The sequence below is a fragment of the Malaclemys terrapin genome, chromosome 8 (assembly GCF_027887155.1).
Source record: "Malaclemys terrapin pileata isolate rMalTer1 chromosome 8, rMalTer1.hap1, whole genome shotgun sequence".
Taxonomy (NCBI): Eukaryota; Metazoa; Chordata; order Testudines; family Emydidae; genus Malaclemys; species Malaclemys terrapin.
The window spans coordinates 80,456,137-80,574,240 of record NC_071512.1 but is presented as its reverse complement, the minus strand read 5'-3'; the positions used below and the strand labels follow the sequence as shown (position 1 = coordinate 80,574,240).

General features: G+C 42.4%; 2 protein-coding genes and 1 long non-coding RNA gene across 3 annotated transcripts; 2 read left to right on the top strand and 1 right to left on the bottom strand.

Annotated features, from left to right (window-relative positions):
* Positions 1–17,660: 17,660 nt before the first annotated feature.
* Positions 17,661–44,404, top strand: LOC128842501 (calcium-activated chloride channel regulator 1-like). The gene is made up of 15 exons (XM_054038549.1): positions 17,661–17,810; positions 19,061–19,201; positions 19,646–19,796; positions 21,445–21,562; positions 24,599–24,776; positions 27,627–27,854; positions 30,607–30,831; positions 31,745–31,922; positions 33,405–33,511; positions 36,033–36,263; positions 36,702–36,972; positions 38,076–38,240; positions 41,390–41,626; positions 43,594–43,902; positions 44,007–44,404. Exons 1-15 carry the CDS (start codon positions 17,661–17,663, stop codon positions 44,084–44,086), a joined length of 2,769 nt encoding a protein of 922 aa, XP_053894524.1. The 3' UTR covers positions 44,087–44,404.
* A 1,384-nt stretch (positions 44,405–45,788) lies between these two features.
* On the bottom strand, positions 45,789–56,598 carry LOC128842502 (uncharacterized). Its single transcript, XR_008446013.1, has 3 exons — positions 56,386–56,598; positions 53,227–53,361; positions 45,789–45,941 (listed from the first exon to the last, which is right to left on the bottom strand). It is a non-coding gene; the product is annotated as an uncharacterized LOC128842502 (long non-coding RNA).
* Positions 56,599–81,390: 24,792 nt separating this feature from the next.
* On the top strand, positions 81,391–115,322 carry LOC128842500 (calcium-activated chloride channel regulator 1-like). The gene is made up of 14 exons (XM_054038548.1): positions 81,391–81,540; positions 82,827–82,967; positions 83,400–83,550; positions 85,176–85,293; positions 87,989–88,166; positions 98,003–98,230; positions 100,623–100,847; positions 101,766–101,943; positions 103,703–103,809; positions 107,657–107,887; positions 108,452–108,722; positions 109,792–109,956; positions 111,933–112,169; positions 114,632–115,322. The coding sequence occupies exons 1-14, from the start codon at positions 81,391–81,393 to the stop codon at positions 115,111–115,113; spliced, it is 2,862 nt and encodes a 953-aa protein (XP_053894523.1). The 3' UTR covers positions 115,114–115,322.
* Positions 115,323–118,104: the final 2,782 nt, after the last annotated feature.

Here is a 118,104-nt window from a genome sequence, read left to right as displayed (position 1 = left end):
TTAATTAACTGACAGTTCAAGGTAGTTACCAAGTTTGGACTATGCCTGGAACAAACATTTGGGGAATGTCCAGGTTAACTTTTACAACCATATTAACTGCAAATCACTTGTGAAAACAAGCCCTGTCTGAGAGAGTCATCTGAGTGTTTGTTTGGTTATTGCAATTTCTATATTTCCCAGATGTTTTTTTTTTATGCCATGAAATGAAATTCAGAAATTGAATTTCTCTTAGTTGCTCTTCTACATGTAAAGGCAATATGACTCCCCAGTTTTGTTTTTCTGGTGCATGTTGGTGGTTTTCTTCATGTCTTTTGGGTATAGGTGAATGGGACACAAGAGGGTAATTAGTAGAGTGTAATAAACAGAAGGCTTGGAGGTGCAATGTATTATGCATAAAGAACAGTAAAACAGAACAAATCATGGGAATTGTGGATTGTGTTTTATTTTTTATTTGTCAATTAATATCTACCCTAATGAGAAATGTTCCATGAACATGGGATTTCTCATCTGATGACCTGCCCAATCATATATATCTGAGCTGTTTCCTGATAGAAAAATTGGCCTGAGAGCCTAGGAGTGTTTGACTTGGTGATTAAACTGTCATCACTATCTGGAGATCTGTGTTTGGGGCTGGTCCTTCATTCCTGACAATGCAAAAGCTAGGAGCGCTATAAAGAGAAAATGCCCTCAACCTAGGGAGGGAGCACCTCGTAGCACTCTGCAACAATCTCTCTGGTGGATTTGAGAGCAGCCCTGATGGTCTCTGGAGAGAGCCTGAACCACTCCTCTATGTCTGAAAGAATAGTCATCACATTCTGGAGAAAAGCGAGGAAGGTCTCTTGTGGGGAGTTATAAAGAGAAAAATTACAGTCACAAAGCAGAATTCACAGGCATTAAACTCCTCAAGTGGCTAGGGTTGACAACCCTCCAGGAGAGTCCTGGAGTCTCCAGAAATTAAAGATTATGTAATGAGAGGAAACCTCCAGGAATGCATCCAACCAAAATTAGCAACCCTACAAGTGGCCCTAGTTTTACCTGCTTTCCACCCAGGGCCGGCTCCAGGCACCAGCTCAGCAAGCAGGTGCTTGGGGTGGCCAAGGGGAAGGGACAGCACATCGGGCTCTTCGGCAATTCGGCGGCAGGTCCCTCGGTCCCTCTCAGAGGGATGAACCTGGCGCCAAATTGCCGCCGAAGAAGAAAGTGGCACGGTGGAGCTGCCGCCGATCGCGATTGTGGCTTTTTTTTTTTTCCCGACACTTGGAGCGGCAAAAACCCTGGAGCTGGCCCTGTTTCCACCTATTCAGTAGCGCTTCATTTTGCCTGCTCATCCTACCTCTAAACTGGAGGGTACTACCAGCTCATCATTCTCACAAGTGTTTATATTTCTACTCCTCAGAAGTTATATATTGGTAGGAACTACATCACAGAGTCAGAGTAATCAGTGGTGAAATTGTTCCTGTTAATATTTCCTAGAGTAACAATAAAACATAGCAGTCCTCAGATGTACTGTGTCCATGGAGTAAGTGGGTCTATAAATATTGTTCCACGGACATCCCTGTTCTCCAGTTAACTAACATCCAGTTAAGAGCTGTCTAGCAGTTTGATGCTTTGGTTACACTGACATCTAGTGGATTTTCAAAATACACACACAAAAATTCTTCCAGTTATGTTTCCAAAATCACATTATATTTACCCAATAGACCAAAACAGCTCCTTCAGGGATACTCTGATCTCTCATATAAATACTTATTTAGTGGGACAGTCAAAAATGATAGATCCAAGTTTTCATTCACCAATTATGATTGGCTCTTATTTTTCTTCTCATTTATATTGCACAAGTGCCTTGAGGACCCAACTGCAATTGGGACTTCATTGCTGTGGCTGCTGTTCACACACATTGTAATTGACAATCTTGGCTCAAAGAGCTTGGCTGATGTACTCCTGGAGGTTTCATCAGATGACATAATCTTTAATTAAAGCTTAATTAATCTTCAATTCCTGGAAACTCCAGGACAACCCTGGAAGGTTGGCAATCCCAACTTCACCTCCAACACATCTCTAGGGGAGGCATCAATAATTTGGCTGCTTATGTTTCCTGAGTACAATAGGAGAGGTTAACAGTGGACCTGATCCATTGATCCACTGACTTCAATGAGCTTTGGTTCAGGCTCAGTGTTGGCAGTACTGTCCATTCCAAAGGACATGTGGGCTGGGACCATGACTACCCACCAGGACTGACACCCCCCTGTTAGCAGTGGTTAGCTAGAAGGGCAGCCTATGGTGGAGTGAAAGATACACATTTTGTATAGAAGTAGAAAGTGCTCCTAAGCCTGCTCGTGCACACTCTTGTAATAATATTAATTAATTAATATTTAGCTCTTGTATAATGCATTTCATCAGTAGATCTCAAAGCACTTTACAAAGGAGGTGTGATGGGGTGTAGCAGGAACTTGGAGGACCCCTGCTGGAGGCCTCACAGTCCTACCACACCCTGCCACAGGAAAGGGAACAGTAGAGCTGTGTCCTCCAAGCTGTCTAGAGAGGCTGTAGGGAGCAGCCAATCATACTCCATCAGGCTCATATAAAAATGAGCTGCTGGACAGAGCAGATCAGTTGCTGGCTAGAGCCAGAGGAGCAAGGATGGTGCTCCTGACTGGCTGCAGGGCTGGACAGCTCAATGCTGGCTACAGACAGAAAAGCAAGGAAGATACTGGGGCTGAGAAGGATACGGTCCAGGGAAACATAGTCTGTAGGTAAAGGGAAGCAGCAGGCTGATGCTAGATATAGGGTTCCCCTCCCCCCCAGCCACTATGGAAGTAGCTTAAGCTCTGAGCAAGGGAGAGCAACCCCAGAGAAGGAGCTAAAGTCCTGGAAGAGGTTCAGTAATTGTTGAACTTTGTTACCCCTGAAAGGGGTGGAATAGAACAGTAAAGAGGGACTGAGCTGGGGCAACCAGTGGAGAATCTCCAGAGAAGAAGCCCTGGGGGCACTGCTCCATATCAGAGCAAGGACAATATTTGAGCAAGCCCAGAAGTGGCTGAAAGAGTTTGAAAGCTAGCCCAGGAGGGGCTATAACTGGGATACTGTGACAGGATCTGTTGGACAGACTGAGAACTGAACCCAGGGACAGGACTGCAGGCCAACACCAAAAAGGTACTGTGATAGGTCCTATGAGACTAGAATTGAGCCCAGGGACTACTCTTGCTGTTTGTTCAGTTTTTGTATTTTTCTCAGTGGAGACAATGAAAACAGAGTAGTCAGTTTTTAATTAAATTTACTTTCAGATTTTCATGCACAGCAATTCTCAAACTCTGGTTCCTGGACCACTGCTATTCTGCAGAGTGCTGGCTGGCAGTCTGTGAATCGGCAGCTGGTCACATGGGGCTGGCACTTCTCTCATCTCTATCTGCTAAACTACATTGAAAGAAAATACAAATACATAAATACTTTCTCAGTGTGACTCTTTCATGTAAGCAATTGCTGAAGTTGCCACAGGGATGTTATGTGATGGGGAGGGGAGGCAGAAATGACAGGAGCTGTGGTCCACATTATAAAGAATGTGAGAACCCCTGCGCTAGTACAGTGCTGGGGTTACAAACACTGCAGAACATTTTGTTTTTTAAATCGTCTTTCCATTGAAATTAAACTGAATCTAATGGTCTTAGCTTTTGTAAAAGCCTTGAGTCTCATGGCCTCCTGCTCTTCAGCTCATGCCCCTACTTCTCACACAGTCAGGGGCTGGAGTCGGAAGAAGGGCTGCTTATATTTATAAACATTTAAGTTATTTAAAAAATCCTTATACTATAAATATAGATAACTGTTATTCAATGAATGTTGCTTTTTATGTGCCAGATGCAACAGGTATTAAAGTTAATGGAAGGATTCTGGAAGCACGCCCGTTGACTTTAATGGGTATTGGATGGTGACCTGTATACCTAAAACCAACTCTTTATATATCTTTACATCTATCATGCTCCCCTCAAAACTAAAAGGCATCTCTCCTCAGCAAAATCCATAAAACAAATTGCGTTTATCAGCCAAGCAATTCTGGATGTCGAAAAGAAGTGAATGTTGGGGAAGTTTTCAAAATACCATAGCTTTAAAATGCTTTAACTAATTTATCTTTTTTATCAAACTTCCCAGAAAAACTCTGTCCTGGAATGAGAGAAGGAACACAAAATTTCAGGAAGATCAATTACTTCTCAGAGAAGTTAGGTATTGGGGCAGGATGAGATAACTTGAATACTGAACTGATTACGAGGGGCTAGCTTCAATCTGTAGCGATTTTTATCCAGATATCTCAGTTGCTTTCAGCCCCCATTTTAACTACGTGCTTAAAGCTCAGTCTTTCAAACACTGGCACACAAAATTAACTATTAAATCCATAGGTAGAGATATAAGTGGTCTGGTCTCTGGATGGAATGAGCAACCACAACTCCCATTTAATCAATGGCAGCTATGGCGTCTCAACCCCTGAAAGAAGGTCCACTTTTATCTAGGTGCTCAACTTTGAGAACTTGGCCTAACTGACTTTTAGAAAGTCTCAGGGTGACAGCACAAGGAATAGAAACCTGCTCCTCTCACTCTCCGTACACTGTAGTCTCTACAGGAGCATGTGCCTCCTCTGAGGTTTGAAAGACAATCATGAACCAATGACACATTACGTTACTAAACATACTTTCAGCAAACTGGAGCTAAATGAACAGTAGAAAAAGGGTTTGAAAGCAGCATTCAATCAGCAAAGATATATAAACTTGCTAAAATAAAAGGTAAAGAATGGTAAATTGCATTCAAGCAGAGCAAGTACTTACATACACAGTAGCTTTCAAGTCTTGTCTTGATCAATAACTGTTTTGCACAATGGCAACTTTGTAAAGGTTTTTTTTAGGTGTGTGTGGTTGTTTTCCCCTCCCCTTCCTAGAATCCCACTATTGAAAGGACATCATAAGACTGAGTTGATTGTTTTGGTTACTTCCTCTTCCAGGAATTTGCTTCCTGTCCTAATGCACTAGATTGACTATAGGCAAAGGGAAGGCAAAAACAGTTTTACCAAGCATAGCCAGTAATTACTGCTGCTGTGGGTGGGTAAGCACCTTAAGTGCAATATGTTTACAAAGTTATGTTTCAACTAAAAAAATTAATTTCTTGTTAATGCAACATCACATCCTATAAAGACCAACACCAAACTAATCTGTATGAACAAGTTGGCTGCCGACACGGCCACCTTCCTGAGCCTAGGTTGACCAGATAGCAAGTATGAAAAATTGGGATGGGGGAGAATAGTTGCCTATATAAGACAAAGCCCCAAATAACAGGACTATCCCTATAAAATTGTGACATCTGGTCACTTTACCGGAATCATGCAGTGCAGGTGACAGTCGTGGGAACAAGCTGAGACCAGCCATCACTGCACAGGCTGTGGGTCAGGCTGGGCAGTGCCTGTGGTGGTGGCGCTGGAGGCCGCTGTTGGGCCTGGTGGTTGGGCATCGGTTCATGCTCAGCGGCCATTCACAGCCCAGTTCCTGCTCCTGAACTGGGCCCTAAACTGGGCCCCGCATCCCAAGGCTGCCGTTGGCAGAGGCGGGGGTGGCTGGGAGAGTGGTGGCAGTGGGGTGATTTTTTTTGCTTATATTGTGCATTTTACTTCAATTGTTAAACATGTAGGACAAAATGGCTGAATGTTACACATCACCAAGAGCAAAAATTTACCAGGCCTCATATAGTCTTGTTGAAGTAGAAGTAAATTTACACCTGTAAAACATGGCCCTGTTTTATACAGGGCATACCAGATCTACTATGAAACTTCCCTGTCATGTACTTAAAATATGATTTTACAGCTGCTTTGATAGCTGTGATGTTATGATCCTGTGGCCCAGCCTCATCAACTGTGGCCCAGGCAGATTGGTAACGAAAATCTGTCACACATTCTCTTGGTCATTTTATAAATAGCCCGGGCAAAATTATTCTCTGATTTTTATACAGCACCAAACTCAATGGAGTTGCATGAGATATAAGTCAGAGCAGAATTTGCCCTTGTCGTTGACTTTGAGTTTCCTTCTAACAATGAAGAACTAACTAATGCAGTAATTTCTTTCTGCTAATTCTGTTGTTTTTTATGTCTAGGGTTAGACATTATCAAGCATGACGGTGCCTATTCCAGGTACATCTATTCTGGCTCTGAAAATGGCAGATTCAACTTGAAAGTACGTGTTCAACAAGCTAACAAGACTGTCAGATCACACCCCACAGTGCCATGGAGTCATTCTATGTATATACTCGGTTACATAGAAAATGGTAAGATGGAGTAATGTGGGCTGAGGCATGTAAAACAAACTCCATTGTGGATACACTGGAATAAATAACTGCATCACATTCTCTCAAACACTATTAAAGGACATTAGAGCATTGACATCCTTGCTAAGAGATCTTCATAAGTATAAGGATCTGCCCAGCAGGATGATATTAGTTTTGGATGCTTTTCAGAAATTGTTTTAACTAAATTCTGCCCTTTCTACACAGGAGCAAAAATGGGGTAGTTAAATTATTGTTTAATTTAGGTTTTATACCATTATTTCCTAGAACACTGCTTTTGTGATGTGGCTGGGACCTTAGAAGGAATAAATCCACATGGATTTATATTTTGCCTGTGAAAAAAGCAGATGTTGGAAGTTCTCCTGTCTCTACATGTGTAATGTGCCAATGACACTGCAGAATCATAATCAATCCTCTTACATTCAGAATTGTTACAAAGGTTTAGCAAATGTCAAACACTTATCATTTTATACTAAGTCCCAAGTACTTCATATGGGAAGCAAGTCTAAGCGGAAAAATAATAGAAGACAGTTGGCAGTTTTTCATAGAGACATTATTAAGGGCACAAGAGTAAACTATCCCACTGCATAGTAAAGATGGGAAGTATGTCAAGAGATCACTTTGGCTTAACCAGGAGATCTTCAGTGATCTAAAAATCAAAAAAAGAGTTGTACAAAAAGAGGAAACTAGGTCAATTTACAAAGGATGAATATAAACAAATAACACTGGTATGTAGGGACAAAATTAGAAATGTCAAGGCACAAAATGAGATCAGACTATCTAGAGACATAAAGGGCAACAAGAAAACATTCTACAAATACATTAGAAGCAAGAAGATGACCAAGGACAGGGTAAGCCTGTTACTCAATGCAGGGGGGGAAATAATAACAGAAGATGTGGAAATGGCAGAGGTGCTTAATGATTTCTTTGTTTTGGTTTTCAACAAGAAGATTGGTGGTGATTGGACGTCTAACGTAGTGAATGCCAGTGAAAATGAGGTAGGATCAGAAGAGGCTAAAATAGGGAAAGAACAAGTTAAAAATTACTTGGACAAATTAGATGTCTTCAAGTCACCAGGGCCTGATGAAATGCATCTTAGAATACTCAAGAAGCTGACTGAGGAGATATCTGAGCCATTAGCGATTATCTTTGAGAAGTCATGGAAGATGGGAGAGATTCCAGAAGACTAGAAAAGGGCAAATATAGTGCCCATCTATAAAAAGGGAAATAAAGATAACCCGGGGAATTACAGGCCAGTCAGCTTAACTTCTATAGTTAACTTCTGTACTTCAAGAGCAAATAATTAAGCAATCAATTTGCAAACATCTAGAAAATAATAAGGTGATAAGTAACAGTCAGCATGGATTTGTCAAAAACAAATCGTATCAAACCAACCTGATAGCTTTCTTTGACAGGGTAACCAACCTTATGGATGGGGGAAAGCAGTAGACATGGTATATCTTGACTTTAGTAAAGCTTTTGATATGGTCTTGCATGATCTTCTCATAAAGAAACTAGGAAAATGGAACGTAGATGGAGCTACTATAAGGTGGGTGCAAAACTGGTTGGAAAACCATTCCCAGAGAATAGTTGTTAGTGGTTCACAGTCATGCTGGCAGGACATAATGAGTGGGGTCCTGCAGGGATCAGTTCTGGGTCTGATGAAGATATTGAACAGAACCAATGATTTAGATCAGTGGTTCCCAAACTTGTTCCACCACTTCTGCAGGGAAAGCCCCTGGCGGGCCAGGCTGGTTTGTGTACCTGCCGCGTCTGCAGGTTCGGCCGATCACGGCTCCCACTGGCCACGGTTCACTGCTCCAGGCCAATGGCAGGTGCAGAAGCGGCGGAACAAGTTTGGGAACCACTGATTTAGATAATGGCATACAGAGTAAACTTATAAAGTTTGTGGACGATACCAAGCTGGGAGGGGTTACAAGTGCTTTGGAGGATAGGATTAAAATTCAAAATGATCTGGACAAAGTGGAGAAATGGTCTGAAGTAAATAGGATGAAATTCAATAAGGACAAATACAAAGTACTCCACTTCGGAAGGAACAATCAGTTGCACACATACAAAATGGGAAATGACTGCCTAGGAAGGAGTACTGCTGAAAGGGATCTGGGGGTAGTAATGGACCACAAGCTAAATATGAGGCAACAATATAATACTGTTGCAAAAAAAGCAAACATTATTCTGAGATGTATTAGCAGAAGTGTTGTAAGCAAGACATGAGAAGTAATTCTTCTGCTGTACTCTGCGCTGAATAGGCCTCAACTGGAGTATTGTGTCCAGTTCTAGGTGCCACATTTCAGGAAAGATATGGACAAATTGGGGAAAGTCCAGAGAAGAGCGACAAAAATGATTAAAGGTCTAGAAAACATGACCTATGAGGGAAGACTAAAAAAATTGGGTTTGGTTAGTCTGGAAAAGAGAAGACAGGGGACATGATCAGTTTTCAAGTATGTAAAAGGTTGTTACAAGGAGAATTAAGAAAAATCGTTTTTCTTAAACTCTGAGGATAGGACAAGAAGCAATGGGCTTAAATTGCAGCAAGGAAGGTTTAGGTTTGACATTAGGAAAAACTTCCTAACTCTCAGGGTGGTTAAGCACTGGAATAAATTGTCCAGGGAGGTGGTGGAATCTCCATCATTGGAGATTTTTAAGAGCAGGTTAGACAAACAACTGTCAGGGATGGTCTAAATAATGCTTAGTCCTGCCATGAGGGCAGGGGACTGGACTAGATGACCTCTCGGGGTCCCTTCCAGTTCTATGATTAACTTCAATGGGGCCAGGATTTAACTTCTGGTTTTGGGGTGATTTTAGACTGATTAGGCCAATGGATTTTAAAGAATTGCAAAAGTGGTGCTTGCAACTGTAATCGGAGGCCTTACAGTCATAATATTGTCATATTGCTTTCTGAGCAGCCACAGAAGGGAGCCAGGTGGTCTCCAAATGTGAAGTGGAGTGAAGAGTGAAAGCCTTTGACTCAACAATTTTACTTACATTTTTACTTCTTAATTCTAGGCTGAATTGAGTGAAGTTGGTAGGGCTGCAAGGCTTTCGATGAGGACAGAATTAGCCTATTCTGGCCATTAAATTCAATATCATGAATCTTTGTCCTCAATGAGATTTCAAGTTCACAAGTGCTTCCTCAAGTCTCCCTCAAGTTACCAGGGCAAGTGTTCTGTTATGGGATCTGTCCAGCATGAAACCTTCACTGTTCAGATGGTTGAATTGAGTAACTGGAATAGGCGCTCACTTGTGCTGCTAACAATTTGACTGCTTCTAAAGGAACAGATCAACAGTTTTAATTACAGGGTTAAATACATGTTGTATAATCTAACATATTTCCATTTTCAGCTGTAAGTTTCTAAATAAGAACAAGTGAAAGTCCTCTGGACAACTTTGATAATGCTATACCAGTGCTATACCTGCACTCTGACACCTCAGCATGCTGGGAACAAGGAAATATTTGTATTTAGAGAAGAAGCTTTGCAACAGAAAATATAACTATAAACTATATGGCTGTATGGGCCATTGTTAAAGCCTCCCTGCACTCTGAAATATCTAATATAGCCCAAGCTGTGAAGTTTGTTCTCCCAGTGGATTATCTCACTGCTAATATTGAGTACGGTGTTTCAATAATAGTGTTGATAGGATTTGGGCTGTTAACAGCTGATTGCCTTATTACAAGTGCAAACATATGTGCTTTAAATAAAAAGAAGAAAGTGATTATCACAGAAACTGCAACGAAAGCTACTATGACTTAAGATGAAACTTTGGATGATGTGTACTTATTTTTCTAGTATTTGTTTAGATACTTTCAAGAAATATGCAAAAATTTCATTAGCACAGAAAATGAGTATATAAAAAATTATTGGAAAGCCAAAATGCAGATCTGTAGAAACCATGGTGATTTAGTAGCAGTATCATACTGCATGCACACTGCATGCTTGAATGGCCAGGTCAAATTAAAACTACATTGTATGTACTGCATATATGCACCCTAACTCATGCCACCTAAAGCTTTATGCCATTTGATTACATATTCCATATATATTATGATGAAAAAGCTGTAATTAAATTGAATGAGATAAGGTCTTAAATCTGTATGCAAAAGAAGATGTACAGTGAGGTTTCCTGGAGCTGCCTATATGGTGAATGTCTTTATAATTCAGCTCTTATGGATGTCATGGCATCCGGAGGGAACAGCAAGTTAACAGTTGGTTTAGAAGTGCACCCATTTGAAGGATGTGCTGAGGCACGAATGAACTTCATGCTGGTCCTTACTTCATTGCTGATTCACAGATAGCCAAGCACTGTGTTTAGTTGAGACTAAAGTGCATGAGTGAAGGATATTTTCCAGGAATGTTACGACCTAAGGAGCTTGTTCCCTCAGAACATGCAGCTGCAAATCTGTTTTCAGCCTTTTGGAGTCAAACTCTCAAAAATACTTGCAAGAGTTGGAACCATCTAACCTCAAAGTTAGACATGAGTCAGTCTCAACTCAAATGATAACTGAAACCTAGTCCACACACCACTTCTTTTGCCCATTTTTACTAGAAATCAAGGTTTATAATGCAAACAATGAGCTGTTAACTGCAAGGCTGGCGCAACCCATAAGGAGACCTAGGCGGTCGCCTAGGGTGCTACAATTTGGGGGGCGGCGAGCGCAGCGGTATTTCAGCGGCGGGACCTTCCGCTGCCTCTGTGGGGGGGCAGCATTTCGGGGTGGGACATTCTGTCGCCGCCTAAGGCGGCGGAAAAGCTGGCAGCACTCCTGGTTAACTGTATCACTGCATGTACATTACCATAATACCTCTGCCAAAATGTCAAAGGGAGCGGAAGGCAGCCTCTACATTTGTGCCTATTATTTTGCATAAAAAATTGTATGTACAAAAAGTGAAGTTTCACACACAAGCATCATTTGGGCTTGTAAATCTGTTTTTTACCCACTGTTCATAAAGAAACTTGTGCTTTGTGCATTGTAACAGGGTTCACAACCTGCCCCTCTTCCTGGGGATGCTTGCTCTCCCCAATAAGGCTCAGAGAGGCTTCAGGGTTGTGCAACACCCGTGTCTTTATTTACTTAAGGTTGTCCCACCACCAGTGTCCATCTATATACAAGCTTTACAGGTTTAGTCTCCTCATTTACAGGCAGAGTCAGCCTTCAGCTAGAGGGCCTCCAGTTCCCTCCCTGACTAACTTCTCCCTGGCTGCCCCCTGCCTTCTGGCTCCCCCCAGCATTTATAGCCCTTGGCTTGTCAGGTCAGCAGGTGTTACCAATCCTCAGGACAGCATCAGGCCTTTTCCATCAGCCCCAATCTGCTTCCCTTGATTGGAGCTGACCGGGCAGAGGCTAATTAGGTGGTTTTGCACCAGCACCCTGCCACAGCATGCATAAAATTTGAGGGTGTTAATTTAAAGAAGATTTGAAAATGTTTCAAAAAAAGTTAAATGTTACAGAGTATTGGTCTGCTTGTTGTTGGCATCCTCAAACATCAAACAAATGTAAAGAATGTAGCCTTTCACATACTAAGCCAAATCCACCTCTAATGTTACCACCACTGAAAACAATTGGCCAAATTCAAATCTAATAAAACACTGGTTTTGTTAGCCATTTGATTAGTCAATGACTCCGAAGCATGGTGTATGTTGCTATGTCACTAATGTGGTTTTGTTTTCTGTCTGCTGCACCTTTAAATTTTTGTTTTTTATGAGGAGATAACAAATGCAGGAGAGTTTTCTCTTGGTCATAACCTATAGTATTTACCAGAAGGTAAGCACTTTGCCCCACCTGTGGGTAGAGTAACTCACCTAGTTTACCCCACAGTAAAACTAAAGAACTTTGCCTCCACTATGTTTTTACAGCCAGATAGTTATCACACATAAGTTATCCTGTTTTAATCTATACCCTTTTTTTTTGTCAGTGAAGACACACCCTCGGAGTCAGGTGTTTGCAGAGGCAGAACTGATTCAGCATGTAAATCAGAGGTGGCAGATACAGTAACTCCTCACTTAAAGTTGTAGTTATGTTCCAGAAAAATGCAACATTAAGCGAAATGATGTTAAGCAAATCCAATTTCCCCATAAGAATTAATGTAAATGGGATGCGAGGGTGGGAGGATTAGGTTCCAGGGTAATTTTTTTCACCAGACAAAAAAACTATATATACACACACACACACACACACACAGTATACGTTTTAAACAAACAATTTAATACTGTCCACAGCTATGATGATTATGAAGCTTGGTTGAGGTGGTGAAGTTAGAGGGTGGAAGAGGGAGGAAGGGAGACACCCTGACATTAGCTCCACCCTGCCCCCCCCCCCCCCACACAGCAAGCAGGAGTCTCTGGGAGCAGCTCCAAGGCAGAGGGCAGGAGCAGCACATGGCAGTGGGGGGAGGGACAGCTGAACTGCCCAACAATTGCTAGCCTGATGGGCGGCTGCAGCACAGGGAACTTAGGGGAGTGGGGAGCTGATGGGGGGCTGCCGGTCCACCCTGGTTACAAGCCCCCACCAGTTAGCTGCAATGGGCTGCTCTTCCTGGACAAAGCAGGTGGCTGCCAAACGACGTTAGAAGGGAGCATTGCACAACTTTAAACGAGCATGTTCCCTAATTGATCAGCAACGTAATAACGTTAACTGGGATGACTTTAAGTGAGGAGTTACTGTACTGTTCTCCCACAGAATTTTTACTTTTGTTCCTTGTTTTGTTGAAGTGGGAGTAGACTGGCTCTTCGCTGACAAGCCCGGTCTGAACTGCATATAAAAGTATGAAAAGTGCTTATCTTGTTTAGCCTAACCAAAAGAAGGCTGAGGGGAGATATGATTGCTCTCTATAAATGCATTAGAGGGATAAATACCAGTTAGTGAGAGCAGTTATTTAAGTTAAGCACTAATGTGGATACAGGAACAAGTGGATGTAATCTGTCCATCAACAAGTTTAGGCTAGAAATTAGGTAAAGGTTTCTGACCATCAGAGGAGTGAAATTCTGCAACAGCCTTCCAAGGGGAGCAGAGGAGGCAAAAACCTAATTGGCTTCAAAACTGAACTTGATAAGTTTATGGAGGGGATGGTATGATGGCACTGCCTACAATGGCATAGAGCCATGCTGTGACTCCTAGCAGCAAGTATCTCCAATGGCCGATGATGGGACACTAGATAGGGAGGGCTTTAAGTAACAACGGAGAATTCTTTTCCAGGTGTCTAGTTGGTAGGTCTTGTCCACATGCTCAGGGTCCAATCGATCATCATATTTGGGCTGGGAAGGAATTTCTCCTCAGGTCAGATTGGCAGAGACCCTGAGGGTTTTTTGCCCTCCTCTGCAGCATGGAGCATGGATCACTTGCTCTTTAGACTAGTGTAAATTGTGGATTCTGTGTAACTTTAAATATTTAAAGCATGATTGGAGAACTTCCATAACTTAGCCAGAGGTTACGGATCTATTACAGGAGTGGATAGGTGACCTTCTGTGGGATGCAATGTACCGGAGGTCAGACTAGATCATCATGATGGTCCCTTTTGACCTTACAGTCTGAGTCTAAAAAAGAGAGGTTCATTTGGTTTGGTGCTTTGAACACTTTTGGGCTAGTGCAGGAGGGGAGAGGGGCAGAGGAGCAGCAGGGGTGGAAAAGGGACCTGAAAAGAGGTGATGGGAAGGAAAGGAAACAAGTGGAGAAATGAGGGGGAAAAGCTGAAATGGACCAAAGCAGAGGAGTCTGGAATAAAAGAGCTCGGCTGGGACCGGGAGAAAGAAACTCAGGAGCATGCAGGGCATGGGGCAGCCAGAGGAGGGACTGGTGACCCTGAAGAGCTGTTCTCCATGGAGTTGTAGGTCAAGAGAAGGCTGATGGACATTTGAACAACTGGGAATCCAAGCCTAGGTCAGGATGGCTTGAAGAATTCCCCAACTTTTACTGCACCTGCAGGTAGGATGAGTGGGGAAGAAGAGAAAAAATGGGATTCTGGGTAACTCTGAGGCTAGGGAAATAGGTAAGAGGGAAAAGAGAAAGCAGTTAAGAGAAGAAATGGGGAGAGGGTAAAATGAGGGGAGACTCAGAAGGGAGAGAAATGCAAAGGCCGAGGGAGCTGTTTTCATCCTTGCTCCCACCCTGCTGTCGGGGGACTTCTGGGCATTCCCCTTACAACACATACCAAGCCACAGAGACTGAGTATTTTCCCCCAGTCATCATGCTCCCTAGCATTGGGGTGGGGCACCCAGGAAAACTTCCCTTTCTCTCCAAGGCTTGGTTAAGCAGAGCTTCCACACAGCTTTCCCTTCCTGCTCCTAACTCAACCTGCCTCCACCACATTGGGGTGGGGCTAGCTGTGCAAAGCTTCCTTCTTTTCTTGGTGCAAACACCATCATGGAGACAGTAGCTGCTGGTTTCCAGACAGAGAGGCAGCCCCAGTGAACACCTGTGAGGGCTGTGAACACCTATGTGCATAATTTAAAGACACAAGCCCCATTTAAAAACAATGAGAATTATTTTAATAGCTTTGCCAGGCTGGGGTCAAGAGCTTCCCATATGATTTCATATTATCGCTGTGAGCCAGTCTGATTGTGTTGGGTAGGGAAGAGATGGGGGAAATACTAAAGACACCGGAAGATGGGATCCAGAGAAAGATACAAGGTCACAGAACTGATATAAGGGAGGAGGTCAAAACAGTTAAGGGTGAGGTGGGGTGAAAGAATGGAAGATGGAAAGTGGGGAATGGAAAGGAAAGTTTTAAGCTTAGAAATCTTTTATTTTTTACTATATTTGCTAAAGTCACATGCATGCTTATGGTTGGCCCTGTTTATTTGAGTTTACTTTTTGTCTAAAATGGCTTTGTAAAAGTATTTTCATTCTTTCTAAAGTGCAGTTACATTACTGATAAGATATAGCTAAATCTGTTTTTATAAGAGCAATATAAGCCATGTTGCGTGCAGGCATTCACAACTGAAATCTGTGCAGAGCCATATTTCCTTCTTCCACTGTAATGGAAAATAGAATTGTACAGTTGGCTTTATGTGCTATGCTGCAATAAAATTACCTTCTACCTAGTACTGAATGATGTTCTTAAGTTTAGGGTGGTGCTTTAATCTTTTTTTGGGGGGGTGTCAAGGCTCCTTCCCCACTCTGAACTTTAGCGTACAGATGTGGGGGCCTGCATGAAAGCTTCTAAACTTAACTACCAGCTTAGATCTGGTCCACTGCCACTACTCCCAATGGGCTAACTCCCTTCCCTGGGTAGCCTGGAGAGACTCTTTCACCAACTCCCTGGTGAACACAGATCCAACCCCTTGGATCTTAAAACAAAGGAGAAATCAACCATCCCCCCCTCCTTTCTCCCACCAACTCCTGGTGGATCCAGATCCAACCCCCTTGGATCTAAAAACAAGGAAAAAATCAATCAGGTTTTTAAAAAGAAGGCTTTTAGTTAAAGAAAAAGGTAAAAATCATCTCTGTAAAATCAGAATGGAAAATAACTTTACAGGGTAATCAAACTTAAAGAGCCCACAGGAACCCCCTCTAGCCTTAGGTTCAAAGTTACAGCAAACAGAGGTAAACACCCTAGCAAAAGGTACATTTACAAGTTGAGAAAACAAAGATAAAACTAACACGCCTTGCCTGGCTGTACTTACAAGTTTGAAATATGAGAGACTTGTTCAGAAAGATTTGGAGAGCATGGATTGATGTCTGGTCCCTCTTAGTCCCAAGAGCGAACTCCCCCCAAAACAAAGAGCACAAACAAAAGCCTTCCCTCCACCAAGATTTGAAAGTATCTTGTCCCCTTATTGGTCCTTTGGGTCAGGTGTCAGCCAGGTTACCTGAGCTTCTTAACCTTTTACAGGTAAAAGGATTTTGAAGTCTCTGGCCAGGAGGGATTTTATAATATTGTACACAGGAGGGCTGTTACCCTTCCCTTTATAGTTATGACAGGGGGGTGGCATGACCATGGCTGGAATGCTACTTGGTGAACTGTATAAAGGGCCAGTGGAGAGGGAAGTAAAACTGTGGAAAGTAAGTGTAGGCTGTGCGTGGATTCTACTTGGGGAATCAATGGAATCAATCAGAAGGCATGCAAACCTCCGCTCAGAAGGAAATCCAGGAGGGCTAGAAGTGAACTAGTATGAGTAAATTATAAAGTTCAAAAGGTCATTTGAGCCAAACAGAGTGGAGCTCACCTTGGAGCTGCAGCAACCAACCAAGAGTTCCCCTCAGCCTGCAGAAACATATGTATAATATATGGAGATATACCTATCTCATGGAACTGGAAGGGACCCTGAAAGGTCATCGAGTCCAGTCCCCTGCCTTCACTAGCAGGACCAAGTACTGATTTTGCCCCAGATCCCCTAAGTGGCCCCCTCAAGGATTGAACTCACAATCTTGGGTTTAGCAGGCCAATGCTCAAACACTGCCCCCCGTACATCGTTATCTGACAGCTCACCACCCCGGATTGCTATCTGTCACTAGATAACCAGTTTGATGTTTTTAGGTCAACTGTCAGGGCTGTTGTCATGGAAGTGTGAGCAGGTATTAACAGGATGCTGCTGCCACAGGTCATAAAGGCTAGGGCACTGCACAGAAGATTATCAATGGCTTTGCATGGCTGGGGTTCCCAAACCGTATTTGGGGCCATTGATGGGACCAGTGTATGCTTTGCCCACCATACCAGGCCTCAGAGTTCATCATCAGAAGTCCTTCAAAGATTTGTTGATTACTGCAGCAGAAGCATCAATATTGATGTAGGGTGGTCTGGAAAGGTCCATGATGCCAGACGCTTTGGAAAGTCAGGCCTCTTTGCTACAATGAATAGGGGATATTTTGCTCCCTGGACCACTATAGATATCAATGGTGTTCTGATTCCCCCTGTCATTCTGGGAGACCCAGCTTCCCCTCTGCTTCCCTGGCATAGGAAGCCTTTTACTGGACACTCGGATGGGAGAAAGGAGCTGGTTACCTGTACCCTGAGTAGCTACAGAACTCCAGTGGGGTATGTATGTGAAGGCTGAAAGGGAAATGGTGATGGCCCGATGATGAAGTTGGAGGCTGCTGAGCAATATCTGCCTCATGTGATAACTGCTCACTGTATTTTGCACCACATCTGTGCATGGATAAGGAAATACAGCTCAGATTTAGCTTCTTTCAGTCTTTAGGAATTTCCCCAGTATATTAATATGTAACCTACACCACCATATTGAGCACAGTTATGCAAACTTAATTTACACAGCAGTCCATATATACTTGCCATAAAATATACAAAATGTACAAACAAAATGCCCATAAACAACTGTATAAATAGTGCTGCTGTACCACCACTTTTATAACAAAAATTGTGGAGAAAGGGACAATGAGGGTGTTCAAGAGCTTGGTTCTTTTATTTCTAGTACCTGTAGTGAGAGGTTCTATGGTTCAGCTGAAAAATGGTGGCTATGAAGATATTGTTATTGCAATTAACCCTGAGTTACCAGAAGATCACAATATCATTAGAAACATAAAGGTAAGAACTTTGGTATATGTATTGTCCTTCTGTGACATTCAGACTTCTTGGTTAGTTCTACCTCTAGATTAGCTGTAATCTTAAAAGACCAGTTCCAGCCCCCATTAATGACAATGTGAGGTTTTCTCTTGATTTTCATAGGAGCTAGATCAATTCTATTATTACTAAATTTGTTCTTAACTTGAATTTTTATTCAAATGCTTTTGTTAATGAAATGAGTGTACTAATCTCTTGAAGTTTAACAGGAATATTATGGCTCAGGGTCAGGCTGATTCTATGTATCACCTCCTTCTTAATTACTTATTTCCAAAACATGAGTACCTTCGACTAGAGAATCTCCAGAACATGGATATTTAATTGCCAATTGCTGCACCTCCATTACAATGTTTGCCATTTGCTTTTATCCCTCCTTTCCCCCATCTTTGCAGGCATTCACTGTGTTCTTAAAAACCCTTGGTGTGTGTGTGTGTATATGTATATGTGTGTGTGTGTGTGTGTATGTATATAGTGATATTTCTGTTTTTAGTTATTCTTTAAGTTCTTAGTGTAGATCTTTGCTCCATGATCACGATTTGGTCATTGAGCATTCACTTGCTGTAAAGAGAACAATAAACTGAGGGGGGGGGGCATAGCCATTAACTAGTGACCCCCCAAACTATTCAAGAGAGGTGGGGAAGGAGCAAGGAGGAGGGGAACAGGAAAATAGTGACAAAGTAGTGCCCACTGTAGAGGCAGGAGAAAGTAGAACCTAATAGAAGTGGAGCAAAAAAATAAGGAATCCCAGGGAGAAGAAAAAGGAAACTACAGGTTATTACTTACTATTTATTATTTTATTTGATTCATCAAGCATCACAGTACACTTTACAGATTAATGAAAAGCACTGGTCCAGGACTGAATCATCCTGCACCTCAAGCCCATGTAACTTTTTTGAGGAAATTTCATGTTTGGGTGGAGGTTTTATTTTAAGGGATAGATTGTGTTTTTTATCATAAGCCCTGAGCAAGGAGCGGTGTATATTTGTGCCCTTGGAGAAATACAGAGTGTCCCAGAGTTATAATTTGGTTTCTATTTCCATCATGGAAAAAGGAATCTGCCCCAGCCCTTCCGTTGGCCAAGATTGGTTTCTTTCTATACCTTCACATACTTAGTGTTACTTTATGTACTCTTGTTTCCTAGCAAGGCTAAACTACTCATTGCCTCTACAGTTCAATTTGTAATTCATAAATCTATTCTTTTCTTTCCCTACCAGGACATGGTCAAAGAGGCTTCTACTTACTTGTTCAATGCTACAAAACAGAGATTTTTTTTCAAGGCTGTAAAAATTATAATTCCTCAACACTGGCTGCCAAAATCTGAGTATTTAAGTGTAAAAACAGAGTCATATGATAAGGTAAGACTTAGAGCGCTCTTTACAAACCAAAAGTATTTGTTGTGTTCATACGCGTGAGACATAGGGTCTTGTCTACAAGGTGGAGTAAAAGCACACTATGGAGGTATGATTTCTAAACTACACTAACATGTCACTCATTAATTGGTCCTTGTAGACCCTGCTGGTGTGTATTCCCTAGTGCACTTTAACGTAGTGCTGCACTTTAGAAATCACTCCTCTGTAGTGCATGTTACCGCACCGTGTAGACAAGCCGTTTTTTCAGTAATGTAGAAATATAAATTGCTCTTTTTAGAATTTGTATTGCCCTCTAATGCCCAGTCCTGCCGTCCTTACCCAGAGGAACAATCACTGGGAGTGATTGCTGCAGGATGAGCCCATTCAACAGGGTCATCTGTCACCCTCCATTTCCTGATGCTCTTTAAAAAAGGGCCATTTTATTTTTAGGCAGATGTTATCGTGGCTAATCCTTACTTGAAGTACGGAGATGATCCCTACACGCTGCAATATGGAGGATGTGGGGAAAAGGGACGATATATTCATTTCACTCCAGACTTCCTGTTAAATGACACTTTGTATAACATCTATGGATCACGAGGTAGCACCATCTATTGGACTTTAATTTTCTGCGTTTGTTGGTATAAATATGCAATGGCCGAGAATTTCCAAAGTGACTAGTGATTTGGGATGCCTCCATTTTTGGTTGCCCAACCTGCCTAACTTTAAAAGAGCCTCTTTTTTCACAAACTGTTGAACATCAGACTCCCTGGATGAGTCTTAGTTGACCACTCAGAAATGGAGGCACCTAAAATTACCAGTCTCTTGAAAATACTGGCTAATAATTTTACAGTAAATGAAGGTTGTTTTTCCTCGTAAATCATTGCTTTGACTTGGAAATAATCTATACCCTAACATTACAGTGTAGTAAACTAATCTGAGAGTTGCAGTGGGTGTATCCTGGTGAACATGCAGGAAAACCAGTCCCAGAGGATTCTAGAATGGACCAAACTCTCATGAGTGGATCCTGCTCTGAGGACGGGAAGGTTTTTATTGGAACTTCTGAAAGTCACATTTGCCCAACTACCCTTCTTGTAAGTGTACATTCACAAGGAATTAAGAATAGTCCCATTTTGATTTCAACAGCAGGTTTTTTTGACTGCATGGGCATTGCCTATGTGAGGCCATTAATAAGCAAATAAAAAAGCCCCAATAGAGACCTCTCCGTTTTGTGCAGTGTAACCTGATGTTTTTAACAATGACTTTCTCCTATGCCCATTTAACCAATATACTGTCCAATTTATTTATCTCTGTTCCACGCACAAGTTAGAATCAATCATTTATGTGTTTCTTTTAAAATAGAGCTATGTCAAAACCAGTCCCTCAAATCTGAAACCTGGTAAATGTGCAAGGTTATTTGGATTCAAATCCAAGACGAACCTGCATTAGCTTGGATAAAAAATTTAGAGATTTGTTGGCCTAAAATGTTGGAAATCTCACAAGAACTGTCTTTCTCATCAGATTTCTGGCAGTTTGGGACAAAAATCTCCTTAGAATAATTCATTGGATTCTAGTAAAGTCAAATACAAACCCAAATTGTAGCTGGGTGAAGCATTGAACTCAAACCTTGAATTCTGGCTTAAACTTAATCTGATCTGAGCTCTGCTTCCTTGGCCCATCTTTAGTTGAAAGCTATAGTTAGACAACATGATATACATTCTCCATGTCAATGGCTTTACCAACACCTGCAAGAAAAGGGTTAGATTGTCTTGGTGAGATAGTTTTGTTTTCTGCAAAAGTATTCTGATTGTCTAATCATTTACACTTTATTCACCTTCAACAATCTATGTAATCCTTAGTTTTACCCTGAACTGAAGTTAAACTAACTTCTCTATTGTCTTCTAATATACACCTTTTCCTTTGTGTTATATAAGAGCCAAAATTATTATTTTAAAAGACATGGGTAACATGAGAAACCTTACTTGATACCTGGAATAGTCAGAAGCTCCTGTATGGAAACAGATCTTTACTTTAGGTCTGTTAATATTCTGGGAGGGTTAATCTGAACACAGTGACCTATTTGGGTTTCCAGCCGGATCCCATGGTGAGTCCTGTGTGGGCACAGGGGTATGTCCAAGCAGAGACGATTGTAGGATTGGGCCTAAATTTGTTTAAATGATCTACGGAAATATAAAGTAAACTGTAAAGTGTTGTATTTAGAATTCACATTTGCTCCTGCTCTTCCACAGCTAAAGTTTTTGTCCATGAATGGGCCCATCTTCGTTGGGGAGTTTTTGATGAATATAATAACGATGCACCTTTCTATGTGTCTGTAAACTCTGGAAAAGCAAGTGTTGAAGCAACTAGGTACCAACTTTTTATATTTTGTCTTCAGCTGATGAAATTTTAAATATCTCAGTGATACTTGGCACATACTGGTTATCTGTGTTCAGTCTGTACTTTGAGCCCTGTGCGAAGAGTCTTGGCAAGTTGTTATTCATAGGCAGGGCCGGCTCTGGCTTTTTTGCCGCCCCAGGCAAAAAAGCCACTGGCCGCCCCCCCCCGCCCCCGCGGGGGGTGGACGGAGCCCCTGGGGGAGGGCGGTGAGCCCTGGCGGGGGCTCTGCTCTCCCCCCGGCGGCCGGGGGGAGGGCGGCCGGAGCCCTGGGAGGAGGGCGGCGAGCCCCGGCCGGGGCTCCGCTCTCCCCCCGGCGGCCAGAATGCAGGGGGCAGGGCGGCGAGAGGGCGGCGAGCCCCAGCCAGGGCTCGCCGCTCTCCCCGCGGCGGCCGGGGGGAGGGCGCCAGGAGGGAGGACAGCCAGAGCGCCGGGGGGAGGGTGGCGAGCCTGGCCGTGGCCCCGCTTTCCCCGGGGGCCGGAGCACCACGCCGCCCCCCTCCAGGTGCTGCCCCAAGCACAAGCTTGGTGGGCTGGTGCCCGGAGCCGGCCCTGTTCATAGGATTAAAAAAGAAGCTTATACGATAATGTTTAACTAACAATATTGCTGTCTACAGACCAGTCTCATTGAATTATCACTATCATTTTGTAATGCATCACATTTTTACCACTAAATGAGCTTTTAATTTAGATGCAATTACAGATTTGAGTTCCCATTCTCTACATTCTGATTTACCCTGGCTTTATCAAATAGCAGTTAGCACGTAGTAAATAAGAATGTTTTCTCAAATTCCTGGGGGTTGGGGGGTGGGGATCCGGAAGTTCCAAAACATTCTTACTAGTTGATGTTTAGTGTTATTTAAATATTAAAAACTTACATGGTCAAAGTGCACATCCCATTATTTCCCTGTTTTAGCGTTATTACTATCTTATGATAATGTTCTCTAGATTCTGCATATTTAAGTGGTTTTTTTAAAAGGTACAACTCTGTAAATGAGAAACAAAAACCAGAGTGAGACTGGATATCTCAGTGGGTTTGAAATGGGATACAGAACTTTTCACTTCTCAGGCACTGATCTGAACTGAAACCAGTTTGGTAGTGCCTAAAACTCATTACCATCTGCCAGTCACTTATTGACCACTGTGAAATGAATTGGTGTTTTCAGTCCAATTCCTAATGGACAAGTATCAACATCACCAAACTTCTGTACTGCAATTGGCACTCTAATTGGCAGTCACTACTGAAGGAGACTGTGACAGGGCTCCCTGCTCCACCCTTTCAAACACCGCAAACCGGCTGGACACTTTCCAGGTTTATAAGCATAAGTGTGTTATTTATTAGGTCCCTTCCACCAGTTTATCAGTACAGCAACATACGAGTGTACATAAACTTCCCCATAGCCCACTCACTGGGGTGGCAGAGGGAAAGATCTCATCATGTGCCCTGTATCTCCTGGCATCCTCCCTCTTGCATTTCCCTCCTGCCTCTTAACTGCTCCCAGCTGATGGGTTGATTGCTCTCATTAGCACATCAGCCCTGTGTCTAATTAAGCCATTGAGCACCCATCTCCAAGTTAAGTCCACTCTAGGGGGAATAGCTAGTACCTTAGTGATCAGAGTGTTGGGTCAGCTCTAGCCCTAGAACTCTGTCCCCGAGACACTGATTGAATGGGCATGGAGAATGTAGTACCCGTTCACCTCAGGAGAGGGTCCTTCATGTCTGGATTGAGGCATACCGATGGACTAGTGGAGGCACTTGCATTCTTCTTCTTCACATAGATGGTGTTTCACACACAACCTATAAATAATTTCTTGAGGATGCCTCTGGGAAAAAAAAAAAAGACTACCAGTATTTTATTATTGTGACCACTTGTAAATTAGATTGTACAGTCTTTGGAGCAGAGATGGTGTCTAACATGGGCAGCGGGTATCAAAGACAGAGGAAACTGAGCTTACCCAGACTGCCTGCGTGGCCCCACCCACACTCTGCTGTGCCTCTTCCTTCTCGTGTGGCCGGGGCCTCGGGCCAGTGGCGCTGGAACCAGGAGGGACCCGGGGGGCATAGCCCTTCCACTTTTGAAAGTGGATGGGCCTGGCCAGACCCAACCTCTTCCCCTCCTCTTCCCCCCTCAACCGCCACCCCCTGGCCAGAACAGCATTAAGTCCAGCCGGGGAGCCCGGACAGCTGTGGCAGACACTTCACCTGCCCGGCGTGTGGGTGGGGGATGAGGGGGCTGAGAGCAGCCCCCGAACCATGTCCCTGCTGCCTGGCTGCAGGAGGAGGCTCCCCACAGCACAGCTCTCCCCGACCCGGCTCTGGCCGGGGATGGCCCTCAGAGTTGCAGCCTGGCCATAATAAGAGCCGCACAGGAAGCTAAGAGGAGCCACGGACCCTCCAGCTCCCCACCCAGCTCTTATAATGGCCAGGCTGTGGCTCTGAGGCCCCGCAGCCTGGCCGGAGCCGGGTTGGGGAGAGCTGCCCGGGAAGCTTTGGGGAGCCTGGGTCCCTCCACCTGCCCTGGGCGGGGGGCCTGTGACACGAGCAGGGGCTGCTTCTGCCTCCACCTTGGGTGGGAGCCTCCAGACCTCCCACTCTTGGGAGGGCTTCAGGGCCCTTCCCCCAAGCTGGGCTAGTGGGGGGCCGGCCTGCAGCCAGGGACTCTGGGTGGCTGGAGCCGGTGCTCGTGCCATCCACCCACCTGGCGCTCCGGTGGGGGTTGGGCTGTGCTGCTTGCCCATTGGGTGCTCCAGGGTTGTGGGGGAGGCCTTTGGGCTGCAGCGGGGGGAAGGTGGGCAGGAGAAGCAGGGCTCCAGGTAGAAGGGATGGGGCAGCTAGGGGGCTAGCCTCCCCAAGTCTGTGGTTCACCCACTGCCCATGGTGTCTAACTAATGCTAATCATGTTTGGAGGTTTTGGGTCTACCACGATTCAAATAATAAATAAGAGATTATTATTTGTTGGTTATATGTGGCTTGTTAGCTAAGCCTCTTTCTATCTCACCTTCCTTCAGATGTTCAGCTGATATCACTGGTAAATATATAGTCCAAAGCTGCATAGGAAACAACTGCATGACAAGAGAATGCGACTATGATCAACAGACAAAGCTGTATGAAGCTGGATGTAAATTTGTACCAGAAAAAACACAAAATGTCCCAGCATCTATAATGTACATGCAGAGCCTCCCTTCTGTAAGTATTGTTACTGCTTTTTGACCCAATTGGATATTTGGGGTCTTCTAGGTTGTTTGCATTCGGAGAAACTGATATGGAGTAAAGTATTTCTTAGATGCAATTCTGTTTGTTTACAAAACATATGCACAAAGTCCTGTTACTCTGAAGACAGCGGGAATCAAAGAACAGGAGGTATTTTCTTTGTTCACAGTTCCAAACATCTTTCAACCCATCACTCTGCCCAAAAAACTTTCTGCTTTCCGAGCAACATTTCCAGTCCTCCCTCCCCATGCCCAACATTTGCTGAAGTATAGTGAGGTGGATCCACTGGCTTTCATTAACCTTCTCATTGCCAGGCCTATTTGCCTCATCACCCACCCATCCCAGGCATGCGTACACACACAAACACACACACAAACAAAAAAGATCTTACTTAGGGCACTGCTTTGCCCTGCAGCTCCCCTCTACTGAGAGAAAAAGTCTACATTTCAGTACGCAACCCAGTCCTATGCCAGACACAGAAGGAGAAGGTCTGGAGAGAGCAGGATCACCATATGAGTTGGGGGTTGATGTGCTTCATGGCATGGAATCATCATAAAGGTGCATGATTCACAACCAGGGTGAATTAATTGCAAAGAAGGTAATATTGGAGTGCCTCCATGGCCCATTTCACAGCTAAGTCCTCTTTTTCTGTAATGGAGTAGGCCTCTCTTGGGAACAATTTGTAACTCAGAATGGGATGTTCCTCACTATCAACCACTTGGGAGAAGACAGCCCCCATCCAGCTTCAGAAGCATCAGTGTGTAGGAGGAATTTCTTGGTGAAGTCCAGGCTGTATAAAATGGGCTCCCTACAGAGGTGAGCCATTTGTGGCTAAAGACCTTCTCACAGGTTTCCGTCCAACGGATCTTTCTCAGGCTGCTGTTCTTGAGCAGATTGTTGAGAAAGGGCACAATAGATGAGAATCCTGATACAAACTGGTAGCAGTATCCTGCCAACCACTGCCCATCACCTGCTGTGGACACAGACCATGAGAAGTCCCACCTTCATGGGTCTGACAGACAGCAGCCCCATGATTCCTGATTGGCTCCCCACCCTATATAAATCTAAGGGGCATTCCAGGAAGTGTCCAGGGAATAGCATGGTTTCTTTGTAGCTGCCATGACGTCTCCCTGCTCCAATCTCAGCTTGATTGGGACTTTACCTTCTGACTTGGATCCCAAAATGTGACTTGGACTCTAACCCTTGTACTGACTCTGCCTTGGAACCTGACTATGCACTCCCCAGCTGCTCCCTACTTCAGATATTGAACCTGGCCCTTTTTGCTGCTAACTCCACCTAACAGGAGGTTCACATGAGCTACAGATAGGCCTTCCCCAGCTTTCTATGTCTTTAAGAGATTGACATTCTGACAGGGCAATGTCCTGCTCCTGTCTTCTCTCTGTCTTCAGAGACTCAGGGACCTTAAGTTGTCAAACACCACAGTGCAGATTATTTGCATTTGATCTTCCCACACCCTTACTGATCCATGCACCATAATTTTTTACAATTTCAGTTTCTCCTCAGTTCTCTGAGGAGAGGAGAGGGAAGGGATCTCTCTAGTCAGAGATCCTTCCTGGTTTTGGTGCTGGGGGGGCTGCCGCTATTCAGGGTTCACAGTTTGGTTCAATGGCTCCCAGCCCCCCATGGTACAAATCCTGGGCGTTTTGAAGCCCACCTGGTTTTAGGTCATTGTGCCGGTTGTTGACTCTTTGCACGTCGCAGGGCGATGTAACGAGGCTGGTCAGGTTTTGGCTCTGCTAGTCTGCCTTTCTCTCCCCTGCTCTGCTTTCCTGTGCCTTTTTCTATCTCCTGTGTTAATGGGCCAATTTGCTCATTAGTCCTCTCCCAGCCCATTCTAATCCACTAATTAGGCCCTGCCACAGAGTTAAGCCTTGCTATCGGAGGCATAATCCCATGCTGTCTCTTGGTCTAGCCCGCAATAGGCAGCCTGTGGTTCTGTCCTGGTCAAGTAGGTGACTGGTAAGACTGCTCAGTGCTCCAATGGCCACCATGCTGTCACTGCCACCCATTGAAAATTTCCAAGAAAAGTCACTGGATCATCTTCAGGCCCCATCTTCATGAATCTGACTGGTGCCAAGGCCAGGTCCGTATCCACCAGACCCATGGTGGAAGCCTTGCCACTGTGGGAGGCTGCAGTCAGGTCACGCCCTCTTGCACCAGCCTTTGTTGCTGCTGAGCAGCTAAGTTTCAAGTCAGTTGCTGCTCCTGAGTGGCCAGTTGTTGTCGGAGCCACTGTTGCTGCTGGTGTTGGTAGGTGTTCTGCTCCACCATTGATTTCAGTAGTTGCTCCACATGCATATTGTTGCGGAGTCTCTTCCTTATGACAGAAGCTCAGGAATGCATATTTGTGCTAGCTTTAATCTAGCTAGTGTGGCTAAAAATAGCAGCGAAGACAGGGTGGCATGGACACTGGTGCAGGCTAGCAATGTGGAGTATATATCCAGGGTTCTGGGTGGGTTTGTACCGCCCATGCTGCCACATCTTTACTTCTATCAATAGACAAACTAGCTGGATTAAAGATAGAACGTGTATGCCCACCTGAGCTCCAGTCATACCTCTGATTGCAGTGTGGACATACCTGTGTAACCCCTGAGACAGATTCTTTGGGAACACTCTTCTTTGATGACTTCTTCCAAGGTCCAGGACATAAAAGGATTTTATTCTCTATAGCCTTTAGAACAGGCAAAGAATTTCTGTATTTGTGCTTGTCATGAGCAATGAAAAAATAGTAGCCTGGGATTTGCTACTACACGAGTTCACTTGCTTTTCAGTAATCATTCTTCTCTTCCAATTGGCTTTTTTTAGGTGGTTGAGTTCTGTGATCAAAGTACTCATAATGAAAAGGCTACAAATCTGCAGAACAAAATGTGTAACTACCACAGCACCTGGGAAGTAATTATGAACTCTACTGACTTCAGTAACACCTCTCCAATAAATAGCGCAAGTCCTCCATTTGAGACCTCCTTCTCATTGCTGCAGACCAAAGACAGAGCAGTCTGTCTAGTACTTGATGTTTCTGGGAGCATGGCTGGGGTAAGAATAAATATACACGTTCTTTTTTTTAGCAGAACTGCTTAGAAACAGGCAGTTATAAAACAATGTGTTGTATATATATTACAGTATTTTCTTTAGTCAATATTTCCGTAATCATTCTTTATTCTTTAAGAAAAAATTGAGGCCACTATTTCTCCAATAATACATATTTAGGGATTGCTAAAAGGAAACTCATCAAATTCCTAAAAATGATATGCCAGACTTGGTCTCTTTTTCTTTACAAAATATAACTTGTGCTCCTCTTTTTAGTTTCAGATCCAGAATGTCAGAACCACTGTACTTCCCCCAAATGGAAAATATATCTGTTTAGGGCCTCAAATTTACCATTCTTAAAGTAAATCCAATATAACCTTCCTGAATAATATGTGTTCATATGTATAAATATCACATAGAAGTGAGAATCATCTGATAAGTTTGCCACATTTTTTGCAATTTATCCTGTACCTTTTCAAGCTTCACCAGCCTTCTGACCATAAATCCATCTCCCCAGGTTTTATTCTTACATTCCAAAGCACTACCCAACTTCCAAGAGCTATTTTTTATATGAACCTCTGTTGTATTCTTTCCCTAATATACAGAATTTCCTCATCCCTAATTTATTTGTTTCAAACATTCAATCCGGAGCTAGTGACGACATCTGTTCTCAAATATGTTACAACTTTCAAGTTTGATATCTAACGACCTTAAGGGCTAGAAATAGGACCTTCCCACCGGTATATCTCTGGAAAGAGAAGATCCTCAGCTTCCCTGTGGGAGGCACAACATCCTTTTGTGCCCTGGAGAGACCCCAGATATCTCGCTTTAAAATTGTGGCATCTTAATATCTGGAAAAACACTTATGTAATTTTTAGGAGTCTTTATGAGCCCTCTATGGGTTGAATAATGATAACAAAGGCACCTGGCTTTACAGGTAGGGGATAAAAAATAGTCCCAATATAAAAATATTAAGACCTCTCTAAAACATTCCAAGAATGCTTTTTTCTATCATATCGAATATGGTCACTCAAAATTTCATCATCAAGGAATAACATAAGAATCCCCAGTTCATGCTATATCACACTATCATGTACTCCATATATATTATTATATAGTATAAATAAGAGTTTTACTATCACTTTCTTTAAAATACAAATATTTTAGGTCTTCAGTTCAACAATCAACATAACTCCACTGAGGAGCCAAATGATGAAGTTTTGATCAAAAAATCTTAGGCTATGGTATGGAATTTGTAACGGATGGTGTATGGTATCCATCTTCTTTCTCAGAAAGATAATTTATGGGGCTTAAACAGGTTGTGAGCGTCTCTTAAAATATTTGACACAAACCCACAATAATGAATTCAATGAAAATCTACAGGAAGATGCTTAAAATGGCATATGACGTATTTCTGTGGCCTACAGGTTACTATATAATGTTTTATATGCTTTCAGTTTTGTAATTGAGTATTTCTCAATATTAAATCATAATTTCATTTGCTTTGTGACAAAGAAAGATATGGATCTCAAATAAGTGGTGCATTTTGCGATGAGCTACAGTTGAGCAGAATGGAATTCAGTGCTCTTGAAAGTAAAGTACTAAACCCTGTCTGAAAGCAGGTACAGGGCAGTTATACCCTGTGTAAGCTTCCCCTAAACTGCTCTGCCAACACAATTTATTCCTGCCATGCCACACCATACAAGTCCATTCCTGGGACTGATCTTCAGCAAAGATTGACAGTTTTCCCAAATTATCTAGTGAAGTTATGATGTGATAAATGTCTGTCATGCATGGCACATGCTATGAAATCACCCAACTAGGGACTGAGACTGGCACAGGATGTAACTGCACCAAACTTTTCTCTCTAGAGATAATACTTCAAATTCTAGATCACAAGTGAAAATGAATGTGGTGTTCTCTAATAATTATCCATCCCCATCTCACAACCAAATGTTTTGATACAGCTGGCATTCCTTCTTCTGGAGAGATTTCAGATTGGAAAAGCTTATGTGGACTAGTACTATGAGCATTTTACTATCATTAGCATCAAATTCAACCCAAAGCTATTGAGAGGCAAACAAGTACTAGATTTCCAGAGATAAAAGATACAAATTAGCTTATTCTTTAATCTTAATACAGGAGAGGAAGAGAATCCTTAACTAGATCAAGAATAATGACAGCTAGTTTTATAGAGAAAGGAAAGCTTCAAAAGGTAAACTTTCTCAGCTGGTTTTCAGCAATCTGTTCAAATATTTATATTTAAAATAAACTCTTTCACTGTAATTACCAAATTTTCAAAGTGCCAGGAACCTGTAAAATAGAGGGGCTATCCTAAAGTATAGGTAGGTTGAATGCTGTTCTCTGAGGCTGCAGCCATTTTACCTAAACAAGTTATGTGAAAGAGAAAACCTTATTTGTGAGGAATGTCACCACATTATTAGAATGCTGTTTGGTTGACACAGTTATATATCTCCTGGATGTTTCAATATGCAGATACCCTTCCATGATAGCAGAACAAAGTACACATCTCCACTGGTCTGGAAAGAATATGCCTGGTAGTTTGGGCTACCCAGATATTGGGTATTTGTTTAATTTTCCATATTTTCCCCTCAAATCTCTCATCTGCTCTATGGCAGGTACATTCCCATTTATCAGTACAAACTGAACAACATTAGTAATTGCTGTATTCTTGCTTTTTGCTATCTCTCTAGAAAAGCCTTGATAGTTCTAAGTACGTCCCTTTCTTCACCTGCAGTATAACCGCATTAAACATCTGTACCAAGCTGCGGAGATATTCCTGCTACAAATTATCGAAATGGGTTCCTGGGTTGGAATTGTCACATTCCAATCTACAGCACAAATTACATCTAATCTACGACAAATAGTCAGTGAGAATGTACGCCAGGATCTTATCAAATACCTGCCTAAATCAGCTGGTGGAGGAACTAACATCTGTGCAGGAGTACGCAAAGGATTTGAGGTGAAGGAGAACTTGCGGGGAATGTGTCCTGGAATGCCGTGATAATGAAATGGAACTAGGAGGAGAATAGTGAGTAGGAGTAGGGAGGTGATATCACCTCTGTGATCAGCAGTACTGAGACTATGACTGAAATACTGTCTCTGGTTCTGGTGGCCACATTTCAGAGAGGATGTTGGGGAAACTGGAAGGGGTTCAGAAAGACAGCTACAAGAACAATTAAATGTTTGGAAAATGTGTTTTATAGTGAGAAATTTAGGAAGCTCAATCAAGTTAGTTCAATGGGAGCAGGTTCAGGACCTAAGAAATTAACAAGGCCTGCTATGTTTATACTAGCAAAAAAATTAAGATTGCTTTTAGAAAGTCTTACAAGAATGCTTTGCTCAAGGCGTTGTGCAGAAGATCATAATCATATAATTTCTCATATAGAAAATCCAAATTTTGTTTATTTTAACATTGGTTTAAGCATGGTTTTATTCTTAAAAGGGCTTATGTAAAATGGTACCTTCATGCTCCATGATTTCTCAAGTCGCTTTACAGAATGGGCATGGACAGGCTTCCACATGCCCTGTGCATATGCTGTCATTGGCTGCAGGATCTGGAGTGGGGGCCGGCAGACACACGCATTACTACTACTTGGAATGCTGTAAGGAGTGTGCTGTAAGGAGTGTGCTAGACACCTCTCCCCTGAACCATCCTGCCCTGTACAGGCAGTGTAATTCAGACAGCTTCAATTCAACTCTTGCCACATGACACAGCCTCCTACACCAGCACAATTCACACTTGTAAGGAAAAGATTTTGCCTTACACTTGCACTTTAAGAATTTCTCTTGATGTAGACACTGTCTGTTTTAGAGCAGCTAACATTTACGATAAAGTCCTATTGCTAATACCTGAAATTTTCTTCTCAATTCAGGTGATTAAACAAAAATACTCTAATCTCGATGGTTCTGAAATTGTATTGCTGACAGATGGAGAGGATTCAGGTATGAGCATTTGCCTTAAGGAGGTGGAAGACAGTGGATCGATCATTCACACCATTGCCTTGGGGCCAAGTGCTGCTCCAGAACTAGAACAATTTTCAGACATGACAGGTAAGTAATTTTCTAAACTAATCCTATTTTTGGCATGCACACCTTAAGCATGTAAGAAATGTAAAACTAGAGTGGTTTACAGCTTGTAAAAGGGAAAAAAAATAAAGTCAACTAATTCCAGTCGTATATACAGAATATTTATTTTCAGCTGAATAAACACAATAATATTGGGAGCAATTATTTATATTTTATCGATTGTTGCTTTAAAAAATCTGTATCCTGATAACACCCTACTTAATAGCAAGGTTTGATAATTATATTACTGGCGGATGTTCCTCTAAACAAAAAGATAAGCTCAGTGTTTAAATCATTAACATTTTATTTCTGATGTTTACATAGCAGTGATATGCAAACCTATTAATGTCCTAAGTAGTTAAATAATGACCAACTCACAAACAGTCACAGCTGGAGGACTCTAGCTGAGGAGTCAGCAACCACAGTCTCTGTACTTGCAACTGGGAGGCTCAGTCAGCTCTGCTTTGAGTTGGAGCTGCACTGTTCCTTTGAACTTCAGCCATTTTAAAGAAAGCCAGATGGGTGCTGGGTGATGCTGCAGTACAGGGCAACTACCATGGGAATTCCATGTGTTGATTTAGAATGTAGCTGTACTCTGAATAGTGACTATGTATAAATGGCACCTTCTTAGTCAACTGAGATGCTCCTTTTGTGTATTCAGAGTCACATCTGCTTGCTTTAGGGACTTAAATAAGATTGTACTGCTTTTTACTCTTGTTAGCACTGTACAGCCAACATGGCTGTGAGAGAACAACCTGAATTCAGTTCTGGTTTGTGTACTATAACAGAATAGTTCACTAAGTTCTGATCACAGACTCTTTAGTGTTAAGCGATTGATGTGTGAGCCAGAAAGAACCCAGCTGGTCTTTCAGAGCCCAGTCTCAGCAGGCAGGGCTCACTGTTTGAAATAAATGGCCAGATTTCCAAAGACACTGCGCACCAGAAGTTCCCATTGGCATTATGGGTAGTCAGCACAAATGAAAAGAGGCCCAAACGTTGTATTTGTAAACTAAGCAGATTTGATCTGAGTCACTGGGAAGCAATAATCTTGGAATTCCACCATGTAATTTTGACAGAGGTGTTTTTCAGAATGAAATTGCACTTTACAGGTCCATGGCTCAGAGTCCAGACTTACCAAGAACAGCCAATGAGTGAGCACAGTACTTGATGAAGTGTTATTGGTGACAATTCTTAGTCAGACCAAGTTAGGTGGAATTAAAATGTGAACAGATGGGATCATTTCCCAGGTCAGATTTGTTTTCTGCAGGAACTCTCTGGGTGTTTGTATGAATTGATTCCCCACCACCCAGCGGTTCCTCCCTGCACTGCCCCATGAATAAAGGATAATAAGGGACCAACATTTAATTTATCAAATTAACACTGTGCTCTATAGCAACAACCAAACGAACAAAACCTATGTTTTTACAGTAAATGACTATTCTGATTATTTTAACAATCACATTTCAGGAGGCTTAAAGTTTTATGCCACAGATACAGTTGATTCCAATGGCCTACAAGATGCATTCAGTGGAATTTCATCAGGAAGTGGAAATATTTCTGAACAGTCTATTCAGGTCTGAGTTTCAAATTTGTTTTTTTTTTCATATTATTAATCAGTTACTGGTCAATTAAGAGTAATTTTAATAGGCTGTAATCTTAACTATTGCACGGCCAGTGACTGATCTTAAAATATAAACTGTTATTTGGAAATAGCAGTGGGATTTATTTATTTTTGTGGTCTGTTATATTAACAAGAAAAATGAAACAGATAATGAAACAAAGAAAATTAAAATTACTCACAATTAGCTAATGCAAAGGGACTTATACAGCTAGAGGTAGGCAGAAATACCATAGTATGTGTGGTCACTCCTCTGTAGAATGCTGTAAATAAGTGATCTTGTTACTATATTAACATTATCAATAATGGGGAAACTATCTCAACTGCTTCTCTTCTAAACAAGAGATAACATTTTCATTCCCAGCTTTCCTGGCACTTCTCATCATCCATTTCAACTCAGCGATGATTTCTTCAAAATAATTGAGACTAGTAGTACTGAGTTATCCCCTTCTCCTATTGCTACAACAGCTCTTGGGTTGTGCTATCTGTAACTTAACAACTCATCCCTCACTTTGTTAAATCTCTGCTATGGACCCAGTTTTGCACTTTATCTGAATCATGCATAGCAACTAATATAGATTTGCAAAAAGAACAGGAGTACTTGTGGCACCTTAGAGACTAACAAATTTATTAGAGCATAAGCTTTCGTGGACTACAGCCCACTTCTTCGGATGCACATAGAGTGAAACATATATTGAGGAGATATATATACACACATACAGAGAGCATGAACAGGTGGGAGTTGTCTTACCAACTCTGAGAGGCCAATTAAGTAAAAGAAAAAAACTTTTGAAGTGATAATCAAGCTAGCCCAGTACAGACTAATTATTCACTTTCTCCACACCATTCGTGATTTTATATACCTCTATCATATCTCCCCTTAGTCATTTTTATAAATTGAATAGTCAAAGTCCTTTTATTCTCTTCTCATATGGAAGCTGTTCCATACACCTAATCATTTCCCCCCTTCTCTGTACTTTTTCCAATTCTAATATCTCTTTTTTTGAGATGGGGCTACCAGAACTGCACACAGCATTCAAGGTGTGGGCATATCATGGATTTTATAGCATCATTATGATATTTACTTTCTTATTAGATTGGTGAGACATGATTCCCCTTTACAGAAGCCATATTGACTCTTGCCCAATATATCACATTCATCTATTAGTCCAATAATTCTGTTCTTTACTAGTTTCAACCAATTTGCCTGGTACTGGAGTTGGGCTTACTGCCCTGTAATTGCCAGGATCGCCTTTGGAACTTTATTAAAAACTCAGCATTACATTAGTTATCCACCAGTCATATGGTACAGAGGCTGATTTAAGTAATAGGTTACATATCACAGTTAATAGTTCTGCAATTTCATATTTGAGTTCCCTAAGAACTCTTGAGTGAATACCATCTGGTCCTGGTGACTTATTACTGTTTAATTGATCTGATTGTTCCAAAAACTCCTACACTGGCACCTCAGTCTGGGATAGTTTCTCAAATTTGTGACCTAAAAAGAATGGCTCAGGTGTGGGAACCTCCCTCACATCCTCTGCAGTGAAGATTGATGCAAATAATTCATTTAGCTTCTCCACGAAGGTCTTGTTTTCCTTGAGTGCTCCTTTAGCACTTTGATCATCCAATGACCTCACTGATTGTTTGACAGGCTTCCTGCTTCTGATGTACTCAAACAAAACAGGAAGAGGACCAAAACAATGCCATTATGACTAAACAGCAGAGGAAACAGATGTGGTTAGAAACAAAAAGACATGTTTTAAAAATTGGAAGGCAAATCCTACTGAGAAAAATAGAACAGAACAAACTCTTGGAAATCAAGTGCAGAAGTATAATTAGGAAGGCCAAAAAAGAGTGTGACAAGCAGCTAGCAAGAGAGACAAAAACTAACAGCATTTTTTTAATTTGAGGTATAAACATCTTTTGAGCCTGTGATGAAACATATATATAGATGAAACAGGCTGACAGATGGAGAAGAAATTTAGCACTAATCACCTGCACAGACGTCATTTGATAGCTAGGTGGATAGATCACAGAGAGCAGTGGCAAGAGACCCTTGGTTACTATACTTCACATTCTTAAGCAATTGTACTCTGCAAATGGGCATTACAGAAAATTTGCTCAGGGCTTCATCATTTCACTCCCTTCAATGGCTAGTCCACGTGACCCTCGCCCGCCAGCTAGTTCCCCAGGAGTGGAGGCACAGTGGCAGGAGGCTTCTTCCTCCTTTGCACAACCCTGAGCTCTGCACAGAACAGCAGAGACCTGCTCAGGGTGGTGCCAGCATTAATCCTCCTCTGTCCCATCTTCCAGCAGTGGGCCAGTTGTCCACCAGCCAGTCAAGATGCCCTCTGAATAAACAAAATATTGATTTGTTCTCCGCTTTAAGAGGAAAATGAACCACTCTAAAATTACTAGTATTTTAAGTGTTTATCTGCTAACTAGCCATAAAACATATTTTATTTGTCTAATAGCTTGAAAGTACAGCTCAGATTGTCGCAGTCAAGCAGTGGATGAATGGTACAGTGACTGTAGATAGCACTGTGGGAAAGGACACCTTCTTTGTAGTTACGTGGGATCGAAGCACATCTCCACCAGACATTTCACTGCGGGACCCCAAAGGAAAAGAATATAGAACGTCAAACTTCACAGTTAGTGATCTAAACCTCCGAACAGCTCGACTGAATATAGCAGGCACTGCAGAGGTAAAGACTAAACTTTCTTTTATTATCCAAACATGTTAACATTTTCATAGACTGAAGTGTACCTTCTCTTTTTAGAAGTTATAAACATATATTCCTCCTGGACAAAACATTGAATTCAGGGGAAGTTAAGGTTGAGAGTACATATCTATAATATACAGGTTCTAATCCTTCCAAGAATGTGATAATCCTCAAACATCCACCACTAAAACTGAGTAAATTCAGATATAAGGTTAAATTTAAAAGAAACCAAACATTTGAGAGCATGAAGAATCATAAGTAAGGTACCCAAATTCCTCAGCTATGTTCCTGTAGCAATACCCTAACTGCCCTTTGTGCCTTGGAAAATAAGATAAAAATTAACTAAGGGAAACACAAAGCTGCCCTTTGAATAATGAAGTCTTACATTATATTTTTATATTCTATCTATTTGATTTGCAGGTGGGAGATTGGTTGTATTGGATTCAAAATAATCACACAGCCTCTCAAGTCATATCAATGATAGTAACATCTCGACCAGCATCTTTGGCTGTGCCTCCAGTGACTGTGAAAGCCCACATGAATAAGGATACAAACAACTTCCCTAATCCAATGGTGATTTATGCAGAAGTTAGTCAAGGATTTTTGCCTGTTCTTGGTGCAACCGTGATGGCCACTGTTGAACCACAGACTGGATCTGCAGTGGAGCTCAGACTCCTTGATGATGGTTCCGGTAATGTGATAATTACTTTCCTTACATTTTTGTCTAGCAATGTATGCACTCCCTGTTTTGTGGTATGTATTTTAGAATGTCCATGCACGCTGCTTCCAAACTTATCACTAAGGGTTCAGTCATGCCTATGCCATGATTACAGAACAAGGGGTAGTAAGTGGAGGGAGATGGTAACTCTGGTCTCCCCACTGCTTCACGATGAGAATAAACTGCAGTGGGTCTAAACTGGTGCAGCATGTGTGCCCTGACATGCTGGTGCACTTACACTATTGGGTGTATTAGGAAGGAAGGAGGAGAGAGAGAAACTGCGCCCAAGAAGAAGGGAGTGTCGTGGTTGTGCAGAGCCTTCTCCTCGCCTGTGCTGTTACCCATGATGCAAATAGCCAGCACAGGGACAGAAGGGGGTCCAGTGCCTTGTGGGTCTGATTCAACCATATTCACTGTTTGAACTTATGTATATTTTACATACTGGTCTGCCCTGCAGAGGGGATGCAGGTGGCAGAACAGGAGAGCGAGAGTCTGTTTCTATAGCTTGTCACATGCTATGTAGGCAGTATAGCTATGTTAAAAATATCTCCTTTGAAAGTATGAATTACATAGATTATTATTCTCCTTTTCCAATCTACTGTGCCTACAGAGGTGATGTGATTCAAATGCACAGTTCTGTTGTTCTCCAACTTCTCCATTATCTGAACCATGTCATGCAAACTGTAGACCCTTTCCTCCCCACATTCCAGCATTGCTTCAATCTCAAAGTATTTTAGTCTGCAGACCACCAAGAAGGGCTCCACAGATCAGACGACTATGGTGAACTACTAAGAAGCAGTTGAGAACTACTGGCCTATTGGTTACTATTGGAAACAGTAAATACACAGTAACATGTTTTAATGCTACATTGTTATCTCCAGTTAAATATGTAATGAGCTCATGTCACCACAATGGGACCGATCCTGTTTTCACCTAAGTCCGTATCAAAGCTCTTCTTGATTTCGATAGAAGAAGGAGTAGGCCCTATGTGTTTCTGAACTGAACAGCAAAAAAATGCCCTTGCTTAAAAAAGGTACCTTGTTTGGATGGTTAATTATTACTGTTTGTATGTCTAGGTGCTGATATTACCAAGAATGATGGAATCTATTCAAAGTACTTTACAACTTTCAAGGGAAATGGTAGATACAACTTAAAAGTGCATATCCAGGGGAGAAATCAGACTGTCAGACTTGGCCGCAGGCAGAGCCGAGCCTTGTATGTTCCAGGCTACATAGAAAATGGTAAGGAACATTCATGAAATAGAAAATACTCTCTCTCTCTCTCTCTGCATGTGTAAGAATATGGGTGAATGGGAGATCATTTAGCTTCACAAAAAGATTTTTAACCTTAACGTTTGTTACATGTATCTTTTCCGCTATTGTTTATACTTTTAGAAAACAGTAGCTGGAACCACAGTATTTTTGCTATATATGAGCACTGGGTATAGTACCACATTATATATATATATATATATATATATATATATATATATATATATATATATATATATTAATAATTATCCTGGAACTGAAAATCATATTAAAAATCAGCTGAAGTTAGAAATTTTAAATTTGTGTGTTTCACTGAGACTTAAAAATGAGATTTCAGGGAATCAGTTTCAAAGTTATGAAATTTTAAAGTTATCTGTTTAATGCCTCCCATGAGAATTTTTCTGTTCTTCTGTTGGGTTTTCTGGACACTTTGTTCAGGACTCTTTCCCATTAGGCCTGTGTGAGTTTAAGATCCTCAGTTCCAGAAACCACAGGTATGGATACTGCTATTAAAATATTAATGCTTAAGCCTTCTCAATCAGTGGAGCTTCAGTTAATGATATTTTTATGAGTCTGTTACTAGTGTGATGTGACTTAGTATATTTTTTCATCTTTCCATTATTTTTGCATTTCTCTTTTGATCTAAGGGCCCAAAGAAATCAAGTGCAATGAAAACAGTTAATTCATCATTAAAATATAGTTTTATTCTGAAAAATGACTTTGTAAAAATAGTATCGTCAAATTCTACACTTGTTTTCTCAATTGCTCCAGAACAAATTTGCTCTAGTTACAGGTTAGCAACACGGCTGTTTTAACTCCCAGCCCTGCAGACTCAGCCTAGGATCTGAAAATCAAGTTGTGTTCTTTCTGGCTTGTGCATTGTCATCAGGGTCTGCAAGCCTAATGCCATGCTCAGTATATCTATGCAACCCTATGGCCTTCAGCAGGATTGCACAAGTGTAACTGGGGGAATAATTCGAAGGCATTCGTTACAGAGTTTCCTCTGCAATGGAACTTGATTAACAACAGTTTGTTTGTGGGGGAAAATAGTAACTTACTTTTTCCATTTAATCCAGCAGATCTGACTCTGGGTAGACAGAGTGACAGCTCTACTGAGTAAGAACCACACTCCAAGCTTGAGATATTAGGCACCCCAAACCCTCAGGAGGTTCCAACAGTTAAGATTTGTACCTCAGTGTTCACTTGGCTACATCACACAATGTAATATTTCCTGTTCCTGTTTTCCTTGTTAAATATACACCTTTACGCTATTTTACCAGTAAACCTCCCCACCCCCAAAAAAACCCCACCCCAGCAAATTGTGCAATATGATGGTAAATATATATATTATTACTCCTGGGGGAATTCTGCAACAAAAAATTGAAAATTCTCCGCACAATATTTTAAAATCTGCAAAATTCTGCATATTTTATTTGTCAAAATAACATAATAGAATCACACCAGTTTCCATTATTTTTGGTCATTTATTTCAAAATACCTGCCAGCAAGTATGTCTGTAACAATGCAGACAACAAAAAAGATTCAGGAAATGTTTTTTGACAAGTAGATTCCTTACTAGGCATATTAATACAGAACTCTGAGTAATAATTCATTTAAACTACAATAAGGAACTGTATTTCCCACAGCCCTCAGAAGCAGTGCAAAGGCTTGGGGGAGTCAGGGGTAATGGAGGAGCTGAGGGACAGGGAAGTAAATTGCTGGGAAGGAGCATGGGTGTGAACCTGGAGGGTTGTTGGGTATGGGTGGGAAAAGTATGGAACAAGGTTTTTTTGGGGGGCGGGGAGGGATTGTTAGGGAGCTTCCCCCATGCAGACCGTGGCTGATCCCTAGCCTTTCCCATGCAGTCAGGCACATCTTCCCCTGTCAATGTGTCCCTCCACTCCCACTCAGATACCCATTCCCCCCATCCCCATGTGGCCCTGCACCCCCTGCCCCTGTCCCTATGTTGCTCTGTACCCCCGCCTCTGTCCCATGTGTCTCTGTGCCCCCATCCGGCCACTCCCCTGTCCCTGTGTCCCTGTACCCCACCCCCTGTCCCAATGTGTCTCTGTGCCCCCACCCAGCCACCCCCTGTCCCTATGTAGCTCTGCACCTCCTTCCCCCTCCCTCCTGTGGCCCTGTGCCTCCACTCCCATTCAGCCCCTGCCCCAGTCTGTTCTCCCTTAGTTCTCTCCACTAGCCCTTATAAGCCCCTGTCTGACCCCCCCACACACACACATCCCAGGCTGTCTGTCTCCCAATAGCCCCGATCTCCTCACCTGGCTTGACAGGCGCTTGGAAGAAGGCAGGCTGTTTCTTCTTTAGATGGCTGTGAGCTGCTGCTTTGTTCTATAGCCACAGCACCCTCTGGTGGGCAAAAGGTGGACCTGCAGCAACATTTCAGCTGAAGCTTTTTCTGCACAAAAAAATACAAATATGCGGGGCTTATTAATTATGCATGCATGCAGTTGTACAAAACCCCCGCAGGAGTAAAGATATATATCTATAATATGGTGGTAGAAAACTTAGGTTTTGGAATTTCTTGACTTTTGAGTGCCTGGTTTCTCAACCTTAATTTTAGATTAATGTTAGCTTTTGCATTTCATATCCTCCTTCTTGCACACGTGTGTGCACGTACACACAGAAACAATTTTCTGTATTCCTAGAAAATTAGAATATACTGAATAAAAAAGTCTACATAAAAATGTGTCCAGCTTAAACCCAGAAAAGTAAGGAAATTCCTACAAGGTTGTAATTCTTATGCTGCCTGCAATATCTAGGAAGAGATGGGTGGAAGCTACCTTATCACAACCACTTCCCACTGACACCTGCTTAATACCTTAAATACCCTAATGGATAATAGGAACTGTTGCTGCTTTCAACTGCACTTGAAATCTGGTTTGCTTTTGGGGTCTGCCTTAGTTTTGTGCAAAGATGCAGGATCCTGAAGTTCACTTTGGTTTTTAGCCTTGCTAATTTTTGCACTAAACTTCAATAAGCCAAAGAAAAAATGTAGATTAAAGACAGAAGGAATGCTAGATAAAAAAAAAGTGTGTTATGATTTGGAGTTTTGTAATATTCAGATAGCATGAGCAATTGTTTTTTCTTTTTTGGGGCAGGTGAAATCAAAATAAATGCACCGAGACCTGAAGTTAGTGATGATGAAATTCAAGCAAAGCTAGGAAGTTTCAATAGAGTTGCAACAGGAGGTTCTTTTGTAGTGAAGAATGTTCCATCAGGAGGCATTATTGATGTGTTCCCACCCTGTAAAATTACTGACCTTGAGGCTCAGTTTGAAGAAGATAAAATTCACTTGTCTTGGACAGCTCCCGGGAATGACTTGGATGAGGGACAAGGTAAAGTGAACTTTTGTTTTAGTCAGCTGGAAGTGATGCAGTATTGTCAGTTATCTGAAATTACATATGATGAGCCAGCCAAGGAGAGGTGAGGAAAAAAGCTATGTCTTCCCCATCTGCAAAAAATATGACCATCGCTATGGCTTGACCTACTCTAGATTTTCTCTGTAAAATTTCCTAGTGTAGATCAGGACTCGGTGTAACCAATAAATTACATATTCAATATGATATTCACGTTAGTCCCACTTAATGCTTTAAAAAATGTTTAAAGAAACACGGAACACTCCCAAACATAGGCATCAACTCCGTGGGTGCTCCAGGGCTCAAGCATCCATGGAAAAATAGGGGGAGCTCAGCACCCACTAGTCAGAGTGGCTCAGCAGGGTCCCGGGGCTGGCTGCTAATCAGCTGTTCAGAAGGACCCCAAGGCTAGCCGCCTATCAGCTGTTTGGTGGCCAGGGGTAGGGGGATGGGGTGGTGGGAAGAGAAGGGGATGGGGCAGCGGACAGTGGGAAGAGGAAGGGAAAGAGGATGGGAAGAAGTGGGGACTCGGGGGAGAGGGCAGAGTGGGGGTGGCAAGAGACGGGTGAGGGTGGGGTCTCAGGGGAAGAGGTGGGGCCTCATGAGAAGAGGTGGATTGAGGGTGGGGCCTCGGGGCAGAGTGGTAGTGTAGAAAAACGAAAGTCAGTGCCTGTTCTCCCAAACCTGGTACAACAGAAAATGCAAAACCTGTATACCAACCAGCCTTATGCTAGTTTACAAAGGAAAACAAGTTAAATCAAAAACATATTCACTAGTGACTTTTCCAAAGCTTAGCCCCTGTCTACACTGCAACTGTAAATAAGTCAGGGGACCCAGTTACAACATGGACAGTCCAAAGCTTTAGTCCATTTATGGGGACACAGTTAGGTCTTGTTCATAATGTATATTTCAAGTATGTTGTAACCAGATTATGTTATAGTGTGCACATCAGCACAAGCCAGAGAGGTTAAGATAGGCAGTCTGCAGTCACACAGAGAGCCGCTTCAGATTAAAATCTTTACATACACCTACATCTCTTGCCAACCAGCTCACCAGGGAACAAACCAACAACTCCATTAAATCCCCAAAACACTGGCCTAGGTTCTTCTATGTGGTTACTTTGCGCTACTCGTCTGGCTCAAAACAGCCTTATAGCTGAAGGGATAGAAAAGAAGATGAGGAGCAGGAAGTAGAACTCAAATCAAGCAAAGAACTAGAAAACCCATGAGCAGAACAGAACTATACAGCCTTGAAATGATAACTGTGGACAGTGGGAAGCCAGGCACATTTGCAGCAAAATCCCTGACACACTAACTATGCTGGCAAATGGAGCAGGCATTTTGCTGTCTCTCGGCCTATGCTTTAGAACCTGCTAACATTAAGAGAGGGAATGCTGACCAGGATGCAGGGATCTCTCCCTCTACTGTTTGATCTTATACTTGACCTGGATACTCACCAGAGACAAGTGAAAGAAATCTTATTTTCATTTCTCATCCAAAAATTATGTTTCCATTTTAGTACTATAGAGACTTGTGTGAAGTGTGGGGGAGAGAGGCAGTTTAATGGCAGTTATCTGCACTGCCATGTGGAAGACTCATCTGCCCAGCAGGAGCTAAGAGTGCTGGTAATATAATGTGGTTAGCTCTCATGAAGGGAGGGAATGCCCCACATCAGCTAACTGTAGACTATTGACCCAAATAAAATGTGGAACTGATAAGTTCTAACAGGAATCCTGTCCAGAGCTCTACAAAGAATGGATGTTAGTCAATTAAGCAGGCCCATCAATAATGAGGGTGGGTAAAATGGAAGGGATGGTAATGGAGTATCATTGGAGTTCTTATAAAGATACAAAACTGTTCTACAAATCCTGTACTGTGCTTGCATTTACAGATGGTATAATAGGCATTACTAACACACTCTTACTTGTATTCCTTGCTTTTTTCCAGCTGACAGATACATAATAAAAATGAGTGAAAGTCTTCTGGACCTAAGGAACACCTTTGAGAATGCTACTTCAGTGAATACCTCTAGTCTGGTACCTAAACCTGCCGGCACCAAAGAATCATTTCAGTTTAAACCGGAAAATGTCACAATAGAAAATGGCACCATAATCTACTTTGCAATACGTGCCATTGATAATGCCTCCCTGACCTCAGAGGTGTCTAATGTAGTACAGGCAGCTCAGTTTGTTCCTCCAAAGGAATCCTTGCCTGATACGCTTCCTACTGAAGTTATCACTAAGAGTGTTCCTACACAGGAATCCTTGCCTGATTCTATTCCTACTGAAGTTATCACTAACAGTGTTCCGAAACAGGGATCCTTCCTGTTACGCTTCCTACTGATGTTATCAATGACGGTGTCAATGTTTCAATACTAGTTACTGGGTCTGTAATAGCTGTATTAATAGCTGTAAGTATAACTATCTGTATTTTACATTAGAAAAATAGAAAGGGAGGCTTTGAGCTCAGATTGTAATAAAACTAATTGTAAGATGAAAGCTCAGTAGGTATTTATCCTAATTTGTTCTATTTGTGATTTCAAAATACATAAGGAAAGACAAATTTGTAATAGATTTGAAAATTAAGTGCATTGCCTTTAAAATAGAGGTGGATTGATATGTATTTTGATCTGCTTTCAATGAGTGTATAGTATGTTACAGTACATTATGTAGACTGAACAGTGAATTTAAAAGTATATACTGAGTAAACTAAGACACATCAGTATAATGTGTAGCATATAAATGACAATCTAATTGTATACTTTAATTCTAATCTTGCTAGAGTTCTGCAACATTAGGTATTCTGTGCTTTATTTTAAAAAAAATAGGACAAAAATCTTTCTAATTTTGTTTTCCAGTTGCTTAGAAGTCAAGGGGGGGAAATTTAAGAAGAAATTAGATCTGTAATCTTTGGTGTTCATACATTCCTTTCAGTTATATTCAATGAGTAGGAAACATAAATGTATACATCTGATGGTCCTGAGCCTGCAACTGCTTAGGTACATGCATAACTCAACTCTTATCCTATGACTAATGCAGGTGTTTAAATATTCACAGGATCAGGGCCATATGTTATCCACAAATGAGCATATGGAAAACACTTTTTACCTGACATAATCATCAAACACACATGCAACATTCCAACTCTAAATGATAGAACAAAAGCAAAATAGTAGAAGAGAAAACACTAGATTACAAGGTAGCGGAAATGCCACCTACCACAGCATGTGACATAAGCAAAGGCATGTAGCACCGAGGAGGAAAAGCTATTCAGCCGGTAACTTTTCATTGTTTTTTCCCCATCTCTTGCAAGCCCAACTTGCAACATCATGATCTGTGATGTGACACTCCAGAAATGGCAAAGGATCACCCATTCTTTGGATAATGAAAACATCCATCGTTACATTAGATAGGATCGAATTATTTTATAAGGTATATAAACCCTCATGCTTCAGGTCATCAGCTAATCACTAGCAGGGGCTAGAGAGGAACTTTTCCGTATGCAAATTATTCCATAATTGTCCATTATGGGATTTCTTCCTGCTTCCACTGACATATACTTAGAAATATTGAAATATTGGCCAACATGGATACACATATATTCAGATTTTTTACAATTTTTTACAATTTTAATTAACTGACAGTTAGCTCAAGGTAGTTACCACATTTGGACTATGCCTGGACCAAACATTTGGGAATGTCCATGTTAGCTTTTACAAACATATTAAGTGAAAATCACTAGTGAAGACAAGCCCTTTTGGAGATGAGTATCTGGGCTCAGATGGACAATGGATCTGATTGGGTAGTGCAACTCCTATGTTTCTCAGATGTTTTTTATGGCATGAAATGAAAGTAAGAAATTGAATTGAACTCTTATTTGCTCTTCCAAATGTAAAGGCAATATAACTCCCCATTTTTATTTTGTCTGATGCATGTTGGTGGTTTTCTTCTCTTCTCTTGGGGATAGGTGAATGGGACAGAAGAGAGTGATTAGTACAATATCTGTGTAAGAAACAGAACGCTTGGATGCTGTATGCATATGTGTTATACATAAAGACCAGTAAAACAAAACAGACCATGGAGTTGGGGATTGTGTTTTACTTTTTATTTTTTAATTAATCTCTAGTCCTGGTGAGACAATGCCCTCAACCTAGGGAGGGAGCAACTCATAGCACTTTGCAACAATCTCTCTGGTGGATTCAAGAGCAGGCTTGATGGTTTCTGGAGGGAGCGAGGGCCACTCCTCCCAGTCTGGAAGAATAGTCATCACATTCTGAAGAAAAGCTGGAAAGACCCCTTTTGGGGAGGAATAAAGAGAAAAATTACAACCACAAAGCAACATTGACAGGTATCAACCCCCTCAAGTGCCCCTAGTTTTACCTGCATTCCACCTATTCAGCAGCACTTCATTTTGCCTCCTCATCCTACCTCTAAACTGGAGGGTACTACCAGCTCATCATTCTCAGAAGTATTTACATTCCTACTCCACAGAAGTTGTATGGGTAGAAAGTACATCACAGAGTCAGAGTAATCAGTTGTGATATTGTTCCTGGAAATATTTCCTAGAGTAGCATAAAAATGTAGCAGTCCCCACATGTATTGTGTCCATGGGGCAAGATAGAGCGTAACTATTGTTCCACAAAAAGCAACAGAGTCCTGTGGCACCTTATAGACTAACAGACGTATTGGAGCATACACTTTCGTGGGTGAATACCCACTTCGTCTGACACATGTAGTCTGACAAATTAGGTATTCACCCACAAAAGCTTATGCTCCAATACATCTGTTAGTCTGTAAGGTGCCACAGGACTCTTTGTTGCTTTTTACAGATCCAGACTAACATGGCTACCCCTCTGATATTGTTCCACAGACATCCCTGTCCTGGTTCTCCATTTAATAGAGTTGTTGTCTATCAGCTTAATGCTTTGGTTACACTGACATCTAGTGGATCGTCAAAATACACACACACACACAAAATTTCAATTATGTTTCCAAAATCTCACATTTACCCAACAGACCAAAACTGCTCCTTCAAGGATGCACTGATCTCTCATATAAATACTTATATAGTGGGACAGTTAAAAGTGATAGATCTGAGTTTTCATGTATCAATTGTGATTGGCTCTTCTTCTTCTTCTTCTTTATATATTACACAAGTACCTGGAACAGGGGCAGGCAAACTTTTTGGCCTGAGGGCTACATCAGAAATGGTATGGAGGGCCGCTTAGGGGAGGCTGTGCCTCCCCAGACAGCCAGGCGTGGCCCAACCCCTATCCGATCCCCCCTGCTTCTCGCCCGATGGCCTCCCTGGGACTCCTGCCCCATCCACCCCCATTCCCTGTCTCAACACCCCCCTCAGAACCCCTGCCCCATCCACCCCTCCCTGTCCCCCCACCCCTGAATGCCCCCGACACCCCATCCAACCTCCCCCTCCCTCCTTCCTGACTGCCCTCCTGGGACCCCTGCCCCATCCAACCACCCCTTCTCCCTGACCGCCCCCGGAATCCCTGCCCCTGACTGCCCCCCCACCGTCCCATCCAACCCCCCCTCTCCTTCCTGACTGTCCCCCGGAACCCCTGCCCCCACCGGTGGCTGGCAGTGCTTCAGCCGCGCCGCCCAGAGCACCAGGACATGCAGTCGTGCCGCCCGGCTGGAGCCAGCCACACCACCGCGCAGCACAGAGCACCAGGTCAGGTCACAGCTCTGCAGCGCTGCCACACAGAGCATTGTGCCAGTGGCACAGTGAGCTGAGGCTGCGGGGCAGGGGGAACAGCAGGGGAGGGGCTGGGGGCTAGCCTCAGGTCAGGGGCCGGGCAGGAGGGGCCCGCAGGCCGTAGTTTGCCCACTTCTGACCTAGAGGAACCAACTACAACTGGGGCTTCATTGCTTTGGCTGCTTTTCACACATAGTGTGAATAACAATCTTGCCCCAAAGAGCTCACAGCCTATATAATGTAATGAGTCACTTCACCTCCAACACATCTGTAACTTGGCTGCTTATGCTTCCTGAGTGCAAGAGGAGAGGTTGTTAACAGTGGGCCTGATCCACTGACTTCAGTGAGCTTTGGTTCAGGCTCATGTTGGCAGTGCTGTACGTTCCAAAGGAAATGTGGGGTGGGACCATGACTACCCACCAGTACTGCCACACAACAGTTAGCACTGGTTAGCTACAAGGGCAGCACGGGGCAGGAGCAGCTCTATGTTTTTTGCTGCCCCAAGCACGGCAGGCAGGCTGCCTTCGGCAGCATGCCTGCGGGTGGTCTGCAGGTCATGTGGATTCGGCTGCGTTTCTGCAGGTGATCTGCCGGTCCCGCACCTTCGGCATGCCTGTGCCGAATTGCTGCCGAATTGCGCTGGTGTCCAGAGCTGGTGCCCGGAGCTGGTGCCTGGAGCCGCCCCTGGCATGGGGTGGAGTGAAAGTTACACGTTTTGTATAGTAGACAGTGCTACTAAACATGGTCAACAATTCGTTTCATCAGTAGCTCTCAATGTACTTTACAAGGGAAGTCAGTATCAGTATCCCCATTTTACAGATTGGGAAACTGAGGAACAGAGCGATGACGTGATTTTCCCCAGCAGACCAGTGGCAGAACCAGGAATAGAACACAGGTCTCCTGAGGCTCCAGTCCAATGCTCTAACCGCTAGAACACACACCAAGCACTATGCACAGAACCTTACACCTCAATGAACATCCTTTAGTGCACTACGGGCACTTGACCCCTCATGCACACATGTTTATCAGTGCTCCACTGGCTTTCAAACCCAAAATGTAGCCCTTAAAGTAACATTTTCAGTCTGCAACTATGACACTAGGGTTGCCAACCCTTCAGGATTGTCCTGGAGTCTCCAGGACTTTACGATTAATCTTTAGTTAAATATTATGTCATGTGATGAAACCTCCAGGAATACGTCCAGCCAAAATTGACAACCCTACATGACACTGTTCTTTTAAATGCAAGTGTGATACTGAGGCAGTAAAGGTTAGACAACCAGCAGGCTAAATAACCCAAAATCAACCTTTAAGGACATATTAGGAAAGTATTGAAGTGGTAAACAGGGCCATTCCTTGTAGACAGTTATCCAACCCATGTTAAATGGATGAGATTTCTGTATTGTTAGAGAATTAGAGGTAAATACTAATTGTATTTGTCTGTGTTTATCTGTATCTTATTAGATGTTAACAATATAACCAGATTATCCTTTGGATGCTAATTCCCTTCCATGTCTTAATTACAATATATTATGCAAGACCAAAGATATAAGATATTGCAGGAAATAATATTACTTACATTGTCTTCATCTTAAATTGTCTGTTCCATAATGGAATGCCTTGATATTTTGAATGGATAATTGCCTTATGTTAATTAATACTACTAGTTTACCTACGTATACATAGGGAATAGGAGGTTTACTTCAAAGCAACAATGTATATTACCTACAAGGAATGCCTGCTGTATTATCAGCTGTCAAGAGGCTATCCTAGCCTGCCAGAGATCTATAAAAGAACTCTAGGGCCTGATCTGCTTGTACTTGGTCAGGGGAAGTTTAAGTTACAAGACTGAGGTCTCCAGCTCCAGTCTGGATTACCCTGCTATTTTTCATGGAAGAATTTAAACAGACTCTGCACATGGATTGCCTGTTTGGACTATAACCTAATGAACTGATTCTGGAAGGATTTTATACAACTCAGCAACTCACCATCTCTGCTATGAAACTGACCTAAGAACTTTATTTATACATATCTCTCCATATAATGATATTTAATTACAATACTCTCTCTCTTAGATAGTTAATAAGAATTGGTTGTAAGTGTGGATTTAGGTAAGATCTGAAATATACATTGACCTGGTGGGTAATGTGTCCAATATTTTAGGATTGATAGAACTTTACATATGTAATCCTCACCATATTTGACTTCGCTGTTTGGGTGGGAGCCCAGGGCTGGATTGTTTAGGAGAAACTGTATTTTTGGGCTTCTTGGTAACCAGTAAGATATTGCTGGCTTGGTGAATCTAAGTACTAAAATAAACCACAAGTTTGGGGGATCGTCCACCCCATTCTTTGCAGTTTGCCCTCATTGAGCATTCTCAGTGTGGCCCCTCTACCAACCATGCTCACAGCAAGTAAATCTGTTTCTAGAAGTGTCAGATTTTTAATCTAGTTCTTTGTGTTTTTCAGACAAACTTTAAACAAATGTCATCACTTTAATTTTATAAAAGTCTCAAAAGGTTCCCCCTACTACTTTCCAGTTATACTAGGAATCATTTTACTTTATACTAATATGCATAATAATCTTATGTCATTTGTTCTTGTCTGAATTGTACATCTTTATATTGCTAATGAGCCTGCTCCTGCAATGAGCTCTGTGCAGCTGGACCCCATTCAGAGCACCACTGATTTCAACAGGGCTTCAGACATGTGCAGAGGTCCACTTATATGGAGCTCATTGTAGAATCAAGGCCTGTACTAATGTTATGTTAACACAGAGTTTGATTTTGCATCTATCAACTGATCTCTTCCCTTTACTGTCTCATGGATGAGTTTTCATTTGCATGCTGTATTATAATATAATAGAAATGTGAGATGGAAAAGACCTATTTGATCATTGCCATCATCACTATTATTTTTAAGTGTCCCGCACAGCACTAGGTGCCCCAGACACAAAGGCATAGTCCTGCCCCAGAGTGCTTACAGCCTAAATTTGACATGCCAACAGTTGTGTCATAGAAGGACAAAAAAGGAAGATGAGGAGTGGAAGGACAGGAGTTATAATAACAACAGTGCGTGTTCATCCAGTCCATCTCCCTGTGAAGTCAGGATTGCTGCCTATAGTACATTTCTCAATCCGGTAAGGATAAAGCCTTTTCCTGTAGCCATATTGTAAGGTCTGAGGCCTTTGTCTGCAGGCATATTAGGAGAACAGAACGTCACCTCCTCGCATTCCATGTAAATTTCATTAAAACAATGTAATATCAGGCTGTTGAGAAGGCGATCCTGTCCTAACAGTATCCACCATCACCGGATAAAGATATAAATCTTAAGATGGTTAAAGAAAACTTTGTCTGATAGCATTCTGCTGACAAGAAATCACTTATCAACAGTTGTGATTGTAAAATCTATACTTCTATTGTTTTGCCTTTATGATCCCCACTTCTCTGTTGTTTATCTGTGTGGTTTCTGTCTGTTTGATTGTTTCTGTCTGTTGCATAACTAATTTTTCTAGGTGTAAATCAATGAAGGTGGTGGGGTATGATTGGTTAAATAATTGTTTTACAATATGTTAGGATTGGTTAGAAAATTATTTAGTAAAATTTAGTAAAATGATTGGTTAAGATATAGCTAAGCAGGACTCAAGTTTCACAATATAAACTTGAGTCCATAAGGAAGTTCTTGGGAACCAACTCCAGGACACAGCCCCAAGATCAGAGCTGCCAGACCTCAACACCCTTCCAACCACATTGTGCGGACCAGAAGCTGGAGTCCCCCAGATGACCTGACCCTGACTGGCCATCAAGAAAAGTCCATCTGCCTTATTGGGAGTGGTGAGCATTGTATGCTTAGCGTGTGCATTCAGTTTTGGTGATTGTTAATAAAGAGCGGTTAAGTAGGATATTACTGTATAAGGCTCTTTCACTGGTAAAAGACCTCACAAACCCACAGAGTGTAAGGTTACACCCTGAGCCTACGGAAGGGTAAGGGTGGGTGCCTAAATTAATAGGCTTATGCTTTGAGTCCACACAAGGGTAAAGGTGGGTGCCCTAGAGCATAAGGTTATGCTATAAGCCCTAGGAATGGGGTAAAGGTGGATGCCCTGAGAGTGTGCAAGGAACAGAGAATTTTGTGTGGGTAACAATCCTGCCACACCACTCTCATGTTCCTCTTCCCTCTACCAGAACAACTCCTACTGGAGAACAGTAGCTGGAACACTTGCAACTACAGTGGGGGCCAGGAGAAGTTTATGCTGCAAGAAGTAACATTATTTCCTACTCAGATATCCATGGCGTAACATTCTATACTTCAGGGGAGCGCCCAATAGCCCCCATATTCCTCATTTATATATAATTGTGATCTTGCATATAAAGCATGCCATGTAAGTTATCAGGGGAAAGGTTATGTCTGCTGAAAGTCATTGTTCTATCTAAATATGTATATCATTAGTGCATATGAAGTTATGAGATTGTGTTTTATGGTTTTGAGTAAAACATGCTGTAAGCTGGAGAATCGGCCAGATACTAGCTCCCCAGAGACAACAGCAAGGAAAGTAACCAACATCCGGGAGGATGTCAAACTATCAACAGCCATTGTCCAGCAAGGGAGTTACAATTCAATGACTCACCTGCAGAAGGCCACACCAAGGGAATTTCTCAACCCTTGCCTGAGGACTTAGCAATGCCCCCTAGACATGCCTGGACTTGTGTTCTCCAAGCACATGGACTAAGGGTATAAAACAGAACACAGTGACCCCATGCTTGGCCTTTTCTCCTCCCCCCACCTATGCTGCGATCAACGAGGACATTCAGAAGACTGAAGACTCCAACAGAGGAGACTGGCCCAGATTTCAAGGGTGAAACCTGTGTACTATAAACTGCAATATTCAGTGAGGTGAAAAAAACTATTTAATTTCGATGTTGCCCAGTCTAATAGGGTTGAGAGTTTAGACTGCGTGCTTATATTTTATTTGATTTTGGTAACCATTCTGACATTTTCAATATCATTTATAATCACTTAAAATGTATCTTTTGTAGTCAATAAACTTGTTTTACTGTTTATCTTTACCAGTGAGTTTGCCTGAAGTGTTTGGTAAATCTGCTCAGGTTAACAAAGGCTGGTGTATATCCACTTTCCATTGATGAAGTGGTGAACCAATTAATAAACTTGTACTGTTTGTCTTGAGCAGTGCAAGACGGTGTATTCCTGAGGTACAAGGCTGGGAGCTGCGGGGATTCAGCTAGCGCCTTTCTCTGTGTGATTTATGAGTGGCTCTGGGAGCATTCATACAATCTAGCTGAGGGTGGGGCTCCACATGCAGTTGTGCTGAGTGATAATCGTGCCTGGAGGGGTTTGCTGCTTGTCACTAGCAAAGCATTGTGAAAACAGCCCAGGCTGGAGAGTTCAGGGGGCACAGCAGTCCCACAGTCCCAGGCTACACCTGGGGGATCCTATCACACATGGTTTCTAGATGGAAGCACATTGTAGGGAACAGCTGTTGCCTGGCTCTCTCCTCTCCTATCCCCAAATTTCCATGGCGCCATAACTGCACAAAGCTCATACTCCCCCTTCCCATACTCCATTGTATGTAATGGAGCTGGCCCTACACCTTTTATGGCCTCTCACCTTGTTACCCCCAGGTTAGAGCCCCATCTGTTCATTTTGGCAGAGGGGAAAATATAGCCCTGTGCATTTTTATATATCTGCAGAAACAAATGGCCTGACCTGCATGACTAATAACTTTGATTATTAAAACGCAAATAATTTTAAATATCTGTTTTATTTTTCCACCGCTTATGTTGCTTGTTCAGTTTTTGTATTTCTCTCAACGAGGACAATGAAAATAAACTAGTCCATTTTTTACCAAATTTACCTTCAGATTTTCATGCACAGCGATTCTCAAACCCTGGTCCACGGACAACTTCTATTCTGCAGACTGCTGGCTGGCAGTCTGTGAACGGCCGGCTGGTCACAAGGGGGTGGCTTCCTCTCATCTCCAGCTGCTAAACTACATTAAAAGAAAATACTAATACTGTACAAAATTACTTTCTCAGTGTGACTCTTTCATGTAAGCAATTGCTGTAGTTGCCACCGGGATGTTATGTGATCATGGATGGGGAGAGGAGGCACAAATGGCAGGAACTGCAAAGAATGCGAGAACCCCTGCGCTAGTACAATGCTGGGGTTACAAACACTACAGAAAGTTTTGTTTTTTTAATCGGTTTCCACTGAAATTAAACTGAATCGAATGGTCTTAGCTGTTGTAAAAGCCTTGAGTCTCATGGCCTCCTGCTCTTCAGGTCATGCTCCCACTTCTAACACACACCAGAAGAAGGGCTGCTTATATTTATAAACATTTCAGTTATGAAGTACTTATAGTACAAATGTTTATAATTATTATTCAATGAATGTTGCTTTTTATGTGCCAGACCCTACATGCACTGCGGTTAATGGAAGGACTCTGGACACACTCCCGTAGACTTTAATGGATGGTGACCTATACACTTAAAAACAACTCTTTATGTATCTTTACACCCCTCATGCTCCTCTCAAAACTAAAAGGCACCTCTCCTGACCAAGGCCAACAAAACAAATTTTGAGTTTATCAGCCAAGCCATTTTGTATGTGGACAAAAAAGTTTTGAAAAGTGAATGTAAAGGAAGGTTTCAAAATACCATAGCTTTAAAACTTTTTGTCTGATTTTTTTTATCAGACTGCCCAGAAAAACTCTATTCTGGGATGAGACAAGAAATGCAAAATTTCAGGAAGATCAGTTTCTTCTTGGAAAAGTTAAGTGCAGGGAGTGGGGGAGAAGGAGGACTTGAATACTGTGCTGATAACAAGGGACTAGCTTTAATCTGTACTGATTTCCATTCATAGATCTCAGTTACTTTCAACCCCCATTTTTCTGAGTATTTAAAGCCCAGTCTTTCAAATAGGGTTGCCAGGTGTGCGGTTTCCAACCAAAATGTCCAATTGAAAAGGAAAACTGACAGACACTAAAAGTCTGGTTACCTGCAGTAACTGGCCTCTGCCACGGGGTGGGGGTGTGGGAAGAGCAGCAGCTGCTGCTGGAGCCTGGAGGAGCAGCCCTGCTTAGCAGCTGCCGCACTTCCCATCCCCCAGCCTGATGGAGAGAACTGGCTGACTCCTGGAGTCATCATAGTAGGTACCAGCAGGGATGCAGGAACAATTTGTATAGTGGGGGTGCTGAGAGCCATTGAATCAAACTGTAAACCCTGGATACTCTGGAAACCACTTCAAGCCAGGGGGTGCTGCAGCACCGCCCCACATCCCTAGTTCCAGCACCTATGGGTACCAGTGCCATCCGGGGGAGGGGAATGTAACCTGCCTGCCTTCCCCCCACCCCATTGTACCCTGATTTCCCCACCCCAGCCTCTCGCTCCAGTGACGGACCCTTCCCCCCACCCTGCTGTGCCCCAATTTCCCCACCCCCTCGTTCCAGGGACTGACCCCTGCCATACCCTGCTGTGCCCTGATGGGGAAGGGGGGCAGGCTCCTCCCAGCCCGGTTCTGTAGGTGGCAGGTGAGTCCCAGGAGATGGGGTAGCGAGCAACGGGGGGGGAGGGGATGGACAGGTGGAGCACGGGGCGGAACCTCAGAGGAAGAGGCGGGGCCTTGGTGGGGCAGGGGTGTTCAGGTTTCAGGGATTAGAAAGATGGCAACCCTACTTTTAAACACTGACTGTTACTTAAAATTAGCTATTAAATCCATATTTAGAGACATAAGTGGCCTGATCTGTAGAGGAAATGAGCAACCACAACTCCCATTTGATCAATGGCAGCTATAGGGACTCAACCCCTGAAAGTAGGACCACTTTTATCTATGTATTCAAGTTTGAGAACTTTAGCCTAACTGACTTTCAGAAAGTCTCAGAGTCACAGCACTAGGAATAAAACCCTGATCCTCTCACTCTCACTACACTATAGTCTCTACAGGAACATGCTGCCTCCTCTGAGGTTTGAAAAACAATGACACGTTATATTACAAAAAAATGTTTCAGCAAAATAGAGATAAACCAACAGTAGAAAAAGGGCTTGAAAGCAGTGTTCAATCAGCAAAGATACATACATTTGCTAAAGTGAAAGGTGATGGTAAAATGCCCTCAAGCAGAGTAAGTGCATACATACTCAGCAGCTTTCAGGCCCTGTCTTTATCAAGAACTGTTTTGCACAATGGCAACTTTGCTGAAAGCTTGTTTGGTTGGTTTTTTTGTTTTCTCCGCCCCTTCCTAGAATTCCACTTGTTTACTAGAAGAATGTAAACAAGACTGAATTGATTGTTTTGGTTACTTCCTTTTCCTGGAATTTACTTCCTATCGTAGTACCCCAGAATCTCCCTGTCCATAGGCAAAACAGTTTTACTAAGTTTAGCCAGTAATTACTGCTGCTGTGGTGTGGCTTACGTGAAACATATTTACCAAATTATTCTCCAACTAAAAATAACAATTTGTTGTTTATGCAACATGTCACATCCTATAATAGTCAACACCAAACTAATCTATATGAGCAAATCTCATATTTCTTTCCCCAGCATTTATAAATTGTCAGAAGGTGGTGGGGAACGGGATTTTAATAGTGGGAAATGATTTAAATGGGAGAGTAATTTGAGCTTGTCATTTTTTGGTTTGTTGTTAGTGAGTTATATTTAGATTATATTAATGCCTGCACTTTAGTTATATTTGGATATTAATGTATTTTAAGTTACACTAAAGGCACCTAGAATGTATGGAAATTTATATGTATGTATGTAAATAAATAAATTACATTAGGTATACAAATGAGACTGTTCTCTGTAGTCTTTTTCTTGGCTTTTCCCAATCTATCTTGTCATGAATTATCCTGATACTACTCTCTTGGAAGACAAACAACAGGATTTGACCCATATAAAACAGTGGATTTTGCAAAGTGGGGAGAGTGAATCTCTCCCATTCAGAGAGGATATGCCTCTGTGGAGCTCAAAAGCTTGTCTCTTTCATCAACAGAAGTTGGTCCAATAAACAATAACTCACCCACTTTGCCTCTCCCATTAGCTATAGCACATTTTAGCGCAATACAAGCCATCTGAACGGGTGAAATCTTGGTGATCTCTGAGAGGTGATGGGGATGAAACTGAAACAAAGTCCACTGTGACCCTCCAAACAATCAGATTCTCCAATCAGATTTGCGTATAACCACTTGCAACTATTGTAGGGACCAGTAGAATCTTATCCTGCGAGAAGTATCATTAGTTCCTACTCAGATATCCATGGATTCGGGATGGAAGCACGATGTGGGGAACTGCTGCTGCCTGGCTCTGTCCTCAAATATCCATAGAGCCCTAACTGCACAGAGCTCATACAATGGAGCGTGGGAAGAGGAAATATGTAATGGAGCTGGCCCTACACCTTTTATGGCCTCTCACCTTGTTACCCCCCAGGTCAGAGCCACATCTGTTCATTTTGGCAGAGGGGAAAATATAGTCCTATGCATGTTTATATATCAACAGAAACAAATGGCCTGACCTGTGTGACTAATAACTTTGATCATTATAACACAAAGAATTTTAAATATCTGTTTTAATTTTCCACTGCTCATGCTGCTTGTTTAGTTTTTGTATTTCTCTCAGTGGATATAATGAAAACAATCTAGTCACTTTTTAATTTCATGCACAGCAATTCTCAAATACTGGTCCTTAGACCACTGCTATTCTGCAGAGTGCTGGCTGGCAGTCTGTGAATGCGTGGCTGATCACAAGGGGGTGGCTTCCTCTCATCTCCAGCTGCTAAACTACATTAAAAGAAAATACTAATACTGTACATAAATACTTGCTCAGTGTGACTCTTTCATGTAAGCAATTGCTGTAGTTGCCACAGGGATGTTATGTGATCATGGAAGAGGAGAGGAGGCACAAATGGCAGGACCTGTGGTCCACACTATAAAGAATGCGAGAACCCCTGCGCTAGCACAATGCTGGGGTCACAAACACTGCAGAAAGTTTTGTTTTTTAAATCGGTTTCCATTGAAATTAAACTGAATTTAATGGTCTTAGCTTTTGTAAAAGCCTTGAGTCTCCTGGTCTCCTGCTCTTCAGGTCATGCCCACACTTCTCACACAGTCAGGAGCTGGGGTCAGAAGACAGGCTGCTTATGTTAATAAACATTTAAGTTATTAAAAAAACCCTTTCTACTGTAAATATTTATAACTATTATTCAATTAATGTTGCTTTTTATGTGCCAGATCCAACACACTGACGTTAACGGAAGGAATCTGGAAGCACTCCCATTGACTTTAATGGGTATTGGATGGTGACCTGTACACTTAAAAACAACTCTTTATATATCTTTTCTTCAATCATGTGCCTCCCAAAACTAAAAGGCATCTCTCCTCAGCAAGGCCCACAAAACAAATTTTGAGTTCATCAGCCAAGCCATTTTGGATGTGGAAAAGAAGTGCATGTTGGGGAAGTTTTCAAAATACCATAGCTTTAAAATGCTTTGACTGGTTTTGTTTTTTTTAATCAATCTTCCCAGAAAAATTCTATCCTGGAATGAGAGAAAGAATGCAAAATTTGAGGAAGATCAGTTACTTCTCAGAGAAGTTAGGTGTTGGGGCAGGACGAGGTAACTTGAATGCTGAGCTGATAATGAGGGGTTACCATCAATCTGTAGCCATTTCTATCCAGAGATCTCAGTTGCTTTCAGCCCCCATCTTAACTGAGTTTAAAGCTCAGTCTTTCAAACACTGGTACACAAAATCCATATGTAGAGGTATAAGTGGTCTGGTCCGTGGAGGCAACGAGCAACCACAACTCCCACTTGATCAATGGCAGCTATAGGGACTCAACCCCTGAAAGTAGGACCACTTTTATCTAGGTGCTCAAGTTTGAGAACTTCATAGATTCATAGATTCTAGGACTGGAAGGGACCTCGAGAGGTCATCGAGTCCAGTCCCCTACCCGCTTGGCAGGACCAAATACTGTCTAGACCATCCCTGATAGACATTTATCTAACCTACTCTTAAATATCTCCAGAGATGGAGATTCCACAACCTCCACAACTTGGCCTAACTGACTTTCAGAAAGTCTCAGGGTGACAGCACTAGGTATAGAAACCTGCTCCTCTCACTCTCTGTACACTATAGTCACTACAGGAGCATGCTGCCTCCTCTGAGGTTTGAAAGACAATCATGAACCAGTGACACATTACATTACTAAACATACTTTCAGCAAACTGGAGCTAAATCAACAGGAGAAAAGGGGTTTGAAAGGAGCATTCAATTAACAAAGATATAAACTTGCTAAAATAAAAGGTAAAGAATGGTAAATTGCATTCAAGCAGAGCAAGTACTTACATACACAGTAGCTTTCAGGTCCTGTTTTGCTCAATAACTGTTTTGTACGATAGCAACATTGTAAAAAAAAATGTTTTTTGTTGGTTTGTTTTCCCCTCCCCTTCCTGGAATCCCACTATAGAAAGGATATAAACAAGAATGAGTTGATTGTTTTGGTTACTTCCTCCTCCTGGAATTTGCTCCCTGTCATAGTGCTCTAGAATCTGTCTGCCCATGGGTAAAGGGAAGGTAAAACAGTTTTACTGAGTTTAGCCAGTAATCACCGCTGCTGTAGGTGGGTAAGCACCATAAGTGCAACAGGTTTACAAACTTATTCTCCAACTAAAAAAAAATCAATTTGTTGTTTATACAACATGTTAAATCCTATAATGGCCAACACCAAACTAATCTGTATGAGCAAACTTCATTTCCCCCCCACGTATTTGAATATTGTCAAGAGGTGGTGGGAGGAAGGAGTTTAACAGTGGAAAATTGTTGAAGTGGTAGAGCAATTTGAGCTTGTCATTGTCTTGATTTGTTGGCAGTGAGCTATATTTATATTATATTTATTACTGCACTTAAGTTATATCTGGATATTAATGTATTTTAAAGTTACGTTAAAGGCACCTCGAGTGTATGGATAGGTATATAAATCTAAATGAATTTTATATATATATATATATATATATATATATATATATATATATAAATGGACTATTCGCTGTAGTCTTTTTCAAGGCCTTTCCCAATGTACTTTGCCATGAATTATTCTGTGTAATCCTTCTGCCCGTATGAGTTGGCAGCAACAAGGGCCGGGTTCAGTATCTAGGGGTTCCATGTCAATAACACAATGCAAAATCAGCTTGAGCCCCCACCCAGTGACCTGGGACAATTACATACCAGCCCCAGGTGCCTCTAAGAGGCAAAGCTTCCCCTCTCGCAAGCATGGAGTCTGAGTGTAGCAAAATCCTTTTAATAAAGGAGAGAAATAATGCGGCATTATGTTGGGGAAACACCACAAGCAGGATTCGTAACACAAACCATGAGCAAAAGACCCACTCCCCGAGTAAATTTGGCAGTGTCCTTTTTCCCTCAGGTTCTTAAGTCCAGCAACCCAAAAATCACCCAAAAGTCCAGCAACCCAAAAGTCTCTGTCCCTGGTCAGTGCAGCCCCAGAGTTCAAAAGTTTATCTGCAGAGTTTTACCTTCCAGCCTGGGTGGCAATGCGGGAGGGGGCACAGTGGTGTTAAGGGGCACCTTACTTGGCCTGAGGCCAACTGCCCCACCTCTCCATGGGGTTTTGCTGCAGCCTTCACCATGAGCCTCTCCGCCAGCCGCTCCGCTCCGCACAGCCGTCCCATGAGCCGCTCCAGCCATTCTGCAAACTGCTCTGCTCTGTCAGCTGCTCCGCTTCACCAGCGGTCCCGTGAGCCACTCCAGTCGTTCCACAAACTGCTCTGCCAGCTGCTCCACAATATAGCTTCAGGCCTCCCACTACTTAACACAGCACTCAGTGATTTCAGCTCTTTAGAGATGTCAGCTTGTAGTAGGGGATCCTCAATGCTGGAGCACCATTGGCCCAAAGTTAATCCAGCTCAGCAGCCTTTAACTAATAGAATCAAAAATAGCTCTGATATGCCACAGTGGAGAGAGGAGGAGGTAGAATTGATGTTTCAGGCCCTCAAAAGGGACCCATACCATCAGGTACAAATACCTATCCACCACCCCCTCTCAATTCACTGGGTTGTGGAACCCTTGTCTAGCGAGTGCTACTTAGTTGATGGCGAGTCCCTCTGTCATAAAACAGTTCCACTGTACTTGATTCACATAATCAGGATAACAACACTTTATTCTTCCTGCCCCAATAACAGAGAAACTGGGGATTCCACAGCAGCCAAAGTGACCATTTAGGCTGCTGTGGGCTCATGCTAGGTGGGGTGGGTGTGCCAGTGCAAACAAGATCAGCCCCTGAAGTTCTTTTCCACACTCGCCATAATTCACCACCAGATGTCAGGGTAGAGCTCATTCTGACTCTGCTTACACCTGATACTACTCTCTTGGATGACAAACAGGATTTGACCAATATAAAACAGTAGATTTTGCATAGCGGGGAGACTTCTTTCCAACTATTCCTCTCTCTTCCCCATTTCCCTCCACCACAGATTCCCCTGAGGGAAGGCGGGCTGTGTGGGCCCCTTTAAGGTCTTTATCTATCATAACCTATCAGGGCAGGGGCTGGTAATGCGGGTAGCAGCAATTGGACTGGGTGCTGGCAGTGATGCTTTGGGCTCTGCCCAATCAGCTTCTGGGTTCTTCATAGCCAGGCCAGGGCTGGCAGAACATGACGCCTCCACCAGGGAAGGGCAGTGGTATCTGGTGTTGGTATCTGTGCTGGTGCTGACTCAGTCCCCTCTTGCCTCTCCCCCCGCCCCTCCGGCCATGATGGCTCCCCGAGGATGAACCTCATGAACTTCAACATGAACAAGTTGGCTGCTGACACGGGCACCTTCCTGATCCTAGGATGACCAGACAGCAAGTGTGAAAATTTGAGGTGGGAGTGGGGGATAATAGGTACCTATATAAGACAAAGCTCCAAATAACAGGACTGTCCCTATAAAATTGTGACATCTGGTCTCCCTACCTGAGCCGCACAGTGCAGGTGCCAGCAGTGGGGGCAAGCTGAGACTAGCCACCACTGCACAGGCTGTGGGTCAGGCCTGGACTGTGCCTGTGACGGTGGCCATTGAGGCCACGGCCTGGTGCAGGGCAGCCGCTGTTGGGCCTGGTGGCTGGGCATTGGTCCGTGCTCGGTGGCCACTCATAGCTGGCTCCTGCTCCTGAACCGGGCCCTAAATCCCAGGGCAGACATGGGAGGTGTCCGGAGGAATGGCAGTGCTTATATTGTGCATTTTACTTCAATTGTTTTATACAGTACATACCAGATCTACTATAAAACTTCCCAGTCATGTCCTTAAAATATGATTTTACAGCTGATTTGATAGCTGTAATGTTATGGTTGTATTGCTAAATCCAATATAGTAGAAAACATCTTTGTATTTAATGAACAGGATTCAGAAGTCACTTTTGTAAGGTGAATGTTCTCAGGCTCTTTAATATCTCCTAATATGGAAGCTGTTCCATATCCTTAATAATTTTTGTTCCCCTTCTTTGTTCTTTGTCCAATTCTATTATCTTTGTTTGAGATGGGGCAACCCGAACTACATGCAGTGTTCAAGGTGTTGGTGTGCCATGGATTTACATAGTGATATTTTCTGCCTTATTATCAATTCTTGTCCTAATGATTCCTAACATTCTGTTCACTTTTTTGATTGCCGCTGCCCACTGAGCAGATGTTTCCATAGAACTATCCACAATAAGGCCAAGATCTCTGTCTAATTTAGACCCCATCATTTTGTATGTCTACATTATGGGATTATGTTTTCTAATGTGTATTATACTTTGCATTTATCAACACTGAATTTAATGTGCCATTTTGTTGCCCAGTCACCCAGTTTTGTGAGATCCCTTTGTAACTTTTTGCAATCAGCTTTATATCTTTTGCTGTCAACTATTTTGTATTGTCAGCAGACTTTGCCACCACACTTTTACCAGATCACTTATGAATATGTTGAGCAGCACTAGTCAGTACAGATCCCCACTATTTACTTCTCTCCACTGTGAAAACTGACTATTTATTCCTACCCTTTGGTTCCTATCTTGTAACCAGTTACTGATCCATAAGAGGACCTTCCCTTTTATCCCATGACTGCCTACTTTGCTTAAGAGCCTTTGGTGAGGGACCTTTTCAAAGGCTGTCTGAATGTCCAAGTTTATTATATCCACTGGATCACCCCAACATACACTTGATCTTGTCAGAAATTCCATCTAGTAGAGGGAACTGTGTGCACCATTATGGGAAGAAAGCCATTGGGCCTGAAAATCCTTTTTGTTTACACCAGTATAACTTCTCTGACTTCTGTGGAATTACTGCTGAAATATACTCAGAGTGAGAGGGAAATCAGGACTATAAATCATTAAGACAAATATCTTAATATGTATTTTGTTCTTTTTAAGTATCAGATTTTATTTTAAGGGGAAAATGGAAGGTCTTATCTGGGGCAAAATGTGCTTTTAGAACTGATAGATATCTAGTAATTCTATTTTTTTCTGATAGATTGAAAGGACTGACTGAGAGCTATAACCAGTTCCGTAGGACGGTGACTGTTCACAGCACAGTGTGAAAGTACATGACAGATTAGTGAACCACCAAAGATCACTCTCCTTCATCCCAGTGGAAAAAAACTTCACGAATAAGGATGTTGAGGTTGATACAGTGTTGCAGGTAGCTCATCTCCAGGAATTGCCGAGGTAGAAATTAACTTCTCTCCTTTCTCATATGACCATAACTAATGTGTAAAACATGAATTATTTAAATTGTATTCACATATGGAATCATTGACCAGAGCATGATAAGGTGACTCTTCCACTTTGTAATTTCATGACCTTTATTTTATGCACTGAGCTGAGGAATAGGTCTCATTAGATTAAAAAAAGACACTTTAAAGCTTATATCCATTTTATTTTAAATTTCCTTTACAGTAGAATTCACCTCCATATCTCCCAACCCTCACTGCTATCCAGAGAGCCTATTTTCTTCCTTTTTATTTCCCTGTCTGATATCTAGCACTGAATGGATTGAAATGTGACTGTGATTATCAAACCAGAGAAGGGGGATCCAATTATCCTGGAACTTTTAGACAATGGTACAGGTAATGGAGATCTTGTGATACATTTGGCAATTTTACAAAATAAAATTAAAGGGCTATCTTAGTTGCTAATGCAGTGTATGATACACTTTAGTAGAGTTACTCCTGGTTTAGGTGCAAAGCACTTCAGCATGTGCTTAACTTTAAGCATGTGAGTACTTCCATTCAAGGCTTAAGAGATTTCTGGTGTATATTGTATTTGAGTGAGCTCCCTGTGATGGGTTAGATCACAGAACCCCCCTTGGGAGCCACCACCTGACTACCTCTGCCCTTGCTTTCCTGCCCTGTCAGCTTAGGACTTCAGTGCCCTGCCTGGTTTGAGCCAGACTCGCTAGCCTGCTGCAAACCCAGACCCAGGTCTGAATCATGTCCCCTAACAGCTGTAGGCTTACCTGAAAGCAGCTAACAGAGGTGTTCTTGTTTTTAACACTCAAATGCCAAGCTCCCAATGGGGTCTAAACCCAAATAAATCCGTTTTACTCTGTATAAAGCTTATGCAGGGTAAACTCATAAATTTTCCGCCCTTTATAACACTGATAGAGAGATATGCATGGCTGTTTGCCCACCCAGGTATTAACACATAGTCTGAATTAATTAATAAGTAAAAAGTGATTTTATTAAATACAGAAAGTAGGATTTAAGTGGTTCCAAGTAGTAACAGACAGAACAAAGTAAGTCACCAAGCAAAATAAAATAAAACACGCAAATCTATGTCTAATCAAACTGAATACAGATAATCTCACCCTTAGAGATGCTTCAGTAAGTTTTTTCCTCAGACTGGACAGCTGCCAGGCCTGGGCACAATTCTTTCCCCAGTACACTCTTATTCCAGCTCAGGTGGTAGCTAGGGGATTCCTCATGATGGCTGTCCACTTTGCTCTCTTCCACCCATTTATATATCTTTTGCATAAGGCAGAAATCCTTTGCCCCTCTCTGGGTTCCCACCCATTCCTTCTCAATGGAAAGACACCAGGTTAAAGATGGATTCCAGTTCAGGTGACATGATCACGTCACTGTAAGACTTCAAGCCTTCATTCCTCCCAACCTGACTCACAAGAAGGCTTGCCTGCAAACAGAGCCATCCTCAGTCAATTGCCTTGGTCAAGATGCCAAACCACCATTAATGGCTCACTCTGCATAATTACAATAGGTCCTCAGAGTTATATTTCATATTTCTAGTTTCAGATACAAGAGTGATACATTTATACAAATAGGATGACCACACTCAGTAGATTATAAGCTTTGTAATGATACCTTACGAGAGAACTTTTGCATTAAGCATATTCCAGTTACATTATATTCACTCATTAGCATATATTTATAAAATCATATAGAGTGCAATATCACACTCCCCTTCAAATGGAGGGACATGGATAGTGGTCTGTGCTTGTAGTATCAGGCCCCTAATGGCCCATAACTCCAAACTCACATTACTTCTCAGTAATAAGTATTTGCAGGATCAGGCCCTTAAACTGTAATCTCCTCAGGGCAAGAAACTTTAGCCTTATTCTCCAGGGCCTTCCACCTGGTGCAATCATTTGTATCTATGTGAAGTGGATGTAAAACATCACCATTCTGCTTGAGTACCATTCACACCCATTATGAATTTGCTTTGCACTTATTTAAATGATTGTGCAAGGCGCAAGGCAGTGACAAATCAGTCTCTTTGTATTTTTGTGAAGTGATGTGTACCTCTGTGCTACACCATATATTGTATATTATAAACAAAATGTTTCCTGTGGATAGTTGGTCACTTCATAATTTTTTGACTGACATTTCTATATATTGGAAGGTGATTTATACATTGTGTTCTTTTGTGCAATTATCTAGCATTTACTGCTATGATTAATATAACCTCAGTTACATCACCATTTATTTAATTTACTCACTGCTGTCCTCTTCAAAGCTAAGGCCTCAGTTAGAATCCAACTGATGTCAGTGGGACTCCATGTGGGAATAAGGGAATTCCTTGTGGGAATTCTCCACACTTAAGAATTGTTTGCAGACGTGTTTCCTGTTTTCAGCTTCTCCTCTGGACCTTTCTTTCTTTATTTCTTTCTTTATTTTATTTATCTTCCTCTACCCCCCACCCCCAAGTGTTCCTCAGTGAGGTTAGCTGTTGCTTCAGAAATGTCACTGAGCTTCTTGCTTCTGCAGTGTGTGGCAGTTGAATCACTTTCAACAATTTCAAAGCACAATTTCTGAGAGGCGCCCAGGAAGAGTAAAGATTTTAATGTGAGTGGTGCTCTTGACTTGCCATCTGTTATATGCAATACATTCGACTGCACTTACTACTGAATCGTACACACATTTGGCTTTCTGACATCTGAGCTGAATTTAATGGTGTATAGCTAGGGAAACAAATGGACTCTGGGCTGTCTTTTGCATGGCCTTCCAGAACAGGTTGTAACTAGGGTTATATTTGGTTCATAGTTCACATCAAGTCGTCATCTGCCAACAGCGAAGTGCAGCTAATAATTAACAAGGATTCCCATAAATATTTTTCACTGCAACCCTATTACCAGGTGTATATGTGCTTAAAGGAAGGAAGTGTGTGGGAATTAGGAATCTATTCTTTTTCTCATAACCAGTCAGGAAGGAGACACTACAAATTGGCTAAGAAACTGGCTACCTGTGCTTTAATGGAAATGGGTATACTTAGTTAATGAAAAATGTGTTAGGTATAACTGATAGTGTAGCACAGGAGTTTTTTGAAGTGTTGGTTGTGGATGAAGATTTAAATGGGGGTAATCTGGGAAATTTCTTGAAAAATATCTATTGTGTGGTGCATTCCAAGGCAAAATGTATGTTCTTTGTGAGGCCCGAGAAAAGTTATCTCCAAAAGTGGGTTAGCTGTATACAAAAAGGGAGTATGCGCCATCATACATAGAAAAATCATCCCAACCTCCCTTCAGTTTCTGGCAGAATTTTAATAAAGACCTCCCAGAAGCTTCCTTCAGCTGCACAACCATGCCTGCCTGTTGAAAGCATAATACTTGCATCGTTCTTTTAACTGAGCATTGTGGTTTGACTCTGTGGCCCTTTTCTTACAGTGGTCTGACTTTGGCTCACTTGGCTTTAATAATATAGTTGTATGATCATCCATGCTGGGAAGTAATAGGCCCAGAAAATGAAAATCCCTTAACTCTCCCAGGCTGAGAAATCAGCTGCTCCCTGAGTCAGTATCGCTCAGGGTGATAAGCAAGCTTTCTAGTTTCCGATTTCATTCTCTTGGTCACTATATAAACAGCCTGGGAAAAATTATTCTCTGATTTTGTATAGCACCAAAGTCAATGGAGTTGCATGGGCTATAAGTAAGAGCAGAATTTGCCTCCATCCCTGCCTTTGAGTTTCTTTCTAACAATGAAGAACTAACTAATGCAGTAATTTCTTTGTGCTAATTCTGTTGTTTTTTATGTCTAGGGTAAGACAGTGTCAAGAATGATGATGTCTATTCCAGGTACATCTATTCTTTCTCAGAAAATGGCAGATACAACTTGAAAGTACTTGTTCACTGAGCTAACAAGAATGTCAGACCACACCCCACAATGCCATGGAGTCATTCTATCTATATACCCAGTTACATAGAAAGATGGAGTAATGCGGGTTGAGGCATGTAAAACAGACTCCATTGTGGATACACTGGAATAAATAACTGTATCACATTCTCTCAAACACTGTTAAAGGACATTAAAGCATTGACATCCTTGCTAAGAGATCTTCATAAGTATGAGGATCTGCCCAGCTGGATGATATTAGTTTTGGATGCTTTTCAGAAATTGTTTTAACTAAATTCTGCCCTTTCTACACAGGAGGAAAACAGGGGTAGCTAAAACTGTGTTTAAAGTAAGTTTAAAACCATTATTTCCTAGAATGCTACTTGTGTAATGGAGACGGGACCTTAGAAGGAATAAATCCACACGGATTTATGTTCTGCCTATGAAAAAAGCAGAAGTTGGAAGTTCTCCTGCCTCTACATCTGTAAAGTGCCATGTACCCCAATGGCACTGGAAAATCATAATCAATCATCTTACATTCAGAATTGTTACAAAGGTTTAGCAAATGTCAAACACTTACCATTTTATGCTAAGTCCCAAGTACTTCACTTTGATATTATTTTCATTCTCATTAATTCAGTATTCTTGAAGATACAGAGAACATACTATGGAGTGATTCGATGCCCATCTTTAAAAAAGGGAAGAAGGAGGATCTGGGGAACTATAGGCCAGTCAGATTCACCTCAGTCCCTGGAAAAATCATGGAACAGGTCCTCAAGGAATCAATCCTGAAGCACTTAGAGGAGAGGAAAGTGATCAGGAACAGTCAGCAAAGATTCACCCAGGGCAAGTCATGCCTGACTTACCTAATTGCCTTCTATGACGAGATAACTGACTCTGTGGACGAGGAGAAAGCAGTGCATGTGTTATTCCTTGACTTTAGCAAAGATTTTGATATGGTCTCCCACAGTTTTCTTGCCAGCAAGTTAAAGAAGTATGGGCTGGATGAATGGACTATAAGGTGGATAGAAAGCTGGCTAGATCTTCGGGCTCAACAGGTAGTGATCAATGGCTCCATGTCTAGTTGGCAGCCGGTATCAAGCGGAGTCATTAATGATCTGGAGGATGGCATTGACTGCACTCTCAGCAAGTTTGCAGATGACACAAAACTGGGAGGAGTGGTAGATATACTAGAGGGTAGAAATAGGATACAGAGGGACCTAGACAAATTAGAGGATTGGGCCAAAAGAAACCTGATGAGGTTCAACAAGGACAAGTGCAGAGTCCTGCACTTAGGACAGAAGAATCCCATGCACTGCTACAGACTAGGGACCGAATGGCTAGGCAGCAGTTATGCAGAAAAGGACCTAGGCATTACAGTGGACAAGAAGCTGGATATGAGTCAACAGTGTGCCCTTGTTGCCAAGAAGGCTAATGGCATTTTGGGCTGTATAAGTAGGGGCATTGCCAGCAGATCGAGGGATGTGATCATTCCCCTCTATTCGACATTGGTGAGGCCTCATCTGAAGTACTGTGTCCAGTTTTGGGCCCCACACTAGAAGAAAAATGTGGAAAAATTGGAAAGAGTCCAGCGGAGGGCAACAAAAATGATTAGGGGCCTGGAGCACGTGACTTATGAGGAGAGGCTGAGGGATCTGGGATTGTTCAGTCTGCAGAAGAGAAGAATTAGGGGGGATTTGATAGCTGCTTTCAACTACCTGAAAGGGGGTTCCAAAGAGGATGGATCTAGACTGTTCTCAGTAGTACCAGATGACAGAACAAGGAGTAATGGTCTCAAGTTGCAGTGGGGGAGGTTTAGGTTGGATATTAGGAAAAACTTTTTCACTAGGAGGGTGGTGAAGCACTGGAATGGGTTACCTAGGGAGGTGGTGGAATCTCCTTCCTTAGAGGTTTTTAAGGTCAGGCTTGACAAAGCCCTGGCTGGGATGATTTAGTTGGAGATTGGTCCTGTTTTGAGCAGGGGGTTGGACTAGAGGACCTCCTGAGGTCCCTTCAAACCCTGATATTCGATTATTCTGGTCTCTCAACTCCACTGAGTTCAATGGAGTTATTCCCGATTTACAGCAGTATAAGTGAGATCAGAATTGGGGTCGCAATATCTGCAGAGCTCTGTAATGTGAAAACATTGAGACAAATCCAACAGGGTGTGTGTCTGTAGGTAAGATCCAGATGAACCCATCAAGACCCTCAGTTATCAGTAACAAAGATATTCAAACCAGAGTAGGTGGCTTCTGCAGAACAGCCTCAGGAGGCTCCTTCATATTGTCTGCATTCCTACTAGACCCCATACTGATGTATTTCCACCATGTACAATTATTGATCTTGATTCCAGAACAGCTGACAGTATGATTATTTTATCATGGACAGCACTGGGAAATGATCTTGACCAGGGGCAAGGTATGTTTGATGGTTTGTCTGCTTGTCATCTGATTGCAATGAAATTGCACAATGACTGAGGCAAATTTTCACTGGTCCCCCTTATCTGTGCTCACAAAAACTTGCAACCATTTTGTACAGAGAAAACACACCTTTTTAAGTGTCAGTACAAGTTTTGCCTGTGCAAACCAACATGCTTCTGAAGTATGAGAGCAAGTGAAGAAACTGAAAATTTGACCCAATATTTCTGTTGCTTTAGTATGAATAAAATGTGATTACAAACCAGAGTTCTACCCATAGATTACCTATATGTGCCGTTCCTGTCACTCAGCCTGAAACATAGTACACCACACAAGTCCCTGGGGAAATCTGGTTCTATTGAAGTCAATAGGAGTTTTGCCATTAACTTCAATGGGGCCAGGATTTCACTCCTGGTTTTGGGGTGATTTTGGACTGACTCGGCCAATGGGTTTTGAAGAATTGCAGAAGTGGTGCTTGCAATTGTGCTGGGAGGCCTTACCTTCATTATAGTGTTGTATTGCTTGCTGAGCAGCCACAGAAGGGAGCCATGTGGTCTCTAAAGGTGAAGGGAGAGAGTGGAATAAAGAGTGAAAGCTTTTGACTCAATAATTTTATTTACATTTTTACTTCTTCATTCTAGGCTGAATTCAGTGAAGTTGGTAGGGCTGCGAAGTTTTGGGTGAGGACAGAGTTAGCCCATTCTGGCTATTAATTTCAATGTCGTGAATCTTTGTCTTCAGTGAGAATTTGAAGTTCACAAGTGCTTTCTTAAGTCTTCCTCAAGTTAGCAGAGAAATTGTTCTGTTATGGGATCTGTCCAGCATGAAACCTTCACTGTTCAGATGGTTGAATAGGGTGACTGGAATAGGCGCTCACTTGTGCTGCTAACAATGTAACTGCTTCTAAAGGAACAGATCAACACTTTTAATTACAGGGTTAAATATATGCTGTATAGTCTCTGACATATTTCCATTTTCAGCTGCAAGGTTCTAAATAAGAACAAGTGAAAATCCTCTGAAAGTAAGAGGCACCTTTGATAATGCTATTCTGGTGCATACCTGCACTCTGACACCTCAGCATGCTGGGTACAGGGAAATATTTGTATTTAAACCAGAAGCTTTTGCAACGGAAAATATCACCATCATCTTTGTGGCTGTACGTCCCATCGATAAAGCCTCCCTGCACTCTGATATATTTAATATAGCACAGTGACATTGGTTCCTGCAATGGATTATCTTGCTGGTAATATTGAGTATAGTGTTTCAAGGATAGTGTTGCTAGTATTTGGGTTAATAACAGCAGTTTGCCTTATTGTAAGTGCAACCATACGTGCTTTCAAGAAAAAGAAGAAAGTGATTAAGTGATTATCATAGAAACTGCAACAAATCTACTGTGACTTAAGATGCAAGTTTGGATGACATCTATTTTTCTAGGACTTGTTTAGATGCTTTCAAGAAATACGCAAAAATAATTGCACTAGTACAGAAAATGGGTGAATAAAATAGTTGAAAAGCCATAATGCAGAACTGTATGAAAATGCTGTGATTTAGTAGCAGTATCATACTGCATGTACCTCAATTAGATTAAAACTATTCTAGGACAGGTTAGATTAAAACTACATTATATGTACTGCATACAGGGGCGGCTCCAGGCACCAGCGCTCCAAGCGCGTACCTGGGGCAGCAAGCCACGGGGGGCGGCCTGCCAGTCGCCGTGAGGGTGGCAGAGTCAGGCAGCCTTCAACGGCATGCCTGCGGGAGGTCCACCGGTCCCTCAGCTTCGACGGTAATTCGGCGGCGGGTACGCCTAAGCCGCAGACCGATGGATCTCCCGCAAGCATGCCGAATCCGCAATGCCAGCGGACCTCGCGCAGGCATGCCGCCAAAGGCTGCCTGACCATCCTGCTTAGGGTGGCAAAATACATAGAGCTGTCCCTGACTGCATATATACACCCTGAACTCATGCCGCTTAAAGCTTTATGCCACTTGATTACATATTCTATGTATACACTATGATGAAAAAACTGTAATTAAATTGAATGAGATAAGGTCTTAAATCTATATGCAAAAGAAGACGTACAATGAGGTTTCCTGAAGCTGCCTATATGGTGAACATCTTTATAATTCATCTCACGTGTATGGCATGGCATCCAGAGGAAGCAGCCAGCCAACAGTTGGTTTAGAAGTGCACCCATCTGGAGCATGTGTTGAAGCAGGAAAAAGCTTCATGCTGGTCCTCATCTGATTATTGGTTCATAGACACCCAAGTACTGTGTGTTTAGTGGAGACTAAAAAGTGCGAGTGAAAGAAGATTCCCAGGAATGATGCAACCCAAGGAGCTTCTTCACTCAGAAAATGCAGCTGCAAATCTGTTTTCAGCCATTTGGAGTCAAACTCTCATAAAAATACTTCCATGATTTAGGGACCATTGAACCTGAAAGTAAGAAATGATTCTGTTTCAACTCAAACGGTAACTTAAACCTAGTCCTCACACCACTTCTTTTTGCCCACTTCTACTATTAATCAAGGTTTATAATTAAAGTGATGAGTTGTGAACTGTATCACTGCATAATTGTAACACCTGTGGTGGAGGGCTGAAGCCATTGAATGTGCATGATTTAAAGGGACAGGCCCCATTAAACACCATGAGGAGAATTATTTTTAATAATTCATTATTTTTAATCATGGGGGTCAAGTGCCTCCGACTTGATTTTGTGCTATTGCTCTGAGCCAGTCTGATTGTGTTGGGCGGGGAAGAGATGGGGGAAATGCGAGAGACACAGGAAGATGGGATCCAGAGGAAAGAAGAGAAAGATAAAAGGGAACAGAACTGACATAAGGGAGGAGCTCAAAACAATTAAGTGGGAGGTGGGGTGAGAGAATGGAAGATGAAAAGTGGGGAGTGGAAGCAATAACTGGAAAATGAAAGCCATCCCATTTTATGCTTAGCAAACTTTTTTTTTTTTTCTGTATTTCTATCTTGTGGGCCTGGTGTGTGTTCAGGTGATCAAGGTACCAAGAATTTCTTGCTAAAGCCACTAGTATACTTACGGTTGACCCTGCTATTTGCATGAACTTTGTCTCTTAAAATGTCTTTGTAAAAGCATTTTCAGTCTTTCCAAAGTGCAATTAGATTACTGATAAGATATAGCTACATCTGCTAGAATAGTAATATAAGGACTTTGTGCATGCAAGAGTCCACAAGTGAATTCTATGCAGAGACATACTTCCTTCTTCCACTGTAATAGAAAATAGCATTCCCTGGGTTTTGTACAGTTAGCTTTATGTGCTGTGCTGCACTAAGATTACTTTCTACATAGCACTGGATGACATTCTTACATTTAAATAGGGTGGTGCTTTGATCTATTTTAGGAGGGGGATGGCACTCACACGGCTGGATTGCTACTTGGTGAACTGTATTACTGCAGTGGAGAGGGAAGTAAGACTGTGGAAATTGGTAGGTGAGGCTGTACAGCATGTCAAAGGGGGCTATATGGCAATCTCCTCATGACATTGCTGCTTCTTCAGATAGATCCATGGCTCAGAAGCAGTGATGGTCTCTGTTACAAGACTGACCATCCCAAAACACCCATTCAAGACCCAGCACTACAGCATTCTTCCTCAGTTTCCCCACAATGATTTTCAGCCTGCTCCAGCCATAGAGGTAACTTGGCCCTCTGGCCAAGCCAATTCAAAGCATTCATCCCCTTCCAGGGTAACAGAGTCTCTAAGTCCAGTCCAATACACCATCAACACAACAGTGCCTTCAGTCCCACTTGGTTCAGCCTTCAACCACCTTCCTAACAGGCAGGTTCCCAGCAGCGACAGCCCTCTCACCATCGAACAGCCAGCTGCTGGGCTCAGGTCAACACATGTACCCAGGTCAGGTCTGCCCTCCTACCAATGGCCTCTGGCAGGCTGCAGTCCTCAGTCAATTTCCAGCTCAAGGTTAGTTTCTTGCCTGACATCAGGAACATCTTGTCCACTCTCCTCCCATCCAGCCCTTAGCTGCTGGGCTTTCCTCCTTAGTCACTAAGTTCTGATCCAGCCCATGAGCTTCTGCCATTTCAGTAAACATGCCTGCATTACAATGTATGTAATTTTTAACCTCTGCAGTGCCACCAGCCTCAACCATGGGGATTAGGGGAGTGGTGGTCAACAAGGAGAGAGCGGGTGCATAGGAAGGGGATTATGGTTTGGCTGATGGCTGTGGAATTTGATATACACCTCTACCCCGATATAACATGTCCTTGGGAGCCAAAAAATCTTACCGTGTTATATGTGAAATCGTGTTATATCGAACTTGCTTTGATCCGCCGGAGTGCGCAGCCCCGCCCCCCCGGAGCACTGCTTTTACTGCGTTATATCCAAATTCGTGTTATATCGGGTCGCGTTATATCATGCTAGTTGTCTGCTGGGTTCCAGGAGGTACTCCAATGCTGTCTCTGCCTTGGTGTCTTCTGTGGGGAAGACATCCTGACTTTTGAGGGAAATCTCCTCCTCAGAGTTCTGGTCAGGGCTTGGTTCCAGAGCTCCTTTCCTTGTTGCGGTACTGGAACTTGTCCCAGGAATGACCCCACTCTGTCATTTGCTTCAATAAATCCTTGTATACCTTGGCAATCAAGTGGCTAATGTTATGGCAGAACTGCGTTGTCTCATCTATGCAGATCTCAAAGCAATCCATGATCTCTGCATGGGTCCATGTGGAAATAGGAGACATGGCTGCTATAATGCTGAGAAGGGTATGCGACTCTGGGAATGTGCACTCATATCTGGGGTGGACCTAACTGTGTGTCAGCATTAAACAGGGAGGTGACATCTGGTCAGTCTGACCCCAGAGCAGCAGAGGACACAGGTAAACAGATGGGTCAATCCAGGTATGAAGCAATGTTGTGTGGGATAGCAGTGGGAGGGCTGCCAGAGGTGGAAAAGTTAATCCAAAATACAGATGCGTCCCAACCAGAAATATATACTCTTGGTGTTTTAAAAGGTCTAGTTTCCCCCAATTTAGGAAAATTCTGAGTGAAATTGCTTGGGAGTAAAAATTAGGACAGAAGTGATTGAAAATTGGGAGCTATATAAGAATAGTTTACTAGATGGCCAAAAAGCCCCAATTCTACAATTACAATAGAGGACAACTTTGATTAAAAGGCCGAGCTGCTTCTGAGGGGAAGTGAAGGCAGCAGTTAGAAATTAAAGAACAATATATAACAAAGGGCAGGGGAGGAAGTAGAGAGCAATCAGTATAAATTAGAAATCATGAAGTGTAGAAAATTGATAAGAGTTGGCTGAGGAATTGCAGGAGACTGGAAGTGTGCTAATGTCAGACTAATATTCAAAAATGGCAAGTATGACAACCTGGATGTTATAGCCACAGATGAGGGTGATCACCAGGCTGTATTAGATCCCAAACCTAATGTTCCCATGGTCCCTTTTTCTTTTAAGCTTACTGAGCTAGTCTCCCCAATAGCTCTTGCATGCCCTCTCTCCAGATTCACCCTTGTGGGTACTCAGAATGAGTGTTTCACCCTTCAGGGATTTCATGACAGTTAAAACAAGAGACACGCAGACTTTACAGAAGCCCTTCTAAACAATCACAAGCGATATACAGATCTATGGAAAAATATTAAACAGCTGCACACAAGACTCTACTAAGTTTCCTCATCCCTCCTGTGAGTCCTTTGGATCATCTTCATTGTCTTCCAGGGAGCACAAGATTCTTTTACACTTCCTCTCCTCCAGCCCAGTCTTGTCTCGTTGGGTGGCCAATGAAAGAGTACCACCTCAGAACAGAACTTATCCTTTCATAACATTCCCATTCTGTCTGTCAGGGGACTCCTCTGAGAAGCTTCAATTCCCTCATCAAGTGATTTGTTGTTTAGTTCCTGTCCACCTGAAGTCCAGATTGGGAAACTGCAGCCAGCAGATTGTTCTAGGATGCTTCCATTGAAATAGAAGATTATCCAGGTTGATGACTCTTCTTTGCTCTCCATTATTAGCCTGCTGCCAGATGCAAGGATTTTTCCTGTCACCTTAGGTGTGTTTTCAGCTCAAGATGAAGTCTGCAGTGCCAAAGGGAAGGCACAGCATAATTTTATAACCAGAATGGTGTTCACAAAACAGAATGGGGTTTGCAGATTGAAATAGACACATACTAATCCATCACACAGGGTAATTATAGGCTGGTTAGCCTGACATCAGTCCTGGGCAAATTAATGGAAAAGCTGATATGAGAATCAGTCCATAAAGAATTAAATGATGGGAATATAATGAATGTAAATGATTTGATTTTATGGAAAAGAGTCAAACAAACCTGATTTCATTTTTTGATAAGATTCCAAGTGACCTCCACACAGTTGTCTTTTACTTATATTTTGTAAGGTGTTTGACTTAGCACTGCATGACATTCCAATTAAAAATCAGCACTATACATTATCAATAGAGCACACATTAAATGGATTAAGAACTAGTTTACTGATAGCTCTCAAAAAGTAGTTGTTGTTGGGGAATCATCAAATGAGGGTGTTGCTAGTGTGGTTACCAAGGCATTGGTTCTCTGCCCAAGACTATTCAATATTTTTATCAGTGATTTGGAAGTAAATAAAATCACTGCAGATAAAATGTAGGGATGACACAAAGATTGGGAGAGTGGTACATAATGATGAGGCCATGCCCTTCACACTGCGTGATCTGGATAGCTAGGTAAGCTGGGCTGAGTCAAACAAAAATACATTTGAATACAGCCAAATGTAAAATTATACATCTCGGAATAAAGAATGCAGGTCATGGGGAACTGCATCTCCGAAAGCAGTGACTGTGAAAAGGATTTAGGGGTCAGAGTGGACAAACAACTCAGCATGAGCTCCCAGTGCTCTGCTGTGGCCAAAGGTCCAATTAAATCTTTGGGTGTATAAAGGGGGAGTTGTGAGTAGCAGCAGGTAGAAGATTGCCTCTTTATGCAACACTGGTGAGACCAATACCGGAACACTGTGCAGATTCTGGTGTCTGCAGTTTAAAAAGGATGTTGAAAAATTGGAAAGAGTTCAGAAAATAGCTACAAGAATCATTAAAAGTTTGGTAAACTTATCTCAGTGTGAGAGACTTCAGAAGCTCAATTTATTTAGTTGATTTAAAAAAAATCAAGAGATGATTTATTATGGTGTAAATACCTTCCTTGGAAGAATATACTAGGCATTAATCTCTTTAATATACCAAGCTCTTTAATCTAATGGAGAAAGTCACTACAAGAACCAAGGACTGGAAGTTAAAACCAGATAAATTCAAGTTAGAACTATGTCACACATTTTTAACAGTATGAGTGATAAATCATTGAAACAAACTGCCAAGGGAAGTGGTGGATTCTTCATCAGTTGAAGTCTTCAGATCTGGACTGGACCTTTCTGGAGAACATGCTTTAGTCATCATAAAATTCTATCGCCTGTATTATACAGAAGGTCAGACTAGATGATCCAGTGGTCCCTGGTGGCCTTAAAATTAATGCATCTGTGAATTGTGACTGCAGTTATATGCATTGTTGAAGTAAAACAGCTAAGCCGAGTGGAAGTGTTCTCGCTACAAAAAGGAAAGCAATTTAAATTACACAGAATATAAAGTTACATACAGTACATAACAATTGATCCTATTTAATTTTATTTATATAGTAGATTTCAAATATTGGCAGATATGACAAATTTCTATAGTACTATTTAAACTAAAGCATCTAATGAAAATTAATAGGTCCTCTGATACATTCCATATGGAATTTCTCTCTCAAATCACATAGATTAGCAGTGATCTGCCTTTGCCACTCCATCTGCATTTGTCCCATTCAGTAGTACATACAGGGCCAATTTGGGGGTGGAGTTCAGGAGGGCCATTTGGCCTGGGCCTCAAGCTCAAAGGAGGCCTCGAATTTAGACACTTGTTAATGTTTTGGCATTTGATAAGTTTCACAACTCGTTTTTATGCGCAACCCTATCGGACCAAAATGTGACACATTCTCTCAGCTTAGAGCTGCAAATTTAAGCAAATAAGAGATGTGATTTGGTAAAAGACATTTTTTTTTGTTAACTGATAATGATTTTATCATATTAATAAGTGTAAAATGTTCATAAATATTAATAAAAATGTATCATTCTGATAGCACAAGACTAGACCGTGATGATCAGCTGATTATACAAACAAACCACTACTAGTGGCTGGTGCCGGATCAAGTGCACATTGAAAGGTAGAGCATTGTTACATTTTAGTGTCTTTATAATTTTATGTCTAGATAACTAAGGGATTATTTATGTGTGAGAATTCCTCATTATTATCTTCATATGGTGGCTAAAAGAGGTGACTGGTTGGCTGAGCCCTAGCTTGATAGCTTGGCCATCTTTATAGGCTTTCGTAGTCAATAGGCCCAGATTCAAGGTGAAAATTTGTGAGGACAATCTTGTACAGTGAGTTTCGTGAGGACACACGTTTGAAACTTTTGGACATTATCCCTCTGTCTGTATCCATGTCTGTGTTTACTATAGATATGTCATCCCTTTGTCTTCAGCTCAGCCTGTGCAATTATACCTTGCATGCTTGAACTTTGATTCAGTGATAAGGATAATAACCTGACTGTTTCATTTTGTGTTCTTAATTTGTATTCCTTCATTTTAAGTCTTATCAGCATTTGTATACCATTCAGCATTTGTGTACATGTTTACAGTAGAAGATTTCAAAGGTTGATAAACTCCCTATTTACAGCAGAATATTTCAAGTGTGGATAGGCTACATATTGATCAGATAGATCACTATGAAGAGGAGATTTGAAAGTGGTGCAAGCAAGAGATGGCAAAAACAAGTGAGTGAAGCAGCAGCTAAGAGCTCAAAGCCAATAACTTAATTTCTCAAACCACTGGAAAACACACCTTACCCAACAAACAATGCTACAGATAATGAAAACTCCGCAACTGCAACAGGTGATATTGCAATGCCAATACCTGAACATGAGGACAGTAGTCAAGAAGGAGATGTGCCAACAGTAACAGATGCAGCAGAAGATCCTGTGTATGATCAAGAAACTCAACAGCAACAGGAAGATGTAGATCTTACACAGCAAGAACAATTCATGAGTACAACAGGTTTGACTGTGACTGACAGTGGAATTATTGACAAAAGCAATGCTGCCTAAACGCAATCTTTTCTTCAAATTAGTTGTTTTGAAATTCCAAGTGACATTCCACGAGATGCTGATAATCATGCTTTCCCTACTCATCTGCTGACAAAAACTCTTCCAAATGTTGAGATCTGCACAAAAGACTGGTTATGCTGGAGTATGGAAAAACAATCTCCATACTGTGCACCCTGCTTCATTTTGAACAAAAGTGCTGCGAATGCATCAGTTCTCTCTAATCAATCAGGATGGAGCATCAACAGAGGTTGGAGGAAGTTGAAATACTGAATACCATCACATGAGAGTTCAACATCATACAAAGAAAACTATGTTGCATGGAAATCAGCCAGTAGGGCAGCATCAGCTGAAAGTTCAGTTGAGAATTTACTCTTCTTGACTGAACTCTCTACAGAAACTAACAACTGGAAAAAACTTCCTGAGTGCATCCTGAATGTCATCCTTTTTCTTTCTGAGCGGGGATTGGCTTTCTTTGGTTCCAGTCAACGTATTGGTGATCATGCACATGGAAACTTTCTAGGCATACTTGAGCTCCTCAGTAAATATGACCCACATTTTATCAGAGCATGTTAAATGTGTTTGAGAATCGCAAGAGAGTCAAAAGCACATGCAAGTCCATTGTCTCTCCACACGCATACAAAACGAGTTTATTGAGCTATGTGGGTTATACGTACAAACAACAATTCTTAATGAGATTCGAAATGCCAAGTATTTTTCAATCATTGTTGATGCCACTCCAGATTGTTCTCACAAGGAACAGGCTACTATGCTTATTCGATATGTTAAGATTGTAGACAGCTCAAAATTTTCAATTGAAGAAAGGGTTATTTTGTTTTATAATTTCACAAGAAAAACTAGAAAAGAAATTGCTGCTAGAGTACTAGCAATTCTAGAAGGTTTTAAGTTAGATTTTCAAGTCTGCATTGGTCAAGCCTATGACAATGGATCTAATATGGCTGGAAAGTACATAGGTGTACAGGCCGTTCTGCTTGAGCATAATTCAAACTGTATTTTCTCCAGCTGTGGAAACCACACACTGAACCTTGTAGATGTTGACCGTGCTGAATCATGCAAGGAAGCAATTACTTACTTTGGAACTGTTCAGCAAATGTTCAATCTCTTCAGTAGCAGTCCACAAAGGTGGGAAATTCTGAAGCAATATCTTCCTGTTTCACTGTATGGGATGTCCAAAACTAGATGGTCTGCTTGGATTGATGGTGTTCAACCAGTTGCGCAGCATTTGAATTAAGTGAGAATGGCTTTAAATGAGCTTGAATCTCTCAATCTCACTGCACAGGCTCAAATTGAACTTCAGTCTATTCAGAAGCACGTGTCCAAATTTGAATGCATTCTGATGTTATCTTTGTGGATGAAGCTACTTACAGTGATCCACCAAATTTATCTGGTAGTTGAAGCACGCAATGCTACACTTGATGTTGAGAGGGATAACACTGAAAGTCTTATCAATGACATTCAACAGATTCTTGAACAATGGGATGCCAAATTAGTAGCACAGAATATTGGCATTTCATCTGAGTTCTCCATCAATCGCAACTTACCTACTGAATCCAATGCCGAGCGGCATTATAGGGTCAATGTCTTCCTTGTCATCATTGACTCTATTCAATCAGGTCTTACATGTCACTGCGACTAATTTGTACCCTTTGGGGATTTCTTTGGCTGAATAATGAAGATCTACTTCCTGCAGCTGAACAATTTCAGCAACAGTACAACAAAGAAATGTCAAAAGATCTCAGTGACAAGGTCATCTTCCTCAAACGGATATATTCCACAAACTTTAAATTGGATTGCAAGCCAAAGGAATAGCTTCAAGAAATACTCGAACTTGGACTCTCTGGGGTGTTTCCTAATATCATAATTGCATTGCGCATTTTTGTCAGTTTGCCTGCATCAGTGGCTTCAGATGAACACACCCTCAACGTGTTGAAGCAGGTAAAGAGCTATCACAGTTCAACTATAAAAACAATGAGTCCGGTGGCACCATAAAGACTAACAGATTTATTTGGGCATAAGCTTTCGTGGGTAAAAAACCCACTTCTTCAGATATAAGAAGTGGGTTTTTTACCCACGAAAGCTTATGCCCAAATAAATCTGTTAGTCTTTAAGGTGCCACTGGACACCTCATTGTTTTTGTGGATACAGACCAACACGGCTACCCCTCTGACATGTTCAACTATGGGACAAGAGTGTTTGAATGGGCTCGCCATGCTTAATATCAACTGTAACATTGCACAAAAGCTAGATTTTTCTTCAATAATTAGTGCATTTGCACAGAAAAAAGCTAGAAAAGCATTTGTTAAATAAAAAAAATTCAAATTGTCTCACTCGGTTTTTTGTTGCCTTATTTTGTTTTCATGTGTCCTCATTTTTTATTTTTATTGTGGCTAGGGTCCTCAAAAGTTGGAAGTGGCCCAGGCCTCTCTGGATCTCTGAGAGGGCCTAAGTACATAGCTCTTGTACTGATCAGAGTTTTCTCATAGAAGTTCAGAACTGCTGTGTTTGCAAGTTGATTTGTGATACTGTAAAATTTAAATTCCTTATAAATTATTTATAATATATTCATGACAACACGACATCGGTCACTTCAGGATGCATGAAATGGATGAGGAAATAGTTCAGATTTAGATTATTACAGTCTTTAGGAATTTCCCTAGTGTATTAATATATAACCTGACACCATCAGATTGGATGCAGTTATGCAACCTTGATTTACACAGCACATCCATATATACTGGTACTTGCCATAAAATATACAAACACTTCTGTGTAAATAAGCAATTGTATAAATAGCGCTGCTGTGCCATCATTTTTATAACAAAAAATTTTGGGGAACAGGACAATGAGGATGTTTAAGAGCTTGGTTCTTTTATTTCTAGTACCTGTGGTGAGAGGTTCTATGGTACAGCTGAAAAATGGTGGCTATGAGGATATTGTTATTGCAATTAACCCTGAGTTACCAGAAGATCACAATATCATTAAAAATATACAGGTAAGAACATTTGTATATTTGTCATTCAATGATATTCAGACTTTCAGGTTATTTCTACTTCTAGATTAACAGTAATCTTAAAAGACCAGTTCCAGCTCCCATTAATGTCAAGGGGTTTTTTTATTTATTTTTCATTTTTGTGGGAGCTAGATCAATTCTATGGTTACTAAATTGGTTCTTAGCTTGAATTTTTATTCAAGTGCTGCTGTTAATGAAATTAGTGTACTCATCTCTTGAAGGAATATTATGGCTCAGGGTCAGGCTGATTCTATGTATCACCTCCTTCTTAATTACTTCTTTCCAAAACATGAGTACCTTAGACTAGAGAATCTCCAGAACATGGATATTTAATTGCCAATTACTGCACCTCCTTTACAATGTTTGCCATTTGCTTTTATCCCTCCTTTCCCCCAGTCCTTGCAGATATTCTTAAAAACCCTTGGTGTATGTATATGTATGGGTGTGGGTGTGTGTGTGTATATATATATATACACACACACACACACACACATATATATATATATAATGATATTTCTGTTTTTAGTTATTCTTTAAGTTCTCAGTGTCACAGTGTAGATCTTTGATCCATGTTCACATGATCTGGTCATTGAGCATTCAGTTGCTGTAAAGAGAACAATAAACTGAGGAGGGCATAGCCATTAACTAGTGACCCCCAAACTACTCAGGAGAGGTGGGGAAGGAGCAAGGAGGAGGGGAACAGGAAAATAGTGACAAAGTAGTGCCCACTGTAGAGGCAGGAAGAAAGTAGAACCTAATAGAGATGGAGCAGAAAAATGAGGAATCACAGGGAGAAGAAAAAGGAAACCACAGATTATTACTTACTATTTATTATTGTATTTGATTCATCAAGCACCGCAGTACACTTTACAGATTAATTAAAAGGACTGGTCTAGGACAGAACCATCCTTCACCTCAAACCCATGTAACTTTTTTGAGGAAATTTCATGTTTGGAAGGATCTCTTTCGAGTTTTATTTTAAGGGATAGATTGTGTTTTTTATCATAAGCCCTGAGCAAGGGGCGGTGTATATTTGTACTGTCCTAGGAGCATTCCAGAGTCTTTCAGAGTTACAATTTGGTCTGTCCATGCTCCATGAGGGAAATAATCTGTCCCAGCCCTTCCCTTAGCCAAGGTTGGTTTCTTTCTATGCCTTCATCTATTTAATGTTACTTTATGTACCCTTGTTTCCTGGCAAAGCTAAACTACTCATTGCCTCTACCGTTCAATTTTTAATTCATAACTCTTTTCTTTTCTTTCCCTACTAGGCCATGGTCAAAGAGGCTTCTACTTACTTGTTCAATGCTACAAAACAGAGATTTTTTTTCAAGGCTGTAAAAATTATAATTCCTCTGCATTGGCTGCCAAAACCTGAGTATTTAAGTGTAAAAACAGAGTCATATGATAAGGTAAGTATCAAAAGTATTTGTTGTGTTCATACTCTTATGACATAGGGTCTTGTCTACAAGGTGGAGTAATGCACACTACGGAGGTATGATTTCTAAAACACACTAACGTGTTGCTCAGTAATTGATCCTTGTAGACCCTGCTGGTGTGCACTAAATGGTCCCTAATGCACTTTAACATAGTGCTGCACTTTAGAAATCAGCCCAACCCCACCGTGTAGACGAGCCCTAAGTTTTTCCAATAACGAGGGAATATAAATTGCTCTTTTTAGAATTTGTATTGCCCTCTAGTGCCCAGTCCTGCAGTCCTTACCCAGAGAAACAATCAATGGAGGTGTTCCGTGAGCAAAAGCTGCAGGGTGAGCCCATTCAACAGAACTATCTGCCACCCTCCATTTCCTGCTGCTCTTTAAACAAGGGCTATTTTATTTTTAGGCAGATGTTATCGTGGCTAATCCTTACTTGAAGTACGGAGATGATCCCTACACGCTGCAATATGGAGGATGTGGGGAAAAGGGACGATACATTCATTTCACTCCCAACTTCCTGTTAAATGACACTTTCCATAACATCTATGGATCACGAGGTAGCACCATCTATTGGACCTTAATTTTCTGCTTTTGTTGTTATAAATATGCAATGGCCGAGATTTTCCAAAGTGACTAGTGATTTGAGATGCCTCAGTTTTGGTTGCCCAACCTGTGAAACTTTAAAAGAGCCTCTTTTTTCACACAGTGTTAAACATCAGGCTCCCTGGATGAGTCTTAAGTTGAACACTCAGAAATGGGGGCACCTAAAATGACCAGTCTTCTGAAAATACTGGCTAATAATTTTACAGTAAATGAGGGCTGTTTTTCCTCATAAATCATTGCTTTGACTTGGAAATAATCTATATCCTAACATTACAGTGCAGTAAACTAAACTGAGAGTTGCAGTGGGTGTAACCTGGTGAGCATGCAGGTAAAACCAGTCCCAAAGGATTCTAGAATAGACGAAACTCTCATGAGCGGATCCTGCTCTGAGGACGTGAAGGTTTTTATTGGAACTTCTGAAAGTCACATTTGCCCAACTACTCTTCTTGTAAGTGTACATTCACAAGGCATTAACAATAGTCCCATTTTGATTTCATCAGCACATTTTTTGACTCCATAGGCATTGCCTATGTGAGGCCATTAATAAGCAAATAAAAAAACCCAATAGAGTCCTCTCAGTTTTGTGCAGTGTAACCTGCTGTCATTAACAATGATTTTCTCCTATGCCCATTTAACCAATATACTGTCCATACACAAGTTAGAATAAATCATTTATGTGTTTCTTTTAAAACAGAGCTAGGTCAAAACCGTCCCTCAAATCTGAACCCTGGTAAATGTGCAAGGTTATTTGGATTCAAATCCAAGACAAACCTGCATTAGTTGGATCAAAAATGTAGAGGTTTGTTGGCCTAAAATGGTGGAAATCTCACAAGAACGGTCTTTCTCATCAGATTTCTGGTAGTTTGGGACTAAAATCTCCTTAGACTAATTCGCTGGATTCTAGTTAATCAAATACAAACCCAAATTCTAGCCGGGTGAAGCATTGAACTCAAACCTTGAATTCTGGCTTAAACTTAATCTAAATTGAGCTCTGCTTCCTTGGCCCATCTTTAGTTGAAAGCTTTAGTTAGACAACATTATATCCATTCTCCATGTCAATGGCTTTACCAACACCTGCAAGAAAGGGATTAGATTGTCTTGGTGAGATAGTTTTGTTTTCTGCAAAAGTATTCTGGTTGTCTAATCTTTTACACTTTTTCCGCCTTCAACTATCTACATAATCCTTAGTTTTATCCTGGACTGAAGTTAAACTAACTACTCTATGGTTTTCTAATATACACCTTTTCCTTTGTGTTATATAAGAGCCAAGAATTATGATTTTGAAAGACATGGGTAACATGAGAAACCTTACTTGATACCTGGAATAGTCAGAAGCTCCTGTATGGAAACAGATCTTTACTTTAGGTCTGTTAATATTCTGGGAGGGTTAATCTGAACACAGTGATCTATTTGGGTTTCCAGCCGGCTCCCATGGTGAGTCCTGTGTGGGCACAGGGGTATGTCCAAGCAGAGGCGATTGTAGGATTGGGCCTAAATTTGTTTAAATGATCTATGGAAATATAAAGTAAACTGTAAAGTGTTGTATTTAGAATTCACATATGCTCCTGCTCTTCCGCAGCTAAAGTCTTTGTCCATGAATGGGCCCATCTTCGTTGGGGAGTATTTGATGAATACAATAACGATGCACCTTTCTATGTGTCTGTAAACTCTGGATATGCAAATGTTGAAGCAACTAGGTACCAATGTTTTATATTTTGTCTTCAGCTGATGAAATTTTAAATAGCTCAGTGATATTTGGCACATACTGGTTATCTGTGTTCAGTCTGTACTTTGAGCTCCGTGCAAAGAGTCTTGTTGAGTTATTGTTCATAGGATTAAAAAAGAAGCTATAGGAAAATGTTTAACTAACAATATTGCTGCCCACAGATAAGTCTCATTGAATCTTCACTATCATTTTGTAATGCATCATATTTTTACCACTAAATGAGCTTTTAATTTAGGTGCAATTACAGATATAAGTTACCGTTCTCTACGTTTTGATTTACCCTGGCTTTATCAAATAGCAGTTAGCATGTAGTAAATAAGAATGTTTTCTCAAGTTCCTCTGTGGGGGATCGTTAAAGTTCCAAAACATTTCTACTGGTTCATGATTAGTGTTATTTAAATATTTAAAAGAGACATGGTCAAAGTGCACATCCCATTATTGCCCTGTTTTAGTGCTATTACTATCTTATGATAATGTTCTCTAGATTCTGCATATTTAAGTGGGTTTTTTTTAGTGTACAGCTCTGTCAATGAGAAACAAAACAGAGTGAGACTGGATATCTCAGTGGGTTTGAAATGGGATACAGAACTTTTCACCTCTTGGGCACTGGTCTGAACTGGAACGCGTTTGGTAGTGCCTAAAATACATTACCATCTGCCAGTCACTTGTTGACCAATATGAAATAATTGCTGTTTGGACAATTCCTAATGGACAAATATTAACATCACCAAACTTCTGTACTGCAATTGGCACTCTAATTGGCAGTCACCACTGAAGGAGACTGTGACAGGGCTCCCTGCTCTGCCCTTTCACACACTGCAAACCTGCTGGACACTTTCCAGGTTTATAAGCATCAGTGTATTATTTATTAGGTCCCTTCCACCAGTTCATCAGTACAGCCTTGGGCAGCAACATACGAGTGTACAGAAACTTCCCATAGCCCACTCCCTGGGGTGGCAGAGGGAAAGATCTCCTCATCCTGAGCTCCTGTATCTCCTGGCATCCTCCCTCTTGCACTTCCTTCCTGCCTCTTAACTGCTCCCAGCTGATGGGTTGATTGCTCTCATTAGCACATCAGCCCTGTGTCTAATTAAGCCATTGAGCACCCATCTCTCAGTTAAGCCCACTCCAGGGGGAATAGCTAGTACCTTAGTGATCAGAATGTTGGGTGAGCTCTAGCCCTAGAACTCTGTCCCCGAGACAGTGATTGAACGGGCATGGAGAATGTAGTACCTCAGGAGAGGGTCCTTCATGTCTGAATTGAGGCATATTGATGGACTAGTGGAGGCACTTGCATTGTTATTCTTCACATAGATGGTGTTTCACACACAACTATAAATAATTTCTTGAGGATGCCTCTGGGGAAAAAAACTACCAGTATTTTATTATTGTGACCACTTGTAAATTAGATTGTACAGTCTTTGGAGCAGAGATGGTGTCTAACATGGGCGGCGGGTATCAAAGGCAGGAAGCTAAGCTTACCCAAACTGCCAGCGTGGCCCCACCCACACTCCTCCCCTAGACCCCCTTCTGCTTCCGGCTGCGCTCTGCTGTGACTCTTCCTTCTCATGTGGCTGGGACCCCGGGCCAGTGGTGTCGGAGCAAGGGAGGACCCTGGGGCCATAGCCCTCCCATTTTTTGAAAGTGGACGGGCCTGGCCAAACCACGCCCCTTCCCCTCCTCTTCCCCCCTCAAGCCCCAGCCCCTGGCCAGGCCAGCATGGAGTCCAGCCAGGGAGCCCGGGCAGTTGTGGGGAGCCGTGGCAGACCCTCCATCTGCCCGGGGGTGGGCAGGGGGTGGGGAGGGCTGAGATCAGCCCCTGAACCATGTGCCCGCTGCCCGGCTGCCTGGGGTAGGAGGAGGGTCCGTGACTCCACACCAGCTCTTACAGCTTCTTGCATGACTCTCCCCGACCCAGCTCCGGCCGGGGCGAGCCTCAGAGTTGCAGCCTGGCCATGGTATGAGCCACGAACCCTCCACCTGCCCACAGTTGCCCACCGGGCTCTTATAATGGCCAGAATGCGGCTCTGAGGAGAGCTAAGCAGGCAGCTGTGGGGAGCCTGGGTCCCTCCACCTGCCCTCCACCTGCCCTGGGTGGGGGACCTGTGACACGAGCAGGGGCTGCTTCTGCCTCCACCTTGGGTGGGAGCCTCTGGACCCCACTCTTGGGAGGGCTCCAGGGCCCTTGACCAAGGCTGGGGCTATTGGGGGCCGGCCTGCAGCCAGGGACTCTGAGTGGCTGAAGCCGGTGCTTGTGCTGCCCACCTAACTGGTGCTCTGTGGGAGTGGGGCGTGCTACCCGCCCTCCTCTGCTTTGGGGGCCATGCTCTGCTGCCTGCCCGCCGGCCTGCCTGCCACTCTGGGCCTGGAGGGGTGGGGCGTGCTGACCGCCCACTGGGCGCTCCGGGGCTAGTGAGGGGAGGCCTCTGGGTTTCAGCAGGGGAAGGTGGGCAGAAGGGGCAGGGCCCCAGGCAGAAGGGATGGGGCAGCCGGAGGGCTAGCCTCCCCAAGTCCGTGGTTCACCCGCTGCCCATGGTGTCTAACTAATGCCAATCATGTTTGGAGGCTTTGGGCTCATCATGATTCAAATAATAAATAACAGATTATTATTTGTTGAATATATGTGGCTTGTTAGCTAAGCCTCTTTCTATCTTACCTTCCTTCAGATGTTCGGCTGATGTCACTGGTCAATATATAGTCCAAAGCTGCATGGGAAACAGCTGCACCACAAGCGAATGCAAATATGATCAACGGACAAAGCTGTATGAAGCTGGATGTAAATTTATACCATATAAAACACAAATTTCCCCAGCATCTATAATGTACATGCAAAGTCTCCCTTCTGTAAGTATTGTTACTGGTTTTTGTACCAATTGGATAGCCAATATTCGCAGTCTTGTAGGTTGTTTCCATTAGGAGAAATTGTTATGGAGTAAAGTATTTCTTTGATGCAATCTTGTTTGTTTACAAAGAATATACACAAAGTCCTGTTACTCTGAAGACAACAGGAATCAAACAACAGGAGGTATTTTCTTTGCGCACAGTTCCAAGCCTCTTTCCACCCAGTACTCTGCCCAAAAAGCTTCCCCTCTGCTTTCCGAGCAACATTTCCAGTCCTTCCCTCCCCATGTCCAACATTTGCTGAAGTATAGTGAGGTGGATCCACTGGCTTTCATTAACCTTCTCACTGCCAGGCCTATTTGCCTCATCATCCACCCACCCACAAAGGATATTACTTAGGGCTCTGCTTTGCCCTGCAGCTCCCCTCTAGTGAGAGAAAAAGTCTGCATTTCAGTGAGCAACCCAGTCCTATGCCGGACACAGAAGGAGAAGGTCTGGAGAGAGCGGTATCACCATGAGTTGATGTCCTTCATGGCATGGAATCATCGTAGAGGTGCATGATCGACGACCAGGGTGAATTAATTGCCAAGAAGATAATATTGGAGTGCCTCCATGGCCCATTTCACAGCTAAGTCTTCTTTTTCTATAATGGAGTAGGCCTCTCTTGGGAACAATTTGTAACTCAGAATGGGATGTTCCTCACTATCAACCACTTGGGAGAAGACAGTCCCTAATCCAGCTTCAGAAGCATCAGTGTGTAGGAGGAATTTCTGGGTGAAGTCCAGGCTGTATAAAATGGGCTCCCTACAGAGGTGAGCCATTTGTGGCTGAAAGACCTTCTCACAGGTTTCCGTCCAACGGATCTTTCTCGTGCTGCTGTTCTTGAGCAGATTGTTGAGAAAGGGCACAATAGATGAGAATCCTGATACAAACTGGTATCCAGCCACTGCCCATGTCCTGCTGCGGACACAGACCCTGGGAAGTCCCACCTTGAGGGGTTTGACAGACAGCAGCCCCATGACTCCTGATTGGCTCCCCACCCTATATAAATCTAAGGGGCATTCCAGGAAGTGTCTAGGGAACAGCATGGATTTTCCATAGCTGGCCGATCTCAGCTTCATTGGGACTACACCTTCTGACTTGGACCCTAAAATGTGACTCGGAATCTGACCCTTGGTACTGACTCTGCCTTGGAACCTGACTATGCACTCCTCAGCTGCTCCCTATCTCAGATATTGAACCTGGCCCTTGTTGCTGCTAACTCCACCTAGCAGAAGGTTCACATGAGCTACAGATAGGCCTTCCTCAGCTTTCTATGGCTTTAAGAGATTGACATTCTGACAGGGCAATATCCTGCTCCTGTCTTCTCTCTGTCTTCAGAGACTCAAGGACCTTAAGTTGTCAAACACCCCAGTGCAGTTTATTTGTATTTGCTCTTCCCACCCGCTTACTGATCTATGCACCATAATTGTTTACAGTTTCAGTTTCTCCTCAGTTCTCTGAGGAGAGGAGAGGGAAGGGATCTCTCTACTCAGAGATCCTTCCTGGTTTTGGCTCTGCTAGTCTGCCTTTCTCTCCCCTGCACTGCCTTCCTGTGCCTTTTTCTACCTCCTGTGTTAATGGGCCAATTTGCTCATTAGTCCTCTCCCAGCCCATTCTAATCCACTAATTAGGCCCTGTCAGGTCCATCCTGGGGGGAGATTATAGATTCTAGGACTCATAGATTCTAGGACTGGAAGGGACCTCGAGAGGTCATCGAGTCCAGTCCCCTGCCCGCATAGCAGGACCAAATACTGTCTAGACCATCCCTGATAGACATTTATCTAACCTACTCTTAAATATCTCCAGAGATGGAGATTCCACAACCTCCCTAGGCAATTTATTCCAGTGTTTAACCACCCTGACAGTTAGGAACTTTTTCCTAATGTCCAACCTAGACCTCCCTTGCTGCAGTTTAAACCCATTGCTTCTGGTTCTATCCTTAGAGGCTAAGGTGAACAAGTTTTCTCCCTCCTCCTTATGACACCCTTTTAGATACCTGAAAACTGCTATCATGTCCCCTCTCAGTCTTCTCTTTTCCAAACTAAACAAACCCAATTCTTTCAGCCTTCCTTCATAGGTCATGTTCTCAAGACCTTTAATCATTCTTGTTGCTCTTCTCTGGACCCTTTCCAATTTCTCCACATCTTTTTTAAAATGCGGCGCCCAGAACTGGACACAATACTCCAGCTGAGGCCTAACCAGAGCAGAGTAGAGCGGAAGAATGACTTCTCGTGTCTTGCTCACAACACACCTGTTAATACATCCCAGGATCATGTTTGCTTTTTTTGCAACAGCATCACACTGTTGACTCATATTTAGCTTGTGGTCCACTATAACTCCTAGATCCCTTTCTGCCGTACTCCTTCCTAGACAGTCTCTTCCCATTCTGTATGTGTGAAACTGATTGTTCCTTCCTAAGTGGAGCACTTTGCATTTGTCTTTGTTAAACTTCATCCTGTTTAACTCAGACCATTTCTCCAATTTGTCCAGATCATTTTGAATTATGACCCTGTCCTCCAAAGCAGTTGCAATCCCTCCCAGTTTGGTATCATCCGCAAACTTAATAAGCGTACTTTCTATGCCAATATCTAAGTCGTTGATGAAGATATTGACCAGAGCCGGTCCCAAAACAGACCCCTGCGGTACCCCACTCGTTACGCCTTTCCAGCAGGATTGGGAACCATTAATAACAACTCTCTGAGTACGGTTATCCAGCCAGTTATGCACCCACCTTATAGTAGCCCCATCTAAATTGTATTTGCCTAGTTTATCGATAAGAATATCATGCGAGACTGTATCAAATGCCTTACTAAAGTCTAGGTATACCACATCCACAGCTTCACCCTTATCCACAAGGCTCGTTATCCTATCAAAGAAAGCTATCAGATTGGTTTGACATGATTTGTTCTTCACAAATCCATGCTGGCTGTTCCCTATCACCTTACCACCTTCCAAGTGTTTGCAGATGATTTCCTTAATTACTTGCTCCATTATCTTCCCTGGCACAGAAGTTAAACTAACTGGTCTGTAGTTTCCTGGGTTGTTTTTATTTCCCTTTTTATAGATGGGCACTATATTTGCCCTTTTCCAGTCTTCTGGAATCTCTCCCGTCTCCCATGACTTTCCAAAGATAATAGCTAGAGGCTCAGATACCTCCTCTATTAGCTCCTTGAGTATTCTAGGATGCATTTCATCAGGCCCGGGTGACTTGCAAGCATCTAACTTTTCTAAGTGATTTTTACCTTGTTCTTTTTTTATTTTATCCGCTAAACCTACCCCCTTCCCATTAGCATTCACTATGTTAGGCATTCCTTCAGACTTCTCGGTGAAGACAGAAACAAAGAAGTCATTAAGCATCTCTGCCATTTCCAAGTTTCCTGTTACTGTTTCTCCCTCTTCACTAAGCAGTGGGCCTACCCTGTCTTTGGTCTTTCTCTTGCTTCTATTGTATTGATAAAAAGTCTTCTTGTTTCCTTTTATTCCCGTAGCTAGTTTGAGCTCATTTTGTGCCTTTGCTTTCCTAATCTTGCCCCTTCATTCCTGTGTTGTTTGCCTATATTCATCCTTTGTAATCTGTCCTAGTTTCCATTTTTTATATGACTCCTTTTTATTTTTTAGATCGTGCAAGATCTCGTGGTTAAGCCAAGGTGGTCTTTTGCCACATTTTCTATCTTCCCTAACCAGCGGAATAGCTTGCTTTTGGGCCCTTACTAGTATCCCTTTGAAAAACTGCCAACTCTCCTCAGTTGTTTTTCCCCTCAGTCTTGATTCCCACGGGACCTTACCTATCAGCTCTCTGAGCTTACCAAAATCTGCCTTCCTGAAATCCATTGTCTCTATTTTGCTGTTCTCCCTTCTACCCTTCCTTAGAATTGCAAAGTCTATGATTTCATGATCACTTTCACCCAGGCTGCCTTCTACTTTCAAATTCTCAATGAGTTCCTCCCTATTTGTTAAAATCAAGTCTAGAACAGCTTCCCCCCTAGTAGCTTTTTCAACCTTCTGAAATAAAACGTTGTCTCCAATGCAGTCCAAGAATTTGTTGGATAGTCTGTGCCCCGCTGTGTTATTTTCCCAACATATATCCGGATAGTTGAAGTCCCCCATCACCACCAAATCTTGGGCTTTGGATGATTTTGTTAGTTGCTTGAAAAAAGCCTCATCCACCTCTTCCACCTGGTTAGGTGGCCTGTAGTAGACTCCTAGCATGACATCTCCCTTGTTTTTTGCCCCTTTTAGCCTAACCCAGAGACTCTCAACACTTCCGTCTCCTATGTCCATCTCTACCTCAGTCCAAGTGTGTACATTTTTAATATATAAGGCAACACCTCCACCCTTTTTCCCCTGTCTATCCTTCCTGAGCAAGCTGTACCCATCCACACCAACATTCCAATCATGTGTATTATCCCACCAAGTTTCAGTGATGCCAACAATGTCATAGTTGTATTTATTTATTAGCACTTCCAGTTCTTCCTGCTTATTCCCCATACTTCTCGCATTTGTATATAGGCATCTAAGATACTGGTTTGATCTTTCTTCCCAGTTTTGTCCTGACCCTCCTTTCTCTCTGCCAATATAGCCCACACTCCCTCTCGTTTCCGACCCATCTCCCTGGTCTCCATGTTCCCCACTTACCTGTGGGCTTTGCTCACCTGTCCCTGTCGAACCTAGTTTAAAGCCCTCCTCACTAGGTTAGCCAGTCTGTGTCCGAATAGGGTCTTTCCTCTCCTCGAAAGGTGAACGCCATCTCTGCCTAGCAGTCCTTCCTCGAATAGCATCCCGTGGTCTAGGAAGCCAAAGCCCTCCTGGCGACACCATCTTCGCAGCCAGGCATTCACCTCCATGATGCATCTGTCTCTGCCTGGGCCCCTACCTTTGACAGGAAGAATTGAAGAGAATACCACCTGCGCTCCAAACTCCTTCACCCGTACTCCCAGAGCCCTGTAGTCACTCTTGATCCGCTCAGTGTCACACCGCGCGGTATCATTTGTGCCCACATGGATGAGTAGCATGGGGTAGTAGTCAGAGGGCTGGATAATCCTCGACAATGCCTCCGTAACGTCTCGGATACGGGCTCCCGGCAGGCAGCATACCTCCCGAGATGAAATGTCAGGGCGACAGATGGGCGCCTCCGTCCCCCTCAGCAGAGAGTCTCCGATCACCACTACCCTACGTTTCCTATTCGCAGTGGTGGCAGCAGACCTCCCAGCCTTAGGGGTACGAGGCTTCTCCTCCTTTACTGTAGGGAGTGATTCCTTCTTTCCTGTATCAAGAAGAGCATAACGGTTACTTATTACCATGGCAGGAGGGTTCGGAGCAGGGGTGGAGCACTGCCTGCTGCCAGAAGTAACCAGCTGCCAGTGTCCACCCTGAGCCATCTCCTCCTCCACTAGTGGTGTATCAGCAGTCCTGCTTACTGGGACCGCTACCTCAGCTGTCTCCACATGGACACTGTCGAGGAATTGCTCGTGGATTCGAATGCTCCTCAACCTAGCCACCTCCTCCTGTAGCTCTCCCACCTGCTGCCTGGTGTTTAAGTGTACAAAGCAGTGGCTCAGCTGTTAGTTCTCCTGAACCCCCGAAGACTGTTGGGCTCGAGGTGCCTTTGTTCGATCCCGCATCCATTTCCTTTGGGAGATGGATTGCAGCTCCCACTTCTTCTACGCCCTGGAGAAAAAGAAGGGGGCTAAGAAGCATGTCACCTGCCTTTTGGCAGAGGATGGCACCCCTTCATGGATCCGGTGGAGATGCATGGGAGAGCCAAGACCTTCTATTCTAGACTCTGGTCCAACTGACAGCAATGCCTGCAGGGTGCTCTGGGACAGAGTCCTGATGGTCAGCACAGGTGACCAGGACTGGCTGGAGCTGCCTCTCACTCTGACTGAGTTCTCAGAAGACCTCCATCAGATGCCCACTAATAAATCTCCGGATATGGACGGGCTGACTGTGGAGATATACCACGTGTTCTGGGATGTCCTCAGTCTGGACCTTGCCATCATCAGGGCTGAGTCCTTAGGAAGTGGGGTGACTCTCCTGTTGTGCAGGCAAGCTGAACTCACCTTGCTACCAAAGAAGGGGGACCTCCGTGACCTTCAGAATTGGCCTCCCATCTCGCAGCAGGGACTAGAAGGTCACAGCGAAGGCCATCTTGCTGCAGCTCGCATCCGTGCTGGCGGATGTGATCCACCCCGACCAGATCTACACCATCCCTGGCCATCCTATCTTCGACAATCTTTATCTGGTCCCGGACCTCCTCGAGTGTGGGTGTAGGGATGGTCTGTCATTCGCCCTCCTGTCCCTTGACCAGGAGAAGGCGTTTGACAGGGTGGAACATGTTTATCTCCAGGGCACTCTGCGGGCATTCGGCTTCAGGCCCCAGTTTGTGAGTTTTCTCCAGGTCCTGTATGCCTCCGTGGAGTGCTTAGTCAGGCTCAACTGGACTCTGACCGAACCTGTCTGCTTCGGGCGAAGAGTGTGTCAAGGATGTCCACTGTCACGCCAGCTGTACACTCTGGCCATTGAGCCCTTCCTCCGTCTCCTCTGTAGGAGGTTAACAGGGTGGGTGTTCCATGAGCCAGAGCTGCAGGTGGTCCTGTCAGCGTATGCTGATGACATCTCCACGTGGTATGTCCTCGGTGGCCTGTCGCAGGTTGGAGGCCTGACAGGCTATCTACTCAGTGGCCTCCTCCACTCCAGTCAAGTGGTTCAAGAGCTCTGGCCTGGTGCTTGGGGACGGATGGTAGCGAGTTTCCTCCCACCCGTGCTTCAGGTCATTTGGTGGAGCGTGGGGCCGCTCCTCTATCTGGGCATTTATCTTGCTGCCATCCATCCCTCTCTGCTGGAGAACTAGCAAGATTTGAAGGGCAGGGTGGCTGAGCGGCAGAGGAGGTGGACAGGACTGCTCCAGTGCCTTTCCCTGTGGGGGAGGGCACTGGTGCTCAACTAGCTGGTACTGTCCAGGCTCTGGCACCGGCACAACACTCTAAGCCCAGCCTGGGATATCCTGGCCTGGCTCCAGAGGTTAGCTCTGGAGTTCTTTTGGCCAGGACTGCTCTGTGTCTCTGGGGAGGGGGGTGTTGAGTCTTCTCCTGGAGAAGGAAGGACAGATCCCATTCTACCTTTGCAGTCAAGTCCATCTCCTCTGCCTCCAGGCCCTGCAGAGACTCCTTTATGGTGCAGGTAGTTCAGCATGGAGCACATTGGCGCACGCCTTTCTTCACCACATCTGAGGGCTCCAATATGACGTGTAGCTCTTTTATCTCCGATGGGTCTTCTGCAAGACTTCTACCAGGATCTCCTCCAGACCTGAAAGCTGGTTTCAGTGACCAGGTCTGTGTGGGCCATCAGCAGATCTCCTCACAGCGGCCCTACTGCACAATCCCCAATTTGGTTTGCAGGTGGCGGAGTCCCACTTGGTACATCAGAGGTTGGTCCTGGCAGGAATTACCAGTCTTGGAGACCTTTTGGACTATAACTGGAGAGATTGGATGGATCCCCTGATGCTTGGCCACCCCTCAGACTTCCCAGTGTGTACTCCAGGAGGTGCGGGCAGCCTTATTGCCCGCCTCTCGGTTTTTCCTTGAGCAGGTACTGCAGGAGGATGCTTCCCACCAGCCCCTGACCGCAGGCCCTCCAGACCTTGTTATCAGTCCCCTGCCCTGTGAGCTCCCAACCCATCCCACACCACCAGCACAAGTCCTGTAATTTCTTTGCCACCATGCAGGACCAGGCCCCTAGAGATATCCAATGAGTTTAAAATGGCCACCTTGCCAAAGGCATAAACCTTGCTATCGGAGGCATAATCCCATGCTATCGCTGGGTCTAGCCCACAATAGGCAGCCTGTGGTTCTGTCCTGATCAAGTAGGTAACTGGTATGACTGCTCATGCTCCAGCGGCCACCGTGCTGCCACTGCCACCCATTGAAAATTTTCAAGAAAAGTCATTGGATCATCTTCAGGCCCCATCTTCATGAATCTGACTGGTACCAGGGCCAAGGCCAGGTCCATGTCCACCAGACCCATGGCAGAAGCCTAACCATTGTGGGAGGCTGCAGTCAGGTCACGCCCTCTTGCACCAGCCTTTGTCGCTGTTGCTGCTGAGCAGCTAAGTCTCAAGTCAGTTGCTGCTGCTGAGTGGCCATTGCTAGGAGCCACTGTTGCTGCTGGTGTTGGTGGGTATCCTGCTCCACCGTTGATTTCAGTAGTTGCTCCACATGCATATTGCTGGGGAGTCTCTTCCGAGAGTGTTGATTTTTTTTTTTAAATATCCAACCTCTTCCCTTCCCCTGGTGCTAGATCTGTGCCTGTATTCTTGCCCAAGTTTGTTCTGCTGCCTCTGTAGTGCCCCCTTGTGGCCCTTCAGGGTATGATTCATCTATCTACAGGTCTCTGACGATATGTTGCTATGTCTACGAGGTCCAAAGTAGCATTGCTTTTGCCCTCTGGCCAAGGCTCACTTGAGTCCTACCCCTTCCACAGGAATCAGGAACAACAACAAAAAACAAAACTCAAAACAGAGTTGTCCAATGAAACTTATGTGGGACCCAGACTTTCTATTCAAGGATTGTCTGCAAACAGTTCTTAATTCTGCTGATCCCCCAGGAGCTGGTTGGCCCTTCTAACAGGAGATTGTCAGGCCAGCAAGCTGGCTCAGACTCTGATCTGCAACCAGGCTTCTCTCTGGAGAAGCGGAGTTCTGCTTTTCTTCCTGGGAAGCCCTGAGTTTAGTTTCCTTTAGCTCCTCTCTCCATGCCTGACATTTGCTGTTGGTGTAGTGGGGTGGGGCCAACTGGGTCCATAGGTTCTCATTAACTCTTTCATTGCCAGTGTGGGGCCTATCTGTTCCATCACAGGTGTATGGAAATACCCTGACATTGTGGAAACTTTTGCTCCCGTTTGGGTCAGATAACAAAGTTACCCAGCTGGGGCATTTTCTGTTACAACACTGAGAAGGTTTATTCCTTTGTGACAGTCTAATCCTGTGATGTGCTAAGCTCTCACTAACATGTATGGATATTGAGTATGCTCAGCAACTTGCTAGAGACACTCCGCACCTTACTTCTGGAGCTTTGAAAATATTCTATGGGCTACATTCTGCCCTGCTGGGAGTAGCAAGGGGGGACAGACACAGCGAGCTGTTCATCCTCTTTTAAAAGTATTCCTGCCAGCCAGGTGAGTTAGAGCCTTATGTATCAATTCACTGAGACTCCATAGTAACTAGATAACTGTGAACTTTATTGATGACATCTTCATTGCCAGGGCATCCTTACAACACTGATTAAATACAGGTATGTCTACACTGCACTCAGAGGTCTGACAGAAGTTCAGGTACGCATATTGGTGCTAGCTTTAATCTAGCTAGCAAGGCCAAAAATAGCAGCGAAGACATGGTGGCATGGACACTGGTGCAGGCTAGCAATGTGGAGTATATATCCAGGGTTCTGGGTGGGTTTGTACCGCCCACGCTGCCACATCTTTACTTCTATCAATAGACAAACTAGCTGGATTAAAGATAGCATGTGTACGCCTGCCTGAGCTCCAGTCATACCTCTGATTGCAGTGTGGACATATCTGTGTAACCCCTGAGACAGATTCTTTGGGAACACTCTTCTTTGATGACTTCTTCCAAGGTCCAGGACATAGAAAAATTTTATTCTCTATAGCCTGTAGAGCAGGCAAAGAATTTCTGCATTTGTGGTTATGGTGAGCAATGGAAAAATAGTAGACTGGGATTTGCTACTACACGTGTTCACTTGCTTTTGAGTAATCATTCTTCTCTTCCAATTGGCTTTTTTTAGGTGGTTGAGTTCTGTGATCAAAGTACTCATAATGAAAAGGCTACAAATATGCAGAACAAAATGTGCAACTACAAAAGCACCTGGGAAGTAATTATGAACTCTACTGACTTCAGTAACACCTCTCCAATAAATAGCGCGAGTCCTCCGTTTGAGACCTCCTTCTCATTGCTGCAGACCAAAGACAGAGTAGTCTGTCTAGTACTTGATGTTTCTGGGAGCATGGCTGGGGTAAGAATAAACATACACGTTCTTTTTTTTTTTAGCCAAACTGCTTAGAAACAGTTAGGCGGTTCTAACACAATGTGCTGTATATATATTACAATATTTTCTTTAGTCAATATTTCCGTAATCGTCCTTTATTCTTTAAGAAAAAATTGAGGCCACTATTTCTCCCATTATACCTATTTAGGGATTGCTAAAAGGAAACCCATCAAATTCCTAAAAATGATATGCCAGACTTGGTCTTTTTTCTTTACAAAATATAACTTGTGCTCCTCTTTTTAGTTTCAGATCCAGAATGTCAGAACCACTGTACTTCCCCAAAACAGAAAATATATCATAGCTGCAAGTTTCATGATATTTTTCATATGTGACTCTCTCAAATTATTTTAAAAATAATTATATGTCACTAGGTATAGCAAAATAAAAATGAAATGCTTTTCCTCATAATCATTCGTCCTAATGAGTCAAGAATTTGGGTTGTCATAAAGTGATGCTGGATTAACCAGGGTGAGGTTTTTTTAAATTTAAATTTAGCACAATTCTCATCTTGCAGAGGCTGCTATAGGTGATATGAACCTTTAAAGAGACTTTCAATCTGTTTAGGGCCTCAAATTTACCATTCTTAAAGTAAATCCAATATAACCTCCCTGAATAAGGTGTGTTCATATGTATAAATATCACATAGAAGTGAGAGTCATGTGAAAAGTTTGCCACATTTTTTGCAATTTATCCTGTACCTTTTCAAGCTTCGCCTGCCTTCTGCCCATAAATCCATCTCCCCAGGTTTTATTCTTGCATTCCAAACCACTACCCAGCTTCCAAGAGCTTTTTTTATATGAACCTCTTTTGTATTCTTTCCCTAATATACAGAATTTCCTCATCCCTAATTTATTTGTTTCAAACATTCAATCCGGAGCTAATGACAATGTCTGTTCTCAAATATGTTATAACTTTTCAAGTTTGATATCTCACAGACCTTCAGAGCTAGAAATAGGACCTTCCTACCAGTATATTTCTGGGAAGAGAAGATCTTCAGCTTCCCTGTGGGAGGCACAACATCCTTTTGTGTCCTGGAGAGTCCCCAGATATCTCGCTTTAAAATTGTGGCATCTTTATATCTGGAAAAAAACTTATGTAATTTTTAGACGTCTTTATGAGCCCTCTATGGGTTGAATAATGATAACAAAGGCACCTGGCTTTACAAGTGGAGGGATAAAAAGTAGTCCCAATATAAAAAAATTAAAACCTCTCTAAAACATTCCAAGAATGCTTTTTTCTGTCATATTGAATATAATCACTCAAAATTTCATCATCAAGGAATAACATTAGAATCCCCAGTTCATGCTATATCACACTATCATGTACTCCATATATATTGTTATATAGAATAAATAAGAGTTCTACTATAGCTTTCTTTAAAATACATATATTTTAGATCTTAAGTTCAACAATCAACACAGGCACAGGATGTAAATGTGCCAACCTTTTCTCTGTGGAGATAATACTTCAAATTCTGGATCACAAGTGAAAATGAATGTAGTGTTCTCTAATGATTATCTATCCCCAACTCACAACCAAATGTTTTGATACAGCTGGCATTCCTGCTTCTGGACAGATTTCAGATTGGAAAAGCTTATGTAGATTACTACTATGAGTGCTTTCACCGTCATTAGCATCAAATTCAACCCAAAGCTATTGAGAGGCAAACAAGTACTAGATTTCCAGAGATAAAAGATATAAATCAGCCGATCCCTTAATCTTAATATAGGAGAGGAAGAGAATCCTTAACTAGATCAAGAATAATGACAACTAGTTTTATAGAGAAAGGAAAGCTTCCAGGGGTAAACTTTCTCAGCTGGTTTTCAGCAATCTGTTCAAATATTTACATTTAAAATCAACTCTTTCACTGTAATTACCAAACTTTCAAAGTGCCAGGAACCTGTGAAATAGAGGGGCTATCCGCAAGCATAGGTAGGTTGAATACTGTTCTCTGAGGCTACAGCCATTTTACCTAAACAAATTATGTGAAAGAGAAAATCTTATTTGTGAGGAAATCACCACATTATTAGAATGCTGTTTGGCTGACATAGTTATATATCTCCTGGATGTTTCAATATGCAGATACCATTCCATGATAGCAGAACATAGTACACCTCTCCACTGCTCTGCAAAGAATATGCCTGGGGATGATATATAAGGTAGTTTGGGCTACCCAGATATTGGGTATTTGTCTAATTTTCCATATTTTCCCTTCAAATCTCTCATCTACTCTATGGCAGGTACATTCCCATTTATCAATACAAACTGAACAACATTAGTAATTGCTGTATTCTTGCTTTTTGCTATCTCTCTTGAAAAGCCTTGATAGTTCTAAGTACGTCCCTTTCTTCACCTGCAGTATAACCGCATTAATCGTCTGTATCAAGCTGCGGAGATATTCCTGCTACAGATTATCGAAATGGGTTCCTGGGTTGGAATTGTCACATTCGAATCTACAGCACGAATTACATGTAATCTACGACAAATAGTCAGTGAGAATATACGCCAGGATCTTATCAAATGCCTGCCTAAATCAGCTGGTGGAGGAACTAACATCTGCGCAGGAGTACGCAAAGGATTTGAGGTGAAGGAGAACTTGGGGGGAATGTGTCCTGGAATGCCGTGATAATTAAATGGAACTAGGAGGAGAATAGTGAGTAGAAGTAGGGAGGTGATATCACCTCTGTGTATAGCCATACTGAGACTATGACTGAAATACTGTCTCTGGTTCTGGTGGCCACATTTCAGAGAGGATGTTGGGGAAACGGGAAGGGGTTCAGAAAGACAGCTACAAGAACAATTAAAGGTTTGGAAAATGTGTTTTATAGTGAGAGACTTAGGAAGCTCTATCAAGTTAGGCTCTGAAACTACTCCTATTGAACTAAGAAATTAACAAGGCCTTGTTATGTTTATACTAGCAAAAAAATTAAGAAAAATCTTACAAAAATGCTTTGCCGGAATCTCAAGGCGTTGTGCAGAAGATCAAAATATAGAAAATCCAAATTTTATTCATTTTAACATTGGTTTAAGCATGGTTTTATTCTGAAAAGGGGTTATGTAAAATGGCACCTTCATGATCCATGATTTCTCAAGTTACTTTCCAGAACGGAACTGCATTAAAGATAATTTTCCATAGTTTCACTAGGTATGGTCAGGATTCCACATGCCCTGTACATTTGCTGTCATTGGCAGCAGGACCTGGAGTGCGGGCTGGCAGACACACGTTACTACTACTTAGAATGCTGTAACGAGTGTGCTACCCTCAGACACCTCTCCCCTGAACCATCCCTGTACAGGCGTTGTAATTCAGACACCTTCAATTCAGTTGTTGCCACATGACACAGCCTCCTACACCAGCAAAATTCACAATTGTAAGGAATATATTTTGCCTTACACTTGAACTTTAAGAATTTCTCTTGATGTAGACACTGCCTCTGTTAGAGCAGCTAACATTTACAAAGAAGTCCTATTGCTAATACCTGAAATTTTCTTCTCAATTCAGGCGATTAAACAAAAATACCTTAATCTCGATGGTTCTGAAATTGTACTGCTGACAGATGGAGAGGATTCAGGTATGAGCATTTGCCTTACAGAGGTGAAAAACAGTGGATCGATCATTCACACTATTGCCTTGGGGCCAAGTGCTGCTCCACAACTGAAACAATTTTCAGACATGACAGGTAAGTAAGTTTCTAAACTGACCCTGCTTTTGGCAAGCACATCTTAAGCATGAAATGTAAAACTAGAGTGGTTTACAGCTTGTAATATGAAAAGAAAATAAGGTCAACTAATTCCAGTCATATTTACAGAATGTTTATTTTCAGCTGAATAAACACAACAATATTGGGAGTAATTGTTTATCTTTATCTGTTCTTGCTTTAAAAAAACCTGTATCCTGATAATAGCGAGGTTTGATAATTATATTACTGGAGGATGTTCCTCTAAACAAAAATATAAACTTGGTGTTTATTATGATTAACAGTTTATTTCTGATGTTTACATAGCAGTGATATGCAAACCTATTAATGTCCTAAGTAGTTAAATAATGACCAACTCACAAACAGTCACAGCTGGAGGGCTCTAGCTGAGGAGTCAGCAACCACAGTCTCTATACTTGCAACTGGGAGGCTCAGTCAGCTCTGCTTTGAGTTGGAGCTGCACTGTTCCTTTGAACTTCAGCCATTTGGAGGAAAGCCAGACGGGTGCTGGATGATGCTGCAGTACAGGGCAACTACCGTGGGAATCCATGTGTTGATTTAGAATGTAGCTTTACTCTGAATAGTGACTAGGTATAAATTGCACCTTCTTAGTCAACAGAGATGCTCCTTTTGTGTATTCAGAGTCACATCTGCTTGCTTTAGGGACTTAAATAAGATTGTACTGCTTTTTACTCTTGTTCATGCTGTACAGCCAACATGGCTGTGAGAGAACAACCTGAATTCAGTCTCGTTTGTGTACTATAACAGAATAGTTCACTAAGTTCTGATCACAGACTCTTTAGTGTTAAGTGATTGATGTGTGAGCCAGAAAGAACCCAGCTGGTCTTTCAGAGCCCAGTCTCAGGCTTCGTCTTCACTACCTGCCTGAATCGGCGGGTAGAAATCGATCTCTCGGGGATCGAATTATCACGTCTCATCGGGACGCGACATTCGATCCCCGAATCAATGCTTGTACTCCACCAGTGCAGGTAGGAGTAAGCGCCGTTGATGGGGGAGCCGCGGAGGTCAATTTGCCACCGTCCTCGCAGCGGGATAAGTCGGCTCGGATACATTGAATTCAGCTACGCTATTTGCGTAGCTGAATTTGTGTATCTTAAATCGACACCCACCCCCCCGAACCCCCATAGTGAGGATGTAGCCTAAGCAGCAGGACTCACTGTTTGAAATAAATGGCCAGATTTCGGAAGACACTGCGCACCAGAAGTTCCCACTGGCATTATGGGTGCTCAGCACATATGAAAGAGGCCCAAACTTTATATTTGTAAACTAAGAAGATTTGATCTGAGTCACCGAGAAGTAATAATCTTGGAATTCCACCACGTCATTTTTACAGAGGTGTTTTTCAGAGTGGAACTGTACTTTATAGAGTGGCTCAGAGTCCAGACTTACCAAGAACAGCCTATGAGTGAGCACAGTACTTGATGAAGTGCTATTGGTGACAATTCTTAGTCAGACCAAGTTAGGTGGAGTTAAAATGTGAACAGATGGGATCATTTCCCAGGTCAGACTTGCTTTCTGCAGGAACTCTCTGGGTGTTTGTATTAATTGATTCCCCACCACCAACGGTTCCTCCCTGCACTGCCCCATGAATAAAGGATAATAAGGGACCAACATTTAATTTATCAAATTAACACTGTGCTCTATAGCAACAACCAAACGAACAAAACCTATGTTTTTACAGTAAATGACTATTCTGATTATTTTAACAATCACATTTCAGGAGGCTTAAAGTTTTATGCCACAGATACAGTTGATTCCAATGGCCTAATTGATGCATTCAATGGAATTTCATCAGGAAGTGGAAATATTTCTGAACAGTCTATTCAGGTCTGAGTTTCAAATTTTGTTTGTTTTTCACATTATTAATCAGTTACTTTTAGTAGTTTATAACAGGGGCCGGCAACCTTTCAGAAGTGGTGTGCCGAGTCTTCATTTATTCACTCTAATTTAAGGTTTCGTGTGCCAGTAATACATTTTAATATTTTAGAAGGTCTCTTTCTATAAGTCTATAATATATAACTAAACTATTGTTGTATGTAAAGTAAATAAGGTTTTTAAAATGTTAAGACGCTTCATTTAAAATTAAATTAAAATGCAGAGCCACCCGGACCAGTGGCCAGGACCCGGGCAGTGTGAGTGCCGCTGAAAATCAGCTCGTGTACCGCCTTCAGCTCACGTGCCATAGGTTGCCTACATCTGGTCTATAATCTTAACTATTGCACTGCCAGTGACTGATCTTAAAATATAAACTGATTTGGAAATAGCAGTGGGATTTTTTGTGTGTGTGTGTGGTCTGTTATTAACAGTAAAATGAAACAGATAATGAAACAAAGAAAATTAAAATTTCTCACAATTAGCTAAGACAAAGGGACTTATATAGAGAGAGGTAGGCAGAAATACCATAGTATGTGTGGTCACTCCTGTGTAGAGTGGTGTAAATAAGTGATCTTGTTACTATACTAACGTTATCAATAATGAGGAAACTATCTCAAATGCTTCTCTTCTAAACAATAGATAACATTTTGATACCCAGCTTTCTTGACACTTCTCATGATCTATTTCAACTCAGCGATGATTTCTTCTATTTCTACAACAGCTTTTGGGTTGTGCTATCTATAATTTAATAATTCATCCCTCACTTTATTAAATCTCTGCTATGGACCCAGTTTTGCATTTTATCTGAATCATGCATAGCAACTAATATAGGTTTGGTCATGGACTACTTAGCTTTTCTGCAATTTTATACTGGTCTTGACAAGAACTTAAGAATAGCCATACTGGGTCAGATAAATGGTCCATCAAGCCCAATAACCTGTCTTCCGACAGTGGCCCATGCCAGATTCTTCAGAGGGAATGAATAGAACAGGGCAATTTATCATCTGATCCATCGCCTGTCCTCCAGTCCCAGTTTCTGGCAGTCAGAGGTTTAGGGACACTCAGAGCATGAGGCTGCATCCCTGACTGTCTTGGCGAGTAGCCATTGATGGACCTATCCTCCATGAATTTATCTAATTCTTTCTAGAACCCAGTTATATTTTGGTCTTCACAACATCCCCTGGCAACGAGTTCCATAGGTTGACTGTATGTTATGTGAAGAAGTACTTCCTTATGTTTGCATTAAACCCGCTGGTTCTTGTTTTATGTGAAGAGGTAACTAACACTTCCTTATTCACTTTCTCCACAACATTCATGATTTTATATACCTCTATCATATCTCCCCTTAGTGATTTCTTTTCTAAACTGAACAGTCAAAATCTTTTTATTCTCTTCTCATATGGAAGCTGTTCCATACCCTTAATCAGGTTTTTTTTTTTTTTTTTTGCCCTTCTCTGTACTTTTTCCAATTCTAATATCTCTTTTTTTGAGATGGGGCTACTAGAACTTCACACAGTATTCAAGGTGTGGGCATATCATGGATTTATATAGCATCATTATGATGTTTACTTTCTTATTATCTATCCCTTTCCTAGTGGTTCCTAACATTCTGTTCGGTTTTTTTGACTGCTGCTGGACATCGAGTGGATGTTTTGAGAGAACTATTCACAATGATTCCAAGATCTCTTTCTTGAGTGGTAACAGCTAATTTAGAACCCATCATTTTGTATATATAATTGGGGTTATGTTTTCCAATGTGCATTACTTTGCATTTATCAACACTAATAATAAAAATATATAATAATTATTATAATAATTAAACACTGAATTTCATCTGCCATTTTGTTGCCCAATCACTCAATTTTGTGAGATCTCTTTGTAACTCAGCTTTATAACTTCTGCAGTCAAATATTTTGTATCATCTGCAAACTTTGCCACCTCCCTGTTTTGCCCCTTTTTCCAGCTCATTTATGATTAAGTTGAACAGCACCAGTCCAGTACAGATCCCTGGGGAACCCAGCTATTTACCTCTCTCCATTCCGAAAACTCACTATTTATTCTTACCCTTTGTATCCTGTCTTTTAACCAATTACTGATCCAGGAGAGGACCTTCCCGCTTATCCCATGACAGCTTACTTTGGTTAAGAGCCTTTTGGGAGGGACCTTGTCTAAGGCTTTTTGCAAGTCCTCATACAACATGGGCACTAGATCACTCTTGTCCACATTTGTTGACCCCTTCAAAGAATGCTAATACAGTAGATTGGTGAGACATGATTTCCCTTTACAGAAGCCATATTGTCTCTTGCCCAGCATATCACATTCATCTATTAGTCTGATCATCCTGTTGTTTACTATTTTCAACCAGTTTGCCTGGTACTGGAGTTAGGCTTACTGCCCTGTAATTGCCAGGATCACCTCTGTAGCTTTTTTAAAAACTCAGCATTACATTAGCTATCCACCAGTCATATGGTACAGAGGCTGATTTAAGCAATAGGTTACATACCACAGTTAGTAGTTCTGCAATTTCATATTTGAGTTCCTTAAGAACTCTTGGGTGAATACCATCTGGTCCTGGTGACTTATTACTGTTTAATTTATCTGTTTGTTCCAGTTAACAGCTGCTCTTAAAAGACAATGTATCCTACTTTCTAAGCACTTATATCAGTCTCATCACTAGAGTACCATCTAAACACCTGATTCTCAAATGTCCAATCAGATGCTCTTTGAAATAGTGTTTCAGTATCTAGTTTCCCATTTTTATTCTAAACAGAAAGTTATTTTATTAAAAGATACTTTTCTAATTGTAGGTTTCAGAGTAGCAGCCGTGTTAGTCTGTATCCGCAAAAAGAACAGGGGTACTTGTGGCACCTTAGAGACTAACAAATTTATTTGAGCATAAGCTTTCGTGGGCTACTGCCCACTTCATCGGAGGCATTGCAGCCCACGAAAGCTTATGCTCAAATAAATTTGTTAGTCTCTAAGGTGCCACAAGTACTCCTGTTCTTTTCTCTAATTGTAGTTTTTCTAATCCACAAACAGAATGAGCAAATCTACTTGCAGTCTGGTAGTTCAGTGGGCCACTGTAAAACTCATATTGGTAGCTTATCTGTAAGTTCTGGTGGTCCACATGTGCAATACCAGTGTTGGTAAAGGAAATCCTGTTTCTCTTCTTGCTGTGTTTTATTATTTCTGTCTGTGTCTCTCATGGCTTTTCTGTTGTCCCTACCTGTGGTTGTATAGCTCTCTCATTGTGCGGTCTTTCTAGAAACAGGCTGACAGCTGGAGAGGAAATGTAGCACTAATCTCCTGCGCAGATGTCATTTGATAGCTAGGTGGATAGACCACATATAGGAGTAGAAGGAGCCCCTTGGTTACTATATTTTCACATTCTTAAGCAATTGTACTCTGCAAATGGGCATTACAGAAAATTTGCTCAGGGCTTCATCATTCCACTCCCTTCAATAGCTAGTGCACGTGGCCCTCGCCCTCCGGCTAGTTCTCCATGTGTGGAGGCACAGTGGCAGGAGGCTTCTGCCTCCTTTGCACAACCCTCAGCTCTGCATAGAACAGCAGAGACCTGCTCATCGTGGTGTCAACAGGCCTTTACAGCATTAATGCTCCTTTATCCACTCTTCCAGTAGTGGACCAGTTGTCCATCAGCCAGTCAAGTTGCCCTCTGAATAAAAAAAATATTGAATTGTTTTCCCCTGTAAGAGGAAAATGAACCACTCTGAAATTATTGGTATTTTAAGTGTTTATCTGCTAACTAGCCATAAAACATATTTTATTTGTCTAATAGCTTGAAAGTACAGCTCAGAGTGTCGCAATCAAGCAGTGGATGAATGGTACAGTGACTGTAGATAGCACTGTGGGAAATGATACCTTCTTTGTAGTTACATGGGATCAAACCACATCTCCACCAGACATTTTACTGCGGGACCCCAAAGGAAAAGAATATAGAACGTCAAACTTCACAGTTAGTGATCTAAACCTCCGAACAGCTCGACTGAATATAGCAGGCACTGCAGAGGTAAAGACTAAACTTTCTTTTATTATCCAAACATGTTAACATCTCCATAGACTAAAATGCACCTTCTCTTTTTAGAAGTTATAAACATATATTCCTAATGAACCAATTTTATCCTTGGTGTAACTCCACTGACTTGCCATGGAAGTTGGTTGTCTAACGGTAATTTGTGCTGTTCCTAATTTTTTTATTATGCGCTATACACATCCCAAGTGTACAAGACTGCCGGACAAAACATTGAATTCAGGGGAAGTTAAGGTTGAGAGTACATATCTATAATTTACAGGTTCTAATCCTTTCAAGAATGTGATAATTCTCAAATATCCACCACTAAAACTGAGCAAATTCAGATATAAGGTTAAATTTAAAAGAAACCAAACATATGAGAGCATGAAGAATCATAAGTAAGGTACCCAAATTACCTTAGCTGTGGTCCTGTAGCAATACCCTAATTGCCCTTTGTGCCTTGGAACATAAAATAATAATTAACTAAGGGAAACACAAAGCTGCCCTTAGAATAATGAAGTTTTACATTATATTTTTATATTCTATCTATTTGATTTGCAGGTGGGAGATTGGTTATATTGGATTCAAAATAATCACACAGTCTCTCAAGTCATATCAATGATAGTAACATCTCGAGCAGCATCTTTGGCTGTGCCTCCAGTGACTGTGAAAGCCCACATGAATAAGGATACAAACAACTTCCCTAATCCAATGGTGATTTATGCAGAAGTTAGTCAAGGATTTTTGCCTGTTCTTGGTGCAACTGTGATGGCCACTGTTGAACCACAGGCTGGATCTGCAGTGGAGCTCAAACTCATTGATGATGGTTCCGGTAATCTGACTATTACTTTCCTTACATTTTGTCTAGAAATGTATGCACTCCCCATTTTGTGGGATGTATTTTAGAATGTCTCTGCACGCTACTTCCAAACTTGTCACTAAGGGTTCAGTCATGCCTATGCCATGAGCACTGAACAAGGGGCAGCAAGTGGAGGAAGATGGTAACTCTGGTCTCCCCCACTGCTTCAGGATGAGAATAAACTATACTGGGTCTAAACTGGTGCAGCATGTGTGCCCTGACATGCAGATGCACTTACACTGTTGGGAGTGTTAGGAAGGAGGAGAGAGAAAAACTGCGCCCAAGAAGAAGGGAGCGTCGTGGTTGTGCAGAGCCTTCTCCCTCTCCTGTGCTCTTACCTCTGATGCAAATAGCCAGCACAGGGACAGAAGGGGGTCCATTGCCTTGTGGATCTGATTCAACCGTATTCACTGTTTGAACTTATGTATATATTTTACATACTGGTCTGCCCTGCAGAGGGGATGCAGGTGGTAAAACAGGAGAGTGAAAGTCTGTTTCTATAGCTTGTCACATGCTATATAGGCAGTATAGATATGTTAAAAATATCTCCTTCAAAAGTATGAATTACATAGATTATTATTCTCCTTTTCCAATCTATTGTGCCTACAGAGGTGATGTGATTCAAATGCACAGTTCTATTGTTCTCCAACTTCTCCATTATCTGAACCATGTCATGCAAACTGTAGACTCTCTCCTCCCCACATTCCAGCATTGCTTCAATCTCAAACCAAGAAGGGCTCCACAGATCAGACCACTATGGAGAACTACTAAGAAGCTGTTGAGAACTACTGGCCTATTGGTTACTATTGGAAACAACAGTAAATACACAGTAACATGTTTTAATGCTACATTGTAATATGTAATGAGCTCATGTCCCCACAATGGGACTGATCCTGTTTTCACCTAAGTCCATATCAAAGTTCTTCTTGATTTCAATAGAAGGAGTAGGCCCTATGTGTTTCTGAACTGAACAGCACAAAATGTCCTTGCTTAACAAAGGTACCTTGTTTGGATGGTTAATTATTACTATTTGTTTATCAAGGTGCTGATATTACCAAGAATGATGGAATCTATTCAAAGTATTTTACATCTTTCAAGGGAAATGGTAGATACAACTTAAAAGTGCATATCCAGGGGAGAAATCAAACTGTGAAACTTGGCCGCAGGCAGAGCCGAGCCTTATATGTTCCAGGCTACATAGAAAATGGTAAGGAACATTTATGAAGTAGAAAATACACTCTGTGTGTTTGTGTGTGCGTGTGTAAAAATATGGGTGAATGTGAGATCATTTAGCTTCACAAAAAGCTTTTTAACCTTAACATTTGTTACATGTATCTTTTCCACTATTGTTTATACTTTTAGAAAACAGTAGCTGGAACCACAGTATTTTTGCTATATATGAACGCTGGGTATAGTACCACATTTTATAAAAAATATATATCTATTATAATAATTAAGTGCTCTTTGGACCACGTGGGAGTTGCCAAAGATCCTGGAACTGAAAATTATATAAAAAAAACAGCTGAAGTTGGAAATTTTAAATTTGTGTGTTTCACTAAGACTAAAAAATGAGGTTTCAGGGAATCAGTGTCAAAGTTATGAAATTTTAAAGTTATCTGTTTAATGCCTCCCATGAGAATTTTTCTGTTCTTCTGTTGGGTTTTCTGGACACATTGTTCAGGACTCTTTCTATTAGGCATCTGTGAGTTAAAGATTCTCAGTTCCAGAAACCACAGGTATGGATACTGCTATTATGATCTTACTGCTTAAGCCTTCTCAATCAATGGAGTGTCAGTTAATGATACTTTTATAGTGAGTCTGTTACGAGTGTGTTGTGACTTAGTATATTTTTTCATCTTTCCATTATTTTTGCATTTCTCTTTTTTGATCTAAAGGCCCCAGAGAAATCAAGTGCAAAGAAAACAGTTAATTCATCATTAAATATATAGTTTTATTCTGAAAAGTGACTTTGTAAAAATAGTATTGTCAAATTCTACACTTGTTTTCTCAAACACTCCAGAAGAAATTTACAAGTTAACAGCACAGTTGTTCTAACTCCCAGCCCTGCAGACTCAGCCTAGGAGCTGAATACCAAGTTGTGTTCCTTCTGGCTTGTGCATTGTCACCAGGGTCTGCAAGCCTAATGCCATGCTCAGTATATCTATGCAACCCTCTGGCCTTCAGTGGGATTGCACAAGTGTAACTGGGGGCACAATTCGAAGGCATTAGTTACAGAGTTTGCTCAGCAAATAGAACTTGGTTAACAACAGTTTGTTTGGGGAAAAAATAGTAACTTATCTTTTTCCATTTAATTCAGCATGGGGCAGGGATCTCTAGCAGGAGGGTCTCTGCCGATTGAAGTCACTTAAAACAGGATTGGGGACTTCAACAGCAGAGTCCAGGGAAGGGGTAGGGACGGTTTTATGGCCTGCAGCATGCAGGGGGTCAGACCAGATGATCATAATGGTCCCTTCTGACCTTAAAGTCTATGAGTCTATGAGTCTATGAGATCTGACTCTGGGTAGACAGTGTGGCAGCTCTACTGAGTAAGAAGCACACTGCAAGCTTGAGATATTAGGCACCCAAAACCCTCAGGAGGTTCCAACAGTTAAGATTTGTACCTGTGTTCACTTGGCTCCATCACACAATGTAGTATTTCCTGTTCCTGTTTTCCTTGTTAAATATACACCTTAACGTTATTTTACCAGTAACCCCCCCCACCCCTCAAAAACCCCACCCCATATATACTGAATTAAAGAAGTCTACATAACAAACTCTCCAACTTACAGAAAAGTAAGGAAATTCCTACAAGGTTGTAATTCTTATGCTGCCTGCAATACCTAGGAAGAGATGGGTGGAAGCTACCTTATCACAACCATGTCCCACTGACATCTGCTTAATACCTTAAATACTCTAACTGATAATAGGCACTGTTGCTACTTTCAACTGCACTTGAAATCTGGTTTCCTTTTGGGGTCTGCCTTAGTTTTGTGCAAAGATGCAGGATCCTGAAGTTCACTTTGGTTTTTAGCCTTGCTAATTTTTGCACTAAGCTTGAATAAGCCAAAGAAAAAAAGCAGATTAAAGAGAGAGGGAATGCTAGATAAAAAGAAAGTGTGTTATGATTTGGAGTTTTGTAATATTCAGATAGCATGAGCAATTGTTTTTTCTTTTTGGGGGCAGGTGAAATCAAAATAAATGCACCGAGACCTGAAGTTAGTGATGAGGAAATTCAAGCAAAGCTAGGAAGTTTCAACAGAGTTGCAACAGGAGGTTCTTTTGTAGTGGAGAATGTTCCATCAGGAGGAACTACTGATGTGTTCCCACCCTGTAAAATTACTGACCTTGAGGCTCAGTTTGAAGAAGATAAAATTCACTTGTCTTGGACAGCTCCCGGGAATGACTTGGATATGGGACAAGGTAAGGTGAAGTTTTGTTTTAGTCAGCTGGAAGTGATGCAGTATTGTCAGTTATCTGAAATTACATACAATGAGCCAGCCAAGGAGAGGTGCAAAAAATATGACCATCACTATGGCCTGACCTACTCTAGATTTTCTCTGTAAAATTTCCTAGTGTAGATCAGGACTCATTGTAACCAATAAATTCCCTGTTCAATATGATATTTACATTAGTCTCACTTAATGCTTAAAAAAATGTTTAAAGAAACATGGAATACTCCCAAACATAGGGACCAAGTCCATGGGTGCTCCAGGCTCAAGCACCCCTGGAAAAAATAGGGGGCACTCAGCACCCACTAGTCACAGTGGCTCAGCAGGGTCCCGGGGTTGGCTGCCGATCAACTGTTCAGCAGGGCCCCAAGGCTAGCCGCCGATCAGCTGTTTGATGGCCTAGGGGAGGGGGTAGAGGGAAGAGAAGGGGATGGGGCAGGGGACAGTGGGAAGAGGAAGGGGAAGAGAGTGGGAAGAAGTGGGGACACTGGGGAGGGGGAACAGTGGGGGTGGCAAGAGATGGGGCGAGGGTGGGGCCTCAGGGGAAGAGGTGGGGTGAGGGCGGGACCTCAGGAGAAGAGGTGGAGTGAGGGCAGGGCCTCGGGGTGGAGCAGCGGTGGAGCACCCCCTGGGAAAAACAAAAGTCAGTGCCTATTCTCCCAAACCTGGTACAACAGAAAATTCAAAACTTGTATACCAACCAGCCTTATGCTAGTTTACAAAGGCAAACCAATTAAATCAAAAACACACTCACCAGTGACTCTTCCAAGCAGGGCCGGCTCCAGGCACCAGCCAACCAAGCACGTGCTTGAGGCGGCACCTTGTAAGGGGTGGCCAATCTTGGGGTGGCGGGGCAGCGCTCGGGTTTTTTCTTTGTTTTGTTTCGGCAGGGCAGCGCTCGGGGCTTGGTTTTTTTTTTGGTTCGATGGTGCGGCGCTCGGGGGGGCGTTGTTTGTTTTTGGTTCGCTGGGGCGGAGCTCGGGAGGGGATGTTTTTGTTTGGGCGGGGCGGCACTCAGGGGGGTTGTTTTTGTTTCGGCAGGGCGGCGCTCGGGGGAGTTGTTTTTGTTTCGGCAGGGCGGCGCTCAGGGGAGGGGTTGTTATGGCGGGATGGCACTTTCTTTCTTTTTTTCCTTGGGGTGGCAAAAAAGTTAGAGCCGGCCATGCTTCTAAGGCTTAGCCCCTGTCTTCACTGCAACCGTAAATAAGTCAGGAGACCCAGTTACAACATGAACAGTCCAAGGCTTTAGTCCATTTATGGGGACACAACTAGGTCCCCATACTTATTTTAAGTATGTTGTAACCAGTGTTACACAGTGTTACAGTGTGCACATGAGCACGAGCCAGAGAGGTTAAGATAGACAGTCTGCAGTCACACGGAGAGCAGCTTCAGATTAAAAACTTTACATACACCTACAGCTCTTGCCAACCAGCTCACCAGGGAACCAACCAACAACTCCAATAAACCCCAAAACACTGGCCTAGGTTCTTCTATGTGGCTACTTTGTGCTACTCGTCCAGCTCAAAACAGCCTTACAGCTAGAGTAGCCAGCAATGGAAGAATAACCTCAGTTAGGAAGATCTTCTGATGGTGTAAAGTTGGAATAGCACTCTTACGCTACCCCTTACCCCATCTCTGAAGGGATAGAAAAGAAGATGAGGAGCAGGAAATAGAACTCAAGTCAAGCAAAGAACTAGAAAACCCACAAGCAGAACAGAACCATACAGCCTTGAAATGATAACTGTGGACAGTGGGAAGCCAGGCACATTTGCAGCAAGATCCCTGACACACTAACTATGCTGGCAAATGGAGCAGGCATTTTGCTGTCAGACTATGCTTTAGAACCTGCTCACATTAAGAGAGGGAATGCTGACCAGGATGCAGGGATCTCTCCCTCTACTGTTTGATCTTATACTTGACCTGGATACTCACCAGAGACAAGTGAAAGAAATCCTATTTTCATTTCTCATCCAAAAGTTAGGTTTCTATTTTAGTACTAAAGAGACTTGTGTGAAGTGTGGGGGACGGAGGCATAGATGGGGACAGTTTAATGGCAGTTATCTGCACTGCCATGTGGAAGACTCATCTGCCCAGCAGGAGCTAAGAGTGCTGGTAATATAATGTGCTTAGTGCTCATGAAGGGAGGGAATGCCCCACATCAGCTAACTGTAGACTATTGACCCAAATAAAATGTGGAACTGATAAGTTCTAACAGGAATCCTGTCCAGAGCTCTTCAGAGAACGGATGTTAGTCAATTAAGCAGGCCCATCAATAATGAGGGTGGGGAAAATGGTAGGGATGGTAATGGAGTATCATTGGAGTTCTTATAAAGATACAAAACTGTTCTACAAATCCTGTACTGTGCTTGCATGTACAGATAGTATAATAGGCATTACTAACACACACTTACTTGTATTCCTCGCTTTTTCCAGCTGACAGATACATAATAAAAATGAGTGAAAGTCTTCTGGACCTAAGAAACACCTTTGAGAATGCTACTTCAGTGAATACCTCTAGTCTGGTACCTAAACCTGCCGGCACCAAAGAATCATTTCAGTTTAAACCGGAAAATGTCACAATAGAAAATGGCACCATAATCTACTTTGCAATACGTGCCATTGATAATGCCTCCCTGACCTCAGAGGTATCTAATGTAGTACAGGCAGCTCTGTTTGTTCCTCCAAAGGAATCCTTGCCTGATACGCTTCCTACTGAAGTTATCACTAACAGTGTTCCTACACAGGGATCCTTGCCTGATACGCTTCCTAATGATGGTATCAATGATGGTGTCAATGTTTCAATAATAGTATTAATAGTAACTGGGTCTGTAATAGCTGTATTAATAGCTGTAAGTATAACTGTCTGTATTTTACATAAGAAGAATAGAAAGGGAGGCCCTGAGCTCAGAATGTAATAAAACAAATTGTAAGATGAAAGCTCAGTAGATATTTATCCTAATTTGTTCTATTTGTGATTTACAAAATACATAAGGAAAGACAAATTTGTAATAGATTTGAAAATTAAGTGCAGTGACTTTAAAATAGAGGTGAATTTATATGTATTTTATCTGCTTTCAATGAGTGTATAGTATGTTACAGTACATGTATGTAGACTGAGCATGAATTTAAAAGTATGTACTGAGTAAACTAAAACACATCAGTATAATGTGTAGCATATAAATGACAATCTAGATGTATACTTTAATTCTAATCTTGCAAGAGTTCTGCAACATTAGGTATTCTGTGCTTTATTTTTAAAAAAATAGGAAAAAAATCTTTCTAATTTTGTTTTCCAGTTGCTTAGCAGTCAGGGAGGGGAGATTTAAGAAGAAATTAGATCTGTAATCTTTGGTGTTCATACATTACTTTCAGTAATATTCAATGAGTAGGAAACATAAATGTATACATCTGTTGGTCCTGAGGATGCAACTGCTTAGGTACATGCATAACTCAACTCTTATCCTATGACTAATGCAGATGTTTAAATATTCACAGGATCAGGGCCATATGTTATCCCAAAATGAGCATATGGAAAACACTTTTTACCTGACATAATCATCAAACACACATGCAACATTCCAACTCTAAATGACAGAACAAAAGCAAAATAGTAGAAGAGAAAACACTAAATTCTTAGGTAGCAGAAATGCCACCTACCACAGCATGTGACATAAGCAAAGGCATGTAGCACCCAGGAGGAAAAGCTATTCAGCAGGTGACTTTTCATTGTTTTTTCCCATCTCCTGCAAGTCCAACTTGCAACATCATGATCTGTGATGTGACGCTCCAGAAATGGGAAAGGATCACCCATTCTTTGGATAATGAAAACATCCATCGTTACATTAGATGGGATCAAATTATTTTATAAGGTATATAAACCCTCATGCTTCAGGTCATCAGCTAATCATTAGCAGGGGGTAGGGAGGAACTTTTCCATTGCTAATTATTCCATAATTGTCCATTATCACATTTCTTGCTGCTTCCACTGATGTATAGTTAGTAATATTGAAATATTGGCCAACATGGGTATGCCTACACTCAGATTTTTTACAATTTTAATTAACTGATAATTAGATCAAGGTATTTACCAGATTTGGACTATGCCTGGACCAAACATTGGGTAATGTCCATGTTAGCTTTTACAAACATATTAAGTGAAAATCACTAGTGAAGACAAGTCCTTTCGGAGAACTGTGTAATAAACAGAAGGCTTGGACGCATTATGCATTAAGACCAGTAAAACAAAACAGACCATGGGAATTGGGGATTGTGTTTTACTTTTTATTTTTTAATTAATCTCTAGTCCTGGTGAGAAATATTCTAAGAATAGGGGATTTCTCATGTGATGATCTGCCCAATCATATATATATATATATATATGAGCTTTTCCTGATAGAAAAATTGACCTGGGAGCCTAGGAGCATTTGACTTAGTGATGACAGTTTGATTACCATCTGGAGATCTGTGTTTGGGGTTGGTCCTTCATTCCTGACATGGCAAAAGCTAGGAGCACTGTAAAGAGACAATGCCCTCAACCTAGGGAGGGAGCACCTCATAGCACTTTGCAACAATCTCTCTGGCTGATTTGAGAACAGCCCTGATAATCTCTGGAGGGAACGAGGACCACTCCTCAATGTCTGGAAGAATAGTCATCGCATTCTGAAGGAAAGCTGGGAAGACCCCTTTTGGGGAGGAATAAAGTGAAAAATTACAACCACAAAGCAACATTCACAGGTATCAACCCCCTCAAGTGCCCCTAGTTTTACCTGCATTCCACCTGTTCAGTAGCACTTCATTTTGCCTGCTCATCCTACCTCTAAACTGGAGGGTTCTACCAGCTCCTCATTCTCAGAAGTATTTACATTCCTACTCCACAGAAGTTGTATGGGTAGGAAGTACATCACAGAGTCAGAGTAATCAGTTTTGATATTGTTCCTGGAAATATTTCCTAGAGAATCATAAAAACGTAGCAGTACCCACATGTATTGTGTCTATGGGGCAAGATAGAGCATAACTATTCCACAGACATCCCTGTCCCGGTTCTCCACTTAATAGAGTTGTTGTCTATCAGCTTAATGCTTTGGTTACACTGACATCTAGTGGATCGTCAAAATACACATACACATTTTTTATCAATTATGTTTCCAAAATCACACATTTACCCAATAGACCAAAACTGCTCCTTCAAGGATGCACTGATCTCTCATATAAATACTTATTTAGTGGGACAGTCAAAAATGATAGATCTGAGTTTTCATGTATCAGTTGTGATTGGCTTTTCTTTTTCTTCTTCTTCTTCTTCTTCTTCTTTTTTATATTACACAAGTACCTAGAGCAGCAGCGGGCAAACTTTTTGGCCTGAGGGCCACATCTGGTTTCCGAAATTGTATGGAGAGCTGCTTAGGGGAGGGCTCCCCAAACAGCCAGGTGTGGCCCAACCTCTATCCAACCCCCCCCCTGCTTCTCACCCCCGATGGCCCCCCCCGGGACTCCTTCCCCATCCACCCCTCCCTGTCCCCCAACCCCTGACTGCCCCCTGCCACCCCATCCAACGCCCCCACCTTCCTGACTGTTTCCCCCCCCCCCCCGGGACCCCAGCCCCATCCAACCACCCCTTCTCTCTGACTGCCCCTGGAATCCTTGCCCTTGATTGCCTCCCCCACTATCCCATCCAACCCCCCCTCCTTCCTGACTGCCCCCTCCCAGAACCCCTGCCCCCACCGGTGGCTGGCAGTGCTACAGCCACGCCGCCCAGAGCACCGGAACATGCAGCTGTGCTGCCTGGCTGGAGCCACCCACACCACCATGCAGCACAGAGCACCAGGTCAGGCACCGACTCTGCAGCTGCGCTGCCCAGAAAGAGCTCACAGCTCCACCGCCCATAGCATTGCGCTGGCAGTGCAGTG

Bases quoted from the DNA above. Each gene is read 5' to 3' on its own strand.
- LOC128842500 (XM_054038548.1), top strand. From the start codon at position 81,391: ATGAGGATGTTTAAGAGCTTGGTTCTTTTATTTCTAGTACCTGTGGTG. The intron at 85,294-87,988 runs GTACCAATGTTT...ACCTTCCTTCAG, and splicing joins GCAAATGTTGAAGCAACTAG to ATGTTCGGCTGATGTCACTG. The intron at 101,944-103,702 runs GTAAGTAAGTTT...ATCACATTTCAG, and splicing joins ACAATTTTCAGACATGACAG to GAGGCTTAAAGTTTTATGCC.
- LOC128842501 (XM_054038549.1), top strand. From the start codon at position 17,661: ATGAGGGTGTTCAAGAGCTTGGTTCTTTTATTTCTAGTACCTGTAGTG. The intron at 19,202-19,645 runs GTAAGACTTAGA...TTTTATTTTTAG, and splicing joins AAACAGAGTCATATGATAAG to GCAGATGTTATCGTGGCTAA. The intron at 21,563-24,598 runs GTACCAACTTTT...ACCTTCCTTCAG, and splicing joins GCAAGTGTTGAAGCAACTAG to ATGTTCAGCTGATATCACTG.